Genomic DNA, 144,179 nt, shown 5'->3' with positions numbered 1-144,179 from the left:
CACCCTAACATGTCACCACCAACAGTTGCCTCAAACATCAGAAACTAATAATTAAGTCTAAAACCCAAGACAGCAAACAAACAGCTCCAGGCTCCAGGCAATCTTTGTTTTAGAGTCTTTTGTAACCTAAATAAAATGAGGATTTTCCAAGTTGTCAGACTCTAGTTCCTCTTTCATTGTTTCAATACTTTTCCTGCTCCCTTTTCTCCTAGCCTTGTGCCAAACTGAAGATTTTATTTTATTTTTCCAATTTGTTCAGGAAAACCATTTCTTTTCCTGTCACCAACCATAATGTAAATATCAGATTACCCAAATGACTCCTTGCAATTCTTACCCCACACTTTATGTAAGCAAACATGCTGAGTAGTTTTGAAAATTTCTTGTGAAAGAGCACTTTTGTTCTGTAATTTTCTCCACATGTGGCACAACAATGTTTTAGGATCTGTTTCCACATGATTCGTAGGTTTTTATGAATAAATCTTATTTCTCCACTGTCATTGTTTCGATCAAAAGGTGATGATCATAGCAGTGCTACTAGAACTAACTAACCCATTACTTTGTGAAATTATTGTGCAGTGAAATAACACTTGGTACTACTGTGGATTCTGTATAAAGGGAAGATAGCAAGTGCATTCACTAACAATGTATGACTTCTATGGGATAAAGAAAATAAATCTTGTCCTGGAAAATATTAAACTTTCTCTTATGTGGTCTTCTGATGCCTGTGATACTGAATCCTTTCTTGTTATATTTTTCACACTGCTGAATTCTCAGTAAAGAAAATGGGGAAGCACAATTATACTACCTAATACATTATCACATCTCTCACAAGATGCTCATGAATTGCACATAATGAGCTAGACTTTACCCTTTCTACACTATCAGTTTTGAAAGGGACAAGGGAATAATTAAAGATAATTTTTGAAAATAGTCAAAACAATTTTTTAAAAAATAGCCATTCAGTGAGGGATGGTGTTATGAAGGACTTGCTTTAGGACTTTTTCACTACACATAAGCTGTTTCAGATATTTTTTTCTTAAAGGAAAAAATATTTCTGAATCCAGTTTCTTTGTATTTTTAAATTCCATGAACCTATGCTTCCCTTTTTCCCATGGTCAAGGTTGGTGTGGTACACTAGAAAAGTTTTGCACAGTTAGTCTTACTGAATCTATAAACCTTGTCGATTTCTGAGTGTCTTGGTGCTCTTCTTTGTGCTCTCATCTCAACTCCATCTCCTCAGAATATTTTAGGATAGTAAAAGAGTCAAGAAGTGAGAAATAAAAATCAATATTCATTTATATGTCTAAAATAAAGTGCATTACCTTGGGACATAAGCATGTACAAATGTCAGATAACAGTGCCTGCTTTGAACTAAGTGCTACTGACTGGTGTTCTGACATTACCTGTAAGTAACCACAGACATCATTGCATTCCCTGTGGAAATAAAGTCTCTGGAAACAACAGGAATATAACAGATTTTGAGACTACTATCAATTTCAACAGATTCTTATAGTTGTCTTTCTCATTCTTGCTTGGCAGTGTTTTAAGTGTCTTTTGTCAATTGACTTAACAAAAGGATTGGTTAGAATTTTGAAGAGATTGGGAGACAAAGAAGTTTACAGTTTATATGTAATTTTGGTGTGAATCAGTATGAGCAAAAGAATAAGCAGAAGACGTTAAGATGCACATAATTTCGAAAACTTGTTGAGAGAGCTAGCATTTGTTTGGAAATAGTGACTCTGGGGATAAAATCCAGTTAAGAGGCACACCTATGTTCAATTAGGATGAACTCTGAACTCAGTAGGACTGGTATTTTGAAGAGAGATGAGAAACAGATGTAAACTCTGTGGTAACCTCACGAGATCATCTAGGCAGAGTTCTCCTATGTCTTCTATTTTGTTTTCTATGGCTTAGTTTGTCTGAAGTCAACCATGTTCTAAAATTACTATTTAGAAATAATGTTTAATTTTGAAATCTTGGGCAGTGTGACACAATTTTACCCTGTCTTCCTGTATCTTTGCCTGAGCAAAAACTGTGCATTGAGAGGAGTATTATTTAAAAAAAAATAATGCTTATTGGTTATTTTATCTATTTACATTTCAAATGTCATCCCCTTGCTGGTTTCCCCTCTGCAGACCCCTATCCCATCCATCCCCCTGCTTCTCTGAAGGTGCTCCCTACCCACCCACTCCTGCCTCCCCACCTTGGCATTCTGTTACACTGGGCCATTGAGCCTTCCCAGGACCAATTGCCTCCCCTCTCATTGACACCAGATAAAGACATCTTCTGCTGCATACTTAGCTGGAGTCATGGGTCTCTCCATGTGTACTCTTTGGTGGGTGGTTTAGTCCCTGGGAGCTCTAGAGTGTCTCCTTTGTTGACATTGTTGTTCTTCCTATGGGGTTGCAATCCCCTCCATCACCTTCAGTCTTTTCCCTAACTCCTCCATTATGGTCCCTGTGCTCAGTGCTATGGTTGGCTGCAAGTTTTCGCATCTGTATTGGTCAGGATCTGGCAGAGTTTCTCAGATGACAGCTATATCAGGCTCCTGTCAGCAAGTGCTTCTTGGCATTAGCAATAGTGTCTGGGTTTGGTGTCTACAGATGGTGGGGCAGTCTCTCGATGGCCTTTCCTTCAGTCTCTGCTCCACTCTCTGTCCCTATATTTCCTTTAGACAGGAGCAATTCTGGGTTAATAATTTTGCTAGCACAGCACCTCCTGTAACTTCCTACTGGTAGAAGTATCAGCCTCAGTTTCAGATGACCTCTGTTTGTATCAAGAGCTACACCCAGGTCTCCCTAACTTAGCTTAATAATGGGTGCAAAATACAAGACTCACCATACTGATGCTGAGGGCTTTCTTCCAATTTAGTGAAATAAACCATACTGAATATGGCTGGGCACCAGTTATGACAGTCTTGCCTACCACCATGGCCAGCCCCTTGTTCCTATGGCCAGCTTGCTGTCAAGACTCTCAAACTTCCCAGGCCATCTATCTCCTGTAGCTAGCTTGCAGAAAACCAGCCACTGCTTGCTCAGATTTCCTTAGCCCCATAAAATGGTAACACTAGATACTTGCAATATATCAACCAGATTTATAATTGTAAATCTCCAACGCCAAGCTGCCTGCACAAAGAACTCAAAACCAATTGGTACAAATACAAACTGTACACCTAGATTGTACAAATGTAACCTATAGTGCTCTATTGCCCATCTATGAAATCCCTAGCTATCTCTGGATCCTTTAGGCAGGTAGCACAGCTCATCTTCTTCTTCCTCTATCTTCTTCTGTTCTCTGACTCTGGCTCTTGGTCTCTCTGTCCTTCTTCTTCCTTTTCCCTCTCTAAACTTTCAGCTCTGCTTTTTTCTTTCCATGGCTCAATCACAGGCTCTAGCCTCATCTGACCAATTAAGATTTCACATTAGGGATCAGGGTCACAAGTCCCTGCCAGTCCACACCAGCATCTGGGGTCCTGGCCCGTGGAGACTCCAGACACCCGCAAGGACCCCTACAGGATCCCCCATGGGAAATTAAGACCTCTGATTCAATCCAATCGAGCAGGACCTGAGACTGCATTAATTAGGGAAGCAGAAAACCCGGCCTGATCAGGGTAACAAGTCCCTACCAGTCCACGCCAGCACCGAGGTTCCTTGCCTGAGGAGTCTCTGGTACACCCGCAAGGACCCCCACAGGATCCCCCACGGGATCTTAAGATCTCTGGTGAGTGAAACACAACGTCTTCAAGGAGGCAGGTTCGAACACCAGATATCTGGGCACCTTCCCTGCAAGAGGAGAGCTTGCTTACAGAGAATACTCTGACAACTGAAACTAAGGAGAGATCTAGTCTCCCAGGTCTGCTGATAGAGGCTAACATATTCACCTGAGGAACAAGCTCTAACCAGAGACAACTATATCAACTAGCTCCAGAGATTACCAGATGGAGAAAGGCAAACATAAGAATCCTACTAACAGAAATCAAGACTACTCACCATCATCAGAACGCAGCATTCCCACCCCACCTAGTTCTGGGCACCCCAACACACCCGAAAAGCTAGACCCGGATTTAAAAACATATCTCATGATGATGGTAGAGGACATCAAGAAGGGCTTTGATAACTCACTTAAAGAAATACAGGAGAACACAGCTAAACAGGTAGAAGACCTTAAAGAGGAAACCCAAAAATCCTTTAAAGAATTGCAGGAAAACACAACCAAACAGGTGATGGAATTGAACAAAACCATACTAGATCTAAAAAGGGAAGTAGACACAATAAAGAAAACCCAAAGTGAGGCAACACTGGAGATAGAAACCCTAGGAAAGAAATCTAGAAACATAGATGCGAGCATCAGCAACAGAATACAAAAGATGGAAGAGAGAATCTCAGGTGCAGAAGATTCCATAGAGAACATCAGCACAACAATCAAATCAAAGAAAATGGAAAATGCAAAAAGATCCTAACTCAAAACATCCAGGAAATCCAGGACACAATGAGAAGACCAAACCTACAGATAATAGGAGTAGATGAGAATGAAGACATTCAACTTAAAGGGCCAGCAAATATCTTCAACAAAATTATAGAAAAAAACTTCCCAAACCTAAAGAGTGACATGCCCATGAACATACAAGAAGCCTACAGAACTCCAAATAGACTGGACCAGAAAAGAAATTCCTCCCGACACATAATAATCAGAACAACAAATGCACTAAATAAAGATAGAATACTAAAAGCAGTAAGGGAAAAAGGTCAAGTAACATATAAAGGCAAGCCTATCAGAATTACACCAGATTTTTCACCAGAGACTATGAAAGCCTGAAGAGCCTGGACAGATGTTATCCAGACACTAAGAGAACACAAATTCCAGCCCAGGCTACTCTACCCAGCCAAACTCTCAATTACCATAGATGGAGAAACCAAAGTACTCCACGACAAAACCAAATTCACACATTATCTTTCCACGAATCCAGCCCTTCAAAGGATAATAAAAGAAAAAAAATACAAGTATGGAAATCACACCCTAGAAAAAGCAAGAAAAGTAATCCCTCAACAAACCAAAAAGAAGACAACCACAAGAACAGAATGCCAACTCTAACAACAAAAACAAAGGGAAGCAACAATTACTTTTCCTTAATATCTCTTAATATCAATGGACTCAATTCCCCAATAAAAAGACATAGACTAAGAGACTGGCTACACAAACAGGACCCAAATTCTGCTGCTTACAGGAAACCCATCTCAGGGAAAAAGACAGACACTACCTCAGAGTGAAAGGCTGGAAAACAATTTTCCAAGAAAATGGTCTGAAGAAGCACAAAGCTCAAAGCACACATTGCACCTCAAACAATAGTAGTGGGAGACTTCAACACACCACTTTCATCAATGGACAGATCATGGAAACAGAAACTAAACAGGGACACAATGAAACTAAAAGAAGTTATGAAACAAATGGACTTAAAAGATATCTACAGAACATTTTATCCTATAACCAAAGGATATACCTTCTTCTCAGCACCTCACGGGACCTTATCCAAAATTGATCATATAATTGTTCATAAAACAGGCCTCAACAGATACAAAAATATTGAAATTGTCCCATGCATCCTATCAGACCACCATGGACTAAGGCTGATCTTCAATAACAACATAAATAATGGAAAGCTAACATTCATGTGGAAACTGAACAACACTCTTCTCAATGATACCTTGGTCAAGGAAGGAATAAAGAAAAATTAAAGACATTTTAGAGTTTAATGAAAATGAAGCCACAACATTTCCAAACATATGGGAAACAATGAAAGCATTTCTAAGAGGGAAACTCATAGCTATGAGTGCCTCCAAAAAGAAATTAGAGAGAGCACACACTAGCAGCTTGACAACACACCTAAAAGCTCTAGAAAAAAAGGAAGAAAATACACCCAAGATGAGTAGATGGCAGAAAATAATCAAACTCAGGGGTGAAATCAACCAAGTGGAAACAAGAAGAACTATTCAAAGAATCAACTAAACGAGGAGCTGGTTCTTTGAGAAAATCAACAAGATAGATAAACCCTTAGCTAGACTCAGTAGAGGGCACAGGGACAGCCTCCTAATTAACAAAATCAGAAATGAAAAGGGAGACATAACAACAGATCCTGAAGAAATCCAAAACACCATCAGATCCTTCTACAAAAGGCTATACTCAACCAAACTGGGAAACCTGGACAAAAAGGACAAATTTCTAGAAAGATACCAGGTAAAAAAGTTAAATCAGGATCAAGTTAACGATCTAAACATTCCCATATTCCCTAAAGAAATAGAAGTAGTCATTAATAGTCTCCCAGCCGAAAAAAAGCCCAGGACCAGATGAGTTTACTGCAGAGTTCTATCAGACCTTCCAGTTCTGCACAAACTATTCCATGAAATAGAATTGAGTCTACCCAACTTGTTCTATGAAGCCACAATTACTCTGATACCTAAACCACAGAAAGATCCAACAAAGATAGAGAACTTCAGAACAATTTCCCTTATGAATATCAATGCAAAAATACTCAATAAAATTCTCGCTAACCGAATCCAAGAACACATTAAAACAGTCATCCATCCTGACCAAGTAGGTTTTATTCCAGGGATGCAGGGATGGTTTAATATACAGAAATCCATCAACGTAATCCATTATATAAACAAACTCAAAGACAAAAACCACATGATCATTTTGTTAGATGTGGAAAAAGTATTTGACAAGATCCAACACCCATTCATGATAGAAGTCTTGGAAAGATCACGAATTCAAGGCCCATACCTAAACATGATAAAAGCAATCTACAGCAAACCAGTAGCCAACATCAAAGTAAATGGTGAGAAGCTGGAAGCAATCCCACTAAAATCAGGGACTAGACAAGGCTGCCCACTTTCTCCCTACCTATTCAACATTGTACTTAAAGTCCTAGCCAGAGCAATTCAACAACAAAAGGAGATCAAGGGGATACAAATTGGAAAAGATGAAGTCAAAATATCACTTTTTGCTGATGATATGATAGTATATATAAGTGACCCTAAAAATTCCACCAGAGAACTCCTAAACCTGATAAACAGCTTCGGTGAAGTAGCTGGATATAAAATTAACTCAAACAAGTCAATGGCCTTTCTCTACACAAAGAATAAACAGGCTGAGAAAGAAATTAGGGAAACATCACCCTTCTCAATAGCCACAAATAATATAAAATATCTTGGCATGACTCTAACTAAGGAAGTGAAAGTTCTATATGATAAGAACTTCAAGTCTCTGAAAAAAAAGAAATTAAAGAAGATCTCAGAAGATGGAAAGATATCCCATGCTCATGGATTGGCAGAATCAACTTTGTAAAAATGGCTATCTTGCCAAAATCCATCAACAGATTCAATGCAATGCCCATCAAAATTCCAACTCAATTCTTCAGCGAATTAGAAAGAGCAATCTGCAAATTCATCTGGAATAATAAAAAACCTAGGATAGCAAAAACTCTTTGCAGGGATAAAAGAACCTCTGGTGGAATCACCATGCCTGACCTAAAGCTGTACTACAGAGCAATTAAAACTGCATGGTACTGGTATAGTGACAGACAAGTAGACCAATGGAATAGAATTGGAGACCCAGAAATGAACCCACACACCTATGGTCACTTGATCTTTGACTAGGGAGCTAAAACCATCCAGTGTAAGAAAGACAGCATTTTCCACAAATGGTGCTGGCACAACTTTTGGTTATCATGTAGAAGAATGTGAATCGATCTATTCCTATTTCCCTGTACTAAGGTCATATCTAAGTGGATCAAGGAACTTCACATAAAACCAGAGACACTGAAACTTATAGAAGAGAAAGTGGGGGAAAGCCTTGAAGATGTGGGTACATGGGAAAAATTCCAGAATAGAACAGCAATGGCTTTTGCTGTAAGATCAAGAATTGACAAATGGGACCTCATGAAACTGCAAAGCTTCTGTAAGGCAAAAGACACCGTCAGTAAGACAAAAAGGCCACCAACAGATTGGGAAAAGATCTTTACCTATCCTAAATCAGATAGGGGACAAATATCCAATATATATAAAGAACTCAAGAAGGTGGACTGCAGAAAAATCAAATAAACCCATTAAAAAATGGGGCTCAGAGCTAAACAAAGAATTTTCACCTGAGGAATACTGAATGGCTGAAAAGCACCTGAAAAAATGTTCAGCATCCTTATTCATCAGAGAAATGCAAATCAAAACAACCCTGAGATTCCATCTCACACCAGTCAGAATGGCTAAGATCAAAAATTCAGGTGACAGCAGATCCTTGTGGGGATGTGGAGAAAGAGGAACACTCCTCCATTGTTGGTGGGATTGCAAGCTTGTACAACCACTCTGGATATCAATCTGGTGGTTCCTCAGAAAATTGGACATAGTACTACCGGAGGATCTCACAATACCTCTTCTGGGAATATATCCAGATGTCCCAATGGGTAAGAAGGACACATGCTCCACTATGTTCATAGCAGCCTTATTTATAATATCCAGAAGCTGGAAAGAATCCAGATGCCCCTCAACAGAGTAATGGATAAAAAAAAATGTGGTACATTTACACAATGGAGTACTACTCAGCTATTGAAAAGAATGAATTTATGAAATTCCTAGGCAAATGGTTGGACTTGGAGGGCATCATCCTGAGTGAGGTAACACAATCACAAAAGAACTCAAATGATATGTACTCACTGATTATTGGATATTAGCCCAGAAACTTAGTGTACCTCAGATATAAGATACAATTTGCAAAACACATGAAACTGAAGAAGAACAAAGACCAAAGTGTGGACATGTTGCCTCTTCTTAGAATTGGGAACAATCACCCATGGAAGGAGTTACAGAGACAAAGTTTGGAGCTGAGATGAAAGGATGGATCATGTAGAGGCTGCCATATCCAGGGATCCATCCCATAATTAGCCTCCAAAGATGACACCATTGCATACACTAGCAAGAGTTTGCTGAAAGGACCCTGATATAGCTGTCTCTTGTGAGACTATGCAGGGGCCTAGCAAACACATAAGCGGATGCTCATAGTCAGCTATTGGATGGATCACAGGGCCCCCAATGGAGGAGCTAGAGAAAGTATCCAAGGAGCTAAAGAGATCTGCAACCCTGTAGGTGCAACAACATTATGAACTAACCAGTACCCTGGAGCTCTTGACTCTAGCTGCATAAGTATCAAAAGATGACCTAGTCGGCCATCCCTGGAAAGAGAGGCCCATTGGACATGCAAACTTTATATGCCCCAGTACAGGGGAATCCCAGGGCCAAAAAGCAGTAATGGGTGGGTAGGGGTGTGGGCGGGAGGGTATGGGGGACTTTTGGGATATCATTGGAAATGTAATTGAGGAAAATACGTAATAAAAAAATATTTAAATTAAAAAAATATTTCACATGAATACAGGCACCCTACTGGAGGGAGCAGAAAATGCAAACAGCAATATACAACTGCTACCTTTATCCCAGCACATCTTGTAGGTGAGACAAATTGTCAGTCAAAGTTTTGTGCTTGGGTCGGTGTACCAATCATTCTAATGGACATCTTGCCCGGTTATAGGATATATCCAGTTCAGGCTCCATATCTGGAACTTCTAGGACTCTTAGCTAGGATCATTCTTGTAGTTTCCATTACACTAGGTTAGTAGATCTTCACAGAGATGTCCCCTAATTCCAGTTGTCTCTTCCAGTATTTTCTCACTCCATCTGCCCCCCACATGATCCCTACCCACTTACCCACACTCAGCAACCATCCACACCCCAAATCCATCTCTGTTGTCTGTTCTATTTTCCCTTCACAGAGATATTCATGTGTCCCCTCTTCATAAAACAAACGAAACCCACAAAATTAGCTCATTAGATTCTGAAGAAAGCCTTTGGGAAAACCAAACATCCTTTCATGGTATCTTGAAGATATCATGGATCCAAGGGACATATTTAAACATAATATAAGCAATACACAGCAAGATGATAGCCATCATCAAATTAAAGGGAGAGAAACTCAAAGTAATTCCAGTAAAATCAGGAACAAGAGAAGGCTATCCATTCTCTCCATATCTATATATGCTTAGTGCTTGAAATTTTAGCTAGGACAATAACACAGCTATGTGAGATCAAAGGGATACAAGTTGGAGAGGAATAAGTGAAAGATTTGCTTTTTACAGATGTCATGGTAGTATAAATTAGTGACTCCCGCCCAAAAATTCTACCAGGAAAATCCAATGGCTGATAAACACCTTCAAAAAGTGGTTCAGTACAAGATTAACTCAAGATACCCATTCTAGGTCTTTAATTTTAAAAGTTTGTTATTTTGTCTCCATGCATGCTCCACACTGGCACTGTGGATATTCAGGAAATGTAGCCAACTTTGCAATGTAATTCAAGGCACACGTTCTTACTTTTTCTCTTTGAAAAGCAATCATAGATTCAAACTGGTTAGCCCTACATGAAGGAGGGAAGGTTCTGCTCCTATTTCACACACAATGCCACAGGCAACCTTTCTGTGAAGTGCTATACACATTCTCCTATTGAACTAAGCCTTTGAAAACTTTACTTTCTTCACTGTGTCCCTCCTTTCTACTGAAGAATAGCTTTAACAGTCATCATTACCCCAAGTTTTCAGTTATATTTTCAGCTTAGCCAACTAAGAACTTTCACAATCACTTCCTAATTCTATCAATATAGATAATATTTTGAGACAGGTTCTCACCATACTCAAGGCTTCCCAGGAACTTGCAAAGGTCGTTCTGCTCAAGGTCTAGCATTACAAACAGGAAACATCACATACAACTGTGACTATAATTCTTCACCTGGGCTAGTACTGACTGAATGGGTGAATGGGTGCTGGCATAGCTAATAATACTATAAGACTCTCTCTCTGTGTGTGTGTGTGTGTGTGTGTGTGTTTGTGTGTACATATACACAAATAAGTAATAGATTGAAATTGTAAGAAATAAACATCTTCATGTACATTTTTCCTTACTTTATCTTTACAATTCTACTCTAGACAGTGAGTTGTTAATCTGAGCATTGTACACATGAAGAGGGCTGAGAGATAATTAGTGCTTTGCCCAAATACACAGACAAGGCAAGCCTGTACTAATAGCCAGATGGTATTGACTACAGGACCATCTTGGAGACAGTTTACTATTACTGTATCTCTTGAGAAATTTAGTTTTGCTGAGTCTAAAAAGTTAAGCCACAGCAGCAGCCTTGAGATCTACAGCAAAATGTAGCTTAATGTAAAGCAATTGTAGCATAGATTAAAGTGATTCAGTGAGTACTTACATTAGCTCCAATCATTCACCAAAATAAATATTATAAAATGTCTTAAGAAGATGAATAAATGAATACATGATAATGTGTCATAATGACTTTGAAAATAAAGGGAGTATTATATTGTTAGGGTGTGCTAAATAGATTTGGAATTTCTAGTTTTAGGTGGAATATATTAAAGATAAATCATTTCATTGAATATGTCATTCCTTCAGCATTAAGTGATTTGAAAGTTTGCCCAATAAAATGTTTAGTAATGAAGTCACTATTAACTGTGAAAGCTTAAAATACTTACAAGGAAGAGAAAAAAAAGACTAAATGAATTCTTCCACATACACCATAAAATGCAGATTTCAGTTGTGTGTTCACATGAAGAGCAAGGAGCACAATAGTTCTGAGTAATTGCATCGTAATGTTTATAATACCAGGGAACATAATAGGTCTGTAAGTGTTATATCTCTGAAATTTGAATGCTTAAATTTATTATCTGGGTTTATTGTTTTCTTAGTGTTTCATCTTAGACAAAATATAAATGTTCTCAATGCTTTTGTCTTCTTCTTTGTCAAGTGAGAGATATTAAGACCCATTGTTTTAAACAGTTATGAAAATTCCAAGAGTATGCCACATAAAATTAACATCATAGGAAAATGTGCTGTGTGTGTCAGATCTTTGTATTTCAGTGTAAAATCCCATTTTTATTGATTGGCTTGTGGTGAGTTACTCACTAATTTGTTAAATGAGTAAGCCTTTTCTTCCATACATTAGTATGTTGTGCCTTGCTTAAGATTTTAAAAATACCTTTGATTACTAAATGACCCATTAACTTACCACCAAAATATCTAGTTTTACTTGTTGATATCTGTAAGTGGACTTTGCTTAGTTGCACTTCACTGTAAAAGACATTTTAATTCTAGAATTGAACATATAATGATGTATAAGGACACTGTAAAATTTTGTAGGATGTTTGACTTAGAGTTGGCATTATAAACAGTATTTAGTTTATTGATAAATCTTTTTATGATGTCTCCAGAAAAGGCAATCTTGGGCTAGAGAGACATCTACGTTGTTAAAAGCTAAGAGATACAATCAAATCATCCAGAAAAAGGCAGGCTTTACTACACACAGTCATTGCTCCTGTTGGCCAGTAGATAGGTTAATATTATATACATGATAATAGGTGATGAATAGCGTTGAGAGCCTGCTACAATTGAATTTGAAATTTCTTTTTATTTAATGTCAAAAGAATAGAAATTGCTGTTTAATCTGCACAGAATCCCATGTAATATCATACTATCTTGATTACAACATAATTCACTCAATATCCCTGTCAATCAAAAACTACATTTTAAAACAAACTAAACAAAACAACCACAAAAATCTCTCAAGTACTTCCCTGTCTTTCCAACATTGCCTTAGCTGGGATGTGAAATATCATCAGTGCTTGCTTCTGGCCCAGGATTTGTTACTTCTGAAATGATAAAGTGTTATATTCAATGTCTTGAGTATCTGCACCCATGTTCCTGCAGGAAAGAAATGTATAAACAGAGGTGTTGATGATGGTTTTGCTTTACAGCATCTGAATATTATTTTACTCCGTGGACATTTTTCTAACATCTTCACTTCTGTCTTCATCTCCTGTCTTTATAATTGACCCACAGACTGGGAGTTCTTAGCAGTGAGACACTCAAAGGGGTTCACCATGGTAGGTGGAGCTTGTTGCTAGGCAACCTTCCTGTAATGACTGCTTTGCTTTCCTCTTATGACTTTCTAGATTGTTTTTGGGAGAATCTAAGTCAAATACTAGTTTGTATCTTCTAGGAATTTTTAATTACCTGAGAAAGTGTTTAATGAAGAGAATAAATTGTGCATTGGAGAGTAGTACATTTATATTTGCAACTTCGGGATTTCATTGGAAATATTTTAACAGTCATGTGTGCCTATAACGTGTTTGGATCAAAAACATACCCCATTCCACTCTATCTAATTTCTCCAATATCCTGTCTATTGTTTGTTCCTCCTGACTTCCTGCTCTTTATCTCCCTCTCCCGCTTCCCTGTTCCTCCCCTTCTCTTCCTCCCTCTGTCTATCTCTCTGTAGTTCTCATCCCCTTTCTCACTCTTTGAGATCATTCAATCAGTGTTGCAAGTTTGTGCATGGGTGTGAGATCATCTCCTGGAGATGGGTAGCTTCTCAGGAGTGCATCCCTAAAGGAAATTGACTCTGCCATTAATTCAAAATTGTTTTTCAGGTAGGTGTGGGCCTTCATTATCCTTTTCTCATCCATTGTGAAGTTTGGCTGGCTCGATCTTAATTCAGGTCAGTATCAGCAATTGTGTATCTTTGTGTATACATGTTATAGTTAAAAATGGAAAGTCTTCTTCTACAGAAGTGTTATAGCTCTGCTCCAGGAGGGGGGGGGGTTTCTCCAGCAAAAAATCATCTATGACTTCTTACAATTCTACTCAGAGAAGTATCCTGGCAGTGTTAGCCAAGGAATACCAAATAATCAGAGCACACAACAAACCTCACACAAACCTTTAATGGGATGATAAATTCCAGGAGGGTGGCTGCCTCTGCTTTGGTGAGAGGCAGCAGGGAAATGAACTGAAAGCAGGGTTTTTATAGAATTCTTTCTGGGACGGGCAGAGACTTCAAGGGTCAGGATTGGTGAGATTTCAATTCCTGAGCTTGGATCAGCTCAGTAGTTGTTTGGTTTTCCTGTTTAGGGATTGATGAGTTTATATATCTTAGGCCTAGTCTCGGGCTCAGGGGCAAGTCAAAGCCAGGTTGTATTTTCTTTGCCCTTTTACCCTATGATGTGTGCAACTGAACTCCAATGTCCAGTGCATGTGTACTATGTGCACTGACTCTTACAATCATTCTATTTCTTTTTCTGTGACACTTTAAGCCTTGCTGGGAGGGAAGTGACATGGATGTTCCATTTAGAACTGAACACTCAACAACTCTTATCCTTTGCAAATGGCTAGCTGTGAGTATCTGAATTAATCACTATCTACTGTGAAAGAAGTTTCTCTAATCATGGTAGACAGGTGAAGTAATCTGTGTTAAAAAAGATGATTTAGGCATAGTCTCTTACTATGTACATTTACCAGAATAGGAGGAGAAGGAGATTCTCCTCTAGAACCTCTGACCTAGCAAGCCAAAGTTTTGGGGCCAAGTTAAGAGTACCAGGCATGAATTCTCTCTTTTGAAGTAGGCTTTAAAATAAGGATTTTAGGTTCCCACTGCGACCTTCCATTTTATTGAAATCATACCTTCATGATTATTAATGTAAGTTCTTAACATTTAAATCACACCCTGGATATGATTAGTGTAATAGTTGGTTTTCATTTTCAGTTTGACCCAATCCAATATCACTTAAGAGATGAAGTTTGTGAGGGAGTTTATCAACTTTGTAAATTAATGTGTCCAGTGATCTGGGGAATCAAAATCATGGCTTTCATGTGACATTCATCCTCCTCTGCTGTTTTCTCCCAAAAAGGAATGGGTGGCTAGCTCAGATATGCAAAGAAGTTTTTTCAATGCAATCTGCAATTGTGTCCTTGAGTTTGTTTCTTCTTGAACTTAGACATGGTAAACAAGCCCATTACAGCTGTGGTCTTAAATTTCATAGACATGCATCTCTCAGGATTTCTGGGACACAATAAAAAATACACATTTGTTTATACATGTAACTTGGATATTTTTATTATTCTATTTTCATTATCAGTTAAACACCATTCTTTACTATTTTTACTAGGAAGGTATTAATGTGTAATATCACAATGTAAGCCACCTGTGTGCAATAAAATATTTACATGATAACATCACAGGAAATATGTGATGAGAACAAAACCCAAACACAGATGTGACTGAATTGCTACCTTAGAATACTTTATCTAGTTTAAGATGTAAGCAGAGAATCTATCAAGGTAAATCTAATGGTTGTGGGGTGGATCACATGGGCAATACCAGCCTTTCTTCTGACTGTATGATCCCTTCTTTTCTTCAGTTGATGTGCAGAAAGGGATCTTTGATGAATTGAGGGTACCAGCACTGTTTTAATGTCATTATTCTAGGGCATATTCTTTCTACTTGGGATAAATTCATTTCACACATAATGGGAGGTTCAGCTGATTTCATGCTAGTTTAATAGCACACACAAAATTCAAACTAGAACAGAGGTTTTCTTGTATTTAAAAATAGAAGATAAAGATGAAATCAGTATAAAATACACACGATGAATATTTTACCATCTGTCTTGAATATTGTTTGGCCACAGAATAAAGCAGAGTTTTATCTAAAGCTTAGTTGTAGAGAGACTGTGGTAGATCACTAATGCAGAGACCTCCTGCCCTGGAAATCTTTCAATCTCCAGAACATAAATAGGTGCATAGAAGATTTAGTGAAAATGATGATAAGGAGCAAGACATGGATACAGTATACTATTATTTTATTATTGCTCTTCTCTGTTGACCTCTCAATTTGGCGTGCTTTCCTATATGTCTCTTTTCTGTGTAAGCTGAAGGACTTCACCTTATCACGGTCTTGACTTAAATCAGTCAAAATCTTTGATTTTTAAATTATAGATTCACTGTTTTATATTGCATTTGTTCAAATTCAGTTTTAGTACTAAGGTTTGGTTTCAATAATAATAAATTTGTGATAATGTATGGAAAGAACTCCCTTGTATAAGATGCAGAATGGTTAGACACTGGTCAACTCTGATGATAAGTGTCACTCATTTCTCTTTCCACAGTGAGTCAATAGGAAGTCAGGATATGAATGCTGTCTGTGTTTGCTTACTCTTTTTTTTAAAAACCATATTCTTTACTATTTTTGGTGTGAAATAATACCTGTTTTGAAAGTCCATTTTTTCCACATTTTATTAGATGTTTTCTTCATTTACATTTCAAATGCTATCCCCAAAGCCCCCTATACTGTCCCTCCACCCTGTTCCCCAACCCACCCACTCCTGCTTCCTGGTCCTGGTATTCCTCGGTACTGGGGCATATGATCTTCACAAGACCACAGGGATATCATTTGAAATGTAAATGAGGAAAGTCCATTTCTAGCCATACTTAATTTTATCCATGGTCAAGTTTTGTGCCTGAGCACACATCTTAATCCTTTATGGACCACTCTCAGCATCTTTTTCGGATTTTTCAAAACCTGGGTAAAGTATTAAAAACATTGTTTCACATTTAAAATAGGGGAGGCAGATTTCTTTTAAAGTTATTTTCTAGAAATGTCAATGTAATTTTACAATGTGACAGTGAAAATATTTTATTCTAATTCTTTGTTTTGTTTACATTTCTCTTACTTCTTTTATGCATATATAATTGAACATCTTTCCTTGCTAGATTTTTGGGAGGTTTTGTTTTCTTATTTTGATTTATTTACCTAGAGTGGTTCTGTAAAAAGTTTTGCCTTTTTTTTTCCTCACTGAAATGGAAAGTGCCAGGTTGAAAAGATGTCTCAGTCATTAAAGGCTACACTCAGAGCCAAAAATAAAATTGAAAATGTCTACAAAACAGAATAATATATTTTAAATGGCCAGTCCACTAGAGTATAAATTAAGCATGCAAAACTAGGTATTAAAGAGAAGCATATATTGGAGGTTTTAATAGATTGAAAAACAAGTAGGCTTTCTCAAAATGTTCCTTATTTATTCTTTCACATTTTTTACACATACAATATACTTTGAACAATACTTCTTTTTTTATATTTACTTGAGTATGTTTTTCTTTTATAACTATTTATACTTTATTATTATTTTCTTGGGTATATGATGGAGTTGGAATGTTGTAGCCAAATTTGGAAAAACTCAGTTTTAAAATATAGAAATGTGTCTTATTTTCTTTACTTTTTCTTTCTTTTTTTTTTTTTTTTTTTTTTTTTTTTTTGAGACAGGGTTTCTCTGTGTTGCTGTGGCTGTCCTGGAACTCACTCTGTAGACCAGGCTGGTCTCCAACTCAGAAATCCACCTGCCTCTGCCTCCCAAGTGCTGGGATTAAAGACATGTGCTACTACACCCGGCTTCTTTACTCTTTTTTAATTGTAATTTTTATACTCTTATTCTATGTAGCCATGTATAGATTCATAATTTTAGAGGTAAATGTGTTTAGAACAAAAGTTGTATAGTACGAAAATCCTTTCTTTCAGGTAAGGAAAATTATTTATTGCTTTTTCCAGACAATTATTTTCAATATTTTCTGGAGATCTTTAATGTTCATAGCATCACTATATGGACAATATAGTCAAAGATTCATAGATTGTGCCTCATTGCTTTAAGTTGATTGTCACTTCTCATTGACCTGGAAAATAATTATTTTGAGCCAATACCAATGACACATTTAGATCACTACAATCTGAATTTTTTGAAGCCTGGGCATGGGCCAAACAGAAAGGTTAGTTGCACCACCCATTGTAATGAGGCTGCTCGATACTGGGGTGTTTTGATATTTTGCTCCTAATTTGTACATTCGTGTTTTCGTGCTTTACATCTCAAAATTTTATTTCAATGACATTTCCTTTGAAGTGTCTGAAAACAGGCTAGATTGTGTGTTCTGATGTAAATGTGCCTAATAACAGACATAGTTATATTAATTAATGAGAGGAAAAAAAAAAGAAAGGATAGGTTTGTCTAAGCAATAAAAAGAAGCTAGCCCCACAAGATACTCTGCCTATTCCCCAAACACTTCCCTCCCTTCCTTCTTCCCTTCTGTGTTCCTTCCTTCCCCCTCCCTCCCCCCTCTCTTTTCCTTTCTTTCTTCCTTCTCTTTTTCTTTGTTTCTTTGTTTCTTCCTTCCTCCCTCCTCCCTCCCTCCCTCCCTCCCTTCCTTCCTTCCTTCCTGCCTGCCTGCCTGCCTGCCTGCCTCCCTCCCTCCCTCCCTCCCTCCCTCCCTCCCTCCCTCCCTCCCTCCATCCCTCCGTTCCTTCCCTCCCTCCTTCCTTCCTTTCCATCTGTCAGTCTCCAAATCTAACTACCCATCAATCTTTTGTTGTTGTTGTTGTTGTTTTTCAAGACAGGGTTTCTCTGTATATAGCCCTGGCTATCCTGGAATTCACATTGTAGAACAGTCTGGTCTCAAACTCAGAAATCAGCCTGCCTCTGCCTCTGCCTCTCGAGTGCTGGGATTAAAGGCGTGTGCCACCACGCCCAGCATCAATCATCTTTCTATGTGATAGAGTTTGTACATGAGTGTGCTGCTGTGTTGGGTTTTACTACTCTTCACAGATAGCCATTTCAAGCTCGTTTGGAAGGGTGCTAATTACTAAGTCATGTTTTTATATTAACTCACACTTGTGCAAGTAAAAGCTTGGAATTTTTCCTGAGTGAAAGTGAACATTTTGATCTTGAAAACAATCCTATTTTTCACAAAGAAATTTACTCAGTCTTTAAGAAACCTGCCCCAGGAAAGTAAGCTAAAATTTTATTTAACTTGTGTGCAGATGTGTGTGTATCTGTGTACATTTGTATATGGGTACGGATATTCTGAAAATTTTCTCCTTTACAGTTTTTGAGTATTGATCTTATCTTAATACAGAGGAATGTGTTTGTGGAATTCTCCATTGCACACAATACTTTACACAGTGTGGGATTTAATTAAATTCTTTTTTTATATAAATTTCTATATTGAGGAGGAAAAATACTGTGCAGCTCTGTTTAGATTTAGAATATATGAATTGTCTGATACATACATGCCTGATATTACTTTCTGGAACTGATCATGGATAAGGTACACTTTTTGGCAGATATTGAGCTTCTTTCTTTTTTTTTATTAGATATTTTCTTTATTTACATTTCAAATGTTATCTCCTTTCCTGATTTCCCCTCCAAAAAGCCCCTATCAGATCCCCCTCTCCCTGCTCACCAACCCACCCACTCCTGCTTCCCTGTCCTGGCATTACCCTACATTGGGGCATCAAGCCTTCTCATGACCAAGGGCCTCTCCTCCCATTGATGTCCAACAAGTACATCCTCTGCTACATATGCAGCTGGAGACATGGGTCCCTCCATATGTATTCTTTAGTTGGTGGTTTAGTCCCTAAGAGCTCTGGGAGTACTGGCTGTTTCATATTGTTGCTCCTCCTATGGGGCTGTATGCTCCTTCAGCTCCTTGGGTACTTTCTCTAGCACCTCCATTGGGGACCCTGTGCTTAGTCCAACGGCTGGCTGAGTTTCTTCTGTAGCATTGAGAACATTCTTACTAGTTGGAAATTTTATGTTAAATATTATTACTGTGGTCTGAGTGTTCTGTCCCTACAATTTTTTTTTAATCATAAGACATAATCATCAAAGATAAAGATGTAACTCAGTGGTATAGAGATTCCCTACCTAGCTCAATCAATAAATGACTAAATGAATAAATAAACAATAGGCATCCAAATGCCAATCTATTGATGGCAAGCCAAGAAGGACCTGGGATATACCCTCATGAAATCACTATACAAATGCATATTGTCTTATGAGAACACAAACAGAAGCTACCATCTGAACTATGGCAGTGGATGCTAGGAAGACTACCATCCTACAGAGTTGTGAGTGGGGAGGTCTGATTGTTACTAGGTCTTTGAAATTTCACAGCCACAGCTTGAACTGTAGAGGGTAGTGGAAAATCACCCCAAGCCATCATTTCCTTGTTGCATTTTTCATTGAAAAACATATTATTAAATGGCATGATTTAAGTGCCAAGAAAACATCACAGAAAGCTTTTGTAATAGAACATTCAGAAAACAAGATAGATTGTTCTTAAAAGAACTACCCAGTGGTTTAAGATGTCAGAGTAGCCATGTATTTTCTCAGCTCTACAGTGACTAAAGCTTTTGGAATCCTTTGGGATTATTCTGACACAGAGATATTAACTTATAATAACAAAGGAAAGAGACCAACTAGTACTTGTGAAGCTAATTCACACTGTCTTATTGAAACAATGTACATGCATCCAAAACCTAGATAAAGAAATCCACTAGCATCCAGAAGAAATCCAGTGGTGCCCTGAAAATTGATTCTTTTCATATAATTTAATTATTTACAAACTAAGAGTTTGTGCAAAGATTTTTTTAATAAATGAAATTATATAGCCTATTTCTAGTTATCTAAGAGACAAATATTTCACACATATGCAACCATGTTTGCATCATGTCTCAGTTGTCTTGGGCCATCTTCCACTAGGTCAAGAAAGGTTGGATTATGACTCTTTTCTGTCTTTCTGACACAGTAGTTGAAAATTTTTGTTATTTTTCCTCTGTCTTCTTTTGAACACACCACAATTTGCCTTAAAAATATTTTTCATTTTCAGTTCTAATCCAGCTGGTGGATGTTTGCCTCAAGTGATCATTCTGGAAGTGGCTTTCCATTTATTAGCTTGTCACATAGATTATCAATCTTCAAAGTAGAAAACTCAAAGACATATGCTAATATATGATGGAATGCACAAAAGGTGAAAGAAATTTGTCTGGAAGAAGCTGTTAGAAATATATGCCATAAAATGTTATGGTTTTGAAATAAATCTTCAATAGCCATAGTTAAACTTTTATAAATGACTACCAAGCTACCAACTACACAACTTTGAAATATTACATAGAAAACATTCACCTAAATTTATTCAGCCTGAGATCACAAAATTTTAAGATTAGTAAAAATCATCATGGCACTCATAAATCTCTAGTTAAAATATCGTATACTGATCATGGCCTCCCATGTGCAATCAGTTATCTGGGGAGAGTTAAGCAGACAAATTACTTGAAAATCTTCTTGAGATCAGAGCTATTTGGACTTTGTCCTTTTTACTTTTATGACTTTTTGTTTCTATGTTAGATCTGTTGTTGAACTTTTAACAGTGTTTTTTTTCTTCTTATATATTTGTTAATGTGCAGTAACAGATCTCTCTGACTCCTGTCTACATTTGTCTTTATATTTGGGTCAATAAGATATTTGAAATAGTTCAAGTAATAAATGAGAACACTGTATTTAATTGTCAGATTTACTGTTTAGATTATCCAGCTAAGAGTGTCACCATGTTTTTAAATCATAAAACCTATCCTAAAAAAATGCAGACTACAAGGAAACAACAGCAGTGAAATCCACTTACCCTCTGTTTTAGAGGCAATGACCTCCCACTCTCACCTTTGAGTATGATTCTCAGGATTCTTGATGGTTTCCATCTTGCATCTGAATTGTCCACATTTTTGTAGCAGGAATTTCAAGGTAACCTATTTCAAAGAAACCTAACTCTGTGAAGAGAGCCATGTATGCCAGACTCTGTATCGAGTATCTCTGGGTGCTGCTGACAAACAGCATAGCTTTCCACTCAGCCTGTGCGGGGGGATGTTTTCTCAGGTTTGCTGAGTCTACATTAACTATGAGTAGGTTGTTAGGCACTGAGCCAAGTACCTGTGCTATTAGAGACAAGGTCAACTTAAAAAGCAGTGCATTTGTGTTATTAACGTAGCAGTGGAAACTCCCAGGAATCCATGAAGGTGAATGCAGATAAGACTTCTAGTATTGGGGTATGTGGAACCTAAATGGTCATTTCCTGTAACCAGGCAAGACTTCCAATGAAGGGATTGAGACACCAACCCAGCCACAGAAACCTTCTGCCTGCAATTTGTTCTGTCCACAAGTTGCACAGTGGTAAAGATGGAGCAGACATTTAGAGAGTGACCAACCAATGACTGGTCGAGCTTGAGACCCATGCCATGAGAGGGACCCCACCCCTGACACTGCTAATGATATTCTGCCATTCTTGCAGACAGGATGCTAGCACAACTGTCTCAGAGAAGCTTTATTTATCCAGCAACTGATGGAAACAGATGCAAAGACCTCCAGACAAGCATTGGGCAGAGCTTGAGGAATCCTGCAGAGAAGGGGAAGAAAGGATTGTAGGACCTAGAGAGTTCAAGGACACCAGAAGAAAACATACAGAACCAAATATCCTATGTCCAATAGGGACTCACAGAGACTGTCAACCAGGGCACATGCATGGGACTAACTTAGGCCCTCTGCACATAGCTTGGTCTTCATGTGGAATTCCTAACGGGTGCAAAGGCTAGCTCTAATAATATTGCCTTCCTTTGGTTCCTTTCCCCTTATTACCTTGTCTAGCCTCATTAGGAGAAGATGCACATACTCTAACTGCAACTTAATATGCCAAGGCTGGTTGATAAGCATCAGAAGCCTCCCTGTTTCTGAGGAAAAGGGGAGAAGAGGATGGGGTGGGATGGGGGATTACTGGGAGGAGAAGAGGGAGGGAAACTGTGGTCAGAATAAAAATAAGTAAATTAACTAATTAATTAACTAACTAATTAATTAATAGACTAATTTTTTTTAAAAAAGGAAACAGTCCCCAGAAATCTAAGCATATTTTCTTTGAGCATTATTTGACACTGAAAATTTGGAGCTTTTAAAATTCCTTTATCTGTAACATGGTAACATTAGACCAGGTTTCCTTCTCATTTTTTCATTCCTTGACAATGATTGTTAATATTAAGGAGAGGCAGTTCCTTGGGTGTATAGAAAGGCTGCTCTTTGCTTTCTCTTAGTCTCTATATTCTCACAGCCTCAAGCAGACTTCCTATGGCACCTAGCTCTCACTGGCACTCTCACTAGCCTTAAGGCTTTACTGGGAGACACAGCTCTGGTTGTGTCTAGAAGTTGTTTTCAGAGACTTTTAATGCATATGGAAGTCTGGCTCTGAATGTGAGAAATACCATCCCATAGGGTAAGTAAAATATGATGACTGGAGCAAAACATCCTCAAGCAATCCTCTGCTTTCCATGAACTCAAAGTGGCCAGCTGCTTCTTGTTCCTGTCACCTTGATTTCGCTTCTGTGGTAGACATTTTTCCTTTGCTATTTTTTTAAAAAGATGCCTCACCATGCCACAGAGGCACTGTTTCACTATGTTCGTAGTAGCCTTATTTGTGATAGCCAGAAGCTGGAAGCAATCCAGATGTCCCACAACAAAGAATGGATACAAAAAAAATGTGGTTAATTTACACAATGGACTACTACTCAGCTATTAAGAATAAGGACATCCTGAGTTTTGCAGGCAAATGGATGGAACTAGCAAATACCATCCTGAGTGAAGTAACTCAAACTCAAAAGAATATGCATGGTATGCATTCACTAATAAGTGGATATTAGCCAAAAAAGTACAGAATTCCCAGGATACAATCCACAGAACTCAAGAAGCCTATCAAGCCTCAATTCAACTTGGGAGGGAAAAGGAAGCAATCACAGGAGGGGGAGGGAGGAAGTGACCTGCGTAGGAAAGGTGATATGGAGGGGAAGAGGAGAACATGTTAAGGTGTGTTAGAGGGACAGGACTGAAGCCCTGAAGGTCAGCATAAAGATTCAAAATAGGCAACCTTAGGAGGGTCTAGGAACCCTCTAGAATGTACCAGAGACCTGGGAGGTGAGAGCCTCTCAGGGCTCAACGGGAGACTCAAAGGGATTGACCTTAGATGAAACATCCAATAATGGGGAGAGGGAACTTGTAGAGTCCACCTCCAGTAGAAAGACAGGGCATCAAGTGGAGGAATGGGATTGCCATCCCACAGTTAAAAACTCTGACCCAAAATTGTTCCTGTCTGAAAGAACTACAGGAACAAAAATGGAGAAGAACCTGAGGAAAAGGAGGTCCAGGGACAGTCTCAAAATGGGATCCAGCTCAGGAGGAGGCCTCAAGGCCTGACACTGTTACTGATGCTATGGCATTCTTACAAAGAGGGGCCTGTCATGACTGCCCTCAGAAAGGCCCAACAAGAAGCTGAATGAGTCAGATGTGGACAGAAGCTGCTGCCAGTTTTGGGTGAATTAGGGATAAGATGAAAGAAGTAGAGGAGTAGGGTGATCCCATAGGAAGACCATCCGTCTCAACTAACCAGGACCCTGAAATCTCTCAGACACTGAGCCACCAACCAGGCAGCATACACTAGATGATATGAGGCCCACAACACATATACAGCAGAGAACTGCCTGGTCTATACTCAGTGAGATAAGATGGACCTAACCGTCAAGAGGAGTGGGGTGGGGTGGGGTGGTGGGGACATTCTCTTTTAGATGGGAGAAGGAGATGTGGGATGTAGAAGAGTCAGAAGGTGGACCAAGTGGGGCACAAAGTCTAGACTGAAAAAAAGAAAAGGTTAAAAAATAAATGAAATAAATAAAAAGATTTCTTAATTAAAACATAATTATATCATTTCTTTCTTTTCATTAACACCGTTCAACCATTTCTAGGCCTCTTCTTGCTCTACTTCAATTTCATGGCCTGCTTTTCTAAAATTGCTGTTTTATACACACATACACACACACACACACACACACACACACACACACACACACACACACACAGAGGCATGCATGCACGAATGTATATATATCTAGATACAGATTGCTCAGCCCATCACATGTGTGTATGTGATTTCAGAGCTAAAACAGGGTCAACCCTGTGTCAGGTTTTAAGCATTCCTTAGCTGCCTCTTTGTTTAGGTAAGGTGCCCTGAGAGACCTTTCCCGTTCTTTGTTCACATCTCTCTTGGTGCTCTATTTATTTAGGTCTTGTTTAGGCTGCTATATTGATGAGGTATCATGGATGATGCTGTGTCCAGATACAGTGGATACATCTACAATACAAATTCTGCACTTAAGGCTTTTAAGTCACTATTGTGAGGTATACATCACAGCAATGAGAAAGGTAACTAAAACAATTCTCCAATGGAAAGTGGTTATCTGATAACAAACTAGTCAACATTAGGCTTAATGAAAATGTGTTTATTTTCATGTGTTATTTTAATGAGTAGTTAAAAATAAACCTTATCCGTTATCTGATTTGTACTTTGTACAAATGATTAATATGCAGAAAGATACAATGCATTTTGTTTGGCTTGACAAAGAGATGACAGGTTGTTCTGTAATGAATGTTTCCAATTCAGCAATAGAGCTCTGATATGTAATATTTTAGTTTCCTTTAAGTTTGAAGTCTTATTGAGATAATCATGATTTGAGACATAGATAGTTTTCATAATTGCTCAAAACTGTGTAGATTCTCAAAATGTGTTTTGAATATTCTCAATTTTATGTGCATGTTGCATGAGGAACATTCTCATTGAAGTAATTTGAAATGGTATGTATTTGAAAATGGGTGTCATATTTTAAACATTAGATTCTCTGAATTGGTTTTCCCCTTACCTATTTCCACGTTCTTCTTACTTCAGGTTTTGCAATGATCTGTATAGCACCCTGTTCTTCACAGACCTTTCTGCCTGTTCTCATCTCCCGTTTCCATAGAATGCTTTGCACATATATATTGAGAAAAAGTCTACTAAATAAATAACATTGATTATAAGTTATTAGAATTATAGATCCTGGGCAATAGGCAAAACTTTTCCTTTGCAAGTGATTTCAGTTTTAAAGGAAGACTGAATGGAAGAACTTCCTTTTTATTTATTTTTAATTTTATATCATTTTTATTAGATATTTTCTTTATTTACATTTCAAATGTTATCCCCTTTCCTAGTTTCCCCTCCGAAAATCCCCTATCTCCTCCCCCCTCCCCTTCCTCCCCAAACCACCCACTCGCACTCCTGGTCCTGGCATTCTCCTATAATGGGGGTATAGAGCCTTCACAAAACCAAGGGCCTCTCCTCTCATTGATGACTGACTAGGCCGTCCCCTGCTACAAATATAACTAGAGCCATAAGTTCCACCATGTGTTTTCTTTGATTGGTGGTATAGTTCCAAGGAGCTCTGAGGGTACTGGTTAGTTCATATTGATGTTCCTTTTATGAAGTTTCAGTTCTGTAGAAAGAAAGAACTTCCTTATGGGGATTGACTTAAATAGATCACACTTAGATCAATTGCATTTAGAAGGGTCCAATATGTGGCCTCCTGGATAGGGTGTGCCAGGATAGAGGTGTGAGGATTTTTATAGGAACTGATTTTTGAATCTTCACATAGCCTGAAAATGTGAAACATGAATTGTATACACAAAATTCTAAAAAGATATAAATGATGTGATTTTTTTCCTATAATCTGTATTGGCTTTTCATTCATAGGTTAAAAAACTTGTATTTATTCTAAAAATATATAAACATATTTGAAATACTGGAAAACCAACCAACCAACAACAAATGTTAGCAGAGCAGTAATGCCCTGAAACCCCTCAGAACTCCATCATCTCTATTCATCCCTGGCTTCCATCTGAACTCCCAAAGTGCCTGCTAGCCATCAAGGCACTCTATGCTCCCTTATCTATATAACAGGATGGCCATAGCACCCACTTAAGATTGTTTTGAGATTAAAGCATTCAATGTAACATGAAACACTTAAAATTCATGTAATACAAAGTATGTGCATGGTTTTCCCTCTGCACAGTAGGGTTAACATCCAATTGAGTTCCTGTAATTTGGTCCTGCAGGCATACAGAAGATCTTATGTCTGGTCTCCTTTGTGCCTGAAGTACACAACATGGCTATTCACCATGATAAAAATCAGTTGTCATGCTGACTTATGCCAGGAAGTCTTTGGCTCTCATTGCTCAGTGTACAGCATTTCTGTGTTCCTGGTCAAACTATCAGTATTGTACTTCAGTTATACAAACAATCTCTTTCACGTAATTCAGAAATAATTTGCTTCATTATTATGTTTAGAAAGTGAAGATTATACCTTGTGTATTTAATTTTCAGTGTTTGAATATTTAGATTCTATTAAACCTGTGTAATAATTAAAGTAATACTAAAAAACTTTTCATTAAAATATGAACTCCCTCTGTGGCACAGCCAGAGATTTTATTAGTGATGATGGTTCTTCAACTTCCAGATGGCAGACAGAGACTTCATGCAAGTATCTTTGTTTGATCTTGTCAGAACTAATCAGCTGTATCCTATGTGAGGTTTTACTTCTAGCCAACTGTGGAAGACAGTTCTCTGTCTCAGCATCCTCACAGTTTCTACATCATCACTCCTGTGGCTGTTGATACTTGCATGGGAAATTTAGCTGAAACAAAAGGAATTTGGAGCCTTTCTAATAAATATACTTACAAAATAATTCATATTGAGATTATATCACTGCAATGTACATTTCTGCCAGTGATCCATGATCAGAAGTATTTGGTTTCTTATGCAGAAATAATTTATTATTTACATGCATTTGTACCAACATACATATAGCAATGTCTATAATTCCATTTTAAATTGAAACATCAACAAAAAGGTTGCTAATATCATTAATAAATATATGGATCTCACCAACAAATGTTAAAGAGCTATACTGAAAAATCACAGTACCTTTAATTTAATAGTACCACAAGGTCTTCCATACTAACATAAGAAATATCAAGAGCTATGTTTATAATTTATAACTGGGCCATAGTTACATTCCAGATAATTCAAGAAAATTGTTGAGCTGAGTCCCTGCAAAGAAAGTGTTCAGGTTCCTGCTGTTGTATGTTTGAGTTTACCTGAATAAAATAGGATTCCATTAAGATATTTTACAGAGGAACTATATATGTGTTTTTCAAGTACCACCACAAATGATTCAAAGTTCCTAAGGGTAATGGTATTTAAGGAATTTAGAATCTTACTAGCAAACCAAGCTCAAACACATGATATAGCAAGATGCCCTTTCCCAACCCTGGTTCCTGAACTCCCAAAGTGAAATCTTTTTTATTCTCTTATAACTTTACTTAAAAAATATTTACAATGAAAAACTAGTGCCTTATGACAAGGGATACTCTAAATTTATGTAGATATTTAGGTACACAAAAAATATGCATTTTTGTTTGGCCGTTGCACCATCAAGTATCAAGCCCCATCCAAATTCCAATAGAGTTATTCTTCATAGAGTTAGAAAGAGAAATTTGCAAATTAATTTGGAATAACAAAAAACCTAGGATAGTGAAAACTATTCTCAACAAAAAAAGAACTTGTTGTGCAATCACCATCCCTGACCTCAAGCTGTACTACAAAGCCATTGTGATAAAAATTGGATGATACTGGTAAAGTGACAGGCAGGTAGATAAATGAAATAGAATTGAAGACCCAGAAATGAACCCACACACCTATGGTCTCTTGATCTTTGAAAAAGTAGCTAAAATCATTCAGTGGAAAAAAAAGACAGCATTTTCAACAAATGGTGCTGGTTCAACAAGCAGTTAGCATGTAGAAGAATGCAAACTGGTCCATTCTTATCTCTTTGCACAAAGCTCAAATCCAAGTGGATCATGGACCTCCAAATAAAACCAGATACACTGAAACTAATAGAAAAGACACATGCTCTACTATGTTCATAGAAGCCTTATTTATAATAGCCAGAAGCTGGAAAGATGCCAGATGTCCCTCAATAGAGTAATGGATACAGAAAATGTGGTATATTTACACAATGGAGTACTACTCAGCTACTAAAAACAATTAATTCATGAAATTCTTAGGCAAATGGTTGGAACTATAAAATATCATCCTGAGTGAGGTTACCAAATCACAAAAGAACACACATGGTATGCACTCACTGATAAGTAGATATAAGGCCAGAAGCTTGGAATACTCGAGATACAATTCACAGACCACATGAAGCTCAAGAAGAAGGAATATCAAAGTGTGGATACTTCAGTTCTTCTTAGAAAGGGGAACAAAATACCCTTGGAAGGAGTTACAGAGACAAAGTGTGGAGCACAGACTGAAGGAAAGCCCCAGGACTGCCCTACCTGGGGATCTATCCCATATACAGTCGCCAAACCCAGACTCTATTGTGGATGCCAACAAGTGCTTTCTGACAGAAGCATGATATAGTTATCTCCTGAGAGGCTCTAGCAGTAGCTAACAAATGCAGAGGTGGATGCTCTCAGCCAACCATTGGACTGTGCACAAGTTCCTCAGTGGAGGAGCTAGAGAACGGACTCAAGGAGCTGAAGGAGTTTGCAGCTTCATAGGAGGAACAACAATATGAATTAACCTGTACCCCCATGTTGGGAACAAAAAAAAGTAGGGCCCATGGAGGCCCTGGGGAAGAAGGAGGGGAGAAATAGCCCACATCCGGCCAGAGTTCCTGTGCTCTGGGCAGGTAGACTAGGGGAGAGGTGCCTGGCACTTTCCACTCGGGCCTGGGTGGGCATCTAAGCCTCTGACCCCACTCGGCGGGGGGTGGACAAGGGGCAGCCCCCAACGGGGGGCCCCGAGGTGACACCCCGTTGCCCCGGGTTATAGGAGAGAGGAATAAGGGAAGAGGTTCCCAACACTGACCAGAGTGCACAGAGGATCTTGATGGAGCAGAGACTCTCTATGGTTTAAGAGCTTTATTATAGAAATGCAGGGAGAAAGAGAGAAGGTAGAAAGGGGGAGAGAGAGAGAGAGAGAGAGAGAGAGAGAGAGAGAGAGAGAGAGAGAGAGAGAGAGAGAGAGAGGAAGAGGAAGAGGAAGAGGAGAAGAGAGAGGACAGAAGAAAACAAAGAGAAAGGGAAGAGAAGAGAGGAGTGAGTGAAGTGAGCGTTGAAAAAACAAAGGAGTGAGAGAGCAAGCAGTAAGAGAGCAAGGTGGGGGCTGAAAACCCCTTTTTATGGTCTTCACTGTTGCTAGGTAACTGGGGAGAAGTTTAGCCTGAAGGTCAGAAGCTTGGGCCATTGCTTCTCTTGTGGGGGGTGTGGGAGGTGGTACCTTAGGCAGGGGTAGGAGTTCCAGGAGCATGAGGGAACGCCTACTGTGTCATGAAGGTGAATTATGACCATCGGGGTTCAGGCCTCAGCTCAACTGGATTCCAGCCTGCAATTCTCCACACCCCCAGAGCTCCCAGGAACTAAACCATTAACCAAAGAGTACACATGGTGGGATTCGTGGCTCCAGCTGCATATGTAGCAGAACATAGCTTTGTCAGTCAATAGGAGGAGAGGCCCTTGGTCCTGTGAAGACTCTATGCCCCAGTGAAGGGGAATGCCAGGGCCAGGAAGCATGATTGTGTTGGTTGTTGAGCATGGGGTGAGGGGAGGGGATAGGGTGTTAGTAAAGAAAATAACTAATAAAAAAGAGCAAAAAAAAATGGATCTACTGATGCAGCTCACTGGTAGAACCTGTAACTAAAAGATATAATGTCCTGTGTATTATCTTTATCATGGTTAAAAATGAAAAAGTAAAAGAAAATCATATTAGTCACACATCAGCTTTGCTCCCTGTGGTATTACCTCAATATTTTGTATATAGCAGTAATTTAAAGGGAAACAAAATTAAGCCTTGTGTTCACTATTATATTATCAACAATACAGTATAATAAAAATAAATTAAATATACCAAAATTACAAAAAAAAATCCCTAATTCCCCATACTCTCACAAAATACATAGGGACACATTAAAGCTGGAAGATAGTGCATAATAAACCGTGCTGATCGCACTGATTTGTCTCTGCTTCAGGCTCCTGCTTCCACATCATTCAGAACACAGTTTTCCCCTGCAGAGCTGATCATGTTACTGTTCCTACTTGAAATCAAGTGGACAGATGTTTCTGATGATGAACAATGACTTTTGATTTTGCTTTTATTGAGGATAAGACAATAATGTAACCTGGATGTCATTTCAATAGACAGAAGAAACACAAATGTCATGAAGTTTTTCTAATAGCTTAATAAAAGGCAGTGGAGCGATTGGAAGTGCAAGGTTTTGTTTCTGTTGACAGCACCCTTTCAGAAAGATTGAATCGACTGTATTTCTGCATATAGATGGCTAAATCTTCAGAGTGCCCGATAAAGCAGATTATGTAATGTGAAAACAAAGGCAGCGAGTGTATGTCCGTTCAATAGTCTTGCCTCATATTCTCATATCTGAGAAGTCCTCAGTCCCCCTCTGTCTGCCCTGCCCAGCTATTAGTTGTTGGTATATTTATTTACCAATCAGAACCAACTGGGGGCAGTTTCCTAGAAGTTCCACGCCATCACCCTCAAGCAAACAGGTCTTTTAGGAACATAATTAGCATTCATAATACTAGCAGCTACACATGAGTGCCTGAATCTCTGTCCACATACCTGATCTTCGACAATACATGTACTTTCTGTGTACGTACCTGAGATTGCACAACACATGGTATTCCTTGAACAGATGTTTAAATCCATGAACTGGGAGAGGCTGCCAGGTTCTGTCTGACATGAAGTCAGAAAATAAAACTCAGCAGACAAAGAAAATATTAAAGTAAAACCCAGAGATGAGTATAGGAGATAGAAGATATCATTTCCTACAACAAAATGAGGTCATGAGAGGTGTTTGGAGAATCAATGAAGACCTGCAGTTATATGTGTATATATGCCCTCTCATCACTCACTTATTTTGTCCTTTCCTTTTTCCTTGAAGGCTGTTGGCTACCAGCTTGAGAGGACAAAGACAGTAGAGGCAGAGAGCAGGGTTTAGACTCTGTGAGTCTGATAGGATGACCTTCACACACTGCTGCAACAAGAAGAGTACTTTATTGTTTCAGGAGACTGTATGTTAGGGCATGAAGTGGACAAGAAAGGCTGATTGTTTTTAATATAGCCCCTAGTTATCATGTTTACAGGAAGCCAGATTTGGACATGTGTGCTGAGTTATTCAGTCTAGCAGAGAGCTCTATACAAGGTTACTCTTCAGACATGGCTAGCCAAGGCAGCCAGGCACCTTCAGACAAAGACAGGCAGAGACAGGGAAGCCCTGTTGAGAAAGGGAATCCCCCACTTTGTGTGGAGTTCAAAAAGTGATGTCTTCATGGAGTTACTGCTATCTTAATAATAGAGTTCTCTAACAAGATATGGTGTTTTTGTTGTGCTACACAATTAAAGGTCAATTTCAGGTTAACTTTAATTCTTGAAACCCCTTTGTGGTCATATTCAGGAAGAGTGAGTCTCTGAGGAAATATTTGTCTCTGGCTCATGTCGATCCACAGCACCAGTGACATGAGAATTCTTTCAATGTTTTGTTTTGGTTTGTTTGGTTTTGTTTTGTTTTCTGAGACAGGGTTTCTTTTTATAGCCCTGGCTGTCCTGGAACTCACTTTGTAGATCAGGCTGGCCTCGAACTCAGAAATCTGCCTGCCTCTGCCTCCCGCGTGCTGGGATTAAAGGAGTGCGCCACCCGGCCCTGATTTCTTTCAATGTTTTATCCGTTGACTTATCAGGCTGAGGAGGTTTGAAGGATCACTGTAGGGGATACCTGGAGGGACGTAGGGTGGCACCCACTCAGAGGAAAAGTAGAGAAAGATTTTGGAAGGGGGTGATCAGGGAAGGGTCATTGAGTGGAATGTAAAGTGAGTAAGTAAAAATGAAAAAAAATTTTAATTAATTAAAAAATGTTACTGAAAGACAGTTGAAGCCTGAGCTTCAGCCATTGTGGCATCGTGGATCGGGTTATTTTACTAAGTATGTTCTGAAATAGGTACTGGCAAGGCCCACTGGGGACCACATAACTTATATGGATGTTGACAACTTGCCTCATTGTTTCTGCAACCACAATACAAGCTCTCTATGTAACTGCTCACTCTGTAGCATACATAGTTCATATTCCTAGAGTAATGGCACATGCTATCTGTCCACAGATATCTGTTGAAAGGAGAGTATGTGGACACTCTCCTCACATGCTAAGTTCAGTGCCTAGGCAGCAGGCTTGTCTGTGCCTTCATCTTTTACCCTGCAGTTTCTCATTTGCCAGCGCTCTGCTTCACTGCTTAAACATCCTGATGCTGCACATGAATGCATAGTTAGAAAGTATGACTGCATATAAATCTGCAGCCATGTGCCTCATGCTAAGATGGTGTTCATAAATATTTAATGAGGCAGTAATGTAATGTATATTATCTATGCACCAGACATATCACTCAAGACAATTTGCATGCTTGTTAGTATCTGTTGAAAAACTGGTGCTTGCAAAGAAATATGTGAACTAGATTGCATAGCAAAAGTAGTAAAATGAGAGAGAGGATCGAAGCTCCCTGGAGGTAGATTGAACAGAAAACAAGACGTCATTAAGACAATCAGATGAGTGAAACATAAGGTTTTATGTGTAGATATTTCAGAGTAAGAGAGTCACGGAGAAAATTCAAAGAAGGCCGTGAACACTGAGCTAGGTCCAACAATAACTCTTTATTACAAAGGATGTAACTTGAATGTAGCTTCACAGAGTGCATTCAGGGGGAAAAAACAAGATTACATCAGGAGATAATGTTCTTATTGCAGCTTTTCACTGGATCTTTGCCAGGCAGACCTTTCTTCTTCACGTTAACTTGAATGAGCTACATTTTCCTACCTGAGGTTTTGATGTTCTATGCCTGGAACATACTTTTCTGTGTCTTTTCCTTTGATTTACACACGTTTCCTTTAAGTTCTCATTAGAAATGATACTCCTTTAAAAGTAAATTCCCTGCATCTACTTTCTTTCTCTTACACCAAAACCCACTGACTTCAGGCTGCCTGGTCAGTTTTTCCTTACAAACTTCCTGGGATATTTATCATGGGTATCATTATATTTAATTACAATAGGTTTTTAATTTATTGCTTATGATCTTAATGTTTTTATCCCTGGACAGTGCTCACTAAATTTTTAGTTAATCACTAAGGAAACCTGAGCTTTCTTATGGAGATCTGAGCATGCCCACTGATGTCCACATCCTAGAAACCACTAATGGAACTAAACTTCAGCACACTGAGTAAAACTGATTGTACAGTGCAGACTTCTGAGAAGTGGAAAGCCATTCCTATAGAAATTGAAGATCTAGGGAATTATATCATTTTCTGACAGCAGTTTACAAAGCAAAAGGTTGTGGATATTTTAGAAGATGCTAAGAGACCTCAAACAATCCATTTTTAATGTTGAACACAGCTTTGTCTTCTGAAATCGGAAGATCATTCTTCTTACCTGAGTTCAATATCTAGCATCTACATGGTGGCAAGCAAATGTCCGTAACTACAGTTTGAAGAGATCCGGCATCCTTTTCTGGATTCTATAGGCAGTATATTATTTGGTGCACAGATATGTTTATCTATACACACACAAAATACCCATACAGATCAAAAACCAAAATAATAAACAAAAGTTATTTATCCATGTGTGTCTATGTTTTCCACCTATGTTATAGCTATAGTGTCCAGAAGAGTCAAGACCCAGAGAGGAGTCATGAGTCACTGGATAAGTTCTGGGAATAGAAGATAAGTTGTTGGGAAATGCAACAGGCCCTTAACAGTATTAAGCCAGCCAGCCAGCCCCCAGATATCATCTTCCTGTGTCACAGTGTAATCATATTTTGCTTTTGTACATGACAATTGGATCTCTTTAAGATGTCACTACATTTTACACTCTCTCAGGTCAGGCTTTCTGGCCCCAGAGCTTTCCAATCTGGAGCTCTGTTATCACTGTTCCTTATGCAGCAACTGTTGGGCTCCTGTGGCCTAGGAGGCAGTGAATAGAAATCTATTAATCCTAGGCTGAATTCAACAGTGACTTGTCAGCTTTCCCAGATCTTCTTGACTTCTATAATTATAAAATAATAAGAACATTAAGAATTAAAAAGTAAAAAGACCCACATGCTTGCTGAATTTTGGACCAGTTTACCACTCCTGGGAGAAATACCCGAGTGGAATAGTTTGCAAGAAGAAAAGACTAATTATGTTAGTGGTTCTACATGTTTTAATCAAAACTTGTTCATATCCATGGATTTGGACCTTTGATAAGGCAAAACCATCAGTATTAATGGAGTGGCGGCAAAGATATTACCTAAAGGAGGCTAGGAAGTAGATGAGGAAACAGAAAGGAACCAGAGCCAAGACAGCCTTCGAAGGCATTGCCATGTGAGCTGTGTCCTATCTGATCAACCTCATCTCTTCAATGTTTTAGGACATTCCAAATTAGCACTATGAGCCAGGAACCAAGTCCTTAGAGCTGGGACAGCGTGGGGTGTTTCTATGCAACAAGCACACACTACTACCAGGATAAACATTACGGAAATATTTCTCTTATTGGAAGTTTGAGGCTTCATATTAGAGACATTTCTATATAAACCAGGAAAAAAAACTGCCTGAAAAGCTAAGTGAACATACATTACTAATTTCATGATGTATTACTTCAAAGATTATGAAAAGAGGATTTCCCATGATTTAAAGATTATTTTTATTTAAATGCTACCAAAATTCATGGCAGGATAGAAATACTGAAGAAAACACAATGAAATCCTGAGACAACCTGCCTGGCATTCTCTGTCTCTCTGTCTTTGTCTTTCTCTGTGTCTGTGTCTGTGTCTGTGTCTGTGTCTGTGTCTGTGTCTATGTCTGTGTCTGTGTCTGTGTCTGTGTGTCTGTGTCTGTGTCTGTGTCTGTGTCTGTGTCTCTGTCTGTGTCTGTGTCTGTGTCTGTGTGTGTGTCTGTGTCTGTGTCTGTGTCTGTGTCTGTGTCTGTGTCTGTGTCTGTGTCTGTGTCTGTGTCTGTGTCTGTGTCTGTGTGTGTCTGTGTCTGTGTCTGTGTCTGTCTGTCTCTCTCTGTCTCTCTCTGTCTCTCTCTCTCTCTCTCCCTCCCTCCATCCTTTCCTGTCTTTGGCTGTTTCAAACAGAGCCTCATGTAGACTGGCTTCAAATTTACTATTTAGCCAAGAGTGGCCATGAATCAAAATAATTTTGTGGTTTAGTCTGAATATTTAAACTGTCAAATGTTTAAACCCAGCATCACATATTTAAGACAGATTCTACTAAAAATTATTCAAAACAATAATGCAAGTTCACATGTAATGCTCATTGAAAAACATATGCAAAGCAGCATAGACAAATGTCACAATAGATTTTATTGGCTCCATCAATTCCTAAAACTGACAGAATGGCTTCTGAGATGTGTTTCCACTTATGGGTTAACAGTCACGGTTTAATATAATTGATAAAATAACTCAACCATAAAAATGGGAGAGTTTAATTAAAAACACCATCATATAAGAGGAAGTTCATGCTCAATAAGCAAGAAATTAGATACATAATTAAGAGATTAGGAGCGGCAAATAGCACTGAAAAGAAGAAAGATACTTCCAGGTGACACAGGAAAGAAGAAATATATTTGTGTCCATGATTGGAATACATCGTGGTATCCTCCATGCCTGAGAAAGACGCCCAAGGAGATATTTGTGGTGAAAGGAGATGAGCTGGGCTTTCACTGAGGCAAGATTGTTGTATGCAGGCCTGCGGCCTACTTGAACCGGGTGCACCTGGGAGGCAGGCTGGGGCTGAAAGAGACTTAAATGGCAAGAGCTTAATGGAGACCAAGACAGGATTCTGTTCAAGGCCTGCCAGTTTACTAAGAGAGTGAGTTATAAAAGGGGAAGGTCCATCCCCCGCCAGACCACTCTTGGTGTCTGGATCCAGGCTGTAGGCAATGTGCAGGATACGCTGTTCCTCCAGAATGTCTCAGGGGCTTCTCAGCAGGTATCAGTGTCTTGGAGAGAGCAGTGGCAGGTGACAGAACAAAAGAGCCTTCTAGGTCAGAAGGCTCCACCCTAGGTGATCACCTTCTCAGTGGCAGCAAGGTCAAAGTCTGGATCAGCCTGCTTCTGGGCTGAGGGAGGCTACACAGATGAGATCTGGGTGCTGAATGCACAGATCTTTTAGCATTCTTCCTAAGTGTCATCTTATTTCTGGGAGTGAAGAGAAGAACTTCATTAAATTACTGTGGCAGAAAGAAGATTCGAAAGGGAATCCTACAGAAGAAAAAGCACAGTGTAGGGATAGCCCCAGGAGAGGAGAAGGCAGCAGAATTACAAATTTGAGACAAACCAGGGACATAGCATGAGCCTTCGTCTACAAATGAAGCGAAGACATCATGACAAAATATGTTTTTCTAATTGTTTTTTATATATTATGCTTAATTTGGAACTTTGATAAGATCCAATGCAAGCAATGGAGGCAGCCCTAGTTACACTGAGTTAATGATTTCAATGACTGTTTCTTACACAGAAGGTTGCAAGCTGAAACCATTTTCCCTATCTGTAGGCTTACATCATCTTTCTTCTTTCCTTTCTTTCTTTCTTTCTTTCTTTCTTTCTTTCTTTCTTTCTTTCTTTCTTTCTTTCTTTCTTTCTTTCTTTTCTTTCCTTCCTTCCTTCCTTCCTTCCTTCCTTCTTTCCTCTCTCTCTTCCTTTCTTTCTTTTCTTTTCTTTCCTTTCTTCTTTGTTCTTTTCTAAATTTGATGTCTTTATTACTCTTACACCAACTCCTTTGTGACTTCATTTTTAAATAACACAGAAACAGTCACCAAGTTGAAAACATTACAGCAAAGAGGGGACTCTGTTGCTGTTCTCCAGAACCTCTACCTTTGAGTATTGTAATAATGAAAGTCACACAAGCTCCTTTGGAAACTGAAAGGCAACATTTTCCAGGATATACTTCACTTCCTGTTAAGGATATTTATATAAGCTGGCTTCCTGGTGGGAGCTGGAGTCAGATTCTTAGTTTTATTGGGATCCTCACACTTACTAGATTTGAATTTGTAGTCCACAGTACACAGGCCCTGACATTCCATCCATCTGTAGCACATGTTTTGTCCATGAAAAGAAAAGACTCCTAAGCTCCTCTTCTACACAAGCTTCACTGTTGACAGACCCATGGTTACACAAGTGCAGTGCAGGCAGCTCTAGTTGCACTGAGTTAATGATTTCAATGACTGTTTCTTACACAGAAGATGGCAAGATGAAGCCATTTTCCCTATCTGCAGGCTGATTTCTATATTCTTCCTACCTTATTTTCTGTGCTGTTCCCTTAGAATTTTAGATGAATTTATAATTTTCAGAAAAGGAAATCACTAAAAACAAAACAAAACAACAACAACAACAAACACTTACTTGACTCAGCCTGCAAATAGATAAATTAAAATTTACTGACCACTCAGGCATACAAAACATTTCTCATATGAAAATACTTAGTTCGACAAGCATAACATGGTCAATGTATAGGAATTTAGAGTTAACATTCAAGAAACATCTTACCATGAGATCTCTGGAGTTTGCAATAGCACAAAACAACAGTACCTGTTTGATTTCAGAATTCTGACAGATTTCAGAAGTCTGGATAAGTTTGATACACTTTCTTCTCTTGCAAAGGAAAATATTTTCAGTGTGTAAAGGCAGAAAATGCATTGCTAACAGGGATAATAATCCCCATGATACATGATTGTTTAGAGATTACTAAACATATTTAAGGAATTTGGCTCTTGGGCAGTAAACATCATTTTCATTTCCTAAAAGGAGAGGGAACACACAGTTTCCAAAACAGTATGTCACCCTAGGGAAGAAGTCTGGAAATGTCAATTACTGCTTAACTTTCCAAAACAGATTAAAGTAGATGATAGAGTCTATGGTCCCATAAATTTACAGAAAAACCTCTAATGCTTTCTGATGATTTATGTGGATATTGGTTTAGATCTCTGGACAAAGGAATTAATGAACCATCACAGCCAAGCCATCTCTATCCAGCCTTTCTGGAGGTAGGAGAAGCAAATAACTTAAATCAGAAGTATCCTGCTTCAACCATGTCTTCAAGGATGAGAGAGAACCAAGAAAATGTAGGGTCTGCAGGATATTGGTCTGACTGTGACTGAATGGGGGGCAGTGGTGGAGTGGGTGGGGCAGGGAGGAGGCCTTCTCTGAGGATCTTAGTGTGACAGCTCTTTCAGACAAAGACATTCCTAATGGTCTTCAATGAAACAGTTCTCCCTATCTCTATCTATCTATCTATCTATCTATCTATCTATCTATCTATCTATCTATCTATCTTACATATCTGAATATAAATTCAAACATTTCTTACATTCAAGAAAACTTGATTCTCGGGTTGTGTGTTTGTCATGTATTCTATTGTACACATGTGTATGCATGTGTGAGTATGTGTGTAACAATAATAATCAAAGAAAAAGAAGCTCTCAGTCTGAGAGAGGCATGGGATGAATTGGAGAGGGGGGACTTGAGTGGAGGTACAGAGATTAAATGGAATAGGTAAAGTGATTTATTATATTTAAAAACTTTCAAATAATAATAACAAGAACAACAACAACAGCAAGCTGAAGTACAAAATTCATGACTTTTTTAAAAAAATAAAATCAGCAAAATAAACTAAAAGAAACCAAAAAAGTCTAACAAGGACGATGGACCTAGTAGACTGATATAAAAACCAAGTATGCAGCAGTAGAATAAATAACTGTTTGGAAAAGGAGAGACTGAATTTTAAATGGTCTGCTTTTATCCAGGAAACACTGGGGAACAACCTTCTGTAATCCAAACCTCAGAAGGAACTAATTAAAACAGTTAAATTCTGGAAGGTTTTCGGACATTTCTATTTTCTATACATACATTTTGCCTTTGTTTGCTTTCTACCACTAAGTCAATATTGACTCTAAAATTGTTAGTAGAGAACTTCTTTGACCTTCAATAGTACAGTTACTTCCCCCTAAAATAAAATTTATGACTTTGATTTCAAATACTCAACCACTGGAATCTCTTCTAAAATCTCCAATTTAACATTCTTTTATCTTTTAATTTATTTTAGTTTTGGTGAAAATATTTAGAACATCATTTTTCTTCTTTGCATCTATTGAAACAAAGGTTGGTGAAAGTATGTGGAGGTCACTGCATAATCTTGAACACCATTTTGTCTCTGAGAGTGCCTTGAAAGCTCACCCACTGTTTTGCTAATTAGGTTTCTTCTCAGTGGATCTACTGCAGCTCTTCAGGTGTGTATTGAAGTCCTTGACTTAAATACTCAAGAGAGTCAATAAGCAGGTGACTCTTCCATTCACAGGGAAAGATGATTTTCTGCTTTTTATGAAGCCCTGAACTTCTGGAAAGTGTATCTGCACTCTTGCCCCATAAATATCTCTTAGTAAAATGTATTGTACTTAAAGAAAAATCAACCTTTTTAAGAACTGCGAATTACTAAGGTGCTCAGCTTCATGCGGTGGACCCCCAGCATGTGAAGAGTAAAGAGGGGGCACAAGTAGCAGCCTTTGTTCTTAAGCTTTGGACAAGACTAGAGCTTTGAAATTTTTTTGAAATTGAATTAAATAAGAACTCAAGATTGAGAAATAGGATATAGTGGCTTGAGCTGACGTCATGTTTGCTTCGGAGTTTCCATAATAGAAAATTTTATTTTGCAAACAAATGGCTTTCCTTGTTCAACATTCTCAGGTCTGCGCTGTGCACTGAGATTTACCCAAACCCATCCTTTAGCTGCATTTCCATTCATAGTAAAAGCATCACAGTGTGCTGTGAGGATACCCTTTCATACTTTTTCTCTCTTCATTTCTTAAGGGGATTTCAGTACATCTTGTACCTATAATCCTATTTGATTATAACCATCCCGAGAGAAGTAAATATATTCTACAGAGATGCTTACACATCTCCCTTTGGCTATCATGATTCTGAAACGAAGTCTTAAGAAATTGGAATATTCCCAGGAGCTTCATGATCCAAAAGCTGATGTGTTTGTCTCCTGATTGACTGTCAGATTACCTTAGAGGAGAGGCAACGGTGGGTGGGGCCTGGACTTCATCAAGGTTGGAACTGCTTACCTAGATACACAACATTCTGTTCTCTATTTAAACCTAAATCTGTTAGGATGATGAAGGTCCCCCCCTCCCCCCCAAAAAAAGCACACAGAACATCTTGACTGGCTCACATGCCATGACCTAGGACACAGAGCTGTCAATAATAAACATGTTGCCTCTCAATATGGCTGAGCAAGCAGTTACTGTCACAGTGGCTAATCTGAGGAAACACACGATTAGTACTGATGATCTACTGGAAAGCAAACGCAAAGGACAGAAGAACTGCCCAGCTCTGTGGCTAGGCCTAAGACCCTTGTCAAGCAGTGAAGGTCCAAGTGTGTGATATAGGAACATACCTATGCCAATAATTACAACAAAACAAACACTCTCACCACAAAGCGCTTAAGACAGTTTATTCCAGAGCCAAGTATGAACAGCCAGGCATGGGACACATAGATTCAGGATGCCTCAAATAATCCACTGTTTTTTAATGCTGGATTGTGGTTGTAATTTCATGATATTTCTTTTTAATTGGGTATTTATTTCTTTTATATTTCCAATGCTATCCCAAAAGTCTCCCACACGCTCCCCCACCCACTCCCACACCCACCCACTCCCATTTCTTGGCCCTGGCTTTCCCCTGTACTGAGGCATATAAAGTTTGCACAACCAATGGGCCTCTCTTTCCAGTGATGGCCGACTAGGCCATCTTTTGATACAATGCAGCTAGAGACAGGAGCTCCGGGGGTACTGGTTAGTTCATATTGTTGTTCCACCTATAGGATTGCAGATCCCTTCAGCTCCTTGGGTACTTTCTCTAGCTCCTCCATTGGGGGCCCTGTGATCCATCCAATAGCTGACTGTGAGCATCCACTTCTGTGTTTGCCAGGCCCCGGCATAGTCTCACAAGAGAGAGCTATATCAGGGTCCTTTCAGCAAAATCTTGCTAGTGTATGCAATGGTGTCACCTTTTGGAAGCTGATTATGGGATGGATCCCCGGATATGGCAGTCTCTAGATGGTCCATCCTTTCGTAGTGAGAAAACAAGGAAATTTAAAAAACAATGCTCTTTTTGAAGCATTGGTAGAACTTGAGACAGATGTATTGCTGCAAAGCAGGAAAACTCTGATGTAGCCTTAGATGCTTTCTGATGAATTACTTAGCCTTCGTGTTGGTAAAAACTTGGATTTTTCTTTGTACATTCCTAAAGGATTTTTGCTGGATAATCACACAGATAGAGGATCACATTAAGAGATAGGCAACACAAGGGAATCTTACTTCCGACTTGTAATACTCCATTTTCCATAACCAGTCAATCAGCCTTGAGAGATCAACACATACCAACACATACATGACATTTTTCTTTCCTGCGATTTTCAGTTCACAAATTATTTGATATTTTAAATGAAGTCACGAAGCAGAAATGATGAATGGCAGTTTGGGGACCTAACTGAGCTATAGCGCTCTCTATTTTAAAATACTGGAATTGAAAAACTTGTATGGGCTTTCTGGGTGTGTTTCAGTAAGTTATCTTCTAAGCAAATCTTCCTGAAATCCTAGAGCTTAGAAAGCCTGATGACCTTTTCTGTCCGTTCTAGAAGATACTCAGTTACCCTTCCTTCAGTATGCCCCAGTGATAGACATAAGCTATTGGGTTCTGTTCTTAAGCTAGGTTGAGATAAGACCCTGAATCAATTAGTCAGGAGCTTGCCTGGCAAGATAATAGGGAAAATGTGGTCCACATCAGCTGAGTTCAATGAATGTGTGCAAGGCTGGAAGGCACCAGAAGAATGTCAAGATTAGATGAAGGGTGTCTACGAGAGCCAAAGGAAACTATAATCCACCGACTTTCATGCTTTTCTCTTCTAGATTTAGAATGTAAAACTTCTGGGGGAAAACATCCATAGGAAGGAGCAAAACTGTTCGTTGAGTGCTCTTAGCAGCACGGAGAACTGGCCAACAATGGAGAAACCCATGTCTTATTGCAATGGCTGACTCTTAAGACATGAAGAGAACCTGTTGAGGTTGAGGACACCTTTGGGAGAACCAGTAGTCTGACACACTAAACTAAAATAATGAAGAAATCAAAAGCCAACCAAAAACTAAAAACAAGCAAACAAGAGCAAACACAAACAAACCAAACATTATGAGAAAGAAGAAAACACATAAGGGAATGAATACATGTTATGGGCATAGAAAGCCACAAAAGCATATACAGACGGTGATTTGTAAATAGAATTCATTTCCCTCAGGTGCAGGAAAGCTGACAGATTTTTGCTGAAGCAAAAGCAGAATCACCAGTGTGGAGTGTGACCCTCCACCACAGCCTACCAGTGACATTGGGAGAAAAGACATAAACTAAAGCTTCAAGCTAAGATCCAGTGGAATGAGGAGAACTCACTTTAATTGGAGGTGTTCCGTATAACAGTAGAACTGTAAAGGCATCAGTCATACTGTGAGAAAGGCAGATGGGCCTGGGCTGAATCAGAACAAGAGCTGAGCTATGCCAGTGCCTGGCAAATACAGACTTGGATGCTCACAGTCATCTATTGGATGCAACACAGGGCCCCCAATGGAGGAGCTAGAGAAAGTACCTAAGTTGCTGAAGGGATCTGCAATCCTATAGGTGGAACAACAATATGAACTAACCAGTACCCCTCAGACCTCGTGTCTCTAGCTGCATATGTAGCAGAAGATGGCCTAGTCAGCCGTCATTGGGAGGAGAGGTCCTTGGTCTTGCAAAGATTATGTGCCCCAGTACAGGGGAATACCAGGGCCAGGAAGTGGGTGTGGGTGAGTTAGGGAGCAGGGCTCAGGGAGGGTATAGGGGACTTTCGGGATAGCATTTGAAATGTAAATGAAGAAAATATCTAATTAAAAAAAGGAACAAGAGCTGAACAGGAGCCTGGGAATATAAGTCTGTTAGTGGTGTTCCTCTGTGATCTCACCCCTAGTCATTTCTTCAGTTCTTACAATGACAGATTCAGTTTCTTCAATGGTGAACTGTGGCCTGGAAGTGTAAGATGATTAAATTGCTTCCTTCCTTAATTAGTTTCAGTCATGACATTGGTTCATAGCAACAGAAAAGAAAGTATTACCAGAGAATGTTTCAGGATCTTGAAATGGGCAAGGTTTTTTGATAGATATCTAATTAAATATCTAAAAATAGATCATTCGATTACACTTAATGAAAAACTTTACATAGCAAAATAGGTAATAGGTCATACAATTTCCAGAAAGGAAAATGTTTGCCAACTTCATATTTGACACAAAGTTGCTTTTCAAGACATATAAAGAATTCATTCCTATAGAAAATCCTGAGTTAAAATGAGCAATGCACCTTAGTAGATTTCTCAAATGATACCAGGCAAGTGTTCAATAAATGTACATAACAATATTTAAGATAATAAGTCAATCAAATTAAAACCAAAACGAGCCTGATGTCAGTAAGAGTGGCTATCAGCAAACATACAAAAGAGAACAGATAGAGTTTGGGTAGGTATTCAAGGAAGTGATTACATCATGTTGATGAAAACTCAAGTCAATGAAGACAGAAATCCATATGGGGTATCCTTAGAATTTGAGTTTAAAACATGTTTGTTTGGAAGCATAACCTTTATTCAAAATTTGACTTGCATTAGAGTATGATTGCAGCATATTTCAATATTTTATTTCTGCATAAATTATTGGTTACATTTAATTGTATGAACACACCATTTGAATTGACATATTTACTGTATAGTTAATGCTTCCAATCAGAAATTTCTATTTGCATTCTCCTGCTAACTACTGATGCAGTAGCATTTTTATGTTATAAAGTTTCATTCACACATTTTAATTTATATAGTTATGATCTATGTTTTTTGTAATACATTTCTTGAGTAGAGATATAAGGATATAGATTAGAATTGTTTGGCATGCAAGGCCCCTTGCAAACATTTTTGTGAATATTTGATCATTCATTATACTGCTGACTTGGTTTATTCTAATTGTTTTTTTAAATAACTTTATGTTCTGAAATTGAGTATTTGCTACTTAGTCAGGTAATTATTTTTTATATTCTATTTTAGAAATATTTACTTTTAACAATTTCAAAAATATTTCCTGGTTTCTTTTTTATGTCTTACATCATTTATTCCTCTAAAAAGATTCAGTGATTTTCTGTGGATGGGTATTTATTATTGCTGTTACTTTAAAACATAATACATAAAAATATGATTAATAAGCCAGGCAGTGGTGTCACATGCCTTTAATATCAGACTAGGGAGTTAAAGAGAACTGAATATCTGAGTGTGAGGCCAGCTTGGTAAACAGAAAGAGTTCCAAGACAGACAGGACTATAGAGAAATGAAAATATTTGTTAGAAAAAACAAAAAAATATGATTAATACAATTTTATCATATGTATAATCAGTATGAAGATGCATCTTACTTTTTAAATATTGTGTATATCTATGTGTGTATGTATATGTTTGTGTGTTTGTGTGTGTAGAAAAGTGAGGAGACAACTTCATGAAGTCAATGTTATATTTGTACCTTTATATTAACTCTGGGGATTGAACTCAAGTCTCCCAGTTGGGTATCAAGTGTCTTTACCTGCTGAACCATCTCACCAGCCCTCAATTTACCTATCTATCTATCTATCTATCTATCTATCTATCTATCTATCTATCTATCTATCTATCTATCTATCTTGAGAATATATTTGATGTTTTCTAAATGAAGTTTTATCAGCACATATTGATTGCACACGTTAGGGGGTCTCAATATTCTTCAAAAATGCCTTATTGATTGAAAAAGCTAAAATTAGACCAACTCAATTTTAAGATGTTATGAATTTGATGTAAGACATAAATAGATCTATTGTGAAATGATTACGGCAAACTGTAGGTGGTGGTACACTGTAGGGAAAGCACTGGTGTAGGAAATGAGATGCTGCCATCAGTATTTTCCTTTGCACTGCTTGGAACATATTGCCAGTGATAGAAAAGATGAGCATGTATGCATCTTTCCACCCTATGAATATTGGCAGAAAGTGTCTGTAAGCATTTTACCATACAGTACACATTTAGTTTCAAAAGCAGCTAGCTTACAAATAGGAGGATCAACATTTTCCTAGTGTGAGCAGCAAGAGATCACTGAGAGATTCCCAATGGCTTAAGGAAATTAGAGCAGCAAATGTGACACAGAGAGTTGTAAGGCTGGAGCTCTGACCTCAGCCCCCCTTCTCCACTGCTCAGATTGACCCTGAGTTCTATTCTTATGTCTCTATTTGTGGTGTCTGTTTGCATTTGAATATAACTTATTTTAAATGCTAAAGTAGGAGTTCTCTTATAAGCAGTCTTTGTACATCTCAGCTCTAAGGTGAATCTGGTTCATATGCCCAGGTGTTAGTAAGTTCTAATTAATTCTTCATTTAATTGATTTCTTCTCAAAATGCAATTGTAGGCTATAATAAATAAAATAGATAAAATATGATTCATGCATATCCATTGCTCCTTACATTCAGTACATGCATAATCCCTCTTTTTTCTGAGCTTTTTTTTGGGGGGGGGGAATCCTTTATTGAGATTCATATAGTTTAAAACGAGACACCACAATGCAAACAGATCTTTAATTTTCCAAAGTACAAACCCTTTTCTCCACAATTGGGAAAATTCACAGCTGTTTCTAGCGTTAGATGGAGGTGAGGAGGGGCCAGTGAAGTCTGGTAGCTGCCACAGGGGTGGAAGCACAGGCTCAAAAGCCTCCTGATCAGCTCCATGACTTTGGGAATTGCCTGAGCTCAGTTTACTAATTTCTCAAGCTATTTCTTTGCTCTCCCACCCCTGTCTCTCTGATCCCCACATCCCTGTCTTTCTCTTCATAGAGAATATAGCATGGCAGAGGAAATTCTTTCAGATGAGTCTGTCGGTAAGTCATATTTTCAAACCTCTGGTTCTGTCTGGTTTGCACAATTTCCTTCTGCCTGTAATCCAGTCTCTCCTCGAAGGCTTGATCTAGCCTCTATATTTGATTCTGCTTGCTTTGTGGTAAGTTATAACTGGAGAATTATTCTTCACAGAAGATATTAAGCAATAATTTACCAAAGTTGGTTGATAAATATTTCATCTCACTATCTGCAAGTGTAGAATGCCTGGAAGACACATATAAAATATTTACTATTAAAATCAGCATCACTTATGCTTTGAATATGATTAAGGAGGTGATACAAATCATGATACCTGTATATCAGATGATAGCTGAACCTGACCAATACAGATGCAGACACTCATAGCCAATCATTGGACTGAGCTGAAGGACCCCAACAGAAGAGTTAGGGGAAGAACTGAAGGAGCTGAAAGGGACTGTAACCCCGTAGGTAAGAACAGCGACATCAACTAACTGGAACCCTCAGAACTCCCAAGGACTAAACCAGCAGCCAAAGAGTACACACAGGCTGGTCCATGGTACCATTACCTACATAGCAGAGGAGTGCATTATCTCGCATCAGTGGGAGGGGCGGGCACTTATTCCTGTGGAGGCTTGTTGCCCCAGTGAAGGGGGATGCTAGAGGGATGAGGCAGGAGTGGGTCGGTGGATGGGAAGCACCCTCTTAGAGGCAAAGGGGAGGGGTGGTAGGATGGGGGTGTTCAGAGGGGATGCCAGAAAGGAGGACAACATTCGAAATGTAAATACAAAAGGAAGAAAGATGGCCTAAACTCTGGATGGTGCTGATGGGGAAGAATCACTGGGTCCAGCGTGAGACTATCAGGCCCAGTGAATTTAGACTCTGTGTTCGTTAGTTCTTTTCATTGCTAATACACAGCATTCTTAGCGTTCGAGCTTATCGTTTGGATCCTGCACAAGCATGATGCTTTTAACTAGATTCAGATAATGAGAGAGCAGAAGGGCTGAGCATAGGAAAGAAGCTGGTCCACATTTTCCTTGCCAAGAAACATTGAACCAAATTGTCAGAAAGTATTCACGAGTGTTGAACATGTATCATCTTCCTGTTTCAGAACAGTATTTTAAAATACAGAAAATTATTCTTGGAAAAAAAAAAGAATCTGTTGTCTAACACAAGAATATTTAAAATATTTTAGCCAAAATATTTTAAAATATGCACAAAAACATACATACAGCAGCTACGGTCTAACTTTCAGACTTCAAGAAATGTTTAATTGCTTGGCAGTGGCCCTGCTCTTGGCAGGTTTGAGAACAGAATGCTCTAAAAGCTGAGTATTTTGGAAGGACTCCCCTTCTTCCACACTGGCTGTGCAAATGTCCGTTGCAATCTGCCATAGAGACCCGTTCCAGAAAAAAAATACTATAATTGGAATGCATCATTGACCTCCTCAAAGAGACCTTCATGGTGAATTCATTCTGGCAATCTCCCTTACTAACGCCAGTAACCCAAAACCTGCTGCTCACGGCTTATGTCTCGTTCATCTGTATGAAATGCTTTTCTCTACCCTGGCTGGAAGTAGCTCTGTGAACTTCCCACTGCTAAGATGATTTCAGCAGCCCTCTGCTTGTTTTAATATCTTGTCTGGATTCTCTTATGTTTTCCACTTGAACAAAAGTCTATCTGGCAGTATGTAAGAACATTGAATGGCACAATACAGCTGCCTTCTCCTAAAAGGGCTGTTATACCATACTCCTTGACAGGTATTGTGCTTGCGTTTCCATATCTTTTTTATGAAGTTAAAACCATTACTTGCTACATCACCCTGAGCATGGGCATTATTTGGTAATTTTATTCCCTAATATTACCCCAACCTCCCCTGACTATGTGTGACAACTTACTAATCATCTGCAATCTAAATAAAATTCTAATATTTTCCCATGAATTTAGAAAAACATCTAAGCTTACCATTAGTCTCTGTTTAAAGTTTATAACCATATGGACTCATAATAGGGCAGGAATCATATTATTATTAATCTTATGACTTCAATCCCCCAATCATTGCATTTAGATGTATTTCAGATTTTTAACACACTCAGAGTAAAACTGAAAAATTAGAAAAGAATTTCTGCAAAGTTCTAATACTAAACATATCAATGTATCTTCTTAGTTCCCTAAAATTGAGTTTTATCTTGAATTTGAATTAATATCCATAAGGAAATAATCAGAGCCAGTCAGTTTTCACTGGGTTCTGCCAATCTGTAGCTTCCCTTCTATTAAAACCTCCACACTGACAGTTATTATACAGTGTACTCTGTCATTAATTTTCCTGTCTACTTATATATATATTATCATCAATGTATACCAATATTCAAATTTTTACTACATTTCTATTTATTTTTTCTCGTAGTCATTTTTTTCCCTAATACTTGACTTAAACCTGGGGCCCTATTTAAGCAAGCCACTGCTCTACACTGAGTTATATCACCAACTCTCTTCAAACTCTCGGAGGAGTATCAAAAGAATGCCCAGGATGGCCTTCAGCCTAGGTTAGTCCATCTGGCTTATGCAACTCACTCTATAAGCTAAGCTAGTCTTGACCTTTGAATCTTTCTGCCTCAAACTACCAACTAGCTGAGATAATTGATCTGCATCATCAAGTGCCGACTACTAATAAAGAAAATATTTTCAAATTTATTACTTGACTCCACGTATCTACCTAAAATGGTCTTTCTGTAACTTTAATTTTCTGTTGCTGGTGTTAATTATTTGCACATGTGCATATGTGTGATATGTGCTTGTGCAGTAATACCTGTATCATGCCATACGTGTAGAAGTCACATGAAACTCTGAGGAGTCACGTCTTTTCTTCCACTAAAGGTTTTAGAGTTGACACTCAGGTCATTAAGCTTGCACAGTCGATCTCTGCTCCCTTTTTATAAAACTCCCGAGGTAAATCCTCCCAATACAGACTCTCCATATCTCTGATCCATTTGTCCTTGAACTCTTTCAACTTAATGAAAGCTACCTATCCAAAGACCTACTGAGCTCAACAAAAAAATTGTGTATCTTCCACCCCTTCTCTCCATTTGCTCTGTATTGCATGTCCATCTCCTATGAAAGTCTCACTTTTTCCTCCAAGTCTTTTCTAACTCAGTTTTTGTTTAAGATTTTTAAAACACTATGATTTTAAAATAACACTCACCTAAGTCTTACTCAAATGACTATTGTGACTGTTTTTTGTTTGTTTGTTTGTTTGTTTGTGTGTTTTGAGCAGGGTCTCTCTGTGTCTGTGTAGCCCTGGCTGTCCTGGAACTCACTCTGTAGACCAGGCTGCCCTCAAACTCAGAAATCTGCCTGCCTCTGCCTTCCAAGTGCTGGGATTAAAAGAGTACACCACCAATGCCTGGCTTGTGATTGTTTTTGCACTGCTAAATAATGCCATTCTCAACATACTTCAAAACTTACTCACTTCAAACACAATAAAACTTAACTTCCTCACATCTACACTAATATCTCATTGCACCAGTCTCAAAAGACAGAGCAGCTAAGCCCAATAGGCCCCTGTCTCCAAAGAACTGCTGTCATTATATTATTCATTTTCTTGCTGGGCTTGCTGCATGTGCATGTCTGTTTGTGTACATTTTTAAAAGCACACTAACAAGAATATACTTGTGTTACCCTGTCTAGTGTTCATTGGAGATATAGTTAGACCAGTCACCTGGAATTACTGGAGCTATGAAAATTAAAGATGCTGTGGATGTGGAGCACAAGGGCATTAAAAGTTCTTTGTTATTTGCATGTGGCTTTGTAGAGAAAGGAGATACCTAACCCTAGCTGGTGTTAGTGGTTGAATTGAGAAATGGGTGGCAGCTATGAGGTCCATGTGATTACACATCTAATGAGAGGGTTAAAGACCAGCATCTGTGTGGTGTGAACTTCCCCTCTGCCAAGGAGCCAGTGTCTGCCATGTCTTTGAAGACTGTTGTTAGAATTTATTCCTTGATGTAATAAAAATCGCATATGCTCTTTTTAAGGCCCCAACTACGAACTAAAGTATAATGTCAGCAAAGTTCATTCAGGGGAACCAATGGGTTTGTTAGGCTTACTTACCGAGCATGGGTGAGTGGTCATGAGAAGGTGTGTGGTTGACCCTAAAGCAACCATAATGGCAGACCATGACCCTCTATGGAAGATAGATAACACATAGCTCCATCGATAGAACTTTATTAAATGGAAAAAAAATTCTGAGTAAGCTTTAATTGTTTCATCTTAAATTAGTTATGTAAGACACTTATTAATTACCAAAGATTAAGTTTCACCAAAAAAATATATATATTATTTGCTTAAAACAAAGATCACTATAATTATAACAATAATGGATGCGGAATAAAGTGTAAGTATTTTCATTAAGTTAGTACTTGTACAATATATGAATCATGCAGAAAAGTAGTCATGTGAGAATCTCACTCTTCCATTTGAAACTTATCTTTTGTACTATATAGTTCTTTCCAAAATATTCTGGAAGAGACCTCCAAATAAAGAAGACATAGATAAAAAAGGCTTGTACAACCACTATGGAAATCAGTCTGGCGGTTCCTCAGAAAACTGGATATAGTACTACCGGAGGATCCAGCAATACCTCTCCTGGGCATATATCCAGAAGATGCCCCAACTGGTAAGAAGGACACATGCTCCACTATGTTCATAGCAGCCTTATTTATAATAGCAGAAGCTGGAAGGAACCCAGATGCCCCTCAACAGAGGAATGGATACAGAAAATGTGGTACATCTACACAATGGAGTACTACTCAGCTATTAAAAAGAATGAATTTATGAAATTCCTAGCCAAATGGATGGACCTGGAGGGCATCATCCTGAGTGAGGTAACACATTCACAAAGGAACTCACACAATATGTACTCACTGATAAGTGGATATTAGCCCAAAACCTAAGATACCCAAGATATAAGATACAATTTCCTAAACACATGAAACTCAAGAAAAATGAAGACTGAAGTGTGAACACTATGCCCCTCCTTAGAAGTGGGAACAAAACACCCTTGGAAGGAGTTACAGAGACAAAGTTTGGAGCTGAGATAAAAGGATGGACCATGTAGACACTACCATATCCGGGGATCCATCCCATAATCAGCTTCCAAATGCTGACACCATTGCATACACTAGCAAGATTATGCTGAAAGGACCCTGATATAGCTGTCTCTTGTCAGAGTATGCCTGGGCCTAGCAAACATAGAAGTGGATGCTCACCGTCGGCTATTGGATGGATCACATGGCCCCCAATGAAGGAGCTAGAGAAAGTACCAAAGAAGCTAAAGGGATCTGCAACCCTATAGGTGGAACAACATTATGAACTAACCAGTACCCCGGAGCTCTTGACTCTAGCTGCATATGCATCAAAAGATGGCCTAGCCGGCCATCACTGGAAAGAGAGGCCCATTGGACACGCAAACTTTATATGCCCCAGTACAGGGGAACGCCAGGGCCATAAAAGGGGAGTGGGTGGGTAGGGGAGAGGGGGTGGGTGGCTATGGGGGACTTTTGGTATAGCATTGCAAATGTAAATGAGCGAAATACCTAATAAAAAATGGAAAAAAAATGATGCTCGTTAAGCAGCCTTTATTGCCATGCCTTATTTCATTAAGATTTTACAAAAGTACATGATAAATCTGCAAAAATCATCTAAGCTTAACTTTATACATGTTGAAAGAGTTAGAAGGATTAGGCTTATTTCTTTAGGTCAAACACCTAACCAAGAGGTTGGAGCCAGTTTCCTTAAACATGGAATGCATACTCTGAAGTAGAGCAGTGTTCTGTTTCATGTTTCCTCCCAGGTCAGTGTTGTTGATAACGTTGTACAGGACATCATATATTGCATTTCCTTGGCTCTGTTAATAACCAGCTGTGCTTTGTTTTTCTTCTTTACTTGGTCAGTCATTGTTTGTTTCTCTTCATTAAATTTACCCTGTGTTGTTTAACACAGAAGCAAACATCTTTTTCATTGTATGTGAAGTTCAAGCCAGTCAGCAGAGGTCAGTTAGTTCTTTGAAAGTATTGTATCTCCATTATCAATTATGAAATTAGTTTTGAAGCTGGCCAATATCTTTTAGGCAGGGCCCAATTCTCTTGCTGTGATGTTTCATTAAAGACAAGATCTCCTCTGGTAAGATCTCGAACACATCATCATAGGTTTTATCCTCCAACTTCTGTCTTTCTCTCATGTATCTTCATGCTAATTGGACTCAAAATTAGCTCACAGTCCAGTCAACACTAAAATGAAACATAACATTATGAAATGCTCTAAAATTTTATATTGATTGGTTTCTCTAAAGCTATGTACTGATGCTATGTAACTAAGCTGTTACTATGCAACACAGGTTGGCCTTGGATTTTGAAAAATCCACATCACTCAGCCTTTAAATGCTGGGCTCATAGCTGTGAGCTGTTATGTCTGAATCCAAGATATTTTTATATAAAATGCAGAAATCCCATATCATGAAAGGTTGTTTCATTGGGAAAATTATTAAATCATAATAGTATTCATGGAAAATAGTAGAAATAAAAACTTATGTAGTGTTTGCATGTAAGTCTAATATTAAAGATTTTACCAACATATTTTATTACATGTATGAAAAACTTTCGTCCCATGCCTTCAATCCTCCAGTAATTTTTAAGCATTTTCTCTGAGGTTTAGGAGAAATCACTTTTAAAGAATTCTTTAAATTGAAAATTTTTATGGATCTGTTACAACGTGAGGTTCCATTTTAAGTGATGATATTTTCTCTGCATGAGTGAAGTTTTGTTATTATATAGCTTTTCTGAACTATTTGTGATCACACTGATCTGCACTTACAGGAACCGGGGAAAAGTATCTCTTCAGGAGACACTTAATTCCCGCTGATAATCAGTAGTCCACAACACTGTGATAGAACACTTTTATTGATTCTTTAAAGGCACATAGCAAAAGGAAATGGGAATTTTCCATGTAGCTATCCAAGTTTGTAGTCAAATTTTGCATATTCTGCTCAGTCCTCAAATATAAATTTATTACCTTGACCACTTTCACACTTTCCATTTGTAAACTGGGTGAACAATACCAGCATGCAGATAAAACTATAGGCAGCAGAAATAAAGTTCTGACATGGTAGCCACTGAGAATCACTTATTGCTTTAATTGTCTTAAATAATATCAACATTCATTTAAACTTATAACTTATGTGGTACCTTAAATTCCCTGAACTTTGATTTTCTGAATAGTTTATGACAGTAATATGTGCCTTCCCCTGCTGAATTGTGATAATAACCACAAGTACTTTCTAAAAATACAATTATATATTCATGTAAGTAGAATTCATTATTAATTGAAAATTAGAAATTGGTTGTGATAGATTTCTCAGAGTTAGAAAGTGCAGTTACAAAACAAAATCATGTTTTCATGTCAAACCAATCAAGTTTCAAAACATTTGATAGTCAATAACTCTCTGAACAAATGGGTTATGACTATGCTCCTGATGGTCTGTTTGCTTCATTCCTTAGCTGAATGAGTCACCTGAAAGAACAGATCTGTTGCTGCAGTTAATATGAACTAACCAGTACCCACAGAGCTCGTGTCTCTAGCTGCATATGTAGCAGAAGATGGCCTGGTCGACCATCATTGGGAAGAGAAGCCCCTAAGTCTTGCAAACTTTATATGCCCCAGTACAGGGAAATGCCAGGGCCAAGAAGTGGGAGTGGGTGGGTAGGGGAGCAGGGCAGCGGGAGGGTATAGGGAACTTTCGGGATAGCATTTGAAATGTGAATAAAGAAAATATTTAATAAAAAACGTTCTCCATGAAAGGAGTTACAGAAACAAAGTTTGGAGGTAAGAAGAAAGGATGGACCAGAGACTATCCAGAGACTACCCCATGAGGGGATCCATCCATAATCAGCCACCCAACCCAGACACTATTGCATATGCTAGCAAGATTTTGCTAAAGGGACCCTGATATAGCTGTCTCGTATGAGGCTATGCCAGTGCCTGGCAAATACAGAAGTGATGCTCATAGTCATCTATTGAATGGAACACAGGGCCCCCAATGGAGGAGCTAGAGAAAGTGCCCAAGGAGCTAAAGGGGTCTGCAACCCTATAGGTGGAACAACAATATGAACTAACCAGTACCCCTAGAGCTCATGTCTCTAGCTGCGTATGTAGCAGAAGATGGCCTACTTGGCCATCACTAGGAAGAGGGACCCCTAAGTCTTGCAAACTTTATATGCCCCAGTACAGGTAAATGCCAGGGCCAAGAAGTGGGAGTGGGTGGGTAGGGGAGCAGGGCTGGCGGAGGGCATAAGGAACTTTCGGGATAGCATTTGAAATGTAAATAAAGAAAATATCTAATAAAAGAAAAATTTAAAATGTCCTCCATACACTCTCTACTACATCTTCGTTCAGCCTAATTGATATTTACTCAGATATAAATTTGACTTATTGCTGTTATCTTGTTTTAGCAGCCAGAGTGCAATGAATTTTTTTATTCATTATTAATCTCCAATAAAGGACTGAGCAGTCCATTGATATTCACTGGGTGAGTAGGTAAAAAGAAAACAATGGGCTTCCTGCGTGCCCATGGTTGACTCACTCAATATAGGTGGATATCCAGTGTAGTTCATTCAATAAGAAAATAAGGAGAGGGGATGTGATAGTGCTTGCTCCACTTGATGATAGTGAGGATTGTGTCAGTTTCATTTTCTTGTTTTCTGTCTTTATAGCTGACAAAGTAAGAGTTGGGAGGAATAAAGGACAGTGAGAGTAAATGAGGGCAGTGTTGGTAGTAGAATCTGAACATGCATTTAGCAGAAATTGTGTCATTTGATGCAATGTGGCATCAGGATGTCTCATCTTATAAGTACCCTGAAGATGTAGCACTATGATTCACCCTATGGTCTGATAACCATAACAGTCTGTATTTTCTATTATACTTAAAAATTACAGTGCCTTAACTTAACTTTTGTGAATGAGAAAGGGTGAAGAGCTGGAGGGATGTCTCAATGGTTACCAGCACTTTTGCACAGGACCAGATTATGGTTCCTAGAACACACATGAGGTGTCCATAGCTATATATGACTCTATCTTCAGGTGGTCTAATGCCTTCTGGTCTCTGTGGCTACTAGCACAAATACAAACAGCCCCTACATACACACAGAGCAAAAGAGAGAGAGACAGAGAGAGAGAGAGAGACAACAGAGAGACAGAGAGATACAGAGAGAGACAGAGAGAGAGAGAGAGAGAGAGAGAGAGAGAGAGAGAGAGAGAGAGAGAGAGAGAGAGAAAGAGAGGAAGAGAGGAAGAGAGGAAGAGAGGAAGAAAGACTGAGATAGAGACAGAGAGACAGAAAAAGTCAGAGACAGAGATAGAGGTATTACAGATCCTATTATATGTCAGCAATTTATAAAATGTGCAAATGTCATCAGGGCTCATTAATTTGCACTCAGGGCTAGAGGAAAGTTTTCAGGTTTCAAATCTTTAATAATCCTCAATGGAATGACTAATGAAAATTCCATTAAAACATACTGATAACCTAAGCTAAGAGCTCATATTTACCTCTCTGCCCCCTTACTCTGCCCCTTCTTATTCACTATTATCTGACTAACTTTCATATATATATATTCTAAACAACATAAATATATAAAAAACTTCCCAGAGAAGAAATTTCCAGGACAAGATGGACTTACTGAGGAAGTAATTTTGACACAAATTGTCCTAGAAATTTGAAAGCTTTGAAGGAGTGAATAATTTTGAGGCTAAATTTATTTTACATGTCTAAACCTTAGAAAATATCACAATAAAGAAACATAATAGACCTATACCAAATCTGAACATAGGCACAAAACTACAGAAATTGCTCGAATGAGAACTTTAGCCACATATAAAATAAATTATGCATTACAAACAACTTAAAAAGTCATCCCTAGAACTGTTTCCTGAGGCAGCATAACCAATTTTATGCCTTTAAAAATCATTTAGAAAGTTCTTAGTCCCAAGTGTAAGTCAGATGCTCTCAAAATTGTATGTTTGTAGTATGAAATAATGAATTTAGAAATAATGTGCTTCACCTATGAAATTTATTATATTGAAAGTATCTTTCATTCACTTCAACTTATTAATAATTTTTTAGATTATTGGATGTGTAAAGGTGTATCATTGGAGTATATGGTAAACAGGATATCTTTCCTGTATAGTATTGTATGCACAGTGAACACTGACCTGTGTGTTATTGGTCTATTACTCATTCACTGTTAGTGTTTAGATCAGTTTCCTTCCATTTCTATAATGTGTGTTGCCTCTGGAACTTGATATCTTTTATCATGGCCTTACAAGACAAGCAAAGGGGTCTTGCACCTTCTCCCTAATGTGCTTCATAGCTGGCCACTTTTCAGCAAGTACATGAGTCATGAAATTAAGCACCTTGTCACCCTCTTTCCTTCTCTTTTCTGCCTTCTTGGAAGATTTTGCTTAAAATGACACTGTCAGCTGACTCTTATAGGGATAAGCATCCAGGGCTAAGTGTTATGCGCAGCGCAGCATGAAGATGAAGATTCTACTTCCAGTGACCTGCAGAGAAGAGGAGCGGTGAGCTAGTAATCAAATAATTCCATACAAAACTGTAAAACGATAACAGCAACAGTATTAGAAAAAATGATTCTGGCATAAGATCAATGGTATATTGTTGGACGCTAAGGTAAGGAAGGCATTTAAGTGAATAGGCATTTAAGTGTGTAAACAGCAGATGGAAAATTTAAGACGTTTTCATGCCTTTTTCAGGGCAGAGAAGCCTGGTCTGTTCACATGAAAGCCATACACTTGTTTTATGTTTTTTCTCTTCCTGGTTCATGGCAGGTTACCATGACTGGAAAAGATAATGCAGTATTTGCCCCTTTAGATTCACATGTTTATAAAGTATAAGAGTATATGCAGGCATGTTATTTAGGGACATATGAAATGGATATGATATAATTTAAAGGCACATGTTATGAGTCAGAAAGCCACAGTTCATTTTCATTCTGGGGCTTTATGTTCAGATTCCATTAACATTTTTGAAGGTTTGTGGGAAGAACCCCCACTCTGACTTGTGCTGTGGCTGAAATTAAAATTGTATGATTTCTCTTTCTGTTTCTGTTTCTGTGTCTTTGTCTCTGTCTCTCTGTCTCTCTCTGTCTCTTTTACCATCCCCTTTTTCTCCCTCTTTCTCATCTTCTCCCCCAACCATGGTGTGTGGGTGCTTGTGCATGGGCATGTGCGCGCGCGCGCGCGCGCGCGCGTGTGTGTGTGTGTGTGTGTGTGTGTGTGTGTGTGCTTGTAACTGTGAAATTCTATGTAACAAATTAAATAATGTCAAAAATATAATTGACTAAACTTTGTTTCTTTTTCTTTCCTTCAAGATGGGGTTTCTCTGTGTAGGTTTGATTGACCTGGAACTTGCTTTGTTGAACATGATGGTCTTGATCTGAGGAGGAATCCACCTGCCCCAACTGAATGCTAGGCTTAAAGGTGTATACCACCTCCACCCCCAATTTGATTATCCTTAGTAACTGTTGCAAGTCCTGGTTTAGTAAGTAAACTACTAATTAGGAAGGTGTGTGGCATTCTCCTTTCAATATGTCCTTTCTTTAAAAACTATTTTATTAGATATTTTCTTTGTTTACATTTTAAATGTTATCACCTTTCCTAGTTTCCTCTAAAAAAAAATCCCCTATACCCTCCCTCCTCCCCCTGCTCCTCAACCCACCCACTCCTGCTTCCTGGCCCTGGCATTCCCCTGTACTTGGGCACATAATCTTCGCAAGAGCAAGGGGCACACAGGGTTCCCAATGAAGGATCTAGAGGAGCTGAAGGGGTCTGCAACCCTATAGGAGGAACAACAATATGAACTAACCAGTACCCTCAGAGCTCGTGTCTCTAGCTGCATATGTAGCAATATGTTTTTTCTTATTAAGAAAAAAAATGGCTTCCACAAGATGTGGAAATGCAATCAAAAGCCCAATGCTCTGAGCTTTGATATAATACTTACAATGCCATCCCAACATTTCCTAAACTGAACATTATAAGCTATTAACATAAGGACACATAAGAAGTTTAACCCTTTAGGATCATAGACTTTATTACTTTATTGTATTTGTAAAATTATTTACAGATGTCTGCACTCACTGTACAGTCCCTTATCCCCATGATAATAATACAGTGTCTTAGTACGTGTATAAGACAAATACTTTCTCTTCTCTTCATCTAAGATGTAGGTCCCAGATAACCCAGTTTTCAGGTCTTAGTATTATTATACCAATGAAAACTTGATGTTTTGATATGTTAAAATTACTTATTTCTTTTTTTGTTATTTGTTTGTTTTGAGACAGGGTCTTACCATGTAGTCCTAGCTTGACTGGAGCTCAGTAGGTAGAGCAGATTGATTACAGACTCACTGAAATCCACCTGCCTCATTCTCCTGAAGACTGTGATTAAAGGCATTCTCTTCTGTATCTGGTTAAAAATATGGATTTACTTAATTTTACATGTAAGTACATGTTCTTGTGTATATGTATGTGCACCATATATGTGCATGAGTCAGTGGAGGTCAGAAGAGGGCATTAGATGCTCTGAAATTGAACTTACACGTAGTACGAGCCATCATGTCCGTGCTAGGAATCAAATCTAGATGTTCTGTAAGAGCAAGTGCTCATAACTACTGACACATCTCCCTGATCCTCTACTTTGATATTTCAAAAATTATTATGAATTTATACATGAACACAATATGTTTTGCTGAAATTCAGCCCCCATATCCTCTTCTATATTTTTCCTACTGCTCACCAGTTTTCCTTTTCCATTTCATGTGCTCTTCTTTGTAAATTAGTGATGCTTGACATAGCTGCCAATTGGCGCAGGGACTACGGTAGGATGATTCCCTGGAACATGTGCAGCCTATCAGGAATTTTTATCATTTAATGATCTGTAATTGACTGGTAAGTATATGAATCCATTTCTTGTTTTAAACTGAATTTTTTTCTGAAAGACCCAGCAAAACACCCAAATAAACTGTGTTAAAAAATCCCACAAACTTGTTATTGGGGGTAAATAAATTGTTCTAATATAATTCATAGATTTGGGATATAAGTACATGATATTCTTACTTGCTACTACCTCATTGCTTTGTCTGAATTGATTGGAAGAGATGGGAAGTTATTAAAGCCAGTAATGGTGACATGATTTAACTTGTAATTGCTAAGGTATGTTTATTTCAGTCCTGTCATTCTCTCCAATTACTTTATAGTATACTTCAGACAAAGAGTCTGTAGAGAAAAATAAGAGTATATTGTTCATTTCATAAATCTCATCTTAATTTATTACAATGCTGACCAACTGACCTGCCCTAAAGTCTTTGGTCACACTACATTGATATCTTATTTCAAATCAAGCTGAAGAAGCGAGTATTCCTTGAATGGTCTCAGAGTATTTATATATTTTATGTTTATTTACATATATATGCATTTGTCTGTGGGTGAGTGTGTACATGTGAGTACAGTGATCATGCATGCCAGAATAAAACATCTGTTTCTGTGGAGATAGATTTGCAGGCTGTTGTGGTACTCTGGTGTGGGTTCTGGAAGCAGAACTCTGTCCTTTGCAAGAATAGCAAGTCACTGTACAGCCCATGTCTCATTTCTACTGGAATTGATTTCAATTTTCCGGCTGACAATTCTGTTCACCCACTTTAGAGCTGTAAGTAACTTTCAATTATTTCTACTATTATGGATACATTCATGGCGGTTATCTGAATAGTAATTCCTTGAATAGATTTGTGGGGTTAAAATGGTCGTTCTGTTTCCTGTTTGGAAGCTACTGTCACATGCTGTCTAAAATGGTTCAGTGCTACTCAGCTTTGTGTGTTTCCCTTTCTTTTACTTGCTAGCAGAGACAACAGCTAGATTTGGTTTTTCTGTCAGTTTGATGGTGAAACATTGGCATTGGGACATGTTTTATTAAATATGCTTTGCTGTACTTGGTAATTGACACTGAGGTCCCTGTACAGAGATTTGCCTTTGTAGAGGATTCTCAAGTAGAATATCATTAAAAAGAAGTTTGGTAAATTACAGTATAAGAGTGGCTTTGGATGATACTACAGGGAACTCATGAACCTGACCATTGTTCCCTTAATGACTATTACAAGCAAATGAGCTAAACAATGTGTTCTTCTCTAAAAAGTCTAGCACAATATGACATGCATAAGAAGGCAACTCCACTCTTCTGCTCTACAGTGGAGACTGGATCATTTAAATTCAAGAGATCCCAGGAAGGCCACAAGGTTACTGGGCAAATAAGGACTTTCTCTTCTCCCTCCCTCCCTCCCTCCCTCCCTCCCTCCCTCCCTCCCTCCCTCCCTCCTTCCTTCCTTCCTTCCCTCCTTCCCTCCTTCCCTCCTTCCCTCCTTCCCTCCTTCCCTCCTTCCCTCCTTCCCTCCTTCCCTCCTTCCCTCCTTCCTTCCTTCCTTCCTTCCTTCCTTCCTTCCTTCCTTCCTTCCTTCCTTCCTTCCTTCTTTCTGTCCTTCTTCTTTTCACTTTCTTTCATTCTACTGTCATTCATTTCATTTAATTAAATTATAAGCACATTTTTCCTCCTTCCCTTTCCTCCCTCCAACCCAGCCCATGTTCTGTCCCCTTACTCCCTCTGATGTTCTAAAGAAAGCCCTTCTTCCAGCATTCACCTGGGAATAGAGTCTAGTTTTTAGAAGATAAACTGAGCTCTAAGAGTTTTCTGTATGATGTAAAAAGTTTTTTTTAGCCATAGTGTTAGCCTGGGCTGTGTTGATGGTGAGTGCCTAGTTTTGCACATGTAATGTCTTGGGCTAGAAGGAATCATTTTTTGTCATGTAAGTTTATATGAAACTTAGTGTTTATTCAGACAAGATTTTCTTTGGTAGGAGGGGATGCTGTAGTCTGAATCATGTAATCAAGAAGGATAAATAGGTGTGACTGATACCTCTTGAGTTTGCAGGAATGAATGCACTCTTCACTGATAAGCATCTACCATGCATTTCTAAATACCATGCATGGTGATGTGGAGCAAGCTTTTGTGTGCATTTTAAGAAGGGATGGGATCTGCAACCCTATAGGTGGAACAACATTATGAACTAACCAGTACCCCGGAGCTCTTGACTCTAGCTGCATATGTATCAAAAGATGGCCTAATTGGCCATCACTGGAAAGAGAGGCCTATTGGACTTGCAAACTTTATATGCCCCAGTACAGGGGAACACCAGGGCCAAAAAGTGGGAGTGGGTGGGTAAGGGAGTGTGGGGGGGGGCTTTTGGGATAGCATTGGAAATGTAAATGAGAAAAATACCTAATTAAAAAAAAGAAAAAAAAAAAGAAGGGATTCTTGGATAATGGTGCCTGGTTTGACCTGTGCCTTTCTAGAGAGTCCTCCTGTAATATATATGTCATCCAGTTACTACGGATACTGGATCTAAGACATCTACAAACATTCTGCAGCCTGTGATCCATCTCAAGTATCAACAATCTGAAAGAGATATTTGACACAGACTCTAAATAAGAAACCTGGTTGCTGGAAATATTTTACCTACTTCTGGAGCTTATCAAATAACGTGCAATCACACTAAAAATCTACCTTGTTGTGTACTTATACTTTATATACTCATTTGTGAATACATCTAGTTCTGTAATTTAATAAAAACTCATTATTTCACCCCCTCCAAATAATTTCCTTTTGGCTTCTGTATAGATGTCCTAATTATCTTTAACTAATTTTTTTCTGCCAATTTGATAGATCCAAGAGTCATCTGGGAAAAGAGTCTCAGTTGAGAAATTGACTAAAACAGTTTTTCCTGTGGGAACAACTATCTCTAAAGGATTGTCTTGATGGTTAATTGATATAGAGTACCCTATTCAGTTATTGTGACTTGTTTTCTTTCTTGAACTTATGATCCTGAACTATAAAAGAAAGTTAGCTAAGTATGCATGAGTGAGCTAGAATTCTTTCATGACTTCTGACTCATTTCCCTGGTTGAGCTCTGGCTCTGACTTTCCTCAGTGATGGACAATAAGCGAAAATAAAACTTTTCATCTCCTAAGATGCCTTTCTCCACTGTTTTGTCATAACATCAGAGAAGAAATTGAACTAATAGTTTATCTACTTGTGCCTCAAAGATGGTTTCATCTAGGAACACATAATACATAGTCCCTTTACATACTCACACTCTAATAACAGAGGAGTGCAGTATAGAACACCATAAAATACAGGAAATTATTGTTTGTCTGATTATAAAACACAGAGGCATTAAGCCTAATGTTTCATTTTAACCTTTAAACCTAGTAGCTCAAATTGGCACTGAGGATCTAAACTAAAACCTTTGAGGTGGGAAATTAATAATCTGTATTGATGAATTTTCAAAGGCAGCAATAAGTGAAGGATGTTTGCAAAGTTGAGAGCCTGGGAAAATCATACTCATGAGGTGAAATTAAAGATATATGCACTAGAGAAAATAAAACATGACTAATTCATAAATGTAATTAAATCAGGTAAATTGCCTTGATGAACTGATTTGGTAAGAAACATTTCTGTTGTGCAAAATAGCTATATTTGTGAGTTTCACCTTTCTGTAATACAATTTTAAATAACAAGATCATGTTCTCCACCCTACTCTGTCTTCACTCATGTGTTGATTTTGTTGTTGTTTTGCTTTTGTTGTTTTGTTTGTTTGTTTGTTTGTTACAGTGGGAGTAGACCAAGTAAGAATATAGATGAAGAAATATTCTTTCTGTACTAATTGTGAAGCACACAGGGCAAGGCATCCTTTCATTATACCTTTGTTTGTAGTTCAAAGTCTATGATTACTATATTACTAAAGTCATGAAATTCTTGGAATAAATACATGCATGGATCCAAATCACATACTTTGTTAGTAAATAGACAGTAATGAAGGTTGTCACCGGTATAATAAAAGGTAATAGCTGTGCTTTTCCTACTGATCAGTTCTGAAGACAATTAAATAACTGTAATTCTGTTAAGCACCTTAAAATAGATTGTGACCCTTAAAATGTGTTGATTTGAGGTAGAACCATAATGTTCATAACAGGCTTTTGAATATACTGGAGTGTAAAAAGATTGTCAGTCCACTGCCTGTTTTGTTTATTTTCTTTCTCCACAATAAGTTCCCAAGGCAACAGCACTCTTTCCCTTTATTGCTATAAGGCCTTTGTGATTTATTCTATATTTGGGTAACTGTTCGCTGTTTCATCAGGGTTGACTCTTCAATAAAAGCTTTTAGTCTGACTGCACTACCCCTTATTTGGATATACTTATGTTTATGTTTCACATTATCAAATATCAGTTATAATGTGCAGTCAGTCAGGAAAGGATCTGTCAAATTATCATTTAAATATAAAATCTTTAGATTTGTTCCCTAATAATTATAAAAATATATTTAAATTATTTGACATGTTAAAAATAGGGGATAATACTTATTTTACATAATGAAATAACTTTTTAAAAGCCAATCTATTACAAGCCCTGGGTGAAATTATGTAGTTAAAAAATTACAATATAATAATTAAACACAAACCTTGGAAATATTGCTTAGATTAGAAAGTGTGAGGTTTGTTTCCCTATGGCAAAAGAAAAAATTGTTTTTGACTACTTTTTAATTATGTGTGAATGCCTATATTATATTTTTTGTTTGAGTTGTAGCTTATTTTATCCTTGGAAAATGTTTTGCATATGAAAAAAAAGTAAGTTGAGCTCAATAACAACTTATACCCTCAACCTAGCACAAGGCTGATTTTTTTGTTGTTGTTGTTAACCTTTGAGATGATGTTCTTTCTAAATGTTAAGAAATTAACACCATCTAGGATTTTGAGAAGTAGCATTTTATAAAAGGATCATTGTGAAAACAGTTTGCAAAACTGTGGCAGGGTTGAGTGGCAGCTAAGAAGAATGCCACACACCCACTCTTTGCTGGAAAAGAAAATGAGTTGTGTTTAACAAGAGATTCAGTAAAAATTTACATAAACATGGGCTACTTAAGATATGTTATTGCAGGAGTAGCAAACATTTATAAAATCAAATAGCTCATATTCATTTAATGATTGATTTCCCACTGTGTGCTTTTATTCTACAAGTAGCTGCCAAAAATGCTCCTACCCCCAGGAACTGAAATGTCATTCTTAAAGTGAAGTGCATTAATGTGATGGATGGCTATCATTATTATCTTAGTCTCCTTTACAACTTCCCTTGGGATTTGCCCAATGGACAAATTGTTACCCTACGGACAATCCAAAAGAAGAAGCAAACTCACCAGTATTAGAGGAAGGTAATCATTTCTCATCTGAGTACCATCTGCAGGACAGCCATCCCAAGATGCTCTGGGATCTTGGTTCATCAGCAATGCTATGGTTTACTCTGGTTTGTCTCCTGGGACTGTTGGAGTTTGAAGACAAGGCCTTCCATGGTAACTTAGGAAAGACAGCAATCCATTTCCAGAAGAGGACTTATTCTCCCTGAAGTGGGTTACTTTCATTAGGTTTGCCAGCTTTTGGTCTCTCCCTTTGTCTCAAAGTTCTCTGGCTATCTTAGCTTGATCCACGATGCAATGCTCTTGCCTTTCCAATGTTCTTGAACTTCACATTCTTCAGGGCACTGAGATAAATATACCAAATATACCTCTACTCTGAATTAGATTCAAGAAAATAGACAAAAGTAGAAAGCGTGTGTAAAATTCAAGTAAATTCAAACGTCTTCCTTTTATTTTAAAGACTAGTCAGAGCCAGAAACAACTGTATTCCAGTGACAAGATGCCATCTTTTAGCCACATCTCTGTTTCTCACTCTGATGTAATGTTTTCATTTTCTTATTGTTTAGATAAAACATTGACTTATTTTATAGAACCACATTTGAGATTCCTTTCTCATTTAAAGAAAAGTGTTGAAGGAGATTGTGTAGAGCAAGGTCACGCTGTCCTCTCACTCCTCACAGATAACTTCAAGCACTTTCTGAAGAACTGTTTGTTTCCACTGTATTCTGAGAGTCTCGTCTGTGTGTTGCAATTGCTGCCTTTGATTCTTGTTATGAGTTGAGCTCTGTGAGGGTAAAGCATGCATTCATCTAAGAACAAGGAGAAAAAGCTCAGAGCAGCCAGTCTGTTCATGGGCTTCCAGCCTCCAGAACAGCGAGAATAGACTGGCATTAATCTTCAGTTAACAGTTGGTTCAATGTTTTTAATATCATTCTTAACATGCTGAGAAGCACCTCACAACCTTCCTCAAGATGAACAAGATGAACAGAGGAACATGGCCTTGTCACTCTGAACAAAGCTGTGTGAAGAGTGTCTCAACACCAGGTTACCAGAGTTTTTTATTGTAATGTGTGCACTCTGGAAATTATTAAGCATGTGTAAAACACTTTGTTCATTTATAAAAAAATTCATAAAGTCAAATATTTATTTAGTTTGAACACATAACTTAAAGTATTTCTCATGACTTGAGCCTATAGATTGGTGACTAGTGATTACCAAGTCAATGTGAACAAGAAATTGTTAAGAGTTCATTTTCAAAGGGAGAGATTATAATGGTTCAATAAGCAAAAATGTTCTGCTTAAATGTAGCTTAATTTGGACAGTTCATTTTGAATATGTGGATGGTCTAGATTATGATGCAAAGATAAAAGATACTAAGAACATTTGGCTCTCAAAAAAAATAAGCTCTGAGGGGAGGGGGAGGAAATAATGGGGACAGTATCAGGTATTGGAGGGGACTAGAGAGAGAGGTACAGAGGGTCAGAAAATCAAATACAAATATGTAGCAGTGGGAAATGAGGAACTAGAGATAGCCACTGGAGGGTCCCAGAAGCCAGGGAAGCAAGAGACTCCCAGGACTCAACTAGGATGACATTGAAGGGGAAATAGAATCTGTAGAGACCACTTCCAGTAGATAGACATGGCCCCCATTTGAGGGATAAGGCTACCCATCCATCTCAAAGTTTTTAACTCAGAAATGTTCCTGCTCAAAGGAAAGAAAGGGACAAAAATGGAGCAGAGACTGAAGGAAGAGTCATATGGGGATTGCCTTACCTGGGGATCCAACCTGTCTGCACACACCACACCCTGACACTGCTGCTGTTGCCAAGAGTGGCTTGCTGACAGAAACCTGGTGTGGCTGTTCCTTGGGAGGTTCTGCCAGCAACTGACCAATGCAGATGTGGATGCTTGGAGCCAACCATCGGACTGAGCTGGGGACCCCAGTCGGGGAGCTGGCAGAAGGACTGGAGGAGAGAAGAAGAGGACTTCAATCCCACAGAAAGAACAATGTTGTCTGACCTGACCACCCACTGCTCCTAGGGACTAGACCACCAACCAAGGAGTATACTGAAGGAATCCTAAGCTCCAGATACATATGTAGAAGAGGATGGCCTTGTCTGACATCAGTGGGAGGGGAGGCCCTTGGTCCTATGCAGGTATGATGCCCCAGCATAAGGGGATGCTGAAGTAGTGGGCCAGGAGAGATAGAGTGGATGGGTAAGCACCTTCATAGAGGCAAAGGGGAGGGGAGAGAGAGAAGATGTTGGGTAGGGGAATTGTAGAGGGGTAACAGGGAAGTGGGATAACATTTGATATGTAAATGAATTGAATGATTAATAAAAGATATAAATAAATAAATAAATAAATAAATAAATAAATAACAAGCTTGTAAATGTTGCTTTTATTTTCTCCATTGAAGGAATGAGATGAGAGCTGTACCGTAGCTTTAGGAATACATGGCTTGGGCTGAGTGCAAAGTGTTTCTTGCTCTGTTCTATCCCTAGACCTAGGCTTGGAAGCTTCTATTTTCAGTACAATCTAATCTTTCAAGCTAACTAATTCAATCCAGCTTTTTCTTGGCTTCTGATTGAATTGCTCTGCTAAGCCTTAAACTAATTTTAGCACTATGTTCTAATCTTCTGGATCATTCTCATTCTCTGACTCATTCAATCTTTACCTGTGTTTAGCTTGTTATCTCTGAAGCCCATCTCTTTAAAACTATACAGATAAAACTGACACACACACACACACACACACACACACACACACACACACACACACACACAAACATGATACTACCCTTGATGCCTTAAGTATCCTCTTTCCTTTGTTGTTCTTGTAAGAATAGGGTGCATATCTGATCTGTAATTAATTCTGTTCAATCTTTATCTGATTTGTCATTTTGTCTGTGCTCCACTAGATGTCATGTTCAAACATGGCTGCTTCCTTTTAGAAACTAACCTCATCTTTATTATTAGGGATTAAAGGTATGTACTAAAGGCTTGTCTGTATTCCAGCAGGATCATACTGTAGTCTAGGGCATTTCTGCATTCCGGCTGGATCATATAGACCTTGAAGGTTTTGGATGTGATCCCTTGCCAGAGTAGCCATGTGGCTGGGCTAAAATTTCTCTACACAAGTTGTCTCAAACAAAACCTTTCCTTGTATGCATATGCAGAATTCTCCAACTGCAGCTTGCTCAGTTCAGGAGAACAAAAAACAAATGTCAACAAATGCACTGTGGAAATTATACTCACAAATATCAGTCTGATCAAAATATTATAGATAGTATAGTTTGTTTTAACTTTGCAAAGACTAAAGTCATTTGAGAAGTGAGTCTCAATTGAGGATTGCCAGGGTAAGAATGGCTTTGATTTTTAATTGATATGTGAGTGCCCATCTCTGGAGAGGTGGGTCAGAGGTTTATCAAACCCAAGCTAGACATAACAGTGAAAGCTAAAAAGCACCAATACTTCAAGATTTCTGCTGTAGTCCCTTGACTGTAAGTGAATTTGTTGGTCAGAAGTAATGTGTGTGGAATAGTAAGTAGGTCTGGCTTCAATTTTGCCCTGAATTTCCTCAATGATGGATTGTAATCTGTAAGCTAAAATAAACCCTTTCTTTTCCTATCTTGCTTTGGAAAATGTGTTTCATTACAGCATCAGTAATCAAAATAGATAAATAGCCTTTAAAAATGTACAGAACATACTAACTTAAGAAAAACTAAATATGATTTACCTTTAAACTTCTCTTGCTAGTACACTGTCCTCTGAATTATTTGAATATGTTCTATATACTAATATCATTTAATGCATTCAAGTCTTCAGACAGAAACTATTCTGACATGTTTGGGTTCCACAAAGAGAAAATGGTTTTGTTAAATGATGTTGAAAATTAGTTCATTTCAGTGATAATAAAAGTGATGGCCTGTAAGATTTAAAATTTATGAATAAAGGCAAAACTATTCTTTGTATGCACCAAATGTCTTGCTGAATACTAGTGAACAAATGAAAATATAATTAGTGGACATTTGAAATACTAAATGCACTATCTTAGCAAGTGCTGTGGTTATTCAATGTTACTGATCACATTCAAATTTATTAGCGATTTCTTGAAATTTAATTTCACTGAGTAAAATTCTAACCCCTTTAGACGAGTCTTGCTAGTGTTTTTACATTTTGGTATATCCAGAGCTAAAGGAGAGCCATCTTCACTGAGGTTTTTAGGTTTAGTAAAATGACTATTTCACAGTATTTGCATGATGGAGAAGAGAAAAATTATGGATGACAGTGAAGTGCCAGGGAATTTATGAGCTCAGACACTCTGAATTTCATCATCTACTGAGACATTCTACCTAATAAAGACAGTGCAAAAATAGGTTTCAAGTGTTTTTATTCTAGAAAAGCGAACCATTTAAAAATAAATTATACTGGTGGATACTAAGCTACAAAATGTATTTTAGGAGAGTAACAGTGCCATTAGAGCCTAACACAATTGCACTGACTTTGTCAATTTTGAAAATATTTCTAGTGCATTAACTCTATATTTCATCACGTTGCTGGGCGGCTTTTGTAAGTAAAATAATGAAGGCAATTTTTTTTTCAGTTTTCTGAACTAACTAAAAAGATTCAATAGATGGAATCTTCATCTCACAGTAATCATTCAATGTATTTATATAACAAGTAAATGCCACTAAAATCAAAGATTTATATAAATTATTAAACTAATTATTTACTATGTGAATTTCTGCATTATTCCTTACATGTTCCCTAAAATTCACTGATTACATTTAATACACAACAGACTTTTTTACCAACATAAGAATTTTGTATAAATTTAATTGGAGTTTGTCTAACCTATTTAAAGTAAAGTTAAAGTTATAAAAATCAACAAATTAATAGTATATGCTTTAGCTTCTATCAATATCTCTAGCAGAAAATGTGTAGGTATAAGTCCATTAAGAATGAATTAATACGGCTGGGAGGTGGTGGAGCACATCTTTAATCCCAGCCCTTAGGAGGCAGAGGCAGGCAGATTTTTGAGTTCACAGCCAGCCTGGTCTACAAAGTGAGTTCCAGGACAGCCAGGGCTATACAGAGAAACCCTGTCTCGAAAAACAAAAAACAAAAGACAAAAACAAACAAACAAACAAACAAACAAACAGAAATAATGAATTAATACGAGCTGTTCAGTGTCCTGGTGCAGCTAGTCTCTTTTCCAGTGTGCTCATTTCTTTCTCTTTTCTTTCTTTCTTTCTTTCTTTCTTTCTTTCTTTCTTTCTTTCTTTCTTTCTTTCTTTCTTTCTTTCTTTCTTTTTAATTGGATATTTTCTTTATTTAAATTACAAATGATATGCCCTTTCCCTGTTTTTTCCCTCCCCTCCCATACACCCTATCACATCCTCCCTCCCCCTGCTTCTATGAGGGTGTTCCTCAACCCACCCACCCACTCCTATCTCCCCACTCTCAGTTTCCCTACACTGGAGCATCTATCGAGCCTTCATAGGACCAAGGACCTCTCCTCCCATTGAAGCATGACAAAGCCATCCTCTGCTACTTGCAGATGGAACCATGTCTACTCCTTTGTTGATGGCTTAGTCCCTGGGAGTTCTGGGGTTCTGGTTGGTTGATATTGTTGCTTTGTCAATGGGGTTGCAAACCCCTTTAACTCCTTCAGTTCTTTCTCTAACTCCTCTATTGGGGACCCCGTGCTCAGTCCAAAGGTGGGCTTAGAAGATCTGCCTCTGTATTTGTAACACTCTGGCAGGGCCTCTCAAAAGACAACCATATCAGGCTCTTTTCAGCATGCACTTCTTGGCATCCACAATAGTGTCTGGGTTTGGTAACTGTATATGGGATAAATCCCCAGGTGGGACAGTCTCTGGGTAGCCTTTTCTTCAGTCTCTGCTCAACACTTTATCTCCATATTTGCTTCTGTGAGTATTTTCTTCTCCTTCTAAGAAGGACTGAAGCACCCACACTTCCTACTTATTGAGCTTCATTGAGGAAACCAGGACGCAAGACCAACCAATGAAGGAGAAGGTCAAGACTTTTGCTTTCAGACAGAAATTGCCCCGTTAATGGCCTTGATCATCAATACGTTTTACTTCAACAAAGAGATCTTTCTGAGGAAGCTCATTTCCAATTCATCTGATGCTCTGGATAAACTCAGATATGATAGTTTGATGGACCCTAGTAAACTCTACTCAGGGAAGAACCTGCACATTAATTTCATTCCCCAAAAACAAGATCAAACCCTCCCTATTGTGGATACTGGAACTGGAATGACCAAGGCTGACTTGATAAATAAACTTGACACTATTTCCAGGTCAGGAACCAAAGCCTTCATGGAGGTTAGGGTTGGGGAGCACGGTGGGGGGATATTATATTTCAAATGATTTGAAATGTAAATGAAGAAAATATCTAATAAAATGGCTTAAAAATAAAATATACCAGATTTTTCACCAGAGACTATGAAAGCAAGAAGAGCTTGGACAGATGTTATACAGACACTAAGAGAACACAAATGCCAACCCAGGCTACTATATGTAGCCAAACTTTCAATTACCTTAGATGGAGAAACCAAAGTATTCCATGACAGAACCAAATTCACACATTATCTTTCCACGAATCCAGCCCTTCAAAGGTTAATAACAGAAAAAAAAAAAAAAAAAAAAAAACAATACAAGGATGGAAACCACGTCCTAGAAAAAGCAAGAAGGTAATCCCTCAACAAACCTAAAATAAGACAACCACAAGAACAGAATGCCAAGTTTAACAACAAAAATAATAGGAAGCCACAATTACTTTTCCTTAATATCAATGGACTCAACTCCCCAATAAAAAGACATAGACTAAGACTAACAGAATGGCTACAAAAACAGGACCCAACATTTTGCTTCTTACAGGAAACCCATCTCAGGGAAAAAGATAGACACTATCTCAGAGTGAAAGGCTGGAAAACAATTTTCCAAGCAAATGGTCTGAAGAAACAAGCTGGAGTAGCCATTCTAATATCTAATAAAATCTACTTCCAACCCAAGGTCATCAAAAAAGACAAGGAGGGGCACTTCATACTCATCAAAGGTAAAATCTTCCAAGAGGAACTCTCAATTCTGAATATCTATGCTCCAAATACAAGGGCAGCCACATTCATTAAAGACACTTTAGTAAAGCTCAAAGCACACATTGCACCTCACACAATAATACTGGGGGACTTCAACACACCACTATCACCAATGGACAGATCAGGGAAACAGAGACTAAACAGGGACACAGTGAAACTAATAGAAGTTATGAAACAAATGGATTTAACAGATATCTACAAAACATTTTATACTAAAACAAAAGGATATACCTTCTTCTCAGCACCTCATGGTACCTTCTCCAAAATTGACCATATAATTGCACACAAAACAAGCCTCAACAGATACAAAAATATTGAAATTGTCCTGTGCATCCTATCACATCACCATGGACTAAGGCTGATCTTCAATAACAAAATAAATAATAGAAAGCCAACGTTCATGTGGAAACTGAAGAACATTCTCCTCAATGATACCTTGGTCAAGAAAGGAATAAAGAAAGAAATTAAGGACTTTTGGAGTTTAATGAAAATGAATCCACAACATACCCAAACTTATGGGACACAATGCAAGCATTTCTAAGAGGAAAACTCATAGCCCTGAGTGCCTCCCAGAAGAAACTAGAGAGAGCACACATTAGCAGCTTGACAACACACCTAAAAGCTCTAGGACAAAAGGAAGAAAATACACCCAAGAGGAGTAGACATCAGGAAATAATCAAACTCAGGGGTGAAATCAACCAAGAAATAAGAACTATTCAAAGAATCAACAAAACGAGGAGCTGGTTTTTTGAGAAAATCAACAAAATAGATAAATCCTTAGCCAGACTCACTAGAGGGCACATGGACAGCATCCTAATTAACAAAATCAGAAATGAAAAGGGAGACATAACAATAGATACTGAAGAAATCCAAAACACCATCCGATCCTTCTACAAAAGGCTATATTAAAAAAACTGGAGAACCTGGATGAAATGGACACGTTTCTAGACAGATACCAGGTTTCCAAAGTTAAATCAAGATCAGGTTAATGATCTAAACAGTCCTATATCCCCGAAAGAAATAGAAGCAGTCATTAATAGTCTCCAAACCAAAAAAGCCCAGGACTAGATGGGTTTAGTGCAGAGTTCTATCAGACCTTCAAAGAAGATCTAATCCCAGTTCTTCACAAACAATTCCACAAAATAGAAACAAAAGGTACTCTACCCAACTAATTCTATGCAGCCACAATTACTCTGATACCTAAACTACAAAAAGACCCAACAAAGATAGAGAACTTCAGACAAATCTCCCTTATGAATATCGATGCAAAAAATCCTCATTAAACTTCTCGCTAACCGAATCCAAGAACACATCAAAACAACATTCCATCCTGACCAAGTAGGTTTCATCCCAGGGATGCAGGGATGGTTCAATATAAGGAAATCCATCAACGTAATCCAGTATATAAACAAACTCAAAGACAAAAACCACATGATCATCTCTTTAGATGCAGAGAAAGCATTTGACAAAATCCAACACCCATTCATGATTAAAGTCTAGGAAAGATCAGGAATTCAAGGCCCATACCTAAACATGATAAAAGCAATCTACAGCAAACCAGTAGCCAACATCAAAGTAAATGGTGAGAAGCTGGAAGCAATCCCACTAAAATCAGGGAATAGACAAGGCTGCCCACTTTCTCCCTACCTCTTCAACATAGTACTTGAAGTCCTAGCCAGAGCAATTCGACAACAAAAGGAGATCAAGGGGATACAAATTGGAAAAGATGAAGTCAAAATATCACTTTTTGCAGATGATATGATAGTATATATAAGTGACCATAAAAATTCAACCAGAGAACTCCTGAGCCTGATAAACAGCTTCAGTGAAGTAGCTGGATATAAAATTAACTCAAACAAGTCAATGGCCTTCCTGTACACAAAGGATAAACAGGCTGAGGAAGAAATTAGGGAAACAACACCCTTCTCAATAGTCACAAATAATATAAAATATCTTGGCGTGACTCTAACTAAAGAAGTGAAAGATCTGTATGATAAGAACTTCATGCCTCTAAAGAAAGAAATTAAAGAAGATCTCAGAAGATGGAAAGATCTCCCATTCTCATTGATTGGCAGGATCAATTTAGTAAAAATGGCTATCTTGCCAAAGCAATCTACAGATTCAATGAATTCCCCTTCAATATTCCAACTCAATTCTTCAATGAATTAGCAAGGGCAACCTGCAAATTCATCTGGAATAAGGAAAAACCTAGGATAGCAAAAACTCTTCTCAAGGATAAAAGAACCTCTGGTGGAATCACCATGCCTGACCTAAAGCTGTAATACAAAGCAATTGTGATAAAAACTGCATGGTACTGGTATAGCAACAGAGAGGTATAGAATAGAACAGCAATGGCTTGTGATGTAAGGTCGAGAATTGACAAATGGGACCTAATAAAATTGCAAAGCTTCTGCAAGGCAAAAGACACCGTCAATAAGACCAAAAGGCCACCAGAAGTTTGGGAAAGGATCTTTACCTATCCTAAATCAGATAGGAGACTAATATCCAATATATGTAAAGAACTCAAGAAGGTGGACTCCAGAAAATCAAATAACCCCATTAAAAAATGGGGCTCAGAGCTAAACAAAGAATTCTCATCTGAGGAATACCAAATGGCTGATAAGCACCTGAAAAAATGTTCAACATTCTTAATCATCAGAGAAATGCAAATCAAAATAACCCTGACATTCCACCTCACGCCAGTCAGAATGGCTAAGATAAAAAATTCAGGTGACAGCAGATGCTGGGGAGGATGTGGAGAAAGAGGAACACTCTTCAATTGTTGGTGGGATTGCAAACTTGTACAACCACTCTGAAAATCAGTCTGGCAGTTCTTCATAATACTGGACATAATACTACTGGAGGATCCTGCAATACCTCTCCTGGGCATATATCCAGATGTTCCAACTGGTAAGAAGGACACATGCTCTACTATGTTCATAGCAGCCTTATTTATAATAGCCAGAAGCCTGAAAGAACCCAGATGCCCCTCAACAGAGGAATGGATACAGAAAATGTGGTACATTTACACAATGGAGTACTCATCAGCTATTACAAAGAATGAATTTATGAAATTCCTAGGCAAATGGATGGACCTGGAGTGTATCATCCTGAGTGAGGTAACACAATCACAAAAGAACTTGCACAATATATACTCACTGATAAGTGGATATTAGCCCAGAAATTTAGAATTCCCAAGATATAAGATACAATTTGCTAAACGCATGAAACTCAAGAAGTAAGAAGACCAAAGTGTGGACACTTTGCCCCTTCTTAGAATTGGAAACAAAACACCCATGAAAGGAGTTACAGAGACACAGTTTGGAGCTGAGATGAAAAGATGGACCATCTAGAAACTGTCATATCTGGGGATCCATCCCATAATCAGCTTCCAAACGCTGACACCATTACACTAGCAAGATTTTGCTAAAAGGACCCAGATATGGCTGTCTCTTGTGAGACTATGTCAGGGCCTGGCAAACACAGAAGTGGATGCTCACAGTCAGCTATTGGATGGATCACAGGGCCCCCAATGGAGGAGCTAGGGAAAGTAACCAAGGAGCTAAAGGGGTCTGCAACCCTATAGGTGGAACAACAATATGAACTAACCAGTATCCCCTTGAGCTCATGTCTCTAGCTGCATATGAATCAGAAGATAACCTAGTTGGCCATCAGTGGAAAGAGAGGCCCATTGTTCTTGCAAACTTTATATGCCTCAGTACAGGGGAACGCCAGGTCCAAGAAGTGGGAGTGGGTGGGTAGGGGAGTGGGTGGGGGAGGCTGTGGGGGACTTTTGGGATAGCATTGGAAATGTAATTGAAATAAATATCCAATAAAAAATATGGAAAAAAATATAAAAAACCAAACAAAAATTAAATTAAAACAAAAATTAAAAATAAAAAAGCTGGTACAGATATCTCTATGACTGGCCAGTTTGGTGGTGGCTTTTACTCTGGGCATTTGGTTGCTGAGAAAGTGACTATCATCACGTAGGATGGTGATGATGAGCAGTATGCATTGGAGTCCTCAGCTGGTGGATCTTTCACAGTGAGGACTGACACAGGTGAACTAATGGATCATGGAACAAAGGTTCTCTTGCACCTGAAAGAAGATCAAACTGAGTATTTGGAGAAAAGGAGAATAAAGGAGATGTTGAAGAAGCATTCTCAGTTTCCTGGCTATCCCATTATTATTTTCTTTGTGGGAAAAGAACGTGATAAGGAAGTCAGTGATGATGAGGCTAAAGAAAAGGAAGAGAAAGATAAAGAAGAAAAGGAGTCTGATGACAAGCCGGAAATAGAAGATGTTGGTTCGGAAGAAGAAGAAGGAGGAGGAGGAGGAGGAGGAAGAGGAGGAGAAAAAGAAGATAAAGGAAAAGTACATTGATCAAGTAGAACTCAACAAAACAAATCTGATTTGGACCAGAAATCCTGATGGCATCACTAATGAGATGGAGAGATCTGCAAGAGCTTATCCAACAATTGGGAAGGACATTTGGCAGTAAAGCATTTTTTTCTGTTAAAGGACAGTTAGAACTCTGGGCCCTTCTTTTTTTCCCAAGACATGCTTCATTTGATCTGTTTGAAAACATAAAGATGCTGGCATCTATGGTTCCAGATTTCTTTCCTAGGGTTTCTATCTCCAGCGTTGCCTCACTTTGGTTCCTCAGAAAATTGGACATAGTACTACCAGAGGATCCCACAATACCTCTCCTGGGCATATATCCAGAAGATGTCCCAAGCAGTAAGAAGGACACATGCTCCACTATGTTCATAGCAGCCTTATTTATAATAGCCAGAAGCTGGAAAGAACCCAGATGCCCCTCAACAGAGGAATGGATACAGAAAATGTGGTACATTTACACAATGGAATACTACTCAGCTATTAAAAAAATGAATTTATGAAATTCCTAGGCAAATGGATGGACCTGGAGGGTATCATCCTGAGTGAAGTAACCCGATCACAAAGGAACTCGCACAATATGTACTCACCGATAAGTGGATATTAGCCCAGAAACTTAGGATACCCAATTATAAGATACAATTTGCCAAACGCATGAAATTCAAGAAGAACGAAGACCAAAGTGTGGACACTTTACCGTTTCTTAGAAATGGGAACAAAACACCCATGGAAGGAATTACAGAGACAAAATTTGGAGCTGTGACGAAAGGATGGACCATCTAGTGATTGCCATATGCAGGGATCCATCCCATAATCAGCTTCCAAATGCTGACACCATTGCATACACTAGCAAGATTTTGCTGAAAGGACCCAGATATAGCTCTCTCTTGTGAGACTATGCCGGGGCCTAGCAAACACAGAAGTGGATGATCACAGTCAGCTATTGGATGGGTCACACAGCCCCTAATGAAGGAGCTAGAGAAATTACCCAAGGAGCTAAAGGGATCTGCAACCCTATAGGTGGAGCAACAATATGAACTAACCAGTACCCGGGAGCTCTTGTCTTTAGCTGCATATGTATCAAAAGATGGCCTAGTCGGCCATCACTGCAAAGAGAGGCCCATTGGACTTGCAAACTTTATATGCCCCAGTACAGGGGAACGCCAGGGCCAAAAAGGGGGAGTGGGTGGGTAGGGGATTGGGGGGGTGGGTATGGGGGACCTTTGGGATAACATTGAAAATGTAAATGAGGAAAATACCTAATAATAAAAAAAAAGAAAAAGAAAAAAAAAAAGAAAACATAAAGAAAAAGAAACACCTGGAGATAAACCCTAGTTATTCCATTATAGAAACCTTAAGGCAAAAATCAGAGGCTGACAAGAATGCCAAGTCAGTGAAGGGTTTGGTCATCTTTCTGTATGAAACTGCACTTGAGAACAACTGCTCATTTAGATCTTTGTTCTGTGTGAATTGCAAGAGGAAATGGCAAAAAATATGGAGTGGTTACTAAGTCAATATGCTTGCTTGACTTAACCAACTTGCCATGTATAAATATGTCAAAGCCAAATACACATACTTTTAATTATAATTTTGAAAAATATATACTATGGAGTATATGGAATTAGTTTACCTAAATCTCCATTAAATGAATTTAATAGAAACCTAATTTTAAAATTAAGAAGTAGTATTCCAAAATTATTTTCATATGTGAACAACAACGTAGTTGAAAGAGAGGAATACAGGTGGAGAACTTTCAAGCCTGATATTACCTGAGAGTTTACACTGAACCCACAAAGGTCATATGATGGAATAAAGATCAGCAGACAGACTAGTAATACATACACAGTAAGACACAGATATATATGAAGATAATCCTAAATACACAGAGAATAAAGTTGGAGAACAGTCAGGACTTGGTAATAACAAACATTCTAGAGCTACAAAGGCAAACAATGGAAATGAATAATTTTCAAAATGCATACGAGGGCCCTCAGTATGGCTCCAGGCCTGAAAGTCTGAATTCAGTCTCTAGAACTCATATTGTACAAGAAAAGACCAAACTCCCACAAATAGTCTACTGACCTTCATATCCATGTACATACGCACAAGCACAGGTACAGGGGCATGTACAAACATTGCCATGCACACACAGGTGGGGTAGGAATTACTGTACACTTTCTCAAATGAAGACAAATAAATAACTAATAACAATAAAAATTCTTAGCATCATTGGTAACTGTAGAAATGGAAAGAAAAAACACAGTATGTATCACCATCATTCCAGTAAAATATTTATTTTTAATTTTTATCATGTTTTTAACTTTTTAATCTGTTTATTTAGTTCCCCAATGCTACACGTTTCTGGTCCCCCCCCCCCACACACACATACACATACATTTTTTTTAAAGGGGGAAAAGAAAAAGGTGAGGAGCTCAGAATTGAAACATTTTCCTAGATCTTCAGGGACCTCAAATTTAATCCTGAGTACCACCAAGGGTATAAACAACAACATGTGCTGTCAAGGAAAAGTTAGAAAAGGGACCACAAACAAACTATCATTAATGGAACAAAGTTCTCCAAACAGGGGGGGTGAATTATAGATAAAGCTTGAAGATGTATCCTTGACAGTGATATCCTGCCTAGGTAGCTTTCCACAATCTCTGCCAGTTGACAAATCCCCTTGTTTACGCTTTTGCATACCTCTACATCCTTTCCATTACTTAGTAGTGTTATTAATTATAGTTTTCAGGGGATTATTCAACAGTTATTTTGAATAGTGTATTGTCACTTAATCATCATTAGAAACAGGATCTCTAAATTAAGTACCTGCCACATGACAAACAAGTGGATTTAGTTTTGAAGGGTTGGGCAAATAGAGAATAAAAATTACTGTCTGCTAGCAACAACCATGGATATTAAGTGTGAATGTTTCAATATCATACAATTTACCAGGAGATAAGACCTCTGAGAAGACAAAATAATTTGAATCTATAAACTTGAAGTCTTCATCTAAAAGTCTAGAGTTCTTGTGAGGTAAAAGTTACCAAGTTTTACACACTGGGAAGAAAAATCCTCTGAGGAATCAGAGAGAAGATCAGGAACTACAGGCCATAGAGGGAAGCTTCAGAAGTAACCATCTCTAGGGCAGTCAGACCTTGATGCCTGTCCACAGCATCAAAACAAAACAAAAGAAAACAAAACAAAACAAAACAAAACGAAATGAAACAAAACCAAATAAAGCAAAACAACATGAACTCACTGTGTCTCATCACATCATTTGGATTCTGTTAAGACAGCTCTTCTGGACAAATAGAAGAGCAGACCTACATATTCAGACAACAAATAGGCGAATGATGGGTGGATGGATGACTAATGATGTGTAAACATGTATTTAGATAGAAGATAAAGAGATGATAAACATGTTAAATAACAAATGGCAGACATGGATGAAGAGTGATAAAAGACTGTTATGATAGGAGATAGATAAAGACTAAACAAGTGATAGAAGATGGAGAGATTCTATGGAGAATATGGGCATGCAGACAGCTCTTATACAAATATTTATTTTATTATATTTACCCAGTACAGATAGTGCTAGATCAAATATTGATGTGTGTGTGTGTGTGTGTGTGTGTGTCCTTCCTCCAGCCTTAAATAGGCTAAACAAATCCGTGATGGTTTTACAACCTGTAGTCACCTGTCCTAGCTGTAGTTGCAATTTCCTACAGGAGCTTTGAGGAGTCTGCCTGCTGATCTTGCTTTGCAACTCAATCCAGCTGGAACAAAGGATGGGTCTGTGGGCTTTTCATATATAAACACAGAACTGAATATTAAACTTTGAGCCTTGATCAGAAATATTGCCTTGGCTTCAACTTTCTCTTCCACCTGTCCCTTTTCATTTCCAGTCCTCCTTTCAGGTTTACCCAGTTCATCCCTGGCTGCTGGACAGCTACAGATTTTAATTTAATTTTTTTGAGATGTATATCACTCAATTGCACTGACTGATCTATTAGGTCTGGGGTCAAATGACAATGCCCAACCCAAACCGAGCTTCTAAGTTATCTGGGACTGTAGTCATATGTGGCCTGTCTAGTTACATTTCTAATATTTGGAGGAGATTCTAAACAGCTTTCCACAGTGACTATACTAGAAGAAATTCTTCCAGTACTGCACAGAATTATTTTTCTTACGCCAACATTTACTACTTGCTATTTTGATAACAACTGTTTTAGTTTGTGATCACAAAACTCTGTTGGTTTTGACCATGTTTCCACATATCTGCTGCTTATTGTAATGTTTTATTTTCAATAAGTCTACATAGGACTTGAAACATTTCAGAGTGGTTATCAATCACATCATTTGTAAGCAAATAGGTGGAAATAAATATATTCTTAAGCAAAAATAGCTACATTCATAAATAAAAATAGTCATATTTCCTCCCATATAAAAGATCTAAATTAAAAATAGAAAGACCTTCAGACAAGAAGAGAGATACCTGAGATAGGGAACAGACCAACTGGAGGGTAATATATATATAAAAAAATGGAGTAGATATAATCAAAATAAGATTTTGCTTCATGGAAATGTCACAATGAAACCCATTGTTATACTCAAGTAATATACATTAATAAAGTAGACAAATGTTATGGGAAGACAAAAAACTTAAAAGTAATGATCAGATAACATTGTCACTGATATGACTTTATTAACTATGTACATTATGATATAATAGTCTGTTCACTGTGATAGTACTAAGACTTAACGTAGGACTTTGGATCCTACAGATAACCCTTGTGCTACTGAGACTGTTACCTTGGCCCTATTTTGTAGTGAACACTAGGGATGAAGCATGACTACTCAGATTTGCATATATAAGGATAGGCATACAGAGGTCTGGTTTTATTCATTTCTCACATAATTAACAACAGCTAAAAGAATTTAAAAACAGGTGGGACTCAAAACCTTATTTTAACAAGTATATTACTTAGTATTGTCACATTGCTCCTCCACTTAGTTTAGCATCATTAAACTGGTATACCTCCTATAAATACCATGTCATGATACCTAAGTCCTGTTTTTCAAGTTAACAAAATTAGATAAAGGGAACCTTGACTAGAGAATAATCTGTGTACATGACTATGGGCCATTTTCTTGATTGTCCATTGATGTAGGAGGCCTCAGCCTACTGTGGGCAGTACCATTCTGACACAAGTGGGTATAGGCCATGGAAGAAATGCAGCTGAACTGACTTGGGGCAAGCCATTAAGCAGTATATTACCATGATATCTGCTTCACTTTCTGCCCATAGGTTCTTTACTTGAGCTCCTTTACTGGATTCCGAAATGATGGCCTTGTGACATGAATCAAATGAATCCTCCCTTTTCCCAATTGCTTTTAGTCAGTGTTTTATTCCATTAGCCGAGAAGAAAACTCTAATTCCTGTATTTCCTGAGCAGGTAGAGTTCCTTCCTATGGCAAAGGAATTCTGCTCATTGCTTAGCCCTTAAACTTCAGAATGAGAAAGAAAGCTTTCCCTTCTAAAAAGACAGCTGCTTCCTTCTGTGCATTATGTCTTCCTAGTTGTACATAAGGTTTCTATAAGTTAGGCTTTCATGAGTTATCAACATCTATTTAACTGTTCAGGGAGATGAAAGCCAAGGCTTTAGGGCAAATTAAATCATTGTTGTTCCTCAACAAGAATTGAAATTCAAATCTGCCATAGGAAAGAACTGCAGCTGAGCTCAAAGCTGTCATACTCACATGCTAAATATTTCATTTCACCATTTGTTTGAAAATATTGCCGGTAGTCATGAAAGATTAATTTTTCTGTCTAGCACTTTAAAACAATGATGTTTTCATTAAATGAAGGTCACTGCCAAAATAACTTGAAATACATCCTCTAGATAGTCACATGTATCACAGTGCATTATGTGTGATTCACATTACAGGAGACTATTTATTTAATTAGAGATGAAATGTTTAGCAAAGAAATCCTTTCTACACCAGCCTTTTTAGGTTCAAAATTATGCACTATTTTAAGCTTTATTCTAGGGCTGTTTACAAGCCTGCAGTTCGATATCAATGTAAAATTATCTCCTAAACAATTATGAGGCTAGTGTGTTAGGTCATTTAATCTTTAAACTGCCATCAGACTGTAAATATATGAATATATTTTAGCATTGTTTTCAGGAAACATAAATTTATAAGATATTATATGCTCCCTAAGAGTTATGACTTCTCTTGTGTCTTTTGAACATATTAGAAGGACAGAGTTGCATGGTGAGAGCAAACATCAGTCTAGAAGGAAGGACATCTCCTTTTGTCATTATTCTCTCTTCTCCTGGTTGTGTTAATTTCAGCACATCTTATAATAATATTTACATTTTTGTTTTAATTTATCTACTTTTTATTAAAGGAAACACTTTATCATCATTGAATACATGTTGTTTGAATATCTACAAAAATGATAGAAGATAACTCTTGCAAAAGAAAAACAAACCCCTGACATATCATATAAAATGGAGATATAACTAATTTGGGAATGCAGTAAGCTGTAAGCATCCTAGTGTATAAAATTAAGAATTGGAGATGATGTTTACTTAAAATAAATTTCACAATATACACATAATTTTCGTATTTAAAACTGAATCACCATTTAAATCCCCCTCTCATGTGAACAATAATGTCTTGAGTGTATGGAGAAGTGGAGTGGAGGCCCTGAAGGAGTTGCTTTTAAGTTCCTACCCTAACTTCCCTCAGTGATTGAATTATAAATGAAAGTGGTTTTGAGTAGTGTTTAATCAGAGCAATCTAATAAAATCATACATTAATAGTTCATGTAGTCATTTTTACATATGTAATTTAAGTAAACATTGCATTTTCATATTTGACTTAACATTTAAAGTCCCTCAACCAGAACAATAGCAATGATATTATAAGCAGGAGAATATGGAATGAAGAAGAGTCTGGACCCTAAAGGGGTATATTCCACTTATCCGAGTGTCTGTGAATATACAACACTAAAGCTGAAAGCATCCATCTAGCCAGCGCAGTCAGTCGGATGTCTAGGCTTCATAAGCTTCCGTGTGCTCTGAAGATGTAGACTCTGCTGGTTTATTACGAGAGCAATTTTGTACAATGTACTAACACAGTGGTAACTTTAAATTGGATTTGCAATTATTGATATGCAGAGCTGATTGTCAGTTGATGTGCCATTACACGAAATTTAACTTGCTTCAAACCATGTATCTCAACTTCAGTGTTGAATGATTGCTTGGCTCTGAAGAACAGAGTCTCAAAATAGTAGAATTATTGTTACTTGAATGAAAACAGTTGCTTCAGCTTTGTGCTACATTCAGCATGAAAGGAATATTTCAAATTTCAGTATAGTATACATAGAGTGCTTTACTTACACTTGACAAATCATGAGTGCAATAATCTAGATGTGGGTAATGTTCTTTTCTTTGGAAAAATTCAAAATTATATTAAAATTATGTAATGATCTGCAGAAAGGATGGGAAATGGGTTGATAATGAAAGTGCATTGGACCATTAAGGAACCAAATGAACTAGGAGTGAAGGATGCTTTTATATTCTCTATCTTCTATTACTCCCTTCCTGATGGTATTGAATCATTGTGCCTATTTATTCTTGCAGTACATTGTTAACAGGATAGAAACAAATATAGTATCTATCTCATTATCAACATGGGGAAAATTAAACAAAACATCAAAGAAGTCCACAAAGTTCTTGGAATCAGTAATTCTCATACTTTATTATGATCATTCATTAGATTCAGAGAGCCGTGTCAACATAAAATATGGAATGTATAGGCTTTGATAAAGGGAAAGTTCATGATAAAGGAGAAAATGGTAAAGAAACATAAACTTATCAAATTTATAAATGCTTAGAGGAAGGGAAAGCCATCTAATGAAAATTTATTAGTTGAGTCATGCTTTCCAATTTAACTGTATAAATGTAGTGTGTTTTTGATAAAAGTAAAAAATTCACAATAATGAATACCTACTTATATCAGGATTAAGTGACATATGATTGAAAATAACTGTTAAGGATTCTAATATTTTTATATAGATCAAGGTTAATACATAATGTTTTATTTGCTATGGCACAAATGTCATGGTCTGTTGTGTTATCCTTGTTTAAATGTGTCCTGACAAGATTTCTGTTCAATAGGAAGAGAACAGGCACATTTAGTACAAGGAGAATATGACATTGTGGGTAAATTTATGTACTTTCTAAACAACTTAGTGAAATATGGGAAGAGTTTGTATTTTCTATTCTTTATTCTTGCTGCAGATTTTCTTATGGTAAAATTCATATATATATATATATATACACATATATATTCTGCTAATGTTTTCATTTTATAAGTAAAATATAAAACAAATTAATAAAAATTACCCCTCAAACAAAATTTAGGAAAGTTTCTTCTTTGATTTCCTCTTACTTCATTGCAAAAGAAACACGGATTTTTAAGATTTACCACAGCACCTTTAAGAAAATCTGCTTCTCTTCCACATAGCACATTTTTTAACCTTTCATTTTTCACTACTTATTACCTAAAAATTTCAGAGAAAGGATCATCAAAAGCTGTACTCTGGATAGTAGTTCACATCAAAGTCATGGGGAATTGACTTTAATCAATTAGAAATACCTGAATATTTTCATAAGTCTTAAATTCTGCTCTACATTCTTGCAATGCACAGTCATCCTGCCCTTCAAGATGATGCTTTCCTTTAACCAATAGTCTTGATGGGTTAAATCATATCCACCATCACCAATGTACATACCAACATTAAATATGACAACAGCAAAGCAAAGTCACTCAGGATGCTCCGCTAATTCGCACTAAGATTAAAACTGCTTTGCATTGTAGAATCTTGTCTGTTCTATAGATATTTATGATAGGCCAGAATGTGAGTTGCATATGCTCACTTTAGATTCGTGTTCAAAGTTTATGAAGTATTACATGACACCCATTGATATGGAGAAATAACAATACCCTAGAAAGAAAGAAGCAAAGAAAAAGGAAATTTTACCATTAGAAATGACATTTTTGGAAACTCCTTTCTTATGTGACTCTGTTTGATCACAGGTATTAAAATCAGATGTTATATCTGTTGTTTCAGTAAATCATTCTATTCTGTAAGAAAAACATGCGAGTTCATGTAATAGAGAGTAATTTAATATGTTTTATGTGGGAAGAGTATATCAAGAGATCTAGGAAGGCAGAGTTAATGATAAGAGTTTTGACAATATTACTAATTCCTTACACGTTGATCTCACCAAGTATGATTCTGTCATAATTACACTAGAAAATTGTTATATATCTCCCTCTCTACCACCAAATATGAGAAACTTGTCACATTAGGGAAATAAGCAAATATGCCATTATTTAAGAACTCATGCAGGCACTCAGAAGCTAGGTCTTATAAGGTAAAGGTAGAACTCTAACCAATTGTGATATTTCTTACAGGCACTTGTTTTCTGGCTATAAACATTGAAATAGAACTATGTGGACATTTATATCTTAGTCCCACTATTTTAAATTCATGGAGTTTTTAATTAGATGTTGTTAAATTTAATTTGTCTAAGACTGCTCATTTTACAAACTTATGATACTTTCATTTCCTGATTTATAAAACAAATGTCATTATGATGTGTTAAAAAATTATATTTGTTTTACTTTTCCAGCCCTGACTCTTGGAATGACGTCTTTGAGACTCTTTGTTATTAAATGCCTAGGCCATAAGTTTTGGCTCATTCCCTGTCTAGCTCTTAACTTATTTAACCATTTAAACTATTATATGTATATCACTTGAATAGATACCTCTCTTCAGTCCCATCCCACTTCTTCCTTCATCTCCCTGCTGTCTATCTCCTGTCACAGCTCTCTCCGTGAACCCCGCACCTCTCTTTTATCTGTTACTATTTCTCAGACAGCTTTTTTTCATTGACAGGTGATGTTTATAAGATAGTCTCTCTACAGTGATACCCATATCTAAAGATCAGTTGTAAAGAGTAAATGTTATCTGAGTCTTTTCTTCTTAACTAGAAATGAAGACATCTTTCAATAAATTTTTTAAGAGAGGAGGGTAGTATGAGTATATCACTTATTAGGGAAAAATGTTATTATTGTGACAGGCTATTGCAATTTAGTGGCTAAAACAATATATTTATCCTCTTTTTCTGCTTGTAGGCCAGCTATTTGCATTCTTAGCTGAGCTTCTACCTCTGTCTTCTTTCAGAGGTCTAAGCAACCCATCCTCCATTTTCACTTCAAACCAGTCATGTTGACTCTTTCTGTACCTTCCTCTATACTGCAAATTGTTCTGACTTCTCTCTGTTGCTCAGTGAGAGTCTTGGGAGTTTGCTTTGCACAGATCTGAATACTTTGAAGGATTGTCTTCCTAACCTTCATGTGATATCAGCAACCTTAATTCTAACTGCAACCGAAAATACAATGGAACACAAGCACTTGCTTATGTGTGAGACTGTTAGGGCATTTATGAAGTTATTATTCTGTCTACTTCACTTGTAAAGCCAAGTAAAGTGAAATTGTTCAGTGTTTAACAGGAATGGCACTTTCATTCAGGAGATTATAACATAAGCTCAAGCTAGGAAAACTAGCATTTTGTGGGAATTCGAGATCTCACCGCAGCTGTTCATTGATTTCATTCAGAGTTTGGCTGGGATTCCTATAGAAACATTTGAGCTTTTGGTTATTCTTGCTCATTCACAAGGTTCCCTACAGCTTATATTCAGAGAATTTAGAATCTGTTTCTCTTAAACTATATAATCACATGCAGTCCTTCCTGGGGAGTGTTTACATAGCATGCACAATGTCCTGGGTTTAGTCTCCAGTACTAAAAAAATATATATACATGTATAATGTATGTACATATCACATAGAATCTTCAAAAAGGATTTTCTTGTTCTGCTAGCCAATTATTTGAGACTATATTTAAACAATATCTTTGGAAACTTGAGAGTTTGTATGACACATTGCTGTGATATATTATGCAAGTGGACAATGATATAGAGATAAAAGATAGATATAGCCATATAGTACTACTGAGAACTGACCACAGAAAAAAATGTAACATGTAACTTCAAAAATAAGTCTAATCATTGACTCTATAGGGGCTAAAGTACTTTAATAGACCTTAAAGTACTTTAATAGACCTAGAAGAATACAATAAAGCAATGAGATAATAGCTTTTTCTTTAAAGCATATATAAATTATTTTACACTTTTCTGAAAATAAACTATTAGCTGAGCTTGAGGCTCTATGTTTGTAATCTCAGCCCTTGGGAAGTGGAGAGAAGAGATTGGAGTTCAAGGCAGATTGCACACTATAGTAAATTGGAGGGCAGTCTGGACTACAGGAGACTTCATCAAAAATATAAAAAGAAAAGAAAAAGAAAGAACAAAGGAAGAAAGAAAAAAAAACCAATTTAATCTGAAACAGTCTTTTCTTTCCAATATCTACTGCAGTCTTATTTCAGTTGGTGATTCATCATTTCTTTGTCTAGTTCAAATATCATTTTTCTTTCTAATCCCAAGTATTTTACCTTTTGTTTTTAACCATAGTACTCTGTCTTAGCATAAATTACCTAAGTCTACCTTATGTATCCATATGTTATATGTATATGTATAAAATTTCTAAATTATATAGTGAACGTGTAAAGCTTTTATAACAAAATAAATACTGATAATATAGATAGACTTAATGTTATATAATAAGAATAAACAAACATTAATAAGCAGTTCTTTGATTTTATGGCTCTATACCCTGAAATTTGACATCATAAATCTATATGCAGAAATCCTTACCTTTATTGCAGCTTCATGTATATGTGAGGTACTTTAGGTTAAAAGAATTTTTGGAAGCAAATCCTATAGTGATGGAATTGGTAGTTTTATTAGAAAAGAAAGTGATATGTCATGGGAGTCAAAAATCTGTAAAGACTGCACTTAAAATGTCAGACAGAAAAATCAGTAAGTAGTTCAACATCTGTGAGATCAAGGTTCACATGACGTTCTGTCTCAGAAAATCAAATCAATACCAGACGTAAAGGTAGAGAATACACACACACACACACACACACACACACACACACACACACACGAAAGAGAGAGAGAGAGAGAGAGAGAGAGAGAGAGAGAGAGAGAGAGAGAGAGAGAGAAGGGGGAGAGAGAGAAGAAGGGGGGTCAGATCTGCCTACCTTTTCATGAGCAAATGTCAATAACAATACGTGTAATGAGTAAGGATATAGTAATGAGAACAGTTGTAGGACAGACAAATACAGTTATTTGGTCTCCTGGCTGTGAACTTCTAGCCTCTAGCAGTATTAGAAACAAATTCTACTGTTTTATTGACTAGAGCATTTTTACACCAACCCAAAAAGATTAATGTATATAAGAATAGAAAAAAAGAATCAGTGTGAATACTACAGAGAACAAATATGACATTTATTTGATATATATGTGTGAAATACTCCACACATTTAAAATATACTTAACAAAAGAAAATATAATGAAAAGAAGTATTTGATAGTGTTTCATTTAAACTTCAAGTGGAAAGACACTATTAGCTGTGTTGATAGTGTCCTTTGCCATGCAGAATCTTTTACTTTGTCATATTCCATTTGTTTCTAACTGAGTCCAGTTCTGTGCTGCTAGTCTTCTATTCTGCAAGTTCTTGTCCACTCCACAGTTTTCAAGAGTATTCCTCATGTTTGCTTCTAGAAGTTTCACTATTTCAGGATTTAAATTAAAGTGTTTGATGCATTTTGAATTGATATTTATACAGGGATGAGACATATGAACCTAATTCAATTCAACTGGAGATGGATATCCAGTTTTGCCAACATCACTTATTGAACATGTTACTTTTTAAATGTATGTTTTGCCTTCTTTGTCAAAAATTAAGTGGCCATATCTGGGTCAGTTTATATCTGATTTCACCCTTTTATTCAATTGGTCTGTCATCTACCTTTATGCCATTACCTGGCTGTCATCATTTTACAGTTCTGTAGTACAATTTGGAGTCAGGTATTGCAATACATCCAGCATTGCTTTTATTCCAGCACTGTTTTCCATTATTTTAAGGTTGTTTTGGCTTTGAGTCCTGCAAACACTTGATTTTGTTTATAAAGCTGAAATACAACATCAGAATATTGATTAAGTATTGTATTAAATCCTTAGATTATTTTTGGTACTACCACCACTTTCACAATATTAATTCTTCAAATCTAGGAGCATGGATGGTCTGTCAATCAGCTAGTATCTCCTTTGATTTTCTTTTTTTTTTCTATATCTGTGTTTTATTCTTTTTTATTCATTAATTTGGTTTTTCACACACCATATTTTATTCACCTGTCCCGATGCACCATCCAACTTTTCCACATCCCATACCTCCTCCGCACCTACCTGTCTCCACATGGATGTCCTCAATTCCCACCCCACCTGGCCTCTAAATTGTCTGGTGCCTCCAGTCTCTTGAGGGTTAGGTGCATCATCTCTGAAAGAACAAACTCATCAGTCCTCTATTGTATGTGTGTTGGGGGCCTCATATTAGCTGGTGTATGCTATCAGTTTGGTGGTCCAATGTTTGAGAGATCTCGGGGGTCCAGATAAATTGAGACTGCTGGTCCTCCTACAGGATCGCCTTTCTCTTTAGCTTCTTTCAGTCTTCCCTAATTCAACAACAGGGGTCATCTGCTCTGTCCATTGGTTGTGTGCAAGGTTGGTTTAATATATGAAAATCTATCAATGTCATCCACTATATAAACAAACTCAAAAAAAATCACATGACCATCTCCTTAGATGCAGAAAAAGCATTTGACAAAATACAACACCCCTTCATGTTAAACGTAATGGTGAGATCAGTAATTCAAGCCCCATACCTAAACATAATAAAAGCAATTTACTGCAAACCAACAGCCAATGTCAAATTAAATGGAGACATTAAATGAAGCAATCCCACTGAAATTGGGGACAGGCCCAAAGTGGGATCCAGCTCAAGGGAGGTCCCAAGGACTGACACTATTACTGAGGCTATGATTTCCTTCATCAATCTCTTGATACTTTCATTGTAGAAAAATTTCTTTTCTTTGCTTAGGTATACATTCAGAAATACTTAATTTCAAGAGTTTTTTTTTTTTTTTGACTGAGATGATTATTTTTATGAGACTACACTGTTGCTATGTATGAAGGCACTGGTGACTTTATACATTCATTTGTATCCTGCAGCATTACCACAGAGATGTTTTCAACTACCATCTTTATTGGGGCTAACTTCACTACAGACAGCAAATGGAGCCAACCTAATTATCCAAAAATAAGTGAATAGATAATGATAATCTATTATGAATTAAAATCATGTATTCTTCTCCAAAGAGAACACAAAAGAAATAAAAGTTGGGAAGGAATGGATAGATTTATAATTTATACTCTCATGGAAAGTCGCACAATACCAGAAAATGACCACATATTCTCACTAATATGTGAATCCTAGCCTAAGTTATGTATGTGTGTTAACTAAAATAAAATGCAGGTAATTGATATGTATGTTACAAAAAAGTCTAACAGTTACTTCGATTTTAACTCTGTCATGTACTTTTCATGCTTTGTAGTGAATACGGATATAAACATGTAATTGATCATAAAAGTGGAAAATCAAACACCAAGCTTCACAGTATCTGAATGGCTATTGTAACTGTACAGAGCATCACTGAGACATATGGCCTTTGAACTCTGCCAGTCTTGCTGCGTAAAGGTATTTATTTGAAAGCTTTTTAATATGGTTCTAAGCTTTTGAAAGTACACTTTTAGCTGTTCAACATGTTGTGACAATACTATTAAAAGAAAGCCAATCATTGAAAAGTAAGCCTTGGAAACAACAAGGCAGATGCAAGGGGTAAAATGATTTAATTCTGTTGTGTAGGAATCACAGGAAAGTAAATGCATTGAAGGATCTTCAGCAGGAGACAGATGGATGATGCATATAGACCAGCTGTTGACATTCCAGGCAGGCTATCAAGGTGCAACTACACACCTGTGAATGGTTGCCTCTTCTTTAAACAACTTTGCATGGCTACTCAAAGCAACATTTTTCAGGACTCCACACTCCATAAATTGGCTAATTATTCGGTCAGTATTCTTCACATTATTAATAACATGTAAATACAAACTGCACACCTGGTCAAACACATGCAGGTTTATCATTCACTTGGTCTTCTCCAATAAGCAACACCAATTTTTTCACTTTTGCATTAAAGTAACTGATTCATAGATAACGGGACCCTCAGAATTCACTGTCTATAATGGTTGACTTGTGAGAAAGATTTCATGAATTGTTTGAGTCCTCACACCAATGCTCATGGGTCCCTGTGCATGTCTCCTCTGACATCTCAAACACAAAGACCAAAGAATTCAGTTAAGGGTGAGACCATAAGAGTGCTACTGGATCCCATGGCCTGTCAAAGAAGAGTATGGACTTTTCCACCATCAGGGAATCTTAGGAATCTAAGAGAGGCTGTTTCATCCATCATCTCCTTTGAGCTTTGAAGCATGGGACCAAAGATTCCTGTTGGTGACCTGGACTTACTTCCTGAGAGATGTCAATCAAACTGTAGTTTGGATCCTGCTAGATTTACTCTTAAAGGCACCTTTAAAGGTCTTTTAGAATTGTAGTTGCTGTTAAGAGGTTTTTTGAAATTATTAGCAGCATAATGAGTTCTAACTTTGCAAATACAATTTAGCTTTACAAATAAAGTGGTTATAGCTGTGGTAGTTTGAAGATCCCTGCAGAATAATTGTGTAGAGATTCTTCTTAAGTCTCCTTTAAATTATTTGAATAACAGTGCCAGATTTATGCAATGTTTATGATGTTTATAATGTGATGACATACCTTCCAGTAATCATAAACATCCTGAAATATTGGTAGTGAGTGTCGCCAAGTAAAAGAGATGAGGCTCTGAAAGCACATTTAGACAATGTGCGTAAAAGTAATTTTTATTCTTCAGATATAATTGTCATATCAGAAGCTTACTGGTGAGTAAACTCAACATTTCTACCACTGTCTGACTGTTTCAACTCATCTGTTCTGGCCTAAACTCCTCTCCGAGCTGACTCATTTGAACTAGCTTCTCATGGTTTCTGACTGAATTCCTAAGCAGTTCTAATCTTCTGACTTCTTCTCATACTCTGGCTCTGTCTGTGTTTACCTACAACCCGCCTCTGTAAATCTTTCCCAATAAAACTGCCTTCTCTTTCTCTGCACTTCCCTCATAAGTAGCCATTCTTTCATGTGTTGCTCATTTGAGAATTGGTCATATGCTCTCTCTGATTCATTCTATCAAATCCTTCTCTGATACATCACTTTGTTTGCCCCTCAATCGAATATGACTTTCAAACGTGGCTGCTTCCTTCTAGAAACCACTTTTAGGATCAAAGATGTGTACTAAGAGTGTATCTGTATCCCAGTCAGATCAAACTGTAACCCAGGGTGTGTCTGCAGTCTGGATAGATCATATAGATCTAGAAGTCTTTGAAAGTGATTACTGGTCAGAGCAGCCCTGTGGCTGGATAAAAATTCCCCTACAATGCTGTACTGATTCATAAACATAATATATTTGAAATAATGCTTTTTATCCTGAGATTTATTCCATCATTTGTTTTGTTACTCAAGCTCTTATCTACTCCATCATTATTGATCATCAAATGAGATTTGGTAAAACAAGCAAAACAAAACAAAACAAAACAAAACAAAACAAAACAACCAACCTCAGATACACACAATGTAAGTACCTTCCTGGGTATCCCTTTAAAATCTTAAAATCTTACATAAGATAAAGAAGAGGGACAAATGTAAGAATGTAAGAGGTGAGTTTCAGCTTTTCTTATTCATCTAATCCCTTCCTTCTTTAAAGTTAAAGACTGAATGGCTACAGAGAAGAAAAGCAGAAGAGAAGGACACACACACAACTATTAGTACCTGGAGAAAGAATCCTTGCCTACTGCTTCCTACTAATGCCTAAATTTTATGAGATGACTGAGCCCTAAAATGGATGGGAGAGGACACAGGAATGTGCATAGATAGGCTTAGATTTTCACAGGATTATTAAAAATTGTTTTAAATCTGTGGGTATTTGCTGTGAATTCAGAAATATTTATGCCTGTGTATTTGTGTGTGTGTGTGTGTCTGTGTGTGTGTGTATGTGTGTGTGTGTGTGCTTGTGTGTGTAAGTCTCATTGGAAAAGCACTGAAAAGGGGCGTTTCCAATATTAATACCAGTTGTTTTTTAAAAGCATAAGTTTAAAAATCTCTAGTGAAATAAAAGCTATACTGTTAAAAACGTATAAGTGTACAAAGAATGACTGACAACTGTTATCCTAATATGACCATAATAGGGAGTATTTGGAACTGGAATTGCCATACATGGCTGCTGGAAATTTATTCAGTTTGATAAATGTTGCTGAATATATCGTATGTGTTGTAGACTGTTTCCCTCATATAACTATAGCCATTTTATTTCATAACTGCCAGCCATCTCATATTATTGCTGACAGAGACAAATAGCTTGGCTAAGAGCAAGGTCAAGTTGATCACATACCCTGTTATGTTTTGAGGTTTTCTTAAGAATTTGACAACCATAACCTCCACCGAGAACCAATCAGAATAAAGATTAGATAGAACTGCCTTTTCTTTTTTTTTTTTTAATGTATCCTCTCGTGTTTTATTTAAATGTTTGGAAATATGTTTATAATACACTCAGAGGTAAACATTATCTTATTTGGGTGGTGTTTAATGACACTCAGTGCTCCCCATTTCAACTTCTTCCCTCCTTAACCTTTTTGCTTTTTTTCCCCATTTTTTATTAGGTTTTTAGCTCATTTACATTTCCAATGCTATACCAAAAGTCCCCCATACCCCCCCACTCCCCTACCCACCCACTCCCCCTTTTTGGCCCTGGCATTCCCCTGTACTGGGGCATATAAAGTTTGCAAGTCCAATGGGCCTCTCTTTGCAGTGATGGCCGACTAGGCCATCTTTTGATACATATGCAGCTAGAGACAAGAGCTCCAGGGTACTGCTTAGTTCATATTGTTGTTCCACCTATAGGGTTACAGTTCCCTTTAGTTCCTTGGGTGCTTTCTCTAGTTCCTCCATTGGGGGCCCTGTGGTCCATTCAATAGCTGACTGTGAGCATCCACTTCTGTGTTTGCTAGGCCCTGGCCAAAATAGCTTGAGTCAGAAGCAAAAACTAGAAGGTGCTTCCTACACCTGTGCATTAGCTTGTTTTAGAGTTTTTCCCCCATTATAAAGTAGCCCTGGGAAACATCAGAGGTTGAAGGCTAGGTCCTGAGTCTGGACTGTGTCTCTGATTGATGAGTTTTGGGGCGTGTGTTCAATAAACTGTTTGACTGAGAACAGTGATTTAGTGGTTTGTGGGGTGTTTCCTGGACTCTAACATAAAGATGATTGTATATTCATTGAATTATCCAACATCTGTGATCCTGATTTTGTATGTATTGAAATGACATTTAAAACGGTGGAATGAAGTTACCAGTACGGAGGCAGAATGATGCTGAGTTTGACCAAGCACTTTCACATAACAGTCCACTACACCATGAGATTTCAGTCTATATTAAAGTTAAAAGATTGGTTTCACAAAGACATTGTCTATCATACAATAAAAATAGTCCTCACGTTCAGAATTCTCAGTTCTACCTCTCTCTGCCAGAGTGATATGGTGAGTAGATTTGATCATGAAATTGGATGAGGGAGAAGAGAAAGGAACTTGATCAAGACAGCTTCATCATTAGCTTTATATTCCTGGAAACATCTCAACTCATGTTCTTCCTGCTGAATGGCATAGAATATAAAACCATTCCAAAAGAAGACTAATTATTATACCTAATTATATTAGTTATATTAAACTAATTATTGTAACTAATTATTATGCTACAATATAGATAAAATTTGATTTTAATTGAATGTTATTTATTTATATGTTTACGTGTGTATATGTATATATGTGTTACTTTAATGTATTATTTTCTTATAAAGCATTTATTAGTAGAATAAAGAAAAACATCTAGAAAGTAATTTGATACCCTGTACTTCTAGCCAGTGCTTTCTTGGTAAGTACTTTGTCCATTGTTTAGGAAAAATGTATAAGGAATAATTTTGTGGTGAAGAATATCAATGTGCGTTCTTCATTTTCAGAGTTGATGATGTAGAATATATTTTAAGTGTAGTTTAAACAAGCTATAAAAATAACTGTTTCTATTACTGACATGATAGAAAGACAGTTTAGCTAAACACTACTTTAATTCACTTGTTAAAAATATCAGCTATGACAGGTGTGAGTAAAGCTTTATGACACATGTTGACAAACTGAGATCATTTAAGAATAAGAAATTAGCTGAATGGTGGTGCATGTCTTTAATTCCAACATTTGGGGGGCTGAGTCAGGCAGATCTCTGACTTCTAGGCTAGCCTGGTCTACAGAGTGAGTTCCAGGACAGCCAGGGCTACACAGAAGAAAAAAAAAAACCTGTCTTGGAAAACAAAACAAAACAAAACAAAACAATACAAAACACTCCAACTTAACAACATCGACAACAAAAGAATAGGTAATTAAACTGAGCATGTTAGAACATACCTTTTAATTTCAGTACTCAGGAAACAGAAGAGGGAAGATCTAAGATTTGTGTCTAACCTTGTGGCTAACATGATCTACAAAGTGAGTTTCAGGATAGTCAGGGTTGTTAAACCAAAATAATCCATCTCAAGAAACCAAAACCAAACCAAACCAAACAAACAAAAAACTAAAAATCAAACTGGTGTAAGTGATGAAAATATTGCAATTTAAACATATCTTTCACTGAATGTTAATTATTTACCTCTAAAGCTTTTTAATGTTACTATTATTTTAAAAAATTCTGCATATATGGCTGTGTGTGCATGATGTATGTTATATGATCATCATAGGAGAACTGTGTAGAGCTCCCTTCTTTCAATTTGAAGTGTTGTCCTAGAATTAAATCTAGTTTGCCAGACTTATTTTTGAAGGACCTGAACTCTCTCAGTGGATCATTCCATTACTGTCCTCATATGTCCTTATCCTCTCTCCTTGTATTGGGATATTCAGCTTCTTATCCTGAAAAGATTGTGAAACAGCTGAGTTCCTTCTTTTGTTTATTTTGTTCGTATTACTACTTTTAGAATTCCTCACATCACTTTTGTTATTCTCCAATGAAAAAGTTACTGGAGTATATTACCTTAACTGTTTTCTTTGGATGGAAAACAATTTATATCATCTCATCTCTAGGGTTCAATAATTATCTTCAAATGGGTTTTCTTCACATTATCATGAAATATTCCCTTTGTGAAAAAAAAAATCTCAAACAGGCTGGGAGACAGTGATAGAGAAGTCCAGAAAACAGATATGGAGACGGGTGGGTGATAGGATAGCTGGGACTTGGAAATGTGGGTAGGGGGTGGGGAGATGCAGAGAGAGACGGTAGATTGGTAGGAGATTGAAATGCAGATTTCAGGAGTTAACTGAATTTTTAGAAATCTATAATTTATAAGACTTCATCCAAAGTTGAAGGAACTCACAGCTGCAATAGTACAAACATTAATGCAGTTATGAGGTGTTAATATTTAATCACATTTCTAGCATTGAGCAGAGTAGGAAAGTTAGTCATCAGGGTCATATAAGAGACAAAGTCAGAGAAGATGTTCACATGATGGAGTGACATTGAAGAAGTGGAGTGTGGAAATGAAGATTTGTGCACATGTTTCACACAAAACTTTGGTACCTTTCCAGTGGTGTATGCTCACATATCAGGGATATGGAGAAAAGCATGTTGGGTGATACTTGGGAGTTCTTATTTGTAGCCTGTTAAACACAGTGACATTTACTAACAGGATTGAAAAGGCATACTAATTACACTTGACTTTACTTTACCTCTTATAATTAAGCACAGACCAATTATACAAACTTTGGTGATAAAAGATGCACTATTTTAATAAACCTGCATGATGTCTGAAACTTGTTGCACTTTACATCACACATTAAATTCCAATGAGATGCTACAAATAAAAGTAACACAAATAGTGAGTGAATTCCAATAAAATCATATTGAATATTACTAAAACAAGAGAAGACATTGCTATTTAAAAATATCCTTAAAATGAGAGTGCACATTAGTATTAGAGTTATAAAATGTGCAAAATGGATTAGGAAAATTTTTCCAAATTATAATTAAATCAAATAACTTACACAGTCCAACTAAAGTATTACTAAACATTCCTTTTTTTGTTTTTTGTTTGTTTGTTTGTTTGTTTGTTTTGTTTTTCAAGACAGGGTTTCTCTGTATAACTCTGGCTGTCCTGGAACTCACTTTGTAGACCAGGCTGGCCTCGAACTCAGAAATTTAAATTTGCCTGCCTCTACCTCCCAAATACTGGGATTAAAGGCGTGCGCCAACACGCCCGGCAAACATTCTTATTAGTTAAATAATGTGAGCTCAAAATTTAAAAAAAACATAGTAAAATTAATGTTTGTAACTAAAATATTCAGCAGCAAAATATCAGGTGACAGTTTGATGAGAAGTAGCTACAAATTCAACCCAAGAGCAAATTAACTGCTGTACATCAGGAAATGCAAGTTCCAGGAGCACTGAGATTTAAAGATAGTGATTAATTAAAGCCTTCATTTTTTGCATAGATGCAGAAGAGATGCTTGATGATGTACAGTGAGTAATGATACCTCACAAAATTAAAAATCCTTAATTAAGTATTAAGACCAAATAAGAAACATGAACTTACAGATAGTTATTTATCAAGAAAGCTACTTGATGATAAGAGATAAAACTGTGTAGAAAGGCTACATTTTATGTAAATGAAAATGTAAAGTGTTTACTCCTAGATCAGGAGAGAGAAAATGAAGCCCCCAATTCCCTCAGCTCTCTACTCTTGTGTTAGAATTGCTCTAGTTGCCAAGACACATTAATCAGATAGTAAATAGCACACATACACACACATAAACACACAAGCACATGATCACACACATAGGCCCACACACATGTGAATATGTTTTTATTTATTCTTATTTTTTATTTTATTTTATTATTATCTTTTTGGGGGGGAGGTGGTATTTATTATCTTTTCTTTTTCTTTTTGATATTTTCTTAATTTATTTTTTTATTAGGTATTTTCCTCGTTTACATTTCCAATGCTATCCCAAAAGTCCCCCATACTCACCCCCCCCCCCGACCCCCTACCCTCCCACTCCCCCTTTTTGGCCCTGGCGTTCCCCTGTACTGGGGCATATAAAGTTTGTAAGTCCAAAGGGCCTCTCTTTCCAGTGATGGCTGATTAGGCCATCTTTTGATACATATGCAGCTAGAGACAAGAGCTCCGGGGTACTGGTTAGTTCATATTGTTGTTCCACCTATAGGGTTGCAGTTCCCCTTAGCTCCTTGGGTACTTTCTCTAGCTATTCCATTGGGGGCCATGTGACCCATCCACTAGCTGACTGTGAGCATCCACTTCTGTGTTTGCTAGGCCCCGGCATAGTCTCATAAGACACAGCTATATCTGGGTCCTTTCAGCAAAATCTTGCTAGTGTATGCAATGGTGTCAGCGTTTGGAAGCTGATTATGGGATGGATCCCTGGATATGGCAATCACTAGATGGTCCATCCTTTCTCACATCTCCAAACTTTGTCTCTGTAACTCCTTCCATGGGTGTTTTGTTCCCATTTCTAGGAAGGGGCAAAGTGTCCACACTTTGGTCTTCTTTCTTCTTGAGTTTCATGAGTTTAACAAATTGTATCTTATATCTTGTGTATCCTAAGTTTCTGGGCTAATATCTACTTATCAGTGAGTACATATTGTGTGAGTTCCTTTGTGATTGGGTACCTCACTCAGGATGATACCTTCCAGGTCCATCCATTTGGCTAGGAATTTCATAAATTCATTTTTTAATAGCTGAGTAGTATTCCAATGTGTAAATGTACCACATTTTCTGTATCCATTCCTCTGTTGAGGGGCATCTGGGTTCTTTCCAGCTTCTGGCTATTATAAATAAGGCTGCTATGAACATAGTGGAGCATGTGTCCTTCTTACCGGTTGGGACATCTTCTGGATATATGCCCAGGAGAGGTATTGATGGATCTTCCCGTAGTACTATGTCCAATTTTCTGAGGAACCGCCAGACTGATTTCCAGAGTGGTTGTACAAGCTTGCAATCCCACCAACAATGGAGGAGTGTTCCTCTTTCTCCACACCCTCGCCAGCATCTGCTGTCACCTGAATTTTTGATCTTAGCCATTCTGACTGGTGTGAGGTGGAATCTCAGGGTTGTTTTGATTTGCATTTCCCTGATGATTAAGGATGTTGAGCATTTTTATTATTATTTTATTTATTATTATTATCTTTTTTTTTTTTGGTTTTTCGAGACAGGGTTTCTCTGTATAGCCTTGGTTGTCCTGGAACTCACTTTGTACACCATGCTGGCCTCGAACTCAGAACTCTGCCTGCCTCTGCCTCCTGAGTGCTGGGATTAAAGGGTTAATATGTTTTTATACAAAGTAGCAAAACTGATAAATGGCATTTGTAAAGTATCTTTTGAGGCAGCTGCAAAACTAACAAAATCAAGCTGTCAGCTAACCCCCATGTATGTGGTGTTGCACATATGTCAACCAATGGCTCTGGGGTTTGTAACAGGAGGATCAGGAGTTCAAAGTCCGTCTGAGGAACACAGAGTTACTTTGTCCTAAAACCACCAAAAATGTAGTATTCACAACAAAGTCAGTTGGTAATATAAAAAGATAAAATTAACATAAAAGTAAATAATTTTATACTTTAAGAAAAACAGAAGAAAGAATAGAAGATATATTTCCATTTACAGTGCAAAACAAAATTAAACACACATGGATAATTAATCAGGAGATGATCAAAAATTATGGAGATCACCATGAATAGTCCAGATACCAGTCAGATTAAAAAAAAATGTTTAGCAACTAGGAGAATTCATTAAGTCCATGAATAGAGAGATGATAGTATACAGACTCATCATTTACAATAAGACCGAGAACACTAAAACACTAACAGAAGTTTCACAAGCGAGTCCATACAATCTATCCATTAATTACCATGAAAACCCAGGAAAGAAATAAAATCTGGAAACAGAGAAGTTAACAGATAATAAGTCCCCTATATTTAGAGGGTATTACCACGTCTTTACTATAAACAGGTAGAAAAGCAATGGTATAGAAATTCCAAAGCTAGAACAGATCGATCTTGGTATAAAATAGCAATGTTAAATGAATCTAATAGAAACAAAGATGAAGAAATCATTTAATGAATGAATTTAGAATCATTGCAGAACCTCGTGGAAGGCAGATAAATGGAAACTATTCTTTAAATGGTGTGGGTCTTAGATAAAAATAATGAATGCATATTAATTTTATGAACAGGAAATCTAGACTTCATTTATTTAATCTCATGTTACATTCCTCAGTGTATACTTGTGATTTGCAGTGTTCTAGAAGGATGGAGAGAGCTCATGTCCCTGATTCAGTCAGGTAAGTTCTGAGTTCTATATCCCCTCTTTGAAAGATATTTACATTATTTTAGGCATGCCAAAAGGTGAGAGAAATCTATCTTGATGGGATTTATTTTGGTCTAGCATTTAATTAAAGGACATCAACAGAAGCAAATTAACACTCAGTATTAAAGATAAACAGCTATGCTGTAGAAATTTTAGTTTTGATGTTACTAAGAGTTCAAAGGACTTTGGTCCTTTCTAGGTTTTCTTTAGTCTGTGCCCCTAGACTCACAGGAGGGGGAGCCTCAGCTCACTGTAGCTGTCAGTGATACTTCAAGAGGAAAAATGCAAAGTGCTCCCTGCAGGACTTGGTTCCTTCCTTCATCTTCTCCTTTCTTCTTTTCCATTTGCTTGGGTGACAGAGAAAGGGGGGCTTTAGGGAAACTGCCTGAGACTCTTAACTAAATGGGTTGTGAGGGGTGGGAGTGACAGACCGAAGAGATGAAATGTTGCCTCACTTGTGATTTTTATTTTTAGATAGTTATTTATTAGTAGACAATGATAGTTAATTATTGATTTATTTAGTTTCATATAGTTCTATATTAATGGTATATTATGACTTCAGGGGTTTTCTGTGTGTTTGTTTTTTGTATTTCTTCAGTGGTGAAGGCTGAACTCAGTTCTGCAAATATACAAACGTTTACCCCTGAGATGTATTTTCACCCCTTTTACTGTTTTATGCTTTTATTAGGGGATGAGCTCTTTCTTAGTTGCACAATCTAGTATTGAGTTCACTCTATCCTAAGCTGATCTCAAACATGAAATCCTCCTGCCTCAGCCTCCCTAGAGGATGGAGTTCCAGTCTTTACTAGCTTTGTTTTTTTGTGATTCCATTAAAGGCAGTTTTTGCATATTCTATTAAGAGTTGGAAAGAAAACATTCACATTAGGAATTCTGATATAGTGAGTGTCACGGAAGGGAGGTGAGTTAGCTGGTTCATTTGTTTTATAGATATATAGCTACTTATTTCAGTGCTGTAACAAAATACCTGACTAAAAACCCTAGTAGGGGAGAAATGTTTACACTGACTCACAATGTGAAAGTATAGCCTAGCTGGCTTCACAGTAACAGAAGCTGCCTGACCACATTTCATCTGTGCTCAAGAAGCAGCAAGTGATAAATGTTGTGCTTTCTGCTAGCTTTCTTCTTTTGTGAAGTTCAGCATCCAAGGCCATGAAGTTGAAGGACATCTTTAGGGTGTGTTTTCCCATATCAAATCACCTGGTCATGCTAGTCTCTTACAGGTGAAATGGCCACCTCCTATAGTTGCCTACTTCCCTGTTAAGGTCTTGAAAAAAAACAAAACAAAACAAAACAAAAACAACAACAACAACAACAAAAGAACCCAAAAAAACAAAAAAACAACTTGTCAGGACACCTTACATCCTTCGGTGGTAAACTATAAGAGTTAGCCCGAACCAATCAGTTCTTTACTGACACAAACATAGCCAATTCCCACAATGGACAACAATGGACCAGTTGCCCCTTGTGCCTGCTTTTTTTCCTGTTTTTCTTACTTTTTGTTTGCTTTGTTTTTTTGTTTTTGTTTTGTTTTGTTTTTGTTTTTGTCTTTAAAAGGCCTGCATGCAGCCAATGTAGTGAATGATTCTCATCATTTGCACAACTCCAGACCCAACACAGGCATGGCCACATGCTAACCTGATCTATACAAGGCCTCCTAGGTGATTCCATATCCTGTTAAATTGGCAATCTATATCAACCATCACAATATGCTTCTCAATTCAGTTTTCCTCTTCATTGAAAGTGGCTGCTATCACTGGCTCTCACTTTATTTGTTGATTAATGGGAGGCAGAGTTAGAGCATAGGTAAGATATAATGAAGTGGTCAGTGCAGCCTTAATTATTTTTACAGAGAATGCAGAAGTGAAGGAACATGGGTAATATAGAAAATGTATCTACAAAGAATCAGCAAAGTTTGATAAGTAACAAAGAAACCACAGAAGAAAATAAAGTATGACTCTTTTGTGAACTAGGCTATGGCCCTTTATCTGTGCATTCATTTGCATTCAATGTGAACACTGACAATTCACAAGGATGGCAACCTACACGGTACATTGTTAATCAGAATGGTAATCACCTACCATTTCACAGTTGTTGTGGGGACTAAATTTCATGTTAACTAATTAAACCAATAAAATTCACATTGGCATTATGTTAATTATTTTTAAAAATCACATTATTCATGGAAATTCCCTTTGACAAAGGTTTTCTACTATGCATATACTATCCCTTCATTTTCATTACAAAAATGGATTAGTAATATCATTCTAACTCTAAATAACTAAAAGTTGTAAAGGAGTATTGTTTAATAATTCCATAATCATATGTGTATGATTTAAAGGGGGATCTGTAGTTCCATGAAGAATATTGGTACAAGTATCAATGATTTCCACAGAAGCCGTTTTGCCTCATTACTTACTGTTGTCTCCAACAATTGCTAGAGGTAACTATGTAGTGACTTTATACATTATATTTTGATAATATTGTAATTATTTATAAAGTAAAGAAAACATGGTTTAAATATACAGTGATTTTTCAATTTATATACAGAAATTAAAACTAGTTTTTTTGTGAGTATTCAGCAACCAACAATAATAAATACCCAATAATCCTTTATTTTTAACTTTTAGTTTACAAAATCATTCAGAGACAAACCTATTTGCCTTCAATGTGTGGATCAAGCAAATGTGGAGTGATTTTTTTGCATCTCAGTTATTATGTGGTATCATAGTATATTAATCAAGGTTCTCTACAGTCACAGAACTTATGGAATGTCTCTTCATATTGAGGGAATTTATTGTGATGATTTACAGTCTGTAGTCCAATTAACCCAACAATGGGCAGTTGTGGATGGGAAGTCCAAGAATCTTGTAGTTGCTCAGTCCCACCAGGGCAGTTGTTTCAGATGGTCTTCTTTAGAAGTAGATTCTAACAAATGTGCTGACAAGCAAGTGCAAACAGTTGAGGAAGAGTGAATCTTCCTTCATCAGCAGAATGTATAGCCCAGATTAAAGGTGTGTGCCACCACACCTGGTTCTGTCATATGCTTGGTGGAAAGCTGACCTTGAACTCAGAGATGTCCTTTCCTAAATCTCCTGGGATTAAAGCAGGTACTACTTTGCCTGGACCTAAGCTTTTCACTGCCACTGTGCTTCAAGACCCCCATGCCAAGATCCAGGTCTGGAATTTGTGTCTTCCAGACTCAAGTTCTGGATTACATGTGAGCCTGGATTGTAGCTCATTCCAGATATAGTCAAGTTGACAACCAGGAATAGACATTACACATAGGGTTAAAGCCACATGAGTATTTCATACAAGTGTAAAAGGGTAGAAGTCAGAGTGGGTAGATAATTAGAGCTATCTGAATATCTCCAAGTAATCTATAGTCTCTGCTTAAATATCAAAGATGTCTTTGTGGATCTCTTCTTCATGTTGTCTCTTTGTGTTTCTCTCTCACAAACTCCCCCATCTAAGGCACTGGCTCTTTAAGAAATTATTGACAGCAGGAAATCTGATGTGTCAAGAATGGAGCAATAACAATTTAGAAAGATTGTATCTGTGGTATCAGATGAGTGAAGGCAGAAGAAACTAGTGCAATAAAATTAAAGGCAATGCCTGCTGTGTGAAAACCCAGTGTTGATGCAACGTGTCTCCTGAGGAGCTGATTCCAAATTTCCTTCAGAACATCCCACAGAGTAATGATGGTAAAGATGGGACAGTTGGGTGGACTCTGGAGTGGCTCCTTCCAGGTGCTTGGAATTAAAGGTTCACACAGATGGGAAAAGTAGCAAGAAAACTTTATTTTAAAGCAAAGCAACAGTGAGGATCCAAATGAAGTACTGTTAGGAAGAACAGGATCACGTGACAAAGAACAGGACAGGAAAATAATAAGAACTCTTAAAAAGCATATAATAGAGCATTCTATTATTTACTTCCTTATCTAGCTATTTATTTCCTGTCAAAACTCTGCCTGCAGTTTGTAACAGTGAGAATCAAATGAAACTCTGGATGTCTAGTTAAGCCATCCTTTGTCAGTGAAACCGAACCAGGATTCAGAAAGAAATCTTTCTTATTTTCCTTTCCAATACTGCTCTCTATTCTTGGATAACAAAACAAGGATAATTGTGGTTTTTTAGTACTCTTAGGTTTTTTCCTAGTTACTAAGATACTGTGGATCTATCCCAATCCAATTATTTCAGTCAGACTCTCTCTGATTTAATATATACATATAAATATATATATTAATATTCACACAAAGAGACACACACATATATATACATATATGTATATATCACTACTATTTATGTCAACACTTTTAAAAAGACTTCTTTATAATTTTCAAAATAGAAAATTCTCATGTAGCCTAGAGTGGACTTGAACTCCTGATTCCCTGGCTTTGTTATCCTAAGTGCTGAGACTGTAGCTGTGACCACTAACTCGGTTTATGTGGCAATTTTCAAAAAATCCAGGACCTTCTAACAACTGAACTATATTCCCAGTCTATTACTTAATATTTTTTTGAAGTTAGTTTATCCTTCTAGGCTAAAAATTAAGATCTAATGATAAAAGTAATACATAGGCTGTAGTTTGAAGGTACATTCCTTGCTATATTTATTATGGCAATATAGGGTGTTCAGCCTGTGAGTATCCTGATCTGTTTCTATTATCCCAGCATTCTAGTGAATTAATAAAAATGCAACAAATATGTGGCAATATAATTGATATTTTCAGTCATCAAAAATATGTATTGTTGTATTTTTGGTCAGATACCATATAACTACTCATACATATATGCAGCATTTAGAGATTTGACTGATAGAATATAGTCAGAGTCACATTGCAATTTACGTAGAAATTTCTTGCCTTATGGATAGGTTTTATTAAGTGGCCAATAAAGCAAACAGGCAAGAAGAAATATGCCAGTTATACTTCATAGTGATCAGCATGGGTATTTATTTCACCTCTAGAAAAATAAAGTACAGCACAGGTTTGTTTTTGTTTTTTTGTTTGTTTTTGTAGAAAAGCAAAACAACTGGCAGAACCATGAAAATATATTGGACACCAAATTCTGTTGCTCATTATAAGGGACTTTTTAGTTTTCCTTTTAAATTAAGAATTACATGGTACTAGTAATTCAGAGAGACCTATAAATTGTGCGTGCAAAAGCCCACATGCAAGTGTGCACATAGTATGTGTATGGTTACCATGGCACTCAGGTTTCATGAAGTGTTATGCTCAATATGCAGACAATGATGTTGTACAAAGCACCTAGAAAGGTTTTTAGTGAAGCCAAAGATTTATAAAATATAAATCCATTACCTATAATTTTAAGACTAAGGGTAATTTAAAGGTAAGAATACCCTTGTGTGAAGCTAAGTTTTGCACCCAGAGCTAAAGTTCCTAGTTCATTCCTCCTGGGAGTTCCTTCTCTGTGGGGCTGATGGCAGATCCTTTCCTATGGCCTGATAGAAAAAAGAAAACTTGCTGGAATAATTGAGTCGGATCTTGAAGAATGGCTCAGGGAACATTTTAAGTGACTAAATTAATGCAGCTTTCTCAGTTGCCCAAGTACTTTCAACATTGCTCTAAAACCACTGTTTCTTTCTAAAGAAGCATTTCAGAAAGGTTCTATTACAATGCCTGAAAACACAGAATCTGTGAAAGGGAGTTGGATTTCTCTTATATTACAGATATATTCATAAATAGATAAGTGCCTCAAAACATTTTCCTTGTCTATGATTAGATAGTTTTCTTAATATGGATTGGAAATTCCAGAACTTTTACATTTTCACCATTTCAATTTATCATATTTTAAAAGTGAAGTCATCATATGTATTTGTGAATTACTTGTAACTTGTTTCTGTGGTTTAAAACAGAACACACAAGAATCATATAAGCTAGGAGAATAGCTTAGTGGTAAAGTGTGTGCCTAGGCCCTGAAATTTGTCTTCAACTCTGCAAAACAATAAATGAAAGAAAGATAAGAACAAGATATTGCAGCTAGAAATACAGCTCAGTGGGCAAAGATGATTGCTCAAAAGCCTTATAACCAGAGTTGGATGCCAACAACATTCATGGTAGGAGATGAGAGAAATGCCTCTGTGAGCCCAGGAAAATGACCACACAATCCAAAGTTATTTAGCAGGGCAAAAAAGTTTACTTCTGCAAAAGGTAGCATAAGCAAGATTAATCAAGCAAGCCATCCAGTGGGATCCTGCTGAGTTTTTTCATTCCTAACCCAATTTTAGTGGTCAGCACTCAAATTCACATGATGTGTATTAGGTGGGCAGCTGTAACTTCTAGAAGATTCTGAACGTTCTGGTTGCTTTAAAAGACAGTGATATTCATTAGACTTATTCTCATTTGCTGGGTATCTGACCCCTCTCTCAGGGAGGGGATATGGGAGGTCTAGCAGTCACAGAGAACATACGATTTAGAAGAATAATTCAAGAAACCAATAATAACAGAGATGAAACAAATAAACATAACCTAAAATAATGACTAAATCTTTGTCTAAAACGAGCTAAAGTGATGCAAAGATTTATCAGGTGAAGCTGCCTGTATCTCTCCTCTTTCGTTCTCTGTACACAGAGCTGTGATTACACAACCCAATCCCGGATATAATCCTTTAGTTAGCGAATGTCACCATCTCTCATATACAGAACAACAAACAGTCATCCTGCCTAGCTTCACACTACAGTTCAGTTAGACAGCTATGAAGGACTGATTCTCAGGGTGCAATTTAGGATAGATTGCAGAAGCCTACTGCTTTAGTTTTAACTTCTTTAAAGTAAACCGAAACATTGTCATGTCACATAAAGAGTCTCTCATTTCTTCTTCTGGTAGATACTTAGGTGTCAAAGTATAACTGTTGGGGTTTTCAAAATCATGGTATGTGTTGATGTTAGTGCTATCTATGTTAAATTATAATCTTGTGGTGACCTACATTTATATGTCTTGTGTTTCTTGGTGGGAGAAATTAAACACACTGAGTACCCTATTTTCTATATATCATTGAGTCTTATGAAATTTCAGTTCTTACTGGCAAACATCATTGCCTGATGGTTAGCAATCAATGATTTACCTTAATTTTTTAATACACAGCAATTGACCTCCTTCATAGTTTTGGATTTAACTTTACATTCTGCATGTGCCCATCTCTATCAATAATTCCATGCTTTCAAGGGAATTATTTTTCCTAAATACAGGTTCTAAGAAGGACATGTGATACAGGTAAGGTGGTGACTTAAATAGAAAAATCTTATAAAACATTATTAAGTGCTGCTATTCCAAGTATTATCTGAACCAACTACACATTCTTTTTTGTTTGTTTGTTTGTTAGGTTGGTGTTTTTGGTTTTTTGGGGGTTTTGTGTTTTGTTTTGTTTTGTTTTGTTTTGTTTTGTTTTGTTTTGTTTTGAGACAGGGTTTCTCTGTGTAGTCCTGACTGTCCTGGAACTCACTTTGTAGACCAGGCTGGCCTTGAACTCAGAAATCCACCTGCCTCTGCCTCCCAAGTGCATGTGTCACCACGCCCAGCTCCAACTACACATTCTTATGTCAGGTTTTGGGTATTAGGTATTCACCATCTACATGGGGAGTTGAGAGTAGATGAGGCTAATTCAATCTAAGTAGTAGCAGCACCTGGATTACGGGATGCAGCTCCTCTTCTCATCCATTTTTTCTGATTGCTTAGTTTGGTGTAGTATGGTTCTAAAATTGACCTTTCCAGCCAAAAGTGTCTTCATAATTATTTTGTCTTATAGACGTTGTCTCATTCTTTAAGGCTGGGTGATTTGAATAGTTATGATCCCCATAGAGTCATGTGCTTGAATGTTTGACCCAGAGGGAGTCGCACTATCATGAGGGGTGGCCTTGTTGGAGTAGATGTCACTTTGTCAGAGAAAGTGTGTCACTTTAGGGACAGGCTTTGAGGTCTCTTGTGCTCAAACGATGCCAGTGTCATCTTCTGCTGTCTTAGGCTCAAAATGTAGAACTCTCAGCTCCTCTTCCAGCACCATGCCTCCCTGCCTGGATGCTGTCATGATTCCCACCATGATAATAATGGACCAAGCCTCTAAATCTGTAAGCCAGACCCAAATAAATGTTTTCCTTTATAAGAATTGCCATGGTGTTTTTTCATAGCAATGAAACCCTAAACAATAAGGTGATATCCTGGGAAAGCAATCTGAAATTTCTTTCACAAACACCTGCTTTTTCTTCAGTACCCTCTTTTCTGAGTCTTCCTTTGTGCAATATCTCATTGTTAAACCTGTGCTATATTTAGTGTGGATGTGGATACATCTTCCTTAACCCATGAGGTCATGGACCTTCCACCATCAGGTCCTCTGTAGACAGAGATCAGGAGCTGAATTACTTCCCAAAGTCCTCAGATGTCTCCTTCTGCTTCATCCCTAACTCCTAATTGCCATTTTACACACACCGTGACTGCAAGCACTTGATAGTCTTTTGAAGCAAAATCTACTACAATATAAGATGAAAATGACATTTGCACAATTGTATCAAGTATGTAACAAGCATCTTTATTTTGGAGTGGTTTTTGTATAGGAGATTAAAAACAAGTAGTAAGTGACATTAGTGGTTTTCACAGTCCGTAACTCCCTTTGTTGGAGAGGTTATTTTCATTGGTAAGGAAATTAAAGCTAAAATCTTTCTGCATTTACAATGATTTAGAAAGCTTGCTTGAACTCAACATTTTAAATACACACTTTAAAGAGCTCTTTCTGCCAAAATGGCCTAGAATTTATGTCATTTCAGTGATAATCACCACTCCAACTCAGCAGCATTCTTTCTTAGTTTCTCCTAAACTAGAGTACAACATAGATAAAAGTCTGAGTTTAGGTTTGCTTCATCTAACCATTCTATGTCAAAGAGTGGCCTAGGTCTGTCTGTACATTCACTTCAGTCATCCATTGTCAAGTTCTTAAAAAGTAAACTTTTATCATAAATGATTTTCATGTTTTCTACTCCTCTATTTTCATGTCTCCTTTGCTATGAGTTGCCACAGATTGTAAAAGTATAGTTTACTACCAAAAATTATGTTACTCACATAACAAAGGGAGCTTCTCTGATGATAGCTTCCCAGTGTATAGCATGGTGTTGAGAGTACAGCAACTCACAGGGATTTCACCAAGGCACATGTGAGGTAGAAGACTGGGAGGCTTGTCCGATACCACATTTGATTATGGGATTGCAGGGTTTATCAGAAAAAAAGGGTAAACAAACAAAACCCTTGCAGAAATTTGAAAAACCCTGAAAGTTAAACAGAGAGTTTGAGGCCTGAAGAAATCAAAGTTACCCGGTTGTGGTAGAAGACACAGGCACTGTAGTCATAGTATTCAGAACTCCTTGAGGGAAGAAGTTGAAACCCATTCTAGGAAACAGAGAGCTACTTTTCTCATATATCAAAATAAGGACAGGAAAACATTTAGTGAGTAAGCCTGTGGCAGGCAGTGGAGGAAGAGGAGGAGGAGAAAGAGGAGGAAGAAGAAAAATAGGAAGAAGAAGAGGACAGAAAATAAGGAAAGAAATGATTTTCCTCTGCTGATATATGTGTGGAAAACAGATTTCTTCAAATCCTAGCTATACTTTTTCATATTTATTCTCAGTTCACTAGCTTGGCCACCTAAGAGGAACCTCTCACATCTTCAATAAACTCTTTAGTTGTCCACTGACACACTTGTCCTATCATCCTCCACAATGAAAGAGAGAGAAGTGGGGAGAGAAAATTCATATGGAGTTTTAAAGCATAATCTAGATACACTCATATGAATTTTTTCTTTATTCTAGGAAATATAGCTTGATGTCCATGTTTTCTAAAAGTTCTCTTTCAGTGCCACAGGACATCCCCCCACAGACCTGTGCATACCTTGTAGATTTGTCAGCCAAAGATTATTCTAGAGAAATTGAGCCACTCTAGATTTTGAGCTTAACTTCATTTTCCTCCCTTTGGTGCCTCACAAGGAACTACAGTCAGCACCAGAAAGTGAAACAGATAAACCAGTCATGACTAAAGAAATCCTTTTAGTTAAAGCTAATGGGAAAGCTAATCATAGTCATTTCTCTTCGTGTCAGATTCATTATTACAGCAAAGATCTTGTGTGAAAGTGGTCAATGTGTCCTTATGATTAAACAGTCCATGACCCACTGCACTGCCGAGGTAAGGATGCAAAAGTGCAGCTTAAGTGTGCTAAGAAGTTTGTAAATAAAACATCAAATCGAAAATCCTGCTCTCTTCCTTTCTGCAATAAAACTCTATGTATATACATTGTCCATTTTATATACACATATACAGTCCATTATACATACATACATACATACATACACACAAAAGTGAACTATTTGAGTTATGAATGTATTATACTATGAATGATTAGTTCTTATGTGGATCTTCATGCTTAACATTAATGTTAAATGCTTTCAACATTTAAGTCAAAGATGGTATTTCAGCAGGAAATAGAGGATATTGTAAGAACAAGTCTAAACTGCATTTCATAGGCATTGCTTCATATGAAATAGTTTTTGAAATATTTTTCTTTTAGTGACCATTTCTTTAAAGAGCAAATCATGACATTTTGATAAAATATACCTTAAGTTTTGCTTTTCTCTTTTGAATAAAGGATAAAAAGTGATGTTAGCGAACACAGTATCTGCCAAATGTCATAACTGACAAGTTTCATAGTAAAGTTTAAAGATGTCTGGCAACGCCTAATGCAAAGGACCTGGTCTCTGTCCTTGCCAGGACAACACAGAACACGTGGAAGTTTGTAAAAAAAAAAAAGAAAAGAAAAGCTGATCGTATATTGGGAAAACAAGGGAAAAACTGTTTAAAGAGAAAACTACTGAAGAATCTAATGACAAAAACCCTAATAAAGAATAATGAATAGCAGAGGTTGGTTGTTCAGGGTTTATTCAGGATCATGGATTGTGAATATGTAATAGTTATCACCGCATCACAGAATTCTTAGCACAGAATATAACATACTTACTTAACCTCTTCCACTTGCTATGCTTTCTACAGTGTAACATCTAATCTCCACTGGAATTGAAAGCTCATGGAAGATGATCCACATTAACTTTGATTTAGCCCTGATACTGTTTACCAATAGATTTTTGTTTCATTAAGCTTGTTTCTGTAAGTGAAAAGGTCTTTCTCCATTACAAATGAAAAACTAATCTCATTATTTAAGGGTCCTTTGAGTGTCATGTTGAGCTCTCAGCGTCACTCATTTCTAATTTGAGTTAATACTGTACTTGTCTAGAGGCTAAAAAAAGCTAAATTAGAGATACTTCCTCTCTGTGGACCAGATGATATATATCTCTGCATATTAATTAAAGTAGAACAAAGTCACAACCACTTTTGAAAATTGGTTCTGTTGCTGAAGAACAAACCTACTCCAGCAGATTAAGTGTAAAAGTTGACTCCTTATGAATTTGGCATCCGAACTCATTACTTTAATTCATACTATTTGACCCCTTGTTTTGTATGTCTATTGCTATGCCCAAAATCAAAATGCCTATTACCATCAGAAACTTGGGAGCACTGAAGATAAAGATAGTTGAAAATTGCAGTCTCCTCTAAGACTCAAGGCCATTGGTTAGCTTAGTGCCCTGTGAAATCATAAAGCAAATCAACCGCTTTCAACAAGTAATGATGTAAGTGTTCTGGTCCTGAAAATCAAGAACATGGGGCTTGGGGAAAGAGAACAATAGCAAGACCAAAACCTGGTAGGAAACTACCAATCTTCACAGGGAATCACAGGGTTCTGCAGCTCTCTACCAGTTCTGTTCCTTGCACTGCTTTCTGGCGCTAGCTCCTCAGGTACATACAACTTACTTAGGTGAGTATTGCATGTTTCTGGTATCCTTTGCTTGCTAGATACTCATTACAACCCATGCTTCTACCTCAACTCTTTGAGCCCAGCCCACTCAGTAGCTTTCTGGAACTTTAGTACAAGCTTTTATGAGTCTCTTAATCTAGTATTATTCTTGCCTATGTACCTTCAGAAGTAAATGATGCTAAGTTCTGCTTCTAAATGTAGATGCCTCTTAGACACTTAGACTTCAGAGGCATTGGCTCTCATACTGTCCATCTGGGTCCTTCATAACCACTTGCAATTCCTTATCCAGAAAATCTAATCTAAGAAGGAACCAAGTTGAAACCAGTTGGAGTAAAAGTTTCATTTTGAATAGAGGGAAAATAACGTTTAATTTCCCAAGACCTCTCTGGTTAATTGATATCTGCTTGGCAGAGAGCGACATATACATGGGTAACTCACATACTGGTTAGCTAATTGAGATATGAATGTTTGGCTAGATGCTACAGCACAGTTGAATAAACCAACCAATGAGAACTGGATAAATTACCACATAGGGAAATATCCCTAGTAAAGTTTCCTATCCATGAATCTTGGTTGGTAGAAAAAATGTAACTATAACTTGGCACAGATGTTTGTGGCTTCAGACATAAAAGCTCTGTAACATTCTGGCTCACTTACAGTCTCTCTCTCTCTCTCTCTCTCTCTCTCTCTCTCTCTCTCTCTCTCTCTCTCTCGGTGTGTGTGTGTCTGTGCATCTGTATGTTTCTGTACACCTGTGAGTGCAATGACCCATGAAGACCAGTAAAGGTGTTGGTGTTATAGTATCTACCTAGATCCAACACACCTCAGCAACACCAGATAAATAGAAAAAAATCTGGGAGAGGGAGAGAGAGAGAGAGAGAGAGAGAGAGAGAGAGAGAGAGAGAGAGAGAAACCTAAAAACTAAAAAATATTTCTAATCCTCTTGCCTAACTGATGGGTACTCAGACTCTTGTGCTTTCTAAATGTCATTGCACCAGATGAATTCATCCTTCATGGAACAAGTGCTTGTGTTTTGTTACCCACATGCAAACTGTACTGAAAGATTTGCAATGTTTATGTTTGTTCTTGTAACTCAAGCAACAAAATGACAATGACAATGAGATGTTTCCCTACTGTATACAGATTCCTGTCCTTCCTCAGATCTAGATGATGTCTCTATTTTAGGCCTTTATATGCAGGATTACAAACCTGCCTTTCCATGATAGTTCTTTAGTAACTGAAGTATTGATGTACATTTTTGTCTTATTCTTTTCCTTGGTAGATAATTCAATTCTCAGATACTTAGGTGTTGTTTCCTAGTGTCCAACATGGTTTCAGTAAGTCATTGTGTTGTGTTTGATAAAATGGCAGTTTAAGGTGGTATAATGCAGCAGAGGCAGGAATAACTTGGCAAGCCCAGTCAAGACATTCCCCTAAATAATCAAACCACATGACTGCAGCAGACCAAATAGAAAGAAGATTAATTGGCTAGGAAGGGAAGGGGACCTGGAAAAGTGTAGAGGCAGAAAAGGGGGGTATGAACAGAAGGGTAGAGAAAGAAGAGAGAGAGGAAGAGAGGAAGAGGCTGGCCAGGAACATGTTGGGTCACAGAGAAAGAGAATATGGAGTCAGAGAATGTGTGGTAATAAGTGGCCTGCTTATATACCTAGCTTGTACCACTTGGTGGAAAAACAAGCTGTTGCTAGTAGCTATTGGATGGAGCCTAGTAGAATTGTCTGTATATTTATTTATCTGTAAATATGATGGTAGCAAATCTGATCCAGTTTCCCCAAGCAACAATGACTGAATCCTTTCAAGTATCTCAGTAATTGGACCCTGCCATTCAGTCAATTATTAAAAAAACAATTGCCACCATATTTTTTTATCATTTCTTTTACACTTTATATATTTTCCCTAAAATATTGAACTTCTTCCCTCAAATCTTAGAGTGAAGCCCAGAATCTGATTAATCTCTATGGTGGTTTGAATATGCTTGGCCCAGGGAATGGGACTATTAGGAGGTGTAGGCTTGTTGGAATAGGTGTGGCCTTGTTGGATTAGGAAATGTGCCACTATGGGGGTGAGCTTTGAGACCCTCCTAGCCAAATGGAAGCTGCTCTTCTGTTTTCCTTCCAAACAAGTTGTAGAACTCTCAGTTCCTCTTGCACCATGCCTGCCTGGATGCCACCATGCTCCCACCTTGATAATGGACTAAACTAATGAATCTCTAAGCTAGCCTCAAATAAATATTGTCCTTGTAAGATTTGTCTTGTTCATGGTGTCTCACACAGCAATGAAAACCTTTCCTAAGACAATCTCCTCAAATCTTAAAATGACTAGAGATTCCAAAATATTAAATAGAATATGTCCAGTATGTCCAAGAGCTGATTCTTCTTTCTGAGGTTCCCTTCTTCTTTTGACTTGAACTCTGTGTTTGGGCTTAAAGTCTTCTCTCTCTTTAAAGGTTCAAGTTGATTCATTTCCTAATCTCTCCAACTCATTAATGATTTTCTTTATCTCTGCCTTTCTTCTCATACCTATTTTTACTGGAAGATTCAAAGATAATCTCTACTTACTAAAGTCCTTTATGCCCTTCAAAGCTAAGACTGATTTCTTTTAATAAGTTACTATCAGCACATACATTGCATGTGAATTGTTTCTGTTCTGACTGCTACAGGGTCTGGTTCTCTTGCCTAGTACGTTCTTACTTGTGTTGTTCTCGTGTAGCCTATCATTCTGCACATTTTATTCTATTTCCTCTCTTTAGCTTCTTATTTGTATTATAATTTTCAGTATAAAGATTGCTAAGAGAAAAAGGGTGCTATTTTAATTTACCCAAAATCAGATTTGTCAGATAAAGGTTTAAAAATAGTCCTGCTTAATTATTTATAAGGATTAACATTTAAAAATAAGAATATGCAAGGTTGAGATAGTATTATAGAGCTCATGACAGTGTCATTGTGGTTTAGGAAATAATGTCTACTCTGGACTTACTGGAAAGGGACTGTATTTGTGAATTCACTCTTCCATTGCCTAATTTCTTGGTAGCAACAAAGGGCACCATCATTTCCACATGATTTCTTCCTCAAATGGCATTCAGAGGGAGAGCTCCCAGACTCTTGGTTATCAAAGGACAAACAAGGAAGCACCTGGCTTTCTGAGCCAGATTCCACTAACAGAAATTCTCTTGGACCCGCATGTTCTGTCTCTTAAGAGTCCTCGCTGTGCTTCTGCGTGCCCCTCAGATCCCATTTGTTTCAGGTTATTTAATTGTTCCACATGAAGTGAGTGTTTATTTATTTGCCCACCAGACACCTGCACCCCTCTGAAGCTGTCTCTTATTTTGATGTAAATAGAAAAAGGACATCACAGTGAGGTTGAAACACAAATCTGTTCAGTGAAAATGTTTAGCTATCACAGTAGACAGCACATTGTTTTAATTTCACAGTCCACTGCAAACATTAGCTCATTAGCAAACTAATTAAGAAAGAACAGGGAGATCTGGAAGAGTGAACAGTGTCTACTCTGTCAGCACATAGAGGCAGTGCCTGGGACTTGAACTGTTGATGAGAAGTCATGTCTGATTCACTCCTACCCATGCCTGACTATTAGCTCTGTGTTTCTTCCTTGTTTTCCCATGTCTCAGGAAATCAAAAATAAAACCTGACTACAGGTGATGGGGTAATTTTATATTTCAGGCTAGTTTTGTGCTTGAATATTGAAGGAAATGTATACAGGAAAAATGTATATTTTCTACCTCCTGCCTTCAATCCTCATACATTTCACCAAGTTTCCAAGTGTGTGTGCCTGTGTGTGTGTGTGTGTGTGTGTGTGTGTGTGTGTGTGTGTGTGTTAAGGAGACATGACCTGTGCTTATTTTATCTTAAGACATTATTTCAAAGAAATAATTGGGAGTGTCATTGCAAAGGCAAAGTCATACACAATACAAGAAATGAGGGAATGGAAATGATTAAAAGGTTCCTCATTAAAAAGAAATATTCAGGACGCATTTCTTAACTCTGTTTTTAAGACATAGGACACAGACTTGTATATTTTCTCCTTTTGTAATTGTAACCCAGAGAGGAAACATAAGAACTAATCTAGGGGAAGAAACTTAACTGTGTGAATACTTTCACCAGGACTATAATTTGCACTTCGCATAAAACATATTTATTTTTTTACAATGCTGTATGGATAATGCAGTTTCTATGAGAAGAATTTGTGAAACATCATTGAGAAATAAATCAAAGAATCAAATTCTATTTCAGGCAGTCTTATTCTCATGCATTTAATCTCTGCCAAAGGAAATAAATATAGCCTTTGCTAGAACGGAGGAAGAAATAGTGGGGAATGTATTCAAGGTCTACTCTGATATTTCCACAGTGAATTGAATATGGAGATTTTTTAATGCAATTATTACTTTGACATTTATTCAGGAAAAAAAATCATGAGACACTAGGAAAAATACTAGGTACACAGTTTCTACCACAGGAACCCTTGTGAACCCAACTCAGAAGAGAGATTGTTTCTGAGGCCTAGTGTCTCCTGTATGCTAGGGGTAGGGTCTAACACAACCACACAGCTAATAAAGGAGTGTCACAAACTGCAAAGCTTTAGGGTTGACGTGACTTGGATGACAGGAACTGAAAACAACAGACAACATATAGGAAAGCTGGTACCTGGTTGTCCATGAGTTCAGAATGAGGAGATAAGTTTATTATGGACAGCTCAGCAAAGAGGTAGCTTACCTCATCTCTTTAGTGTTTTAGGGGAAAGGACTCAGGTTGCAATCATCTGGAAAGAGGAAGCCACAGTTAATACTTCATACACATGCTGTCAACATTCATACTTGGACCACTGGGATGTCTTGCCATTCTACTGATCTTGACCTAGGAAAAGCCTTGTCCTTCCCATGGGTCCAGCACTACATTGTCCTTGATATGACCATGCTCCTGCCAGCAATACACATTCACTCATGGTCTCATCCACTCTGCTCTAGATTATAAGTAGCATTCCTCAGGAGGGAAGTACCTTTGGTGCAGCAAAAAACCTGGCTGGGATTGCACACCTTGGAAACTCTGAAAATCACAGTCAAACCTAGAAAAGGTCGCCAATCTCCTAGAAAAATTCTCAATCTTTTAACATTGCAACATTAAGTCATTGCTCACCCTTGAAAATCATATAAAACAAAACCACAAATATAAAATCATATTGTTTTAAGTAAATTTATGATATTGGGTTGGGTCATGATCATTGTAGCCTTGGGATACATGCTGCTGGCTTCAATATAGATTTACTTTTAATGTCCTTCCTATTTTTGGTGGTCTCACAAGATTTTAATATTTTGTCAATGTGTAAGCAGATTTCTTTCATAGATGCCCTTTTATTTATTTACTTATTTACTTATTTTTATTGGCTATTTTATTTATCTATTATTCAAATGTTACCCCCTTTCCCTGTTTCCCCTCCAGAAACCCCAACCCAATTCTCAGTCTCCCTGCTTCTATGAGGGTGCTCCCCCACCCACCTACCTACTCCTGCCTCCCAGCCATGACATTCCACTACACTGGGGCATCAAGCTTTCCCAGGACCAAGGACCTTTCCTACCATTGATGTCCAAAAAGGCTAACCTCTGATGCAGCTCGAGCGTGACTTTATCAATGTGTAATCTTTGTTTGATGGTTTAGTCCCTGGGATCTCTGGGGGATGTGGTTGGTTGACATAGTTTTTGTTTCTATGGGTTGCAAACCCATTCAGCTCCTTTCTTTAATTCTGCCAATGGGGAGCCCATGCTCAGCCCAATGGATAGCTGCAAGCATCCGCCCCTGTATTTGTCAGGCACTGGCAAAGCCTCTCAGGAGACAGCAATATCAGGCTCCTGTCAGCAAGCACTTCTTGGCATCTGAAATAAAATCTATGTTTGGTGACTGTATATGGGATGAGTCCTCAGATGAGGCAGTTTCTGGATGGCCTTTCGGTCAGCCTCTGCTCCGTACTTTGTATTTCCTCCCTTGCATATTTTGTTCCCTCTTTTAAGAAGAACGGAAGCATCCACACTTTGGTCTTCCTTCTTGATCTTTATGCAGTCTGTGAATTGCACCTTGGGTCTTCTGAGCTTTTGGGTTAATATCAACTTATCAGTGAGTGCATACCATGTATGTTCTTTTGTGACTGGGTTACCTTACTCAGGATGATACTTTCTATTCCATCCATTTACCTAAGAATATCATGAAGTCATTGTTTTTAATAGCTCAGTAATACTCCATTTTCTAACTGTACCACATTTTCTGTATCTATTCCTTTATTGAAGGAAATCAGGGTTCTTTCCAGCTTCTAGCTATTATAAATGAGGCTGCTATGAACTTAGAGGATCATGTGTCCTTGTTACATGTTGGAGCATCTTCTGTGTATATGCCCAGGAGTGGTATTGCTGGATCCTCAGGTAGCACTATGTCGAATTTTCTGAGGAACTGCCAAACAGATTTCCAGAGTGGTTTTACCACCTTGAAATCCCACCAGCAATGGAGGAGGGTTCCTCTTTTTCCACATCCTCGCCAGGATCTGCTGTCACCAGAGTTTTTGATCTTAGCCATTCTGACTGGTGTGCGGTCAAATCTCAGGTTTGTTTGGATTTGCATTTCTCTGATGAGTAAGGATGTTGAACCTTTCTTTAGGTGCTATTCAGTGATTCCTCAGTTGAGGATTCTTTGTTTAGCTCTGTATTCCATTGTTAATAGGGTTATTTGATTCTCTGAAGTCTAACTTCTTGAGTTCTATGTATATATTAGATATTATTCCTCTATGGAATTTAGGATTGGTAAAGATCTTTTCCCAATATGTTGGTTGCCCTTTTGTCCTATTGACAGTGTCTTTTGCCTTACAGAAGCTTTGCAGTTTTATGAAGTCCCATTTGTTGATTGTTGATCTTAAAGTATAAGCCACTGGTATTCTCTTCCAGAACTTTTCCTCTTTGCTCATGTGCTCAAGGCTCTTCCCTACTTTCTCTTCTATTAGTTTTAGTGTACCTGATTTTATATGGAGTTCCTTGATCTACTTGGACTTAAGCTTTGTACAAGGATATAAGAATGGATCAATTTTTATTCTTCTACATGCTGACCACCATTTGAACCAGCACCATTCTTTGAAAATGTTTTTTTCCACTGGTTTGTTTTAGCTCCTTTGTCAAAGATCAAGTAACCATAAGTATGTGGTTTTATTTCTGGGTCTTTAATTCTGTTCCATTGATCTACCTGCCTGTCTCTGTACCAAAACCATGAAGTTTTTATCACTATTTCTCTGTAATACAAGTTGATGTCAGGGATAGTGATTGCCCCAGAAGTTCTTTTATTGTTGCGAATGGTTTTTGCTATTCTGGGGTTTTTGTTATTCTAAATTTCTGATTTGTTAACTCAGATTCTGTCTCTGTGCCCTCTGGTTAGTCTGAGCTTTTACTCTGAGGTAGTGTCTCTTTTCACTGAGGTGCGTTTCCTATAAGCTTCAAAATGCTAAGTCCTGTTTATTTATTCAGTCTGCTAGTCTTATGTCTTTTTACTGTGAAATTGAGTTCATTGTTGTTAAGAGATACTAAGGAATAGTGATTGTTGTTCCTCTTAATCTTGTTGTTAGAGATGGAATTATGTGTGTGTGGCTATCTTGTTTTGAGTTCCTTGAAAGATTACTTTCTTGCTTTTTCTAGGGTGTAGTTTGCCTCCTTGTGTTGGAGTTTTCCATCTATTATCCTCTGTAGGGCTGGGTTTGTGGACGGACATTTTAAATTTGTTTTTGTCATGGAATATTTTGGTTTCTCCATCTATGTTGAGAGTTTTAATGGGTGTAGTAACCTTGGCTAGCCTTTTTGTTCTCTTAGGGTCTGTATGACATCTGCCCAGGGTCTTCTGGCTTTTAAAGTCTCTGGTGAGAAGTCTGGTGTAATTCTGATATATTGGCCTTAATATGTTACTTGACTTTTCCCCCTAACTGCTTTTAATATATTTTCTTTGTTTTGTGCATTTGGTGTTTCTTTGTTTTGTATATTTGGTGTTTTGATTATTAAGTGATATGGGGAGTTTTTGTTTTTGTTTTTTGTTGTTGTTTTTTTTTTTTTCTGATCCAGTCTATTTGGAATTCTGTAGGTTTCTTGTATGTTCATGGGCATCTCTCTCTTTAGGTTAGGGAAGTTTTCTTCTATAATTTTGTTGAAGATAGTTACTGGCTCTTTAAGTTGGGAATCTTCACTCTCTTCTATACTTATTATCCTTAGGTTTCGTCTTTTCATTGTGTCCTGAATTTTCTGGATGTTATGGGTTAGGACGTTTTTGCATTTTGCATTTTTTTGACTGCTGCAACAATGCTTTTGTGCTATCTTCTGCCCCTGACATTCCCTTTTCTATCTCTTTTATTCTGTTGGTGATGCTTGCATCTATGGCTCCTAATCTCTTTTCTAGGTTGTCTTTCTCCAGAGTTGTCTCCTTTTATGATTTCTTTATTGTTTCTATTCCCATTTTCAGATCCTGGACAGTTTTGTTCTATTCCTTCACTTGTTTTGTTGTGTTTTCCTGTAATTCTTTAAGATATTTTTGTTTCCTTTTTAAGTGTTTATACCTTTTTACATATGTTCTCCTATATTTCTTTGAGGGAGCTATTCATGTCCTTCTTAAAGTCCTCTATCATCATCATGAGAAGTGATTTTAAATCAGTCTTGCTTTCCAGCTGTGTTGTGGTATTCAGGGCTTCTTATGGTGGGATGGATTCTGATTGGTTTATGCTAAGATATAATGAATTGAAAATAAATACAAAATACTGAATATTTATAAACTAATATTATATAAGGTATTTTCTGTATGTAATTACAAATAAAATAATACTATATAATTAATGACATATAACAATATTTACAATTCCCCCAGTGCCTTTACACTAACACATGTATACCCATCAAGATATACAAGATAAAGTTGTGTACATGACTGAAGACTGACCTAAGCCCACACTATATATTTTTTTATTGAGCATAGTCACTGAATGTGCCATTTCAGAGTATGGAGTATAGCCAAAGAGTGCAATCTTCATAAAAATATCTCCATTCAGATCTATAAAATTGTTCTCTAAGAATGGAGAGGTGACTTGGGGTTTGAGAATAGTATTTTTTTTGAAGCAGATAAATTGTGTTTATTACCAACAGCAATGATTGACTGCTCACAGTAGCCTTTACCTCCAACACCAGGAAAATGGCACATTCTTCTGGTTTCACTTGATGTCTTTATTCATTACTACATATATGCACACAGATAAAATAACAGAGTTAAAACAGATGTTTTGCCTGATTTTCAGATTGGAAAGGACTTTCTGTTTTCATTCCATTTATGCTTCAACCTTATTTAGATTGTTTCTCCTCCTTTCTTATTCCCCTCCACTCAGAAATAAAATTAGGGAGCTGAGACATTTTTGTGTATAAATATGTAGCCCTCTTTTACTTTACTTTTCTAAGAATGTGAACCATTGCTATAATTTTGGCCACACTGAAGTCAATCCACACACGAAACAAATGCTTATAGAAAAAACACATATTCTGTGATTTTATATATATATATATATATATATATATATATATATATATATATATATAGTGTGTGTGTGTGTGTGTGTGTGTGTGTGTGTGTGTGTGTGTGTTACAGATAGCCCTGAGACTAATTGGATTAGGTGTTAATTCTGTTCTTTTATGAGGGGCTGCAAACAAGAAATGAGTCAGCACTCAGGTGATTTCCTGTAAACTATCTGTCCAGCCTAATTTATATTAAAGGCTAGAGCTGGTGATTGGGCAGAGAAAGAGGGGAAGGTGGAGCTGAATGTTTTAGGAGAGAGAGAGAGAGAGAGAGAGAGAGAGAGAGAGAGAGAGAGAGACAGAGAGAGAGACAGAGAGAGAGAGACAGAGAGAGAGAGACAGAGAGAGAAAACAATGAAGGAAGAGAAAGAAGGAAAGTGGAGCAGAAGCACCTGGCCCGGAGAAACTGCAAGTTATAAGGGGTCTCTTATATGGGTTGGAGAAAAAATATATATATATTTATAAGAACCTTCATTTTTCTCAGTAATAACTATGAGACTATACTTTAGAGGAATGCATTTATAAAAAGACATTAAATGAAAGGGATATAGTGAGTTTCTATCTTATAACTAATGACTTAATCTTCAAGAAGATGATCTTGTCTTTAAGGTTAGTAGGGTTTTTTTCATTATAAAAGATATTTATCTCATTATCAACGATATTTCTGCTCCTTTCTATATTTGGGGAAAAACCCTATTAAAAAGTGGCCATGCCAGGATGCCTGAGATTGAGAGAGAATCATGTTTATATTGCCATCATTTGTATGAAAAGAAAAGCAGAGTAAGAATGGGTTGAGTTTCCACTCACATGCATTCATCTTTTTCCAGAGAGATATTTACATTTAAGCCAAAGGTTGATTTGTGTTGCTTATTGCCTTTTTTGTTTGTTTGTTTTTGTTTTGTTTTGTTTTCAAGCACACATTCAATGACACTGGGACTGAATGACAGGATAATAAATTTGCAAATAAGCTGATATTATAAACTTACCAACAGTGCTTTCAGTCTATATAGAACAAGGCTTGAACAATAAAAAGACTTAACTATAGAACTAAATTCATTATCAGTGTGATGATACATAATAAAATAAATAAAAAGATTCTTTTTTTCCGGCCTAAGATTTTTATTTTATTTATTAGGTATTTTCTTCATTTACATTTCCAATGCTATCCCAAAAGTACCCCACAAGCTGTCCCACACACTCCCCCACCCACCCACTACCACTCCGTGGCCCTGGCGTTTTCCTGTACTGGGGCATATAAAGTTTGCAAGTCCAATGGGCCTCTCTTTCCAGTGATGGCCGACTAGGCCATCTTTTGATACATATGCAGCTAGAGTCAAGAGCTCTGGGGTACTGGTGAGTTCATAATGTTGTTCCACCTATAGGGTTGCAGATCCCTTTAGCTCCTTGGGTATTTTCTCTAGCTCCTCCATTGGGGGCCCTGTGATCCATCCAATAGGTGATTATGAGCATCCACTTATGTGTTTGCTAGGCCCTGGCCTAGTAATTCATAACTTCAGTCAGCTCTTTTAAAGTTTGTTCAAATAATTTTTGGACTATATCATAAAATATTTCTCTATATTGCTAGTAAGCATTTCTAATTAGAAAATTAAGCAAGACTTTAGATTATATAGAAGTAATCTCCATTTATTTGAGAATATTATGCTTTATAAATTATCATACATTTCATGTCTTAGATTTTTTTCTTCAGTTTTATGCCATGTCCAGATTGAAATAATTGCTGTATTTGGAAATCTTAGGTTTGGAGAATGGTCAGAAATATCAGTGAAGAGATTTTCACTTGATTTTTTTTCTCACTTGATTTTTTAATTAAGGCATGACATCAACTTGGTTCTCGCTATTAAATTCATGCTCCACTGACCTGATGAAAAAGCAACTGTTGTAATTAAAGTTGGAAAGTTTCCCTGAAAGGGATCCAACATAAATAAGTATTTGAAGGAACTACTTCAAACAGTGATATGTGTATTGATCTCAGTCTATTCGTACCAAATCAAAAATTGTATGATGATAGACCAATTTTCTCTAGATTGCCAGAGATGCTATAGAATTATACTTTCTTAGCAAGAGCTTCAATTCCCTCGAACACAAAAAGTGTGGGATTTTTCAAATAAAAGTTGCTATTCTTACAGTTTGCTTTGTTGTTTGTGTGAATTAGGTGTATGTAATGAGGTTTTCCTTTTTTCTCTATTATGGATTTGAGGCTAGTCATTGCACTTTAATAACAATTCTTTTCTACACAAGTCTTCAAACTTTTTTTTTTCTAGTTGAGCCATTACGTGTATACAGATGTTTAGTGGGTAGCTCATTGTGGACACAGAAATCTAAAACAATGGTGATTAATTATTTGGAAAGTGCACAATGAAAACCAGAGCAATGGTTTAGTGAGGAAAGTGTTTTCTATGTAAGCCTGGGGACCTGAGTTCAGATCCCAAACTACATAAAAATTGGCCTATTGGCTAGTGAAAGGAATCCTAGGGCTGGGAGGCAGAGATAGACGTTTCCCTGGGGCACACTATCCATGGGATCTATCAGACTTTCTGTTGCTGGGTTAAAATACCACAATCAAAAGCAACTTGGAGAGAAATGTACTCTGCCAACTGAACTGTATTTCTGGTGCTGAGTTCCTTGTTTATAGTCAACTTGATGTCGCAGCTACATGATTGTCTCTCTGTCCTACAAATCCAACTATCCAGGGTCTCCTAGCTAGTGTGTGAATGGAAGTAAGTCTCAATTCTTTGATTGCCAACATCTGCTTTCAGAAAGCTTTTCATTTCTGTAATGTGAAATTGTTTAAGACTTATGTAGTTAAATCAGAATGAATAAGGAGACCTTGTAGCAAGAAAGGCAAACCAGTACTCACAGAACGTTTCCTTTTTACCGAGAATTGATGGATTGCCCCTTTCAGGTACAAAGAATCTGATAAAACTGAAGCTCAGTGTTAGTCTCCTTTGCTAATTCATCAGTGTGGGAAGAAGCTGTATTTTAATTATTTGGTTGGAGGAATTCTCTACACTTAAAAGTAAGTGTAGCATTCAGCATGTGTACTATGTTAATGAACTCACTGTATAGCTAACTAAAAGATAAGGCTATGAATTTAACTAATCACTTAAGCTGTTTACTTTCAACTGTACAAGATATTTTATCTCAGCCAGTTATTGTTTCACTTGGCCCAAAGCTGTACACATAGGGAGGCCTTCCACATTCTGTCCCTTATGCTATGGCAGAAGAATATTTAATCATTCACATATTGATGTGATCCATTTGGCAATGTCCTCTTGCTGTTGTCAATAAATATTTTCATTAATCTTCAAGAATTTATTCAAGTATTAATGGAAGAATTGATATTTGTGCAGTAGCAGTATGTAGAATGGGGTCTGAAATGCTTCATAGCTACATTACAGATGAGCCTTCTTCATCAGTGGCCTGTAAAGGGGATAAATGTGGTTGTAAGACAGCCTATTTATGTTCATGTTTGTCAAAATAATGGTTTGAATACTTATAATTCCATCAGAAGCTGATCTCCAGTTTGGATTTTATGTTTCTCAATGGTATGTACCCCACATTTACTAACAGTTGCATTATACACAGACCAATTCTACTTGTTTGAATACAAAGTCAGTATGTACCTAAATATCACTGTGAGCAGCATATCATTGGAAAAAAATTTCTCTAGCATTCTTGTTCAATACTAAGTACTTTCCTTGTCCTTCTGTTCTGATCTGGTGCCCTGAGCAGACCTTGGGCATTAGCTCTGTACCCAATCCCACAACACCCAGAGGAAGCTCCACTTCCAGGTACTCTAACATGCCCAGGATCATAGGTGAGGAGGCCACAACATTTGCCACAACACTGGGAGTAACTGGGACCAGCAGGATCCAGGAATGCAGGAATCCCCATCCAGCCAGTGGCATAGTTTCCTTCCAGTCTGAGCCAGTGCCCTGAGCAGACCTTGAGTGGTATATTGGCACCCAGCCCCACAACACACAGAAGAAGCTCACCTCTCAGGTCCTCTAACATACCCAGGATCATAGCTCCACACCCAGTCCCACAACAGAAGAACCTCGACTCTCAGGTGTTCTAACATGCCCAGCATCATAGGATCTTACAAGCTTGGTCATACTAGGATTTCGGAATCCCAGAGGTATCTTGGCTCCCAGGAGATCTGAAACCCCCAGCATCTCAGGATCACACTATCACAAAATCACAAGATCAGAGAACAGCTGGACTCTGAGGGGGTTCTGACACAACCAGGATCACAGGTGCAACAGGCTTCTGTCAGAGACAGCGAGGGTAGGTAGCACTAGAGATAACCAGATGGTGAGAGTCAAGCATAAGAACATAAGCAACAGAAACCAAGGCTACTTGGCATCATCAGAACCCATCTCCCACCATAAAAGTCCTGAATACCCCATCACACTGAAAAAGCAAGATTCAGATTTAAAATAATTTTTCATGATGATGATAGAAGACTTTAAGAAGGACATAAATAATTCCCTTAAAGACATACAGGAGAACACAGGTAAACAGGTAGAAGCAAAAGAGGAAACACAAATTGGAACAAAACCATTCAGGATCTAAAATTGGAAATAGAAACTATAAAGAAATCACAAAAGGGAGACAACCCTGGAGACAGAAAACCTAGGAAAGAGATCAGGAGTAAGAGATGCAAGCATCACCAACAGAACACAAGCCATAGAAGAGAGAATCTCAGGGGCAGAAGATAGCATAGAAACATTGACATGGCAATCAAATAAACTGTAACACTCTCATAGAAGCTGGGGGAGGAAGGATGGGATAGGAGATTTCCGGGGCAGGGAGACTGGGAAAGGGGATATTTGAACATTTGAAATGAATATAAAGAAAATATCCAATAAAAATGTATAAAAAATTAATTATGGGAGAGGGTTCAGCCCATGATGGACAGTGCACCTCTGGGCAGCTGGTCCTGAGTTTACTGGCTGAGCAAGCCAGTAAACAGCATTGCACCATGGCCAGTGCTTCAGTTCCTGCCTCCTAGTTTCTGTGTTGAGCTCTTGCCCTGGCTTCCCTCAATGTTAGATCGTAGCCTATAAGTCAAATAAAACCTTTGTCTCCCCCGCAAAAAAATTACTTTCCTTTATTCCAAATGGTTCTTTAAAAAAGTATGGGAAGACCTTTGAGACTATTGAGACCTCTGTGGGGATAAATGTCCAGACTACTCACCTAAGTACAGAGGATTTTATTGCCTGATGACATTCAGTGAAAATACCTGCCATTGCTTGTGACATGCGTTTCAGATTAAAGCTCAGCCTAGAGCTTTTACTTCAGCAGACCTTGACCCCCATGAGAGTGACTTCATTTCACACAACCTAACTGCATTGCCTCTGTCACAGATTGAGGTTCTCCTGACACAGGAGCTGCCTTGCTCAAGGCAAGGCTGTCAATACAGGTTTTTGGCTGAGTGAGTGGAAGAAGTCTCAACAGGCAGGCTGTTTTAATCATGTAATAAGATACATGTTTTTTGAGCAGACTCTGCTCATGGTCTGATGCTACACATATTTCTATCTGGTTTCTAAATTGCACAGTTTAGGCTTTGGTATTGCATTGATATTTGGTATTGTGACCAAAAATAGCTTGACTAATGATGAAATGAAGAATGGAATGAAGTCTCCATTAAGTGAAGAATAGAAATGTCGAGGTAGAAATGTGAGTATTGCCCAAAACTCAGGGCCCATTGTGACCAAGTTTTAGGACAGTGAAAATGTATAAATTGAAACCTCCAATTATAAAACTAACTCAACACCTTGAATTATGTTTCATTTATCAGCATATACACATATTAATTGGTTTTCATACTTGCCAGAAAACATGAAGTAGAGAAATCACCAGTTAAGATGCTACTCAGGAGAAGGGAAAAAATACAACCCACAACATTGAGAAATAGTAAAAATGTATAGTGGCAAAGTTAAATATTTCAGCACACACAATTTGGGTAGATACATTAGTTATAATACCATACTCAAAGGACTTTATTATCTCATAAATTAAGGATAATAGTAGTAGTTTCCAATATAACTCCAAAGAATATAATTGTAGACGTCCTCATTAAAATACTATCAATTATAATTTAATAGTGTATCGATACGATTATACACCATGTGCTATGGTATTTACACCTGAAATATAAAATGGTAATATAGCATTTTGAATAAAGTTAATATTATATTATATAATCAATAGATGCAGAAACTGGCAAACTTTGGATTCCATTTATGATAAAAATCCTAAAGAAAGCACAAGCAATGACTTCAATTTAGACTTCAAGACATATGGTATCACACATGCCTTGGAAGTTCACTAGTCGTAAACACCAAGTTTTCAAGTCTGGTCATACCACTGTGAAATGTCAGGCATTGCATTTGAATCTATGGCCTTCAATTTTTTGTTCATAACTTAATTAGTGGAAGTTTGGGTTACATGTTTTAACATTCTGTTCCATATTTTATCACCTCAAAATTTAAGAAAAATATGAATATTTTAATCTATTAATTATTTTAGATTGATGTAATTATTACATGCAAACTCATGAGGCCAGACTTGTCAGGAAAGAGGGTTCTGTTGGTCTACAGAGACTAATAATTTTGTAAAACTTCAGCTTATTTTCATAAACTTAATATTTTAGTGTGTGATATAGTACATTATCAGAAGCCTAGGAAGAAAGAACTGACTTGGACTATAATCACCTCTTATTCCAATAAGTCATATCATTCAGAAGGATGAAAAATAGAATAATTAAAGGAACATGACAGTCTCTGACACATTTGCTCTCTGATTATTTGTTAAGGTCTGTTACATGTGGGCTTAAGATCAGAATTAGAAATAATATGTTTTTCTAGGTGTTGAACTCATTAATAAACCTAAAACTAAATGCTGAGTTTAAATTTCCTTAAAATTTAATTTCACAGAAAGTTTAGTACTGGGGCCAAATTTAACACAGAACTAAAGATATAATATTGAACAAGCATGTTCAATAATTTCTCAAAATACTTAGTATTCATGTCCCTGAAAACCTGCAAAACCCATGCTGTAAACTGTTCTTTACAACAGAGAAATGTGAAATCCAGTTTGTAATTGACTCTGGTATGTTTGCAAATACAATGCATTATTGCATCAAGATGAATGTCCGTCAGACTTTACATGTGTTTTTTTTTTGTTTGTTTTGTTTGTTTTTTTTTTTTTTTTTTTTTTTTGAGTACTAGTGATATACATTTCTGGATTGTGGGAAAGTTCAACTCCAAGGAGCTGAAATATAGCTCTACACATCAGTGGCACTAGGTTTGGTTCTCAGTACTAAAATAGTGGATGGGGTGGTGGGAGTGGCCCTAAGGTTTGTGGGATAATATCAAGACAACAGGAATCGAAGGGCAGGACATTAGATGAAATGCCCAAAAGTGGAGAGAGGAAACTCGTTAAGTCCGTCTTCAGTAGGAAGACAGGGCATCAAATGGAGGGATGGGGTTGCCATCCTACAGTCAAAAACTTACCCAGAATTGTTCCTGTCTAAAATAACTGCAGGAACAAAAAACGAAGAAGAGACAGAGGGGAAAGGTGGTCCAGTGACCAGCCTAACTTGGGATCCATCTCAAGGGGAGGCTTCAAGGCCTGACACTATTACTGATTCTATGGTGTGCTTACAGACAGGAGCCTACCATGGCTGCCCTCTAAGAGGCCCAACAAGCAGCTGACTGAGACAGATGCAGATACTTACACCCAAGCATTGGACTGAAGTTGGGGACCCATGTGGTTGAATTAGAGAAAGACTGGAAGAAGCTGAGGAGGAAGGAAACCTCATAGGAAGATCAAGAGTCTCAAATAACCCAGACCTTTGAAATCTCTCAGACACTAAACCACAAACTAAGCCACATATTCCACTTGGTCTGAGGTTCCAACACATATACAGCAGAGGACTGCCGGTTCTGGCATAAGTGGGAGAAGATTTGCCAAACCCTTGAGAAACTTGAGAAAATTGAAGCCCCCAGGAGTGGAAAGGTCTTGTGGGGAGTACATTTTCTTGAAGACAGTGGGGAGGAGGAATGGGATGAGAAACTGAGGGAGGACAGAAAAGGAGGAGGTAATGACTGGACTGTAAAAAACAAAGCAAAGTAATTAAAAAATAAAATAAAATAAAACCTAACTAACTAGCTAAAAAGAATCTTCCATTTATGGAGAGGGCTGGGAATTTGGAATACTAGGCTACACTTAAAATATCCTGTATCCTTTCCTCTTTATAATAAATTTATTCTTTGTCACTCAATAATGCTTATTTATGGAAAATATCAAAAGCTGAAGAAATTGTTAAAAATAATTCCTCTCAATTTAAGCAAAGAAATCCCTCCCAGAGCCAATCTTTTCTTTGTTTCTATCTTTCCCGTTTGTACTTCTGGAGATTAACCTCAGGGTGTTCACATGCTAAGCAAATGTTCTACCACGGACATCCATCCACCTCAGAAGAGAATTTATTTAAAGCTGTCTTGTCCCTAACCCCTAGGCAAAAATGAGATAAGGAAAACAAGAGTTTGAATACTGTCTTCATATCTTCCTGCATGCTAGTTAAAGAGGAAGTACACAGTGTTATATTCCTACAAGAAACATCAGTTTCCTTTATGTTTCTCTTTCTTAATAAAAAAAATGGAGTCAAGCACTTTGTCAGCAATAGGCCATGGGGATTCATTCAATAAGATATGTGGCATGATGGTAATAATGATGGAAATGATTTTCTCCTACAACAGTGTTACAGCATTAAGATTTTAATCCATTGTCTTTCCATACAAAGATACTTGAACTTAATAGTGTGAATCATCTGATTAGAAAAATAAGGTCCAATGTAATAACAGGCTGCAGAAAGGCAGCTACTTCATTAGTAGTATGGTGACTTTTCCTCCATCAATACATATTTATTTCAAAATAAGTCTTTTCTAGTCCATTGCCTGGTCATATAACCAAAATTTTTTCCCTCAAAGCAAATTATCACTCTCAGGCTTTCCTGTTTTAAAGTGTTAAATGTTAGAAAATGCAGTATTCATTTTTACTTAGGTTTACAAATTCCATTTCCTTTAATGAGATAATTTTCAGATGATGATGAATGTTCACAACACATGCTTTGCAGAAATTTTCAGTTTCCTTCCATTCAGGAACTCTTACTCAAGAATGTCATTCCATGGTATGAAGCTTTATAATGTAACAAATATTATTCTCAATGCAACTATGTGTTTTTTATTTGTTAAATATTATTTTTTATCCTTAGCATTCTCAGGAGCCCTAATATGTAGCTGAAGTGATGTTGCTCTCTTTACAGAAGCACTAAAGGCTCAGAGTTTGTGGTCCTGGCCATGACACAAAGTATGCCAAAGTGGCAGAGTGGAAACGGAGCAGGCAGTAGATATCCTTGTCACTGTGGAGTGCACTGTAGAAAGTGGCAGTTGCTGTGTGCAAAGCAGCTTTGAAAATCACTTATAAAAGAGCTTATCTGTGTAGCAAAGAGCTCCTGTCCTGGGGTACTCAACAACACTTCATCACATTTTCAAATGAAGTCTGAGTGCTAAGGGGATTGAGGGATATTCATATGCATGTGTTGATGGAACTGAAATTTTTGACATTTTTTTTTCAACTGTGTTTTTCAAAGTGCAATGAGCATAGAAATGCATGGTATTTTATTTTAGGAGTCTCAACTAACTCTTACAAAGAAGTACAGTTTGGGGGAATTCAGAGAAGCAAAAATCATCTGAACGGTCATCAAGAAGTTCTGTGACAGAGGAAATGAAATGTTCACACATTAAAATGTATCAGTCCAGATGGGAAGAGATCTTTTGCCCAAGAGACAGGTTTACTGAAATCAATAAAGGGTCCAAGGAAGTCACTCACATTTATGTATGACCAGAGAAGCTGCAAGGGGCATTGAATTTTAGTAGATATGAAAAATATATCTTGGACTTACAGAGAGTTGTGAGCTGCCATGTCGGTTCTGGGATTTGAACCCAGTTTCTCTGGAAGAGTAGTTAATGACCTCAACTGTTGAACCTTCTCGTCTTAGTGTATAAAGGGAGGAGGGAAAGATGACAGAATGGTTAGAGTCATGCTTTGGTGTTTGAAGGACAATTACTGAAAATTGGAATGAGACCATGAGAATAGCATTAATTAAAGGTCTTATCCCTCTCCAAGTCCTATTAAAAAAAAAACAAAAAACTGCTATTCACCAGCTAGTTAGTTCTCTCCCTATTTCATGTGGAAATGTGTGTGTGTGTGTGTGTGAACACATGTGTGTGTTTGCTTGTGCATTTGTCATGTATTTAGTGACATTTCAGCTAGCTTCGCTTCATGTTTGTTTTTAATATTCACTGGGTGATTTTTGGGAAAGGCTAAGTTCCTTTATAATGAAATGGGGTACAGAAGCCTCCCTGGACCTTATAAAACCATATCCTGATTTTCCAGTGCTGTGAACTGAACCCAGACCAGACTCTATCTACTAAGGCAAACCATCATCCACTGAACTTCGTATCAAGGACCTTAAAATTTGGGGAATGCTGCTTTATACTCTTCAGAAGAATGAACATCAACACCTCATTTAAATACTATAAAGTAAATTCTGAAATGTAGATTTTATGTTCCCCAAGCAATGTTTGTTTTATTATTATACATGGCACAACTAGACTAGGAGAGCTCTGCTCACTTGCATAAGAAAGTGAAAGAGGCGGCGCCATCTTCGGCTCCAGACAACCGGCCACCTTCCTGACAACTGGCCACCTTCCTGGTGAGTGCACAGGGATCCGCCAGCCTGAGAGGTTTGTGCCTCAGGACCCTGTGGCGGAAGTCTCCTTGGCTCCAGGACTCCGCGGAGGGCAGGCTGCACGGGTGACGGTGTGGAATACAGAGGCCAGCCGTTTCTGGGACGGGCAAGAGCCACAGAGCTTCTGAGGTGGCACCATCTTCGGCTCCAGACAACCGGCCACCTTCCTGGTGAGTGCACAGGGATCCACCAGCCCGAGAGGTTTGTGCCTCAGGCCCCGGTGGCTTAGGGAGTCTCCTTGGCTCCAGGACTCCGCAGAGGGCAGGCTGCAAGGGTGAAGGTGTGGAATACAGAGGCCAGCCATTTCTTGAACAGGCAAGAGCCAGAGAGCTTCTGAGGTGGCGCCATCTTCAGCTCCAGACAACCGGCCACCTTCCTGGCCAAAGCAGCACAGCTTCTGAGAAAGATCCTATTTTGGGCCTTCATCTTCGGCCAGGAGGAGGTCCAAACACCAGATAACTGTGCACCTTCCCTGAAAGAGGAGAGCTTGCCTGCAGAGACTGCTCTGACCACTGAAACTCAGAGGAGAGAGCTAGTCTCCCACGTCTGCTAATACAGGGTAACAAAATCAACAGAGGAACAATCTCTAAACAAAGACAACTATAAAAACTAACTCCAGAGATTGCCAGATGGCGAAAGGTAAATGTAAGAATCCTACTAACAGGAACCAAGACCACTCACCATCATCAGAACCCAGCACTCCCACTTTGCCCAGTCCAGGGCATCCTAACACACCTGAAATGGTAGACCTGGATTTAAAAGCATTTCTCATGATGATGGTAGAGGACATAAAGAAGGAATTTAATAACTCACATAAAGAAATACAGGAGAACACTGCTAAACTAAATTCACCCATTATCTCTCCACAAATTCAGCCCTTCAAAGGATAATAACAGAAAAAAAAAAAAAAACCAATACAAGGACAGGAACCACGCCCTAGAAAAAACAAGAAGATAATCCCTCAACAAAACTAAAAGAAGACAGCCACAAGAACAGAATGCCAACTTTAACAACAAAAATAACAGGAAGCAACAATTACTTTTCCTTAATATCTCTTAATATCAATGGTCTTAACTCCCCAATAAAAAGACATAGACTAACAGACTAGCTACACAAACAGGAACCAAAATTCTGCTGCTTACAGGAAACCCATCTCAGGGAAAAAGACAGACACTACCTCAGAGTGAAAGGCTGGAAAAAAATTTTCCAAGCAAATGGTCTGAAGAAACAAGCTGGAGTAGCCATTTTAATATCGGATAAAATCGACTTCCAACCCAAAGTTATCAAAAAAGACAAGGAGGGACACTTCATACTCATCAAAGGTAAAATCCTCCAAGAGGAACTCACAATTCTGAATATCTACGCTCCAAATGCAAGGGCAGCCACATTCATTAAAGACATTTTAGTAAAGCTCAAAGCACATGTTGCACCTCACACAATAATAGTGGGAGACTTCAACACACCACTTTCATCAATGGACAGATCGTGGAAACAGAAACTAAACAGGGACACAATGAAACTAACAGAAGTTATGAAACAAATGGACCTGACAGATATCTACAGAACATTTTATCCTAAAACAAAAGGATATACCTTCTTCTCAGCACCTCACGGGACCTTCTCCAAAACTGACCATATAATTGGTCACAAAACAGGCCTCAACAGATACAAAAATATTGAAATTGTCCCATGTATCCTAACAGACCATCATGGCCTAAGACTGATCTTCAATAACAACATAAATAATGGAAAGCCAACATTCACGTGGAAACTGAATAACACTCTTCTCAATGATACCTTGGTCAAGGAAGGAATAAAGAAAGAAATTAAAGACTTTTTAGAGTTTAATGAAAATGAAGCCACAACGTACCCAAACCTATGGGACACAATGAAAGCATTTCTAAGAGGGAAACTCATAGCTCTGAGTGCCTCCAAGAAGAAACGGGAGACAGCACATACTAGCAGCTTGACAACACATCTAAAAGCCCTAGAAAAAAAGGAAGCAAATTCACCCAAGAGGAGTAGACGGCAGGAAATAATCAAACTCAGGGGTGAAATCAACCAAGTGGAAACAAGAAGAACTATTCAAAGAATTAACCAAACGAGGAGTTGGTTCTTTGAGAAAATCAACAAGATAGATAAACCCTTAGCTAGACTCACTAAAGGGCACAGGGACAAAATCCTAATTAACAAAATCAGAAATGAAAAGGGAGACATAACAACAGATCCTGAAGAAATCCAAAACACCATCAGATCCTTCTACAAAAGGCTATACTCAACAAAACTGGAAAACCTGGACGAAATGGACAAATTTCTGGACAGATACCAGGTACCAAAGTTGAATCAGGATCAAGTTGACCACATAAACAGTCCCATATCACCTAAAGAAATAGAAGCAGTTATTAATAGTCTCCCAGCCAAAAAAAGCCCAGGACCAGACGGGTTTAGTGCAGAGTTCTATCAGACCTTCAAAGAAGATCTAATTCCAGTTCTGCACAAACTATTTCACAAAATAGAAGTAGAAGGTACTCTACCCAACTCATTTTATGAAGCCACTATTACTCTGATACCTAAACCACAGAAAGACCCAACAAAGATAGAGAACTTAAGACCAATTTCTCTTATGAATATCGATGCATAAATCCTCACTAAAATTCTCGCTAACCGAATCCAAGAACATATTAAAGCAATCATCCATCCTGACCAAGTAGGTTTTATTCCAGGGATGCAGGATGGTTTAATATATGAAAATCCATCAATGTAATCCATTATATAAACAAACTCAAAGACAAAAACCACATGATCATCTCGTTAGATGCAGAAAAAGCATTTGAGAAGATCCAACACCCATTCATGATAAAAGTTTTGGAAAGATCAGGAATTCAAGGCCCATACCTAAACATAATAAAAGCAATCTACAGCAAACCAGCAGCCAACATCAAAGTAAATGGAGAGAAGCTGGAAGCAATCCCACTAAAATCAGGGACTAGACAAGGCTGCCCACTTTCTCCCTACCTTTTCAACATAGTACTTGAAGTATTAGCCAGAGCAATTCGACAACAAAAGGAGATCAAGGGGATACAAATTGGAAAAAAGGAAGTCAAAATATCACTTTTTGCAGATGATATGATAGTATATATAAGTGACCCTAAAAATTCTACCAGAGAACTCCTAAACCTGATAAACAGCTTCGGTGAAGTAGCTGGATATAAAATAAACTCAAACAAGTCAATGGCCTTTCTCTATACAAAGAAGAAACAGGCTGAGAAAGAAATTAGGGAAACAACACCCTTCTCAATAGTCACAAATAATATAAAATATCTTGGCGTGACTCTAACTAAGGAAGTGAAAGATATGTATGATAAAAACTTCAAATCTCTGAAGAAAGAAATTAAAGAAGATCTCAGAAGATGGAAAGATCTCCCATGCTCATGGATTGGCAGGATCAACATTGTAAAAATGGCTGTCTTGCCAAAAGCAATCTACAGATTCAATGCAATCCCCATCAAAATTCCAACTCAATTCTTCAACGAATTAGAAGGAGCAATTTGCAAATTCATCTGGAATAACAAAAAACCTAGGATAGCAAAAACTCTTCTCAAGGATAAAAGAACCTCTGGTGGAATCACCATGCCTGACCTAAAGCTTTACTACAGAGCAATTGTGATAAAAACTGCATGGTTCTGGTATAGAGACAGACAAGTAGACCAATGGAATAGAATTGAAGACCCAGAAAAGAACCCACACACCTATGGTCACTTGATCTTCGACAAGGGAGCTAAAATCATCCAGTGGAAGAAAGACAGCATTTTCAACAATTGGTGCTGGCACAACTGGTTGTTATCATGTAGAAGAATGCGAATCGAACCATACTTATCTCCTTGTACTAAGGTCAAATCTAAGTGGATCAAGGAACTTCACATAAAACCAGAGACACTGAAACTTATAGAGGAGAAAGTGGGGAAAAGCCTTGAAGATATGGGCACAGGGAAAAAATTCCTGAACAGAATAGCAATGGCTTGTGCTGTAAGATCGAGAATTGACAAATGGGACCTAATGAAACTCCAAAGTTTCTGCAAGGCAAAAGATACTGTCAGTAAGAGAAAAGACCACCAACAGATTGGGAAAGGATCTTTACCTATCCTAAATCAGATAGGGGACTAATATCCAACACATATAAAGAACTCAAGAAGGTGGACTTCAGAAAATCAATTAACCTCATTAAAAAATGGGGCTCAGAACTGAACAAAGAATTCTCACCTGAGGAATACCGAATGGCAGAGAAGCACCTGAAAAAAAATGTTCAACATCCTTAATCATCAGGGAAATGCAAATCAAAACAACACTGAGATTCCACCTCACACCAGTCAGAATGGCTAAGATCAAAAATTCAGGTGACAGCAGATGCTGGCGTGGATGTGGAGAAAGAGGAACACTCCTCCCTTGTTGGTGGGATTGCAGGCTTGTACAACCACTCTGGAAATCAGTCTGGTAGTTCCTCAGAAAATTGGACATAGTACTACCGGAGGATCCAGCAATACCTCTCCTGGGCATATATCCAGAAGATGGCCCAACTGGTAAGAAGGACACATGCTCCACTATGTTCATAGCAGTCTTATTTATAATAGCCAGAAGCTGGAAAGAACCCAGATGCCCCTCAACAGAGGAATGGATACAGAAAATGTGGTACATCTACACAATGGAGTACTACTCAGCTATTAAAAAGAATGAATTTATGAAATTCCTAGCCAAATGGATGGACCTGGAGGGCATCATCCTGAGTGAGGTAACACAATCACAAAGGAACTCACACAATATGTACTCACTGATAAGTGGATATTAGCCCCAAACCTAGGATACCCAAGATAGAAGATACAATTTGCTAAACACATGAAACTCAAGAAGAATGACGACTTAAGTGTGGACACAATGCCCCTCCTTAGAATTGGGAACAAAACACCCATTGAAGGAGTTACAGAGACAAAGTTTGGAGCTGAGATGAAAGGATGGACCATGTAGAGACTGCCATATCCAGGGATCCACCCCATAATCAGCATCCAAACGCTGACACCATTGCATACACTAGCAAGATTTTATTGAAAGGACCCAGATGTAGCTGTCTCTTGTGAGACTATGTCGGGGCCTAGCAAACACAGAAGTGGATGCTCACAGTCAGCTAATGGATGGATCACAGGGCTCCCAATGGAGGAGCTAGAGAAAGTACCCAAGGAGCTAAAGGGATCTGCAACCCTATAGGTGGAACAACATTATGAACTAACCAGTACCCCAGAGCTCTTGACTCTAGCTGCATATGTATCAAAAGATGGCCTAGTCGTCCATCACTGGAAAGAGAGGCCCATTGGACTTGCAAACTTTATATGCCCCAGTACAGGGGAACGCCAGGGCCAAAAAGGGGGAGTGGGTGGGCAGGGGAGTGGGGTGGGTGGGTATGGGGGACTTTTGGTATAGCATTGGAAATGTAAATGAGCTAAATACCTAATAAAAAATGGAAAAAAAAAGAAAGTGAAAGAATCATCCCCCCCCCCCTTGAGCTGACTTTTTCAGGGTAAAGTCCATTACTTAATGATTTTTACAAAAAGGTAACAAAATACTACAATTATCCACTGGGTAAATGGCTTCTATGTCACATGCTCTGTTTCTAGGGATCTGTGCCTCACTATGATCATTCTCTAATACTTCTTTGGTCTTTCTGAAATTGCTCACCGAGTATGTTAACTTATGCACATCTGTATTTCTGCTAAGATTCTTCGCGAAGGAGAACATGTATATTACTCATGTCCTTTATTCCTAAGATGATGCTGGATGCAGTTACTCCAGAAAACTTCATTATCTACCCTTTTTTTGTACATCACTGCACACAGTCATTGATGGATAAAAATGGACACCATCTCCAAATCGCTTCCATGATTGCAAGTCTTGTTTTTATACTCTTTCTTTCCTATAACCTGGAAAAGAAAATCCCCTGCTCACCCCATTACCCCAAATGATTTGAGAACAACAAATGGGGAGATAAAGATCTAATCTGTGTCAGTTTCACATCCATAACATTATTGTTTGAGAATTTTCATGTGTATAATAGTTTGAACAACTTCACACATTTTCTCACCATCAATCTTATCATTTTTCTCCTCTATCTTTTTTCTTACATCTATCTTATTATTGTTTATTCCTCTCAACTTCATGTATCATTTTTAAATGCACTGACTCCAGTTCATGCAACTCTGGAGGAAATTGAACCTTCCTGTTCCAGGAGGCATCAGTTGTCAGTTAACTCCTCAGATTGGGATGAGATAGCATGAGTTCTATCGAACATTTTTGGGGGTTTTGGCTACATTTATCTTGAATAGATCTTGTGTATCAGACCCAGATGCTTGAGTTCATGTATACAAAGGCCTTATCATGTCTAGAAAGAATCATTTCACTAACTGATGACATTTGTAAATTTATGCTCTGCCAGGAATTGAGGAAAGTGTCCAGAGTACACTGTTCTCTTTGTTGCTGGATTATTTGAATTTTCAAACATAAAATTGGTTAAGATTCTAGCTCATGTGCAAACTAATACAGTCACATTTTCTTATTCTTGGATCGGCAAAAGGACTTCATGGATCGTGTTAGAGTCTAATTCTCCATGGAAAACCTGTATAACTATCTATTAGAGTCCTAATCTTCTCCCAAGTGTCCCTTCAGTGATCTTACTGCCCCAGCACCTGTGCTTGCTTTCTCAAGTTTGGAGAAAATGAATCAGTTCCTACTTTTCACTTACAATGTTATTAAGCCTTTAATTAAGGAGACGTGCCTACAGTGCATACTTCTGAACAGGAAGGGTGAATTAGATACCTCTTCTACCTGGTAACAGGCATTTGGATAGACGTTCCATGAACACTGCTGAATGACTAATTTGTGATGTTAGCAGAGTAACAGTCAGCTTTCAGTGTTCCTGGGCCTTGAACCAGGACTACCATGTAGCTGTAATTTTCTCAGGATGCTTTTGAAACACAGCCTAAGTGATAGTATGAGAGGTCAGTACAGAGATCTTCTGCTGCTTCTGTTCCAGATTTCTAGGCTTCTTCCCCTTGGAGCACAGGCTTCTACAGCAGCATAACCAGAATATTTCTCAGCTTTTACTGTGAAGTTGGGTTCATGATAATGTTCTGCTTTGGCATCTGCTCTGTTTCCCCTCAGCGTTTTGTATATTAACTCAAATCCATTTATTTGGTATAATATATCTTAGTTGAGGCTTTTTTTTTCTTTTCTATATGAGATAAATTAGTAACCAAGTCATTTCCACAGGTTCATTGTTTAAGGAATAAGATTTAGAAATGATTGTGAAGCTCAGAAAAGCACATATAGATAACTTTAGGTCTTATTATTTTATTGGCTTCAGTATCTTGGCTTCCTCATTTCATTGTCTTGTTGCTTCATATCATTTTTAAAATTTCATTCTTGTTTTCACATATCAGTCTTTACCCACATTCTTCTGTTGGTTTCTTTTATTCCTTTTGTGTTTTACTCTTTATTTAATGTGAAATGCAAAACAGAAAGTAGAAAATGTAAAGATGTAAAGATGAACAGACAGTAAGGGCAAATACTCTACTGCTCTCGTTAAGTTTACATCATTGAAGTACAAAGTTGTAGAAAAAAGGAGTGCTTACAACCATAAAACAATACTATTAGCAACATTTTCTTTCTATATATTGTATGGAAACTGAAATTAATGTACGTTAGTTTTATAATCCTTTGTATTAGAATAAACTAACACTTTTAATTAAACAATTGAAAATGGGATAAAGACACTCTCCTCAGTCCAAGCACAGTCATATGGAAGCCTGTTTCCCCTGAAAGGTCAAACTTGTCACAGTTCTTAGACTGAAAAGTCTGTGGCTTACCATCTCAAAATGTGACCTTTACACTGCATTATTAAACATAGAAAATACTCCTGAACACAAAGCTATTTCAAACCGCAGTTACTTGGAGATGGAATGTGTACATATCTTCTGAGAAAATAAGGTGGCTTGAGATACACCCATAGAGCATACATCAAATTTATATCTAGTTAAAAAAACAGCCACTTAGAAGACCACTAAAACTGGTCAAATACACTTCTCTACCTCAAAGCTTCAGATTTATGTATTGAAAACAATTATTGTCTAATTATGACAGCTGTGAACCTGAGTGGCTATATGCCTGCATTACTTCTGACAATGTATTTGCTTCTTTTTAAAATCCATTCGTTTTTCTTTTTCATACCTTTTAAAGTTATTTCTGTTTCTTAACTGATAATATATCATTTCCCTTTTCACCTTTCTCTGTCCAAAATCCCCCTCTGCACTCTTTCAAACTCATGTCTGTGTTTAATTGTTATTTTAGATATTTATGTTTATGCAAATACATCCATGTTCCCAAATACAATCTGTTTAGTCTGTATATCATTACTTGTATGCACATTTTCATATTGATCATTTATTGTTAGACAACCAATTGGTGTGTTCATCACAGGGAAGAGTATATGCCCCATTGTCAGCATCTCTTAGTTGCTTGAAATTTTTTATAGGGTTAAGGCCTCAGGGTGTATTTATAATGAACTCTGCACAAAGAAGCACTATTTTTCTCAATATTTAATTTTATTTCTAGGAAGCAAGACATGTAGCTACTACAGAAATAAAACACTGTTCTTAATTGCCATAAATATATGTTGTATATGCCTTAACAAGTTTTAGAAATAGAGAAAAAGTTATGTTATAAACAAAGTACATTAGGAGAAAATAGATTCTAATTGGAAAAGTAATTATACTAGAGAGTTGACAAAATTCCAACAGCAAATTCAAATATGGAACAGTGTAAAAAGTTTCGAAGGAGGTGATAAAGGTAGACAGATGCCATAAAGAGAGACAGAGTAATGACAGAAAATATATGGACACATGTTAGAAGGATCCTTTATAGATAGAAGGCAGATAGAGATAGATGATAGGTAACTGGGATGTTGTAGATGAAAGATAGATAAATTACTGATGATTTATAGAAGATAGATACCTAGATATGATAAATTATAGGGGCTAGCAAGATGTATGATGGATAGATAATAGATAGATAGATAGATAGATAGATAGATAGATAGATAGATAGATAGATAGATAGATAGATAGACAGATAGATAGAAATGTTGATCTTAGTTTTCATGGTGGTTTTAACAATCCAGAAAAAGCACTAACACAGAAGATTGTGATATATAAAGGCAAGTCCTCTTGATGACTGAGCATGAGTTTAGTTCTGACATAACAGGAAATACATGTAGGTTTCATCAACACTGTTGTTTGCAAGATGAGGTGACTGTGTTTATGGTATGTCAGTAATTATTTTTTAAATAATGTGTGAATTTGGAAATCTGATGCTTAGAAAAGACTTGACAAAGCCCTTAGTTCAATCTCCAGCAATACAAAAGAAACATATCTTCACTGTCTTGAAATTTATGTATAATGGCTGTGTATTGAGCTGAAAGATTATAGCTAGTTTGAGGATAGAAAACTTGATTCAAGATTTACTCCATATGAATTGTAGTTGTGAGTTGTGAATATACTTTTCTATTTCTTGTTTCAACCTCCTGCATTTATATTGAGACCTGTAGCTAGAAAGTCTTTGACTAGTGAGCTTTCCTGGCTTAAATTATATGGAAGTGTACTTCCAGGAAGAAAGGACTCATTTTACCTGAGGGGGGGAAAAAGCATATAGCACTTCTTTTTCTTGGTCCTGATGTAAGAATTATTTCCAGATCATGTACACTGTAGATCAAAGGAGATAAAACACACTGGTTATATACCTTATGGAAACAAGGTGCAATAGCACATCTAGGAACATGATGCTGTTTTGTGTATTAAATAAGGATTCATCGCATTGAATTGTTGAAACTTGATGTTTGAAAGGATTTAGACATGACTGAGAAGCATTGTTTATTCTGAGTACTAAATATAACCCTTTTAGAAACCACAAGCTATATTCATTCTCATCTATACCTATTATCCTTAGGCTTGGTCTGCAAATACAGAACTGGATGCTCACAGTCAGCTATTGGATGGAACACAGGGCCCTCAATGAAGGAGCTAGAGAAAGTGCCCAAGGAGCTAAAGGGGTTGACAACTCTATAGGAGGAACAACAATAGGAACTAACCAGTACCCTCCAGAGCTTGTGTCTCTAGTTGCATATGGAGCAGAGGATGGCCTAGTAGGCCATCAATGGGAGGAGAGGCCCATGGTCTTGCGAAGATTATATGCCCCAGTACATGGGAATGCCAGAACCAGGAAGCAGGAGTGGGTGGGTTGGGAAGCAGGACAGGGGGGTAGGGAGGGTATAGAGGACTTTTGGAGAGGAAACTAGGAAAAGGGATAGCATTTGAAATGTAAATGAAGAAAATATCTAATTAAAAAAAAAGAAATAAAAGAAACCACAGCTAATTGGTCAACCATTTGTTCTTAATTCTATCACCGCTATAACTTCCTCTAATATAGCAAAGCAAGTGAATTCCCATAATCTAGAAACACAATCTTACATACTAATTTTGTTGGTGTGTGCAAATGTCCAATAATATAACATTTTCCTACATGAAAACTTACATACAATCTTTCTCT

General features: G+C 37.6%; 1 pseudogene; it reads left to right on the top strand.

The window, feature by feature from the left end:
* The first annotated feature begins 57,260 nt into the window (after window positions 1-57,260).
* Window positions 57,261-111,176, top strand: Gm6290 (annotated as a pseudogene).
* Window positions 111,177-144,179: the final 33,003 nt, after the last annotated feature.

The sequence above is a fragment of the Mus musculus genome, chromosome 7, assembly GCF_000001635.26.
Source record: "Mus musculus strain C57BL/6J chromosome 7, GRCm38.p6 C57BL/6J".
Classification (NCBI taxonomy): domain Eukaryota; kingdom Metazoa; phylum Chordata; class Mammalia; order Rodentia; family Muridae; genus Mus; species Mus musculus.
The sequence above is the reverse complement of the archived record's forward strand: the minus strand, read 5'-3'. Positions and strand labels throughout refer to the sequence as shown.